This window comes from Leopardus geoffroyi, chromosome B4, assembly GCF_018350155.1.
Source record: "Leopardus geoffroyi isolate Oge1 chromosome B4, O.geoffroyi_Oge1_pat1.0, whole genome shotgun sequence".
NCBI classification, from domain to species: domain Eukaryota; kingdom Metazoa; phylum Chordata; class Mammalia; order Carnivora; family Felidae; genus Leopardus; species Leopardus geoffroyi.
In genome coordinates this window covers 777,714-906,518 of record NC_059341.1, presented here as the reverse complement: position 1 = coordinate 906,518, position 128,805 = coordinate 777,714, and the positions used below count along the sequence as shown (strand labels likewise).

General features: G+C 47.8%; 1 protein-coding gene, 2 long non-coding RNA genes and 1 pseudogene across 10 annotated transcripts; 2 read left to right on the top strand and 2 right to left on the bottom strand.

Annotated features, from left to right (window-relative positions):
- Window positions 1–4,900: 4,900 nt before the first annotated feature.
- On the top strand, window positions 4,901–9,115 carry LOC123591407. The gene is made up of 3 exons (XR_006709305.1): window positions 4,901–5,064; window positions 8,166–8,280; window positions 9,072–9,115. It is a non-coding gene; the product is annotated as an uncharacterized LOC123591407 (long non-coding RNA).
- Window positions 9,116–18,338: 9,223 nt separating this feature from the next.
- LARP4B (La ribonucleoprotein 4B) lies at window positions 18,339–111,074 on the top strand. 5 transcript variants are annotated; one of them, XM_045465191.1, is made up of 18 exons: window positions 18,339–18,415; window positions 43,146–43,280; window positions 43,923–43,982; window positions 60,155–60,305; window positions 60,568–60,708; window positions 73,620–73,698; window positions 75,285–75,421; window positions 81,431–81,534; window positions 85,283–85,393; window positions 86,857–86,910; window positions 86,995–87,204; window positions 89,731–89,837; window positions 90,355–90,606; window positions 94,653–94,698; window positions 102,290–102,454; window positions 104,597–104,721; window positions 104,813–104,921; window positions 107,400–111,074. In XM_045465191.1, the coding sequence occupies exons 2-18, from the start codon at window positions 43,200–43,202 to the stop codon at window positions 107,670–107,672; spliced, it is 2,205 nt and encodes a 734-aa protein (XP_045321147.1). In that variant the 5' UTR covers window positions 18,339–18,415; window positions 43,146–43,199; the 3' UTR covers window positions 107,673–111,074. The 5 variants fall into 5 exon arrangements, with proteins under 5 accessions (XP_045321147.1, XP_045321146.1, XP_045321148.1 ...); XM_045465190.1 differs by having other exon boundaries at window positions 18,350–18,613; XM_045465192.1 differs by lacking the exon at window positions 18,339–18,415 and adding an exon at window positions 19,066–19,481.
- LOC123591233 lies at window positions 106,038–107,056 on the bottom strand (annotated as a pseudogene).
- Window positions 111,075–116,460: 5,386 nt separating the features above from the next.
- Window positions 116,461–128,460, bottom strand: LOC123591234. Of its 4 annotated transcripts, none has more exons than XR_006709178.1 (4): window positions 127,748–128,252; window positions 127,081–127,365; window positions 125,472–125,771; window positions 116,461–118,274 (listed from the first exon to the last, which is right to left on the bottom strand). It is a non-coding gene; the product is annotated as an uncharacterized LOC123591234 (long non-coding RNA). The 4 variants fall into 4 exon arrangements; XR_006709179.1 differs by lacking the exon at window positions 116,461–118,274 and adding an exon at window positions 121,259–121,300; XR_006709176.1 differs by lacking the exon at window positions 116,461–118,274 and adding an exon at window positions 122,552–124,061 and having other exon boundaries at window positions 127,748–128,259.
- Window positions 128,461–128,805: the final 345 nt, after the last annotated feature.

Below are 128,805 nucleotides of genomic sequence, written 5' to 3'. Positions count from 1 at the left end.
GATAAGGGGAGACTACTGTATACACATTTTGAGAGTCTCTTAAGGAGGAGAGAGAGAGAAAGGAGTAGAAAGTTTATTTAAAGAAATAATGCCCCATGTTCCCAAATCTGGGGAAGAAAATGGACAAACAGACATCCAGATTCATGAAGCCCAAAGGATCCCAAATAGATTGAAGACAAAGAGGTCTACACCAAGACACATTATTATTAAACTGTCAAAAGTTAAAGACAGAGGATTTTGGGATCAGCAAGAAAAAAAGGACATGTTGCACTTAAGGAACGCCCCAGGAGACTACAGGCAAATTTCTCAGCAGAAACCTCCCAGGCCAGGAAAGAGTAGGATGATAGACATTCAAGTGTGGAAAGGAAAGCTTAGCAATGAAGGACGATGAAGGACATTGATGAAGGACAGATCAATGGAGGACAGATAAAGTCTCTGCTAGAGAAGCAGAAAACTGAGGGATTTCATTACCATGAGATCTGCTTTACAGAAAACGCTCAAAGGAGTTACTCAAATTGAAATGGAAACACTCTAAACAGCATAACACGAAAGCACAGCAGAGCAAAACTCCCACTGGTAGAGGTAAGTATACGGACAGAACAATGGAACACCGCATCGTCATGTGTAAGTTATTTTCAACCCTAATATAAAAGTTAAAAGACAACGTATTAAGAGTAACTGTAGCCACAGAAGTCTGATTTGCTCCTGGCTTACCGTGATGGCAGGCCTGGACCCCTCGCTCCGGGTCAAAGCCAGCCCCTTCTTCTCGGCCACCTCTTCCACAGTGGCAAGTACATGCAGAGCTGGGGCAAATTCCCATCCTTCCCCACATCTTGTTTGGTCTCCAGATGTTTTCCAGAATATTTTAATTTGCTGCCTTTTCAGGTGTCTGGGGGAGGATCGATCAGAATCAGCCAGCCCAGCATCACCGGAAGCAGAAAACTTGTCTAGTCTGTGTGTGTGTGTGCGTGTGTGTGTGTGTGTGTGTGTGTGTGTGTGTTTAATGTTTATTATTTGAGAGAGAGACAGAGACAGAGAGCAAGCAGGGGAGGGGCAGAGAGAGAGGGAGACACAGAATCGGAAGCAGGCTCCAGGCTCTGAGCTGCCAGCACAGAGCCTGACGTGGGCTCAAACACACAGACTGAGAGATCATGACCTAAGCTGAAGTCGGCCACCCAACCGACTGAGCCACCCAGGCGCCCCTGTCTCTGTGTTTTTAGTGTATGTTTTCTTGCTGGAGATTTACACAAACACATCCTGGAGGTTTTACATTTGAGTCCATCCTGTTACTCAGTTGTTTCTTGGATGTTATAATTTATGTCTTCCAAAAATTGTGTTTAAGTTCCTTGTAACTCTCGCTTGTACCGGCGTTCCCACTGGGAGTCTATTTTTGCTTTATGTATTGTCCTGAGTGTTTCTGAAGGATCTATTAGGTTAACGTTCTTTCAAGCTTTTGCCTAGTTCTGAATTAGCGCCATTCCACCCGCGGCTGACGATCTAGTCCTGGGGTCGGTGCTTGTGTGCATCTGAGACGCCTCGGAGGCAGCTGGAGGTCCATCCAGGTGTGTAGACAGACAGTGAGGTCTCTTTCTCTCTGGCTGACACGGGTTTCCGTGCAGCTGAGTGGTCTGCCGACTCTGCTGTCTTCCTTCGTCCTCCCTGCAGTCTACAGGGCAGTCTGAGCTTCGGTTCTGAGGATCACTCTCTATTGGTCCTGCGTATCAACTACGGGCAAAGATGAAACTCTGAACAGAAGAAAAAAGCCCAACGACAAAATGAGAGTTCATTGTATTAATGGGCAAAGTGGTTCAGGGGTGCCTGGGGGGCTCAGTCAGTCAAGCGGCTGACGCTTGATTTCGGCTTAGGTCATGGTTCGTGAGACTGAGGCCCGAGTCAGGCTCTCTGCGCTGACAATGTGGGGCCTGCTTGGGATTCCCTTTTTCTGTCTCTCTCTGCCCCCCTCGCACTTGTGCTTGCTTGCTCTCTCTCTCTCTCTCTCTCTCTCAAATAAGTAATAAATAAACTTAAAAAAAAAAAACACACACCAAGAGATGCCTGGGTGGCTCAGTTGGTTAAGTATCCAACTTCAGCTCAGGTCAGGATCTCATAGTTCGTGAGTTCAAGCCCCACGTCAGCAGAGACCCTCTGTCAGCGGAGACCCCACTTCAGATCCTCTGTCCGCCCCCCCGCCCCACCCGTCCTCCACTTGCGTGGATATAAACTTTAAAATAAATATATAGGATATATATATATATATGTTTATTATATATAATATATAAATTAATAAAGATATAAAGATCTAAACTTAAAGAAAAGCACCCCAAATATCTAACAAATGGTAATGATGGGTTTTGACTGCTGATACAACAGTGGCTTGTTTGGGTGCCTGGGCGGCTGGCTGAGGCAGATGTTAGGATCCCCGTTTTGCAGATGAGCAAAGTCAGGTGCAGAAAAGGTAAGCGACTTGGTCGAGCTCACTGTCATGGCAGGCAGCTAGGGCAGGGCGGTGTGTCCCCCACTGGGCCCGTCACGCCTGGCCGCCAGGCTGCATGAGGTGGCCTGCAGCCGTTCCTGGCCGGCAGCTGGGTCGTCTCAGAGGAGGGGCTGTGGGAGAGAGGGTCCTTCACGTCCCTCACGCAGAGCGGGGTGCGGGACAGTGTTCTGACCCAACCCCTCCTGTGGCACATCACAGCCACGCTGCCACGCTTGTCCCCGCCTCAAAGTGCTCTGTTTCCCTGTCCTTCCCCAACACCTGCTGTCTCGACAGGGCTGGACTGCGCCGTCTTAGAAGTGTGGCCGCATGCGACCCGGGCATCCGTGAAGCCTTGCGGCCACTGGCGGTCCACCCAGCTGAGCTGCACAGGTGCCTGTGGTGGGGGACGTGTGGGACAGAGAGCTCTCCAGAGGTGTTCTGTGCGGGCTTTCATCTGGGCCTACAGATGTCCCACACCTGCCAGCCACCGCGGCCTGGCCTGAGGCACCAGGGTCGGCCCAAAGCCAGGCGCTGTCTGTCAATCATCAGGACAGAAACTGGCCCCTGCCTGGTCCCTGAGCCTGGCCTGACAGGCCACCTCAGAAGAGACACAGGCTCCTTTCAAAGTCCAGCGAGGTGTTTTGCGCTCGAGACCCTGGTCCGCAGATCAGGTTGTATCACATTGTTCTGGAGGCTTCTAACCGCGGCAAATGTCCCCACCTCCTACCGATCCGGCCTCGGGCCTTCTCTGGCGTGGCCAGGCCCTGGCTCCATGGGCAGCCCGAGTTCTTCACGGTGTCTGTGCCCGTTTCTTTGGACGCTGCCTACCTTTCCGTAGGTAAGCCGTGCTTGCTTTGTGGCTGGGAGACCCTGAACTTCTTAGTCAAAAGTAAATCCGCGTCACAAACCCGTCAGTCGTTCTAAGATCATGCGACCACAGCTACTCCTTCTGTACTCGTGCCGGCGAACCCTGTCCACCAATTCAGGAAACCCACGAACACCTCTCCTGAGTGGGATGCTATGGGTGATTTAAAACACATAAGACACACTCTATGCCACCTGGAGGCTCGAGTCTGGCAAGGGAAATAAGGTATTTTGGGGTAACCGCCACGGAGGAGACAGAGAGATGGCTGCGTTCGTGATGTCTACGGCCGCTGGGAGGAATTCCTGCCCTGTCCAAATCCCTGCCGCTTCAGTTCAAAGCACATGGGGCCACAGCCCCGGGCCCTGCATAGCTGAGGACGAGGGGAAACCAGGGTCTGGGAGGAGGGTGCGACCCAGCGTCCAGTGAGCAGTGCTCAGATCTGACCTAGGCGGACACCTCCCGGGAAAGGGCCACAAGAATATGGGTCAGGGCAGCAAAAACAGACAGCGTGCGGTCCTTGAAACTGCAGGGAGGCGCTGTCACAAGTTCCGGGAAAGGAGGGGAGGAAAGGAGGGCGGGGGAGGGGAGGAAGACTGGCAGAGGGTGTCGCGGCGGGAGCCAAATAGGCCAGGTTTCTGGGCAAGACTGACTTCAGCAGGAAGTGGAGAGAGAGGCTGGGCCGAGGCCACGGCCACGCGGGACTCAGATGAGCACGGGTGCCCGCACCCCACCCGCCTTGGCGCCAGGCCTGGGCCCGGCCCCAGAATACCTCACACCCGGACTTCCATCTGAGCTGCTTTAGTGGAAAAGGAATCACGCACATGAGGGGAAGTGAGTAGAAACCACTGAGAACGGTATAGAATAAACACAGTTGAACATGGGTGGTGGCACATGTGGCCGTGTACTTGAAGATGTTCATACAAAGTGGTGGGAGGGAATCCGTCCGGCAGCCCCCAGACCCCAGCTCACTTTCCACCCTCCATGCTGCCAGGGCCAGTCATTGCTCAAACGCAACGGATCCCGTCTCCCTGACATCACTTTGCGCTGGTTAGGAATCAGTTCTAAATATAAGGGGTCCAGCTCAGGCTGCTGAGAGGGGCCGCGGAGGGGTGGCTGGGCGTGACCAGGGCCTGGCGAGGAGGCCACCTGGCCTGACCCTGGCCTGTGAAACTTCTGCGTTCAACCCACGGCGCTGCGCAGCGAATGAACTCGTGAAGGATCGGATCCCCAAAGCCCAGAGCTAACCGTCAAAGCAGCACGTGCAACACGTGAACGATGGCGGTCAGAGGCAGGTAAGGTGCGAGCGCCACTTCGAAGGATGGGTGAGATTTGGGAAATCTTAAGAGGTAAAGCAGGGCTGAGTGTCCGCGTGCGGTGGGGGGCAAGGTGGGGTAATGCAGTACTTCCGGCGGGTGTGGGGTGGGGCGACGGGCGGGGGGGGCGGTTAAGGTAGTACTTCCGGGCGGGTTTGGTCGGGGGCAAGGTGGTGTGAGGTGGTACTTCCGGGAGTGTGGTGGCGGGAGAGGTGGGGTAAGGTAGTACTTCCGGGTTTCTCTCGTTTCGCTGAGCGTAGCTGGCGCTGCGGACGTCCTGCTCATCTTCCTAGCTCGTCATCTCAGGTCGCTGTCAAGGTCGGCAGACGTGGGGCGAGGGCGGGCTGTGTGTGGACAGAGTGAGTGCTCGCCTCCCGCCCGCCTCCAGCGACCCTCTCTGCTCATCAGACGAGGTGAGATGCCACCTTGTTTACAGGGGGAGGTAACCTAAGGGGAAACGTCTTGGGGAGTAGATGAGGCCAGACCTTTTGTCTCATACAAGTGAGATGTGAGCAAAATTTTAACGACCGCGGGGCAAACCAGGGTGTCTAGGAGTGCTTCTGCTACTGGGCTTAAACATCCGGCAGAATGCCCCTGTGTTGTCGCTAAGAGCCTTGAGAAGTTGCTTCTTCCAGTGACAGCTCAGGGAGGTCACCCACCATGAAACAAAATGCCCTTCCTCCTTCCTGCCTTCTTAAGTGAGCACGGATGAGTCATTCAACCTTTGAGCCCGTTTCTTGAACTGAAATACAGTTAACGGGTGAGGATAATCCCGCCCTGTTGATTTCACAACATTGATATGATGGGCAAAGGAAATAGGTGTGCACGAACACTACCTACCTACCTCGCTGCAGGAACTTCAAAGAATAGTCAAAGCTTCAGCAAGTTAGTCCGTGCCAATTTCAAGTGATGCGGGCCTGGAGTGTCCCTCACCGCCACGCCATCAAGCCTCATGGGGAAAGCAAGCGCTTTGCAGCAAATAGTAGCGCCTCCAGCCCAGACATTTCCACTGCCACACCCTACCAAACATTTCAAGTTAACTCCAATTCTACGTAATCTCTTCCAGGAGACAGAAAAGGAGGGGACCTCTCTCAATTCATTTCGTGAAACAAGTATTTCATGGGCTAGTATCCTCCCGCTACCAAAATCAGACGAAGACAGTACAAACAAAACAAAACACAACAAAACCCCCAAAGCCCCCTAGACCTCGTAAACATAAATGCCAAACTTCGTAACAAAATGCCATATAGAATTCAGCATTTGTAAAAAGAATTCTATACCGGGACCAGGTTTATTTCTAACCCTCCGTCTACCCCTGTTATTGATGGCACTTATTTTTGGCACATTTTGTCTTCTGATTATTTACCATTTTGTTACACGTTGGCTGGTTCATAAATGTCTCCTCTTCCCCCAAACACTGCAATATCTTTGAGAACATAGCCTGTATCATATGTAGTATTTCTTTTGTTTACCTACAAGAATAGAAGCATTTTGTTGTGCACCCTTTAACAAATAACATCATACTCAAGATCGAAATAGGGACTTTACAGGTGTTCATCGAATGGTCCCGATTTTTGGGGAGGAAGGGGGAGCATATCAAGAAAAGCCACATCCACCTGCATTTAAGCAAATATACTAGGATATGGTGATCTCAAGACGAAGAGTTCTAATTTTTTTTAATTAAAAAAACTTTAAGTTTATGTATTTAATTTGAAAGAGACAGAGACAGTGCAAGTGGTGCACTCTCTCATAGGGAGAGAGAATCACAAGCACAGAGCAAGCCTGACTCGGGACTCAAACTCACAAACCATGAGATCATGACCTGAGCTGAAATCAAGACTCGGATGCTTAACTGACTGAGCCACCCAGGTGCTCAACAGAATTCTAATTTCAAGCAGATCTAAAATAACCTGTATCTGGGAAGCCTGGGTGGCTCAGCAGGTTGAGCATCTCTCTCTCTCAAAATAAGTAAATAAACTTAAAATAAAAATAAAATAACCTGTATCTTCATCAGTAAAGGTTATATAACCAGAGTTGTGCTGACAGAACACATTAATGTCTTTGGGGAGAAGTGAAGCTATTGTTCTCTGAGTAAAGGTACTACAACTAACTGAATTTTATCAGACAGCAATATATTAAGCCTGGTTAATTAAAAAAAATTTTTTTTTCAACGTTTATTTATTTTTGGGACAGAGAGAGACAGAGCATGAACGGGGGAGGGGCAGAGAGAGAGGGAGACACAGAATCGGAAACAGGCTCCAGGCTCTGAGCCATCAGCCCAGAGCCTGACGCGGGGCTCGAACTCCCGGACCGCGAGATTGTGACCTGGCTGAAGTCGGACGCTTAACCGACTGCGCCACCCAGGCGCCCCTTGCCTGGTTAATTTTTTTAAATGTTTATTTATTTATTTTGGAAGAGAGAGAGAAAGGAACATGTGTGCATAAGCAGGGGAGGGGCAGAGAGAGGCAGAGAGAGGAAGAGAGAGGGAGAGAGAGAATTCCAAGCAGGAGCTGAGCTGTCAGTGCAAAGCCTAACACAGGGCTCGAACCCAGGATCCATGAGATCATGACCTGAGCCGAAGTCAAGAGTCAGACACTTAACCTACTGAGCCCCACAGGTGCCTACGTCTGGTTGATTCTTTATGTAGAAAACTACTTGTCTTCCACTTTGTTATGCTAAGGAAGGTACAGAAAATAAGTTTCCACGGGGTGAAATATGAAATTTCCACGATGGGATTTGCACACCCCGGGGCTGTGGAAAATGTGCAGACGCTGGAATTCTAGTCTGCAGTCTACTCACTGGCATGGGAATGTTGGGCATATGATTTTGCATCTCTGGGGTTCACCTTTAATAGATGTGGTAACTTACACTCCAGTGTCATTGTGGGGATAGGAGATCCTGCGTGTGAGAAACACCTGACACATTCAAAGTGGCAAAGAAATGATATTTATAATTATTAATATTGCATAAAAGCACTTTGGATGGCTGGACAGAAGTCTGTCATGTGGACAGAAACGACAGAGAACAGCCGTAGAGCAGGCTCGCCCGACTTGCACAGGGCTCCCCACTCTCTCACGGTGCTCGCTCAGTCCTCCCCATTGAGGAAACCTCTCTTTCTCCCTGCCCTCACTCCCTCATACTGCCATTTCTTTTCCCTTCGTGATGTCACAGCCAAACGTCTTGAAACAATGGTGTGTGGCAGAGACCTCCAGCTCAGGCCGTGGACACAGCAGTTGAGTGTTTGTCTCTACAGAGTAAATCCACCCGCTTCACACACTTACGGTAACTGTCAGCACTACAGATGAAACCGGTAACCGACAGAATCGTATACTTATAAATTTCAAATCGAAGAAGGAAAGATTTGCAAATTAAGATATAATTTACAGCTATGCAATTAAGTCATATTTTTCCAAATATGGTTCCAAATGCAGCCTTTACACATAGTGAATTATACATGCGTGTATGGGGAGTTATTAGTTTGTGTTATTCACTTTTTTAAATTATGCTGTTTCAGACGCTTTGGAAAAGCAAAGAGCCCCAGGAGCAGTGTGAAAGCCAAGGAACAAGCTTCCGTTCCCTCACCCTCACTCAGTTCACCTGTGTACCAGTCAATGGCAGTTGTGACCACGGTGAGTCATAAATTGATTTTTTTTTTTCAACGTTTATTTATTTTTGGGACAGAGAGAGACAGAGCACGAACGGGGGAGGGGCAGAGAGAGAGAGGGAGACACAGAATCGGAAACAGGCTCCAGGCTCTGAGCCATCAGCCCAGAGCCCGACGCGGGGCTCGAACTCCCGGACCGCGAGATCGTGGCCTGGCTGAAGTCGGACGCTTAACCGACTGCGCCACCCAGGCGCCCCCATAAATTGATTTAAATATTGCAACTAGAATGAACAAAAGTAAAGCATGATAGAGGACATCAGAGAACACTGCACAAAGTAGGATAAATAGTACTTCGTGAAACTTTAAAGAATTGTGGCAAGATGTATATAAAATGTGCCGTCTTAACCATTTTGAAGTGACGTTAACCACATTGATAGTGTTGTGCTACCATCACCAATATTTCATGAGACTTGCTGCGTGTGTGTGTGTGTGTGTGTGTGTGTAGTGGGCTGTGATATAAAATGTATTTCTTTTTTTTTTAAAGGCCTGAGCTTGGGTGGCTCAGTCGGTTAAGTGTCTGACTTCGACTCAGGTCATGATATCACAGCTCATGAGTTTGAGTCCCGCATCAGGCTCTGTGCTGACAGCTCGGGGCCTGGAGCCTGCTTCAGATTCTGTGTCTCCCTCTCTCTCTCTGCCCCTCCCCCGCTCTTGCTCTGTTTCTCTTTCTAAAATAAGTAAATATTAAAAAAATAAAATGTATTTCCTTTTTTTAAATAGACTTTATTTTTTTAAGTGTATTTATTTATTTCTAAGGAGGGAGAGGCAGAGAGAGAGGATCCCAAGCTGGCTCTGTGCTGTCAGTGTAGAGCCTGACTCGGGGCTCCGTCCTGCCAACCCACACTGTGACCTGAGCTGAAATCAAGAATTGGATGATCAACCGACTGAGCCACCCAGGCGCCTCTAAAATGTATTTCTTACTGTGCGTCATGGTGTTTGTAAAAAGCATGAAAACTCTGCATTAGCTCACTTTTCATGTATGTAAAATAATGGGAAGGGCATTAACTATGAGCCTTCAGTGGAACCCGAGTGGTAGAGAAACCCTCTACACCTAAAGATGAGAAGATTCTAAACAAAAGTGTAAATTCAGATATTTGACCTAATGAAAGATTTGAAATGCGTATTTGTGTCTGTGTGTGTGTGTCCCACGTTTGTTCACCCGATGGGTACGTAGGGTGTTGTGCTCTGAGAGTAACACCCCCAGAGTTGGGCGGGGGGAAGGTCACAAAGTGTCATCCTTTGAAACCGAAGGTGAAAACAATGGACAGAGAGTGCCTGCTAGGTGGCAGCTCCAACTGCAGTGACTGTCCCTGTCACCAAGGAGACCCGAGTGTTTCACTGAGTGGATTAAGGAAACAGTGTTTCCCACATCTAATCAGAGTGACTAAAATATATCCAGAGGAAAACACCATTGTGATAACGCCAACGTATGGAAAAGTATAATTCACCCCACTCTGGCATGTGGTATCTAAGGTTATAAAGTTGTCAAAACAAACAGACAAAGAAACAAAAATAGCTGTCACCATGGAATCCAGAAAAAAAAAAAGGTACAAGTGATAAGAATTCCATGTCTGCTGCGTTTGCTGTATGTAGTGAATGGAGTTAGAAATAAAGGCAGCTCTAGGGCGCCTGGGGGGCTCAGTCCTTTAAGTGCCCAACTTCAGCTCAGGTCACGATCTCCCGGTTCGTGGGTTCGATCCCCATATCGGGCTCTGTCCTGGCAGTGCGGAGACTGCCTGGGATTCTCTCTCTGTCTCCCTCTCTCTCTGCCCCTCCCCCCCTTTCTGTCTCTCTCTCTCAAAATAAATAAATGAACTTACAAAATAAATAAAGGTAGCTCACTAAGAATTGACAGAAGCTTATAGGAGGCTGGTGAGTGAGTTAGCAAGTTGGGATGATCTCTGTTCAGCAAGCATTCACTATGCTTTTGTCACTGTGACAAATGGTGAAGATGCAAATTATAAGATCAAGCTCCTGCCTTTGCAAAGTTTATAATAAGCCAAAGATAAAGTGCACCCATAAGTGGGGTTTCTGTGCCTCACAGTGAGAGCTGTGTTACAGGTTCACCCCACGTGGGGCGGGAGCATGAATGATGACCTGATCAGCTGGCAGTGGGTTGGAGGCGGGTATTCCGGGAAGTCTTCCTGGAGGAGGTCAAAGCGTCCGAGTTACGTCTTGGAAAGAATGGATGAGTACTGGCCAGAGGAAGAAGGGAGAGACAGAAGGGGAAGCACACAGAGGTGCGGGTGGCTTAGAGTGCTCAGGGAAACTCTGGCTGGTTCCACGACCGGGAGGGGAAATTTCAAGCCCCATCAGGTGGTTGTGGTTAATGTTTAAAAATGGAGCCTGTTGTTACCTGGGGGCTCCCCTCTTCACAACAGGGGGGGCATCTTTGAGGACTGGGTGGGGGGTCTATTTCACAAAACAATGAGGCAGAGAGTCCTCATTAGAGAAATTTGCGAGGGGAGACGCCCACTTGTCTGCAGACTTGTGTGCGCAACCCCGGGCACCTGGCGCCACCTGTGCTCAGCCTTCGTGGAGGGGCGGGGCCCCCAGCTCCGGGCGGGATGAGGCTCACCGAGGCAGGGGAATGACTGCCTGGAACACAGGCAGCGCTGTCTAGACAGTGGCTCTCTCTCCCCTTGGAGGGGTGCCTCTCATTTCTTCAGAAGTTCAGTGTTCAGGAATATCGGGTTACAAAGAACATCTACTTTGCCAGGTCTGCGAGATTAAAATATTCCCAAGTTAATAATAAAAAACAAATGCTTATTAAGTCTAGTTCTCTGCCTGAAACATCCAAGCTGGGAAGTGTCTTCAGAATGTCTGTGTCTCGTCAAGTCCTTCCTTGTATGAAGCCACAGGCAGACAGTCATGGCGAAGCGCAGTCTTTTCCCGGGCCTGGACTGATACTTGGGCCTTTCGGCACCGGGCGGGGCCGCTGTCCCAGCAGGGAATAGCGTGAGTCTAGGCTGTGGGTCCAGGCGGCACCCTCCGCCACCTGGGCTTGCTTCCAAGGGAGACCTAAATCCAACCGCAGAGGCCCTGAAGGGCCAGCCTAGGTCATCACTGCGTGTCTTCACGCAGGAGCCAGCCTGAGGATGTCACAGAGCACGCTGCCTAACCTTCTCGAGAGAGAGTCCCTCTTTCCAGAATTCTGTACTCAGGTAACCTGCACCTCCCTTGCGGCCCCTCAGGGGTATGACTCTCCCTCCCCCTCACTCCTTGCCCTGAGGCCTCCCCCCACTAGGCTGGCACCTGCTGGCATGCCCACCCACTCTCCCAGCCTTCCCAGCTTGGAGACCCAGGGGTCTCGCCCAGGACCCTCTTCTCTAGCCAGAAGGCTGTGGCATGCCCCGGGAGGCAGTCCTTGGCTTTCACTGCATTTGACCAGTACCTGTTCATGGAATATGCAAGATCTCTTCACCATGTTTTTATTATCATGGGGAATTAAAAAATTTTTTTTTTCAATGTTTATTTATTTTTGGGACAGAGAGAGACAGAGCATGAACGGGGGAGGGGCAGAGAGAGAGGGAGACACAGAATCGGAAACAGGCTCCAGGCTCCGAGCCATCAGCCCAGAGCCCGACGCGGGGCTCGAACTCACGGACCGCGAGATCGTGACCTGGCTGAAGTCGGACGCTTAACCGACTGCGCCACCCAGGCGCCCCATCATGGGGAATTTAAAACACATACAGAAGACGGGGGGAGTTTCAAGAACCCTCATCGTTGGAGCACCTGGGTGGCTCAGTCAGTTAAGCGGCCGACTTCGGCTCAGATCATGATCTTGTGGTCTGTGGGTTCAAGCTCCACGTCAGGCTCTTTGCTAGCAGCTCAGAGCCTGGAGCCTGCTTTGGATTCTGCGTCTCCCTCTCTCTCTGCCCCTCCCCTGCTTGCTCTCTGTCCCTCTCTCTCTCTCTCTCTCTCTCTCAAATAATAAACATTAAAAAAATTTTTTTTTTTTTAAAAAGAGCCCCAATCGTGAGGCGTCCATTACGGAGCTTCAACAATTTTCAACTCACCAGCCTGTCCCATTATTTCTTATATACTCCTACTGACCACTTTAGATGGTTTTGAAGCAAATCCTGGACTTAATATCATATCATTCACCAATGCATCCGTATCTCTAAAGGAAAAATCTCCATTTGAAGAGTTTCAAACTCACAGACAAGTTGTGACCGCTTACATATTCTACACCTGGATTTACCAGGTGTATTTCTGTGTATGTGTGTGTGTGCGCATCTCACTAAAGCATCTGAGAGAAACTTGCAGAGACCTTCACCTGTCACCCCTAAATACTTCAGTTTATATCTCCTATGACCAAAGAGATTCTCTTACCCAGCCGTGAAACAAGTTAATAAATCATTCCAATTCAGGACACGTAACCTTGCTGATAAGACTGGGATAGAGGCCATACTGGAGTTCTGTGTCCATCATAGCAAATGTCACTGTGATCGAGCACCTGGCCTAGAGTTACACACTGCATTCACTTGCATATCTCCTCTGTTGCCTTTAGTTTGGAAAATCCCTCAACCTCTCGCTGTCATTCCTGACCTTGATATTTTTTTTTTAATTTTTTTTTTTAATGTTTTATTCATTTTTGAGACAGAGAGAGACAGAGCATGAACGGGGGAGGGGCAGAGAGAGAGGGAGACACAGAATCGGAAGCAGGCTCCAGGCTCTGAGCCATCAGCCCAGAGCCGGACGCGGGGCTCGAACTCACGGACCACGAGATCGTGACCTGGCTGAAGTCGGACGCTTAACCGACTGCGCCACCCAGGCGCCCCGATATTTTTTAAGATAATGGACATCTTAACTTTTGAGTTTGTAGGCCACCATTACTGGGAAAGCCAACTTTCAACTTGAGTCAGATGGGGTCCGCCATATGTATCCAGTATAAGAACATCCTTTCCCTCTTTGAAATTACTTAAGTGTAAGCAATTAATAAGCTGTGAAATGGCAACATAACCTGTTCCTCAACAACCTTCCCCCAATGATTTTAGCCTTTACCGATGATTCCTGCCAGAATATACCCCATGACAGCTCCAACATGGTCATGTTTCACTTTATTAGTCAGAATTCTACCATAAAGGAAAGCTTTCCCTTTTCCCTCCTCATTGCTGGCATATTTTTTACTTACCCATTATTTGGTATTTCTTAGTACAAACTCATGCATTCTTTATTTCCCCCAATGTATTCTAATGTATTACCGGTATTTTTCATTGTGATAGTTCCGCCTAATTTGACTAAGCTAGTTCCTTATTGTATTTTTATTTTGGTGGCTTTTGGGGGCCAGAGAGCCACCAAAGCTTAAAACCTTTTTTGGAATCCCCTCTTACCTCAGAATAAAATCTCCACTCACTGTGAAATCCTAAGTGAACCACAAAGACCCCTGAGGTTCTTCCTTGTTTGCCCCTCCAGGCTCTTGTGCCTTCCACCCACCTTATCAACTAGGCTTTTTGCTTTGTCAGGTCAAATACTTCTGTTCTGATCTGGACTGGCCTTCCGCTCCCTGCTGGGATACTTAGCAGCAGCTTCTCTACTCTGGTCTCTTTGGCCTTGGCTTACTTATCACTTTCTCTGCTTCCTCCTCCAAGCTGTCTCTGGCCCCTTCTGTGCTTGCTCTCTGGGTACATAGTAACCTTCTCCCTCTTTATCTTTTCATGTCTGTTCACCTGCTTCCTGTGCTGTGCTGCTCTGTGCTGTCTCCCCAGCACTCAGCGCAGCCCCTGATGGGGAGCAGGCACCTGGTGAGTTCTTGTTTACTTAAGAAGAAGTGAATAGTTCTAAATTATTTGGAATAAAGTTTGAGCAGTGTGCTCAAGCCACAAATGAGCTTGCCAGCATATACGTAATTTTCAACGATGATATACACAATGAAGAAAAAGTGTTTATTTTTTCACAGGAAATGTTGGGAGAATAAAAGAAAAAAATGTTCTCAGATACTCCCTGAAATTCAGGCCTTTAATAAGAGAAAAGTATCTTGTTTTTTTCTGTTGGTTAATTCAACAGACATTTATTAAGGAGGTACAATGCCACCCCACACACATGGGGCTAGATATCACACATGGTTTCTGCCCTTGTGCAACTGACCACTGTTGGGGTTGGCTGGCGTGTAAATGGCAAGTTCTAGCAGCTTTGATAGAGCTATGAGTAAGAGTGCTATGAGGACCTAGAAAGGAAGCCAACTGTCTCAGAGGAAAAGATTTAAATGGTTGACATTTGAGCTGTACCTTGAAAATGAAGCTAGACTTTACCAGAAGTGGAAGAGACAAGGGACACTCCAGGCAGAGGAAAATGCATACAGACGGAGGGCACGGAAGAAGCCATGTGCCCAGAAGTGAAATGAGGCTCCAGGCTCAGCTCTGCAGGCAGCAGACGCCTGGGAGCCAGGCTTCTCCTCCTCCATTGTTTTTTTTTGTTTGTTTGTTTTTGTTTTTTTTTTTCAACGTTTATTTATTTTTGGGACAGAGAGAGACAGAGCATGAACGGGGGAGGGGCAGAGAGAGAGGGAGACACAGAATCGGAAACAGCCTCCAGGCTCCGAGCCATCAGCCCAGAGCCCGACGCGGGGCTCGAACTCACGGACCGCGAGATCGTGACCTGGCTGAAGTCGGACGCTCAACCGACTGCGCCACCCAGGCGCCCCACCTCCTCCATTGTTTAACAGGATTGTCAGTAAAGTGTGTCCTACGGTGTAAAGCCTGTGCTGCATTCGTGACTACAGCCGGTGACATCCCAGTGTCTTAAGAAATGCTTGTCATGTGGGTGTGATGAAGGTCAGGTGTCTAAGTCTGGGGCAGGAAGAGATGTATGGGGACCAATTTGTGAAGGCTAGTCCATAAAACACAACTCGGACTTGCCCTCAAGGGCCGACAATCAGGGGAGGAGGATGAGGAGGCTCTTTAAGGAGATGTGTGTTGGCACACTGGGTGGTAGCGTGAGTATATAGGAAAAAGATTGGCCGCTGTGCTATTGAAACAAGTCAGGAGAGAGGGAATGGCAAGCAAAACCTTCCTAAGGGGGAGGAATGATTTCTTAGGTAGGATAGGTAGAACTTGTAATGGTGTGACATGGGAAGTGAGAGGGTACGTGGGCTGAGATATTTATGCTAACATGTTTTTTAAAAGTGATTTTTTCTGAACAGAAATGCCATAAAAATGTGTTTTAGGTTATAACCTCACATTCCAGGGTGAAAATGGATGTTTCTTTTGAAACACAGGTCAAAAAAATCATAGGGGAACAAAAAAACAGTTTTTCTTTTATTTTGTAAATTTCATTTTCTTTGTTTTTAATTCCAACACAGTTCACACAGTGTTATATCAGTTTCAGGTGTACAACGTAGTAATTCAACAGTTCTTCTTGATAAGTGTACTCTGAATCGTCATCACTTATTTCCCCCATCCCCCCCCCCCCCCCACTCTCCTCTGGTGACCATCAGTGTGTCCTCCACAGTTAAGCGTCTGCTCCTTGGTTTGTCTGTGCCTCTTTTTTTCCTTTGCTTATTTGGTTTCTTAAATTCCACATGTGAGTGAAATCCTGTGGTATCTTTCTCTTATTTCACTTACCATTCTACTGTCTAGCTCCATCCACGTTGTTGCAAATGGCAAGATTTCATTCATTTTTATGCCTGAGTAATATTCCATTGTGTATATACACCGCATCTTCTTTATCCATTCATCAGTTGATGGACACTTCGGTTCTCTCCATAGTTTGGCTAGCGTTGATAACACCGCTACGAACATCAGGGTGCACATCTCCCTTTGAATTAGCGTTCTCATATTCTTTGGGTAAATACCTAGGAGTGCGATTGCTGGACTGTAGGGTAAATTCTATTTTTAACTTTTGGAGGCAACTCCATACTGTTTTTCACAGCGGCTGCACGAGTTTGCATTCCCACCAACAACAGTGCATGAGGGTTCCCTTTGCTGCGTCCTCACCAGCACCTGTTGTTTCTTGTGTTGTTGATTTTAATCATTCTTTTTTTTCAAGTTTATTTATTTATTTTGAGAGAGAGAGAGCGGGGGAGGGGCAGAGAGAGGGAGAGAGAGAATCCCAAGCAGGCTCCATGCTGTCGGGCACCATGAAATGATGGCCTGAGCTGAGATCAAGAGTCCCATGCTGAGCCAGCAGAGCCACACAGGCACCCTGATTTTAGCCATTCTGACAGGGGTGAGGTGATATCTACAAAAAGCATTTTGATCGAGGAAGGATCACACACTGTGAGTACAAAATAAGAGATGTCATTTCAACATAAAGTATTCCCATATCACTTAGGTTACTGGTTTTTTCTGTAATTTAGGAACTTATCTGTGTACCATAATGTCTGCCTGAATGTAGACATAAGCAAGATGGTGAAAGCTTAATTTACCATCTTTAGGGAATTCCTGATTGGTCCAAGGAGGTCCACGTCACTGGGCCTAGGGGTGAGTTCAGCAGCAGAGAGGAGGGGCCTGAGTCCAGAACATTACAGGAGCAGTTATGCACATAGAGCCCACCTGAGAAAGGCTCCCCGCCTGCCCCACCGGTGCTCTTGGGAAATGTGTTTTGTTTTTGTTTTTTGTTTTTTAAGTTTATTCTGAGAGGGAGAGAGTGTGAGTGAGCAGGGCAGCGGCAGAGGGACAGAGAAAATCCCAAGCTGGTTGTCACACCCCACACAGAGCTCAAACCCTGGACCTGAGCTGAAATCAAGAGTTGGGTGCTGGAGACTGAGCCCCCGGGCTTTAAACGCTACACTTAGTGCTTTCAGTGTTGGAGGGAATATCAGTCCTTGGAGGTTTTTATTTTTAAAGTCTTGCTATGAAGGGGCATCTGGGTGGCTCAGTCGGTTAAGCGTCGGACTTCGGCTCAGGTCATGATCTCACAGCTTGTAAGTTCGAGCCCCGCATGGGGCTCTGTGCTGACAGTTCAGAGCCTGGAGCCTGCCTCGGATTCTGTGTCTCCCTCACTCTCTGCCCTTCCTTTGCTACTTCTCTCTCTCTCTCTCAAAAATAAACATTAAAAAAAAAAAAAAAAAAAGTCTTGCCGTGAATATCACTATGTAGTGTGCAAGCTCCTTAGAGCCGGGAGATGACATGGTCACACAGCAAAGTGCACCCAACACCGGGCCCTGAGGACGCGCCGGGCCCTGAGGACGCGGAAGTCCAAGCGCACACCTGCATGCACACGTCCCTCCGCAGCACGAATGGGAAACACAGGTGCAGGGACAGGCTGGGCAGTGACCAGAAAACACCTTCAGTACGTGTGAACTTCTGCAGTGGGACTAATTCAAATGTCCACGTCCATACGTCCATACGCGATCAGTGCTCAGTAGGGAGCCGGCTTCAAGGAGGTGAACACACTCGTCTTCCGTCCCCGCACCACGGGTGTGGGTGGGTGACACAATGTGACTCGAGACCCGAGAGAGCCTGCAGCACGGAGCTGACGCCCAGCGCCCCGGGGCTCTCCGGAGCCCAACCTGCGCCTGGGCGGACCGGGCGGGAGCGGGGGGGAGAAGTGGTGTGTGGGTGTGTCTGTTCAGGCACTGAGGGGCAGGGGTCCGCGGGCGGGGTCGCCATCCCAGGGTGAGGGGGAGACCGGGTCGCGGTCCTAGGGTGAAGGGGGGACGGGGTCGCGGTCCCGGGGTGAGGGGGGGACGGGGTCGCGGTCTCGGGTGAGGGGGTCGGGGGTCGTGGTCTTGGGAGGCGGGGACCGGGGTGCCGGGAGACGGCCATCTGCTAGCAAGGCGGAGGTCGCAGGACTACGCTACGGCGCCGCCTCCTCAAGTCGCAGCGGGGGCGGTACGGGACCGAGGGGACGCCGGGGCGGGGCGGGGTTGCGTGCGCGCCCGCGCCAATCACAAGCGCAGCCGGGAGGGGCGCGCGCACGGAAAGGCCGGGAAGCAGAGGGGAGGGCCGGGCGCCGCACGCAGCCAATCGGGACGCCGCGCTGCCATGACGAGAGGCTCTCCCGGGCGTAGAGCGCCAGTCGGCGGGCCCGGCCGCTGAGTCCGAGGGCGCGCGGGTGCGCGGGCGCGCGAGGCGGGACTTCCGCCGAGCCCCGGAAGTGGGAGCTGTGTGTTCTCATGCGAACGGGAAGGAGCGTTGGGGCGCCGGAGTCGCGAGGTTGAGACATTTTCGGGCCCGAAACGGGAAGGAGCCGCCGCCGCCCGCCGCCAGCCCGCGCCGCGCCGCCCCCGCCGCTCGTCCGGGCCGGCCGCGCCCTCCCCGCCCCTCCCTCTCGGCCCCGTCCGCGTGTGGCGCGGTCGCCGGGCACCGGGGCTGCGGCGGTCGGCGGCCGGGCGGCGGCGGCGCTGCTGACAGGTGAGCGCGGCAGGCGGCGAGCGGGCCGCTCCGTCCTCTCCGCTTCCCGCTTGGAGCCGGGCCGCCGCCTCGGACCCGCGCCGCGCCCGCCTGTCACGGGCCGCCATCTTCCCGGAGGACGCGGCGGCGGGCGGCGGGCGGGCCGGACGGGGCCGGGCGGCGGGCAGGGCCGCGGTGGCGGGGCCGCGCCGGGCTGCGGGGCTCGGGTGCAAGGCCGGGGGTCGGGGCCGGGGCGCGGGGGTCGGGGGTGGGAGTCGGGGGCGTGGGGGTCGGGGCCGGGAGTCGGGGCCGGGGGCGTGGGGGTCGAGGCCGGGCCAGCGCCGCCGTCCGGCCCGCACTGCAGAGGCCTCGCCCTGCCCTCCGCCCCGGGCCCAGGCCCCGGCGGGCGGCCGAACGGGGAGGGGACGGGGTCATTCGGACCAGGAAGTGGGGATCCTGTTGCTCCGGGTGTGTCTGGGGAGCTCCCGTTCTCCTCTCGATGGGCTTGAGCAGAGGCGGGTTCTGAAGGAATTAGAGAGAAATCAAATCTAAGGATGCCCTGCCTTCGAACTAGGACCACGGTACACTGTGGTGAAAAGGACAGGTCAGCAGTCTCTTACCACCTGCGTCTCAGTCGTGTCCGATCCGAACGTAAACTTAAGATTTCGGCGCAGTTTTGTGTTGCATGTTCGTTTCTTATTTTTATGTAAAACGGCCTTTAATTTTGGATGAGATGCAACTAGAAAATTATCCGTAGGGTAACTCTTAAGCGTTCGACGCCGTCTTCCTGGCTGCACTGTAATTTGTCCTAATCTTAAACGGAAGTTTGAAGTTTTGGATAACTGAGGAAACCGAACGATTTCGCTGCACTGTGCAGGGAAATTACTTGGTAAGTGTGAGGGTTTTAAAAAAGTATAATGCCAACTCGAAGACGAATGTTGTAAGTATACAAATTACTTTCCCTTTCGAAAGTTTTTTTTTTCTTAATGCTATTTAGTTGGTCTCTTAAGTTGTGTTAAGAATTTAAAATGCACTTGAAATAAGTGCTAAGTTGTCCTTTGCAAAAGGGGGGGGGGAGGGGAAGAGATGTTCCCTGGTGCACTGTGTGAGCAATGTGCAATTTCCATACTTCCCCACCTGCCCGGCTCCCTCTAATTTACAGTCAGGGTAATTTACAGAAGTTGAAATGGTTGTGGCTTTTTCGCTTTCCTCTGTATTTAGTATAGGGACAGGCAGTTTGATGAAACAAGCTATAAGAGAGATCTCTTGACTGGAGTTTGCTTAGGTTGCTAAAGTGAAGCATCAGATTAGCAAATTTATTATTCAACCATAAAGTTGATTTGTGTATTTCCCTTTGAAACTTGCCTGTGGTTAGAGATAAATTTCATCCTGTATTTTGAAACATTAATGTGACTTGACTTATTTACATGGAAGAATGGCATGGTGTCTTACTGGTTGGAAATGACTTACCCTCTTGGTGCTTCACTGGCCATCTCTAGAAGGGGTAATAATGTCAGCCTCTTAGGGTTGTTGTGACAAGTTGGGTGTTTTACTATTCATTAACCTATTAATAGAAATTAATAATAAGTTCTTATTAAAACTTGAAAATGTTTACCTTACTACTATTTTCAATATTCAGTGATTGTCAATTTTAATAAAAAATTAAAAAATGCTTTGGAGAGTTTTTGTTTTGGTGTGTTTTGGTTGTTTGTTTTTGCTTGATCACATGTATCTGGGCAGAGAGAAAGCAGATTCTGAGGATAAAATGTGTATTTTGAGAAAGCAGTTACACTATGTTTGAGTAGAAGCCAGAGAGAAAATAGATGATAATGCAAGTGCTAGCATTCATTTTAACATGTTTTCCTGGAAGAGTAGATGAGATTAAATGGCAGCATATTCAGGGAGATAGTGATTTTATTTAGGGTTCCCAGGGATTGTGCTTTAAAGGAAGTTGAGAGTTGGAGAATTTATTGAACTTAATATGATTTCCACAAATAAGCATAAGTTTTGACAAATACATACTTAACCTCTGTGGACACATTTTAGTGACTTGTTTGTATGAAGCAGTCTTCATATATAAAAGGTAAGTCTAAAATATGAAAAGTGCAAGTTGGGAGCACCAGGTTGTTAACAGTAATACAATAAACAGTACCTTCAGGTAGTTTAACTCCTGTTAAGTAGATTTGCAACGGTATTTACAAGTTTTTGTAGTGCTAGACCTGTGGTCCCATTTACCAAGTGCGAAGTGCCTGACAGACTCCTTCCACTCTTATTTCAAGGTGTAGTGCTGGATTCATACTTTCCATAGTGATAAGTGGGATCATAATTTTGGTCTTCTAATTTTAGTAACATGTGGTCTCTTTATGATGGTCCCTGGAGATTGTTAAAAGCAGTATGGATCTATGTTACTTTAAGTTGTGTTTGCTATTGCCCTCCCCTTAAAGGCACAAGTTTTAAATATGCTTGCATAAGCTCATGGTTATGCTCTTAGAATTCTCTCGTACTGGGGCCCCTGGGTGGCTCAGCCAGTTAATGGCCGACTTCAGCTCAGGTCATGATCTCGCGGTCCGTGAGTTCAAGCCCTGCGTCGGGCTCTGTGCTGACAGCTCAGAGCCTGGAGCCTGTTTCAGATTTTGTGTCTCCCTCTCTCTGACCCTCCCCCGTTCATGCTCTGTCTCTCTCTGTCTCAAAAATAAATAAACATTAAAAAAAAATAAAAAAAAAAGAATTCTCTCGTACTTAAGTATTTTTTTCAGTTTGGTAAATGCCAGAAAATCTCCGTGTGTTCTTGTAATTCTTCCTAAAAGGCCATTGACTGAACGTTTTTCTTATGGACAGAAGAAAACAAACACTGAAGTAGTTTTTATGGAAAATACATAGTTAAAAACTTGCTGGGCTTTGTTGCTTTTGCTCTTTTGTAAAACTTTATTCCTTTAAAGAGTTCTCTTTTTTTGTCAGAGCTAATTTTAGAGTACACAGTAAATGAGGCACTGCCTTCTGAGAGAGAGAAAACTCACCAGATCTGATTGTAGTTTAGTTTAGCTCAGACTGTTTGCTAATTGTTGTACTTGCTAATACCTTTGGAGCTACTCTACTTTTCCTGGAGTTACCTTGACTAGAAAATGAATTTCTTTATTAGAATATGGAATTGTAAAGTGAAAAACCATTAGGTTCTCTTATTAGAAGGAAGATAATTCCAATGTGGAAATGTTTTTTTGTTTTTTTTGTTTTTTTTTTTGCTAACCATCTAACGCTTTGTTTTTCCTGTATGTAAATAAATGTCTTTAACCTTAGGAACAGGTAAGAAAAGTATTAACTCCGCTCATGTCTCCTTCCCTTCTTACCTTCCTCCACCCCCAAAGGCCCTCTTGTCCCTTTAATGCTTTCATAAACTGACTTTTCACCATTTTCCTAGTAAGCTGCCTTCACTTAGTTAATAAGGGCTGCAGGTGAGTGATGCCACCACTTTTGCATCTCCTGTCGCAGTTTGATTTTGTCTTTAGTGTCCGTCCTACTTCCCTGGTAGTGAGACCTGGGTCACAGAGTGAATTGTATAACGTGAAGGACGTTTCATAATTTGACTCAAATTTAAAAGCATGCTACTTGATTTTTAGGGAGACTTTGATAATCCTTAAGATGAGACTTAGTCTTCACTGAAAATGTTCTTTATGAAGTCTAATATGCAAATTTTTTGGCTTAAAAACTTATAAATTAGGATAGTATTTGTGTGACAGAAATAACATGTCTCTTTTTTACAGCACACCGTTTTAGTCACACTATGGCTAGAGGCTGCTTTAAAAGCATATCCTGTTTGTTGGGCCCTTTTTAAAAACTCCTCTGTGACTGTCCCCTGCCTAAATAAGAAACACCCAGGGGCCTGGCTCCAGGGGCCTTGGCATTTCTGCATCCTCCTTGCTGGCCAGGCCACCTTTGCTGGGCCTGAACTGACCACTGCCTCTACCTCAGGACCGTGATGTTGGAGATGGTGCTGCCTCTGCTCCCCATAGTTTCTTTGCTTGAAATTGAACGCCTTTTTTTAAATTTATTTTTTCTTAACTTTGCTCTTTAATCCATCCTTATAAGGGTATTTCAGGAGTCCTTCAAGAATCTTTGCCTTAATTTCTAAAGTCGTGCTTAGTGCCTCTCTGTTTTGTATCACCTTAGGCACAGCCCCTAATTAAGTAAAGCTCCTTGTGGGTGAGATGCTTTTTTTGTAACCTCTTTGCCAAGCTCAGGTCCAGGCCCCCCATACAGATCTTTCTCAACTTAGGATGGGCCTATGTCCTGGTAGACCTCTTGTAAGTTGAAAATGTTGTTAAATCAAAAATGTATTTAATACACCTAACCTTGAACCTCACAGCTTAGCCTTATTTACTGTAAACATGTTCAGAACACTTACATTAGCCCGCGGTTGGGCAAAATGCTCTAACACAAAGCCTGTTTGATTATGAAGTGGTGATTGTCTCTTGTGTCATTCATCGAATACTGAAAGTGACGAACAGAATGGCGGTGTGGGTACAGTTGTTACTCTCACGATCATGGGGCTGTCTGGGAGCCTGCTGGCTGGGAACAAGGTGGAAATTCAAAATTTGAGGTACAGCTTCTACTGAATGTGTATCACTTCTGCACCATTGTGAAGTTGAAAACTTGTATGTTGAAACATAAATTGGGGGCCCTGTGTAGATGTTTAGTAAACTTTAACTGGATGGAAAAAGGCGTGTCTGAAGACACCTCTCACTTGGTTGTAGGGAAATGACTTGCGGATAGTAGTTGCATGCCTGTATAACAGACACGAGAATCTTCACTTGAAACAAATGCAGTGGAAAGTGCATGGTTATGTTTACAAAATGTGAGTGGTTTGATAGCTCTATCTAGTGCTTGCTGTGTTTTAGATGGACTCATTTAATTACGTGACCTAGATTGTACTCTTTCTCAGTCTTTAGAAATGTGCCCCCTTTTTAATAACAAATGTTTCTTCTTTATTTGGCTTTAAAATGAAAACAAATTATATTAGCCCAAACAAAGCAATTTACAATAGTGAAAATGTATTTTTAAACTTAAGTGGATTTTTCCATTTTTCATTCCCTGTGGAGAGTCATTGCTGCAGGGTCGGGTAGGGATGTAAGACAAGGGCTCATGCCTTCTTTGAGGAGGTGTTTTGATCGGTGGGACGTGCGCAGTACAAAGACAAATGATACCAGAGCTTTAGAGCTCTTCTCTAGGGCTTGTGGTCTAGAAGGATCTAGAAGGGAAAGTGTGTTGTTTTATTTAGAGGAAAGCAGGCAGGCATTTGGGTTCTTGAAGCTTCCATCCACAAAACTTGTTGATGGCTCTCAGCACACACTCCCTCGAGTAGTCTAGCTGTCACTGTTATATTACTACAGCGGGTCCTATGGCCGGCCCCCTGATCTCCGTTCCCTTTTTTCTCTTTGTAGCTCTTACTATACTGTAATGTTCCAAGTAATTTCCATGTATTTTTTTTTTTTTTAATGTTTGTTTATTTTTGAGAGAGATAAGAGGGCGAGCAGGGGAAAGGCAGAGAGAGACAGACACAGGGAGAGACAGGATCCTGAGCAGGCTCCACGCTGTCAGCACAGAGCCAGATGCAGGGCTCAAACTCATGAACCGTGAGATCGTGATGTGAGCTGAAACCAGGAGTCGGACTGAGCCGACATTAACCGACTGAGCCACCTAGGCGCCCCTGTAACTTCCATATTTTATGTATGGTGCTTGAAAGTTAACTTTCTGAGGTTGAGGGTTTCTGTTTTCTTCAGTGACATGCACCTAGACCTTTGAACAGTACAGAGTGTTCACTGAATAATTTATGAATAAATCTTAGGGTTATAATGGTGAGCAGAAGGGATGGATTGCTCTCCTTTCTGGAGCTTACTGTCCACTGAGGGACGTAGATAACCAATGAGCACGTATGAGAGCCATACATTGTGTTGGCCTTGTAGGCCTTGAGGGGCCAGGAGGCTCCCTTAGGAAGAGTGCAGTAGGGCGGGGGGGAGGGGTAGCTGGCCATGGAAACAAGATGGGTGCACAGCAATACTGAGCACAGCGTTTGGAGGAATAATTTGAATGAGGCTGAGTAAAGAAGGGGTCAGACGAGGTAGCAGCTGGATCACACGGGATCTGAGAGATCTCCGCATAGGTGAGAATTTTGCTCTAGTCCTAAGAACAATAGAAAGCAGTTGGAGGGTTTTCAGCAGGAGAATTCCATGACTATTGCCTTTTTAAGCAATCTTATTCCGATTTATGGAGAGTGGCATGGGGAGAAAGGAAAGGGCACACACAGATGGGTATTACTTGGCCCTGAGGTGGAGGGCCCTCGTGTTTATGTTGTGTTTATCACAGTGCAAAGGTCAAGCCCTGGCCTAAATGAAGAATAGCTTGTTTAGGAACTTTTTCATTTATATTAAACATAATGTTTAAAACAATATTTTAAAAATTTGCCTTAAGTTTGCTTGTGTTTATCAGTTGTAAAGTATATTTGTTTCAGCTTTTATTAAGACAGAATAATTAAGAGATTCCTTTTTTAGAAACTTCTGAAGAATGAGAACATTCTGTTTTCAGATTTTGAAAAGTTTTGTTTTATTGTCAAAGTTCAAAATACAAGGATAAAAACATAGTGACTGGTTTGATACAGATTTACAAGTTGCCTGAGTTTATAAGTTGATTATATCTCTCTGAACATGTTAAAAAACCCCTTTTCAAATATTTTATTCTGAAAATATCGTGTCCTTTAAAACCAGTTCTTTAAAGATTACTTTCTGAACATTTTTCTTTGTTAATTATGTTATTTCTCTGTATTTCATTGTTAAATTTTACCATCTGTGTAATTTCTGCTTTACCATATATAACGTATGTATCCTCAGAGAGCTTGTAGTACTGTATAGCTGCCAGGCTCTTTCCAACTCTGCAGAATCACAGAATAGCGGGAACATTTATTTATTTATTTACTTATTATTTTGAAAGAGAGACCGCGCAAGTGGGGGAGGGGAGAGAGAGGAGCAGAGAGAGAGTGAGTGAGAGAGGGAGGGAGAATCCTAACAGGCTCTGCGCTGTCAGCACAGAGCCTGACGCAGGGCTCGAGCCCACGAATCCTGACCTGCGCTTACACTGAGAGTCAGATGCTTAACTGACTAAGCCACCCAGGCTCCCCAGCAGGAATTTTTAAAAGTAGACTTGAGGGACTTTGGACTTCCGCTCCAGTCGCGATCGGTTCATGAGTTCAAGCCCCACATTGGGCTCCCTGCTGTTGTTAGCACGTAATCCCGCTTTGGATCCTCTGTCCCCCTACCTCTCTCTGCCCCTACCCTGAGCACGCCCTCCATCCCCCCCCCACACACACAAATAAATAAACATTAAAAAAAAAAAAGTAGACTCAAAATGCCTGTGGAAAGTTACCTTTTAAAAATCTAGACATGTAGAACGTAAACCATTTTCTCTTGTGTTTTTAGGAGGTAAAAACATTCGAATGATAGTATGCTAGTTGTCTTTTAGTGCAGAAGTTTATTGTAATAACTTTTTTGGATGAAACTTTCCCTGGGATTGGAAGTTTTCATGTTCCTTTTTGATTAATATCTGAATCTTCAGTGATTCTTGTTTTCAGAATATAAAGCTGTTTCCGGTGTCTCTTCAGCAGGTCACTTGAGTGCAGACCATCGTACAAAATGAGTAACTGATGGATGAGTCAGCGGTATTTTCTTCTTCACACATTACACAGTAGGGGCGGGGGGCAGTCCGTGAGGACCAAAGGTCGAAATGAGTACAGTAGTTCACAGCAGTCTGTCTGTGCTTGCGGCTCTTCACACTTTTTTGTATATGTTGATGTGTTTTCATTTCTTTTGCTGAAATGATTACCTTTCAGGCCACCTCTGTGGGAGAGTTAACCCTAAGGGTGAATGGACCAGGAGGAGAAAATAGAATCGCCACAAAAAACTGCAGATTTTAAGTCTTTTGTGACCCCGTGAACTTCCACTTATGAGTGAAGTGTGTCCCTGCACACAGTGCCTTGAGGTCATAAATGACCGTAAGTTTTAGTAGTTTCAGTCAAGACCAGGGACATTCTCGGCACTTTTCCTTTGAAGTTCAGAATATTGAGAGCATGCTTGTCACTGTGGAGGTTTTTGATCTGTCAGCTCACTAAGTTTTGGGAAAATGCAAGATGACAGTTCAAGAGAAAAAGCTGCGGGTCAGGTATTGTCCCAGGATCATTAATGGCCCCTAATTGTATTACTAGGTGATTTTGTGAGCAGGGCTGGATCACTAACTTCCAGTTTACAACTTGGTGTGTTGGTGCAGTTAGGGAAGTGTATTGAAAATTTGTAAACCATATATTTACCATGTGTTTAATAATATAGTACATCTGATCAGCCTAAATTCCGTTGCATGGAGAATTTTGTTTTCAGCACCGTTGTTCACTGTGGAGGTGGATGATGGGGAGGGAAGCCTCTGACAGTGTTCGCATGGTGTCTGCGTGTGAGCAGTGTAACACTTGGAAATAGGACGTTCCCCGAGACTCTTCTGTTATTAACTGAGATTTGATAAGTAGTTTCTGATAAGCGGGTGTAGTCCTTGGGATTTGGAGCTCCAAAGACTCAGCCTGAAGCCCACGGGAGTGCAAAGTGAGTGGGAGTGCAAAGTGAGCGGGAGTGCAAAGTGAGTGTGCAGGGCAGCCGGTCAGCAAGTGGCAGAGGGTGTGGTGCCTTTGCTGTCATCCCTGAGCTCAGTCCTGCCTTGCGCTCCACTTACAGAACTCCCGGAAGGTGGTCTCGAGGTACTCCCTTGATGGGGGGGGGTTTCACAAAAGAACTAAAGTTGGTGGGAGTGTTCGTTAACCTTTCGAATGCTACAGAACTTTAAGTTGGCGTTTTACGGGGTTTTTTTCTAAAGCAGAATCTTACAGCAGCTATTAAACTCTATTTTTTGAAACAAAAAAAAGCATTCATTTCAAGAAAATTAAGGGTATTGTTCATCATTTTAGATAATTTAAACAACTTACGAAGGCACTGACAGATCTTCCAATTTGTATCATATATTCAGACTGCAGTTAACATGTTGTCTTTGAGAAATTCATATAAATTCAGTGGTTTCCTTCCTGAACTGGCAGACAGTTGTAAACCTTGCTATCCAGGCTGCTGGTGCCGGGCTCCATATTCAGGCTTTGAAATTGTCACCACCTCTGTTCATACTCATCACCTTTTTGTAAAGAGGGCTCAGACTTGAGAGGGGGTGACTTAGGTGAGCACTGCCACCTCTCTTGGCCTTTAGTGTACCATGCTCAACAACTGTTATTGCTTGCTTCCTGCTGTGTGCATAATGACTTCAGATTGGAACCGCCTGCAGTGTTCCTACAGGATGTGAGAAATGAATGCACACTGCCACAGTTCCTCACCCTCAGCAACACGCATTTGGCTTGGGACTCGGAGTATCTAAAATCCTTGTTGTTTTAATTTGTTTTTCAGAACACCTGTTTCACTGTTTGGAAAACTGAGGCCTGGAGACAGTTTGTTTTATATCACACGATGAAGAGCAGAAAATGGGGCCAATCTAGTTTCTTGCTTCCAAGTCCATTGCAAACAGGACCCAACTCTTGGAAATGTTAGGTGTCCTATGTACGCGTTAGGTCCAAGTAACCTGATACATTTGCAGCCTATGCCACACAGCATAGTTAAGCTTCAGAAGTGCTGGTTTGAAACAGAAAGTTTTAATAGTGCTCTGTACAGTGAGTATTCCTAGGGTGAGGGGTACCTCATACCCCAAGACTGAGAGAAGTTCATTTATTTCACTGGACAGTAATTCAGAATTACTGGAGCTGATGCTGACTGATAGTTCGCTTGGAACTTTTACGGTGTTACGGTTACGGTGTTCATGTGTTGAATTATAATCCTAACTGGCCTTGGAGTCGTGATCCTGTTATTTATAAAATGGAGATCGTATTGTGCTAGGATACATATCCTTTGGAATATCAAACTGAAAGATTATCTAGAGTAGTAGATATTTTTGAAATCACAACTGTAGAACTTAAATTCTCTTTTAAGTGTGGTATCCCTTTTGCAGGGAACACTTCGTGTTAGGTGTTATTCACTGTATTTTAATATCATCTGATTAGCATTGTCATGTTGGGAAATGTGAAAGCGTGTTCAGTTGCCATACCTGGCATTTGAGCCCTGGTCTTAGACTCTGGCTGCTCCTTTGTGAGTCAGCGTGGCGCCCCTGGCTCCCCGGGTCCGGCCTCTGGCTCCCTAGTGATTAGTAATGACTGCGTTGGTTTAATCACACGCTGTGATGCACCTGCCCTAAACATGCTCACAGTAGGTAAGATGGGAGTGTCCAGCGTCACTACCTGGTCAGTGGGGACTTGGGGCGCTGGGCGGGCCTCGAGCCTCTGCTCTTGACGACTCCTCAGATGCCCAACCTGTTGTTCATCGGTGGACTGGAGGTGGTGGGGAGGGGGGGGTTCCTTAAACTTCTGTGTCTGTGTTTAACATTTCTGGTATGTGTCTGTTTTTGCAGTGAAAGGACTCGGCTTACAGATTTTCAGAAAGATCTTTGACCTCCACATTCAATACAAAAAAATTTTAGCATATGTTTGCCACTTAGGAACTTCTTCCTAAGAATAAAATAACTTGTTATTTTAATAATTAAATGTAATTTTTTATTGTCAGCATCACTTTGTATTTGGCTCTTCTGGATGTTTAGATTCCACGTATACACATATGCACACATACATCCAGAATCTGGAGAGCATCTGAGATGAAATGAAACCGAACCCACGATAATTTTGCCCCGACCTAAAAATACTACCATTTCCCACATTAACACATCATTTGTAGTCTGCAGCAACAGAGGCTTTTACTTGGAATCATTGTTTTAAAGACCAAAAATTTCTTCCTGCGTGTTTTTTGCATGAAAGACACAGTGTGATTAAAGCACGTATTTCCTGAGGTTTTACTCTGATAGGTACTGTGTCAGGAATATAGTGGCCGAGAAGACAGACGCGTTCCTGCCCTCCCAGCACGGGAGAGACAGCGTGCTCTTGACACGCTGCGCCGCTGGGCATAATGGGTTTGCAACCCAGGCAGTGGGAAGACAGAGAATGCCAAGCGTAGGCCTTCGGGGTGTGAACTGCAGGGTAGTAGATAGTTTCCTGTTTCAGGAAGGTCATTCTGTGAGGAATTGGTGGGGTTGGAGATGCGTAAGAAGTCAGGTAGTGATTTGGTTCCGAGATGGTGGTTATCGGTAATAGAGATGGGAAGATACAGGCTAATTTGAGAAGAAGAGGTTGAAAATGCATTGGTAGGTTTCTGCTTTGGGCAGCTGGGTAGGTGATATGCTGTGTTTCGTTGAGATGGAGGGGTTGTCAGATTTGCTTTATTTGTCTTCAGGAGAAGGGTGGTGGGAATGGATTTTTGTAGACGATGGATTTTGGGGAGCCGATCACTTGCACTGACCTTCAGCCTGCAGTACTCACAGAGGTGGAAGAACACCCCTGGGCGTGGGGTGCGGGAGGAGCCCCTGGAGTCATTTGTGGGCCTTGTGGGGCTGGCGTGGGCTGCCCACTTCCTCTCCCCACCAGCTGGGTGGTGTGCTTTCAGGAGCCAGCTCGGGGTGTTCCCACGCGGGCTCAGGGCACTCCGCTCCTTCCTGCAGTTGTAGGACGTAACTAGTATGGGCTGGTACAGTAGTGTGGAAACACAGGCGCATGACTTTGAAAACTTTGGAGTGTCTCAATAAAAACAAATCACAAGGAAAACTGTTAGGTACATGGGTAAGACACTATAAAAATTGGAGAATATTCTAGAAGGACTGTGCTTTTCACACTTTGTAACTAAGTTGTACTTTAAAGAAACAAAGGGAAAGTCTTGGTGATGCGTTATGGATGTGGTTTTGGTGAGATAGAAAGAAAAGAGGGTCTGGTGGACTGAATCAGTCTAAGGAGAAAGCCCAAGCCATGGAGCATACACGAGTTAAAGTGGTGAAGGGTTCACATGTTGGTGTTTAGAATCGCCTGCTTGAATTCACGGCTACTTCCGGTCACACAGGGCCAGAGCTTGTGTTGCGCTTAGTGCAGAGGAAGAGCATCCGTGGGGGTAAGAAGGGAGGGGGAAAAAAGGCTGAGAGTGGCAAGTATGATCCAGCTGCCCGGAGGCTGAGGAGGGAGAATGCCCAGCACAGGCAGACCTCAGCAGCAAGCAGGTGATGGGCCATCTTCGCAGAGCTTGGAGAGCTTAGAGAGCTTCGCAAAGCTTGGACAGGCCCCCGGCCCCCTGTCTTTATCTTTCCCTGTCCCTGCTTCTCTGACCTTTCGGCTCTTCCTCCCTTGCGCGCGCTCTGTCTTTGGAGACCACCTAGGCCAGGCGTGTTTGAACAGTGCTGGAGGAAGAAGGGAGGATGCAGGAAGAGAGGAGGATGTAGGGTCCCGAGCACAGATAAAGGACCAGCGCTCCCTTAGTTAGTATGTTTCTTCTCCAGATCTTCTTTGGGTGGAAACTGCTGACAAAAAGTCAGTTGTTTTCGTGAAGATTTTTTAAGTTGTGTTATGTTCAGGCTGTATTTGGGGTCCCTTGCTTTGACTTGTGAGGTCCGAATTCCTTTTTAAGTTTTTTTTTTTCAGTTTACTGATTGATTGATTGATTGATTTAGCATATGCAAACAGGGGTGGGGCAGAGAGAGAGAGGGAGATCCAGAATCCCAAGCAGGCTCCGTGATGTCATCGCAGAGCCTGATGCAGGGCCGGATCCTGCTAACTGTGAGATCATGACCTGAGCTGGAATCAAGAGATGACCCTTAACCGACTGAGCCACTGAGGCACCCCTGATTTTCAAGAGCTTGTGTAGGATTATAATTGTTGCAGGATATTTCACTCTCTGTCACCAAAGTGCTAAGAAATCTAGATCTGTTAGGAATACTAAATTCAAGAAAGGAGGGATGCACATTAATATAGGTCTTGAAATAAGGTGTATTTTATCACCACTTATAAAGCTGTTAAATGGCTTTTAATTTTTAAGGAAGCTGGCTTGCCTGTTCACATAACAAGATTTTAGAGAATGTCTATAGGGCTGTAGTGAGGACTTGGGGAAGATAAGTTGCCATCTTTATCACTACCATCTGTTGGATCAAACAGCTCTTTACTGATTTAGAGTCCTACAGACCCTTTGGAATGTTTTCATGATGTGCTGAATTTCATTCTTCGTTTGTAGAAACACTACACATTCAGGATGTTCTTGCTTTGTTTTGATTTATTGGTTAGCTGATTGACACAGATCAGAAGTACCTTTTCCCAAGACAAAGCTTTTCTTTTAATTTAATGCCCTTGAAAGCTACGTGTCTGTTACAGAATGAAGATATTCTGTCTGTGTCGGGTGTACAGGTTTTTGTTGTGTTGGTTGTTTCGTTTTTAATGTTTATTTTTTTAACGTTTATTTATTTATTTTGAGATAGCACGCGTGCACAAGTGAGCAGAGGACAAATAGGGAGAGAGAGAATCCCAAGCAGGCTCTGTGCTAACATCCGGGATCTATCTCACAAACTGTGAAATCATGACGTGAGCTGAAATCAAGAGTCCAAAGCTTAACCAGCTGAGCCACCCAGGTGCCTCAGTTGTTTTTTTTTTTAAAACTAATTAAATTTATTTATTTTTTACTTAATCACTTTATATATATAAATAGTTCTGGACTTTGGACAATTTTATCACCTCTAGTTCTGATTCTTTGGCGCCCTCCTAGGAATAATAAGCATACTGCAGTCTGAGCAGCACAGGATTAAGTCAGCTCTGAGCCGCTTTCCAGCTCTGAATTCTGTTATTTGCTGAAATGCTGAGTTCTAAGGTTGCTCACCAACCCCCCCCCCCCCATCTCACTTAACTAGCATCTGCTGTCGGTTGAAAAGCTGTAGTTATGGGACTATAAATTGGAAAGTAATAAAATGTGATCAGCAGTCTTTAAAGAAATGAAAGACGGATAAGGTTGAGGTGAAATAGAGACTTTTTCCTTTGAAAAGATTTGAAGCAATGTACTATCCAGAGTTCGTTTATGAAGAGGGCTTCTGGGTCTCTTGAAAGACTTTTTTATGATACTGAGTCTGACTTTTCTTTGGTGCAGGTATATGCTGGTACTGCATTTGATCGTCGGCGCTTTTTATGTTCAGCTGTAAATGAGAGAAAGTGAAGATTTTTATGGAGAGTGTGGGTAATCCCAAGAAAAGGATCCTATGTTCTAAATGAAGCTAACAAAACTGTGTCCTAAAGAAAGGGAGAACCACATATATGCCGTTTCCTAGGGTAAAAATGAATTCTGAAAGATATTGAATGAAGCAGTTCTGCTGTTTGTCCATAAGGTGATCATAGAATGAACTGCCAGCAGTAAGCTGTTTTTTCCTCCTCTGGACTCCAGATACGTTTTACTTGCTACCAGGAGGTTCATGTGTGGCTAAGAAAAGAGATGGCGTTCGGAGAGGCCACACAGTAGGTGGGCGTACCGATCCAAGGAGTGAGGGGCCCGAACGAGTCAGGAAGAGGGTGGGCTGGCCGCCTGGCCAGCTACTGCGGCAGCCCTGGCTGGCCGCGGCTTGTGGTTTGCAACGTGGGAAACAGCTCCTACCTGAGAAAATGTTGATAACAGACAAGCGGAGGTCAGAATACATTCTAAACAGGCTGCACTCAGAACAACTTGCTTTTCAACTCTGGAATGGAGTATCTTTGTGAAAAATATTTCTTATATTTCGCTCCTTCCATTTTAGGTTACATGAAATAGGTTGCATCCTGTCTTGTGGAGGCAGCGGCTTTGGTGTGGAGGTTTCTGGTAGCGTTTAGGCAGGTGTGTGGATTAGTTGAGCTTGCGCCCTGGAAGGATATGCCCCATGTGGTGGGCACCCTTCCCATCTCATCTCAGATTGGGGGGGGGGGCATGTAACTGCCTGAGGAGATGTTCCTCCACCGGAAGAGGAGTGACTCCTGGTCCGAGGAAGAGGTCACACTTTGAGGGCAGCCGGGCCCTGCCTCTAAGGGTATGACTGCCTGCCTGGGCTTTGCACCCTCCTTTGTAAAATGACCGTTCCAGTCACGAGCAGAGTGAGAAGATGCGATCTTTAAATCTTCATATTGTTTCAGTTGTTTCAAATAGTATTTAGGCTTCCTTATCACCAAGTGTTGGACTGCTTGGAGTTTGCAGAGATTTAATGTTTTTTTTTTGTTTTGTTTTGTTTTTTAATTTTTTTTTTTTCAACGTTTATTTATTTTTGGGACAGAGAGAGACAGAGCATGAACAGGGGAGGGGCAGAGAGAGAGGGAGACACAGAATCGGAAACAGGCTCCAGGCTCTGAGCCATCAGCCCAGAGCCCGACGCGGGGCTCAAATTCACGGACCGCGAGATCGTGACCTGGCTGAAGTCGGACGCTTAACCGACTGCGCCACCCAGGTGCCCCGAGATTTAATGTTTTAACCAGAGGGTTAATGAGATGACCTAAACTCTCTCTTTGTTTTGTATTGTATTTTAATGAAAATTTTAGCTAAAATGATCTTTTCAAATAATTGCCCTCTCCAGGGCGAGATAACATTCCATTCCATAAGTCTTAAAGCTGGAAGGGACCTTTTTCATTGTGTGTGTGGAATTACTAAATAAGTTCTAAGTTAAAAGCACTTAGTGGGAAAAAATTTAAATGTAACTTTTGGGGTATACTTCTTATGTAGATGCTTTTCCGATCCTGTCTGGGTAAGAAATAAGTGTGCCTTGTGTCTGATTTTCTGCCCCTTGAGCAGAATCAGATGGAAGTGTAAAAAAATGAGTCACCTTCCCCATTGCTGTCTCTCTCAGTAGAAGCGCAGGTGTGCACGTGCAAAAGGAAATTTAAAAAATTGATCTTGAAGCTTACTGGCAGCATCTGTTTAGGACTGTTTCCCTACTGGGTGCCAGTTTAAATGTGTAATTAAGCAACTACTCTACTAAAGCTAGATTCCTTTCTTTCATTTGTCCGTGTCTTTGAGTGCCACAGTTACTGTGGGAAAACTATCTTGTAGATACTGAATCTGGAAAAAACAAAGAGTAACTGCTCTCCTGGAAGCAGGGTTCTGCTGCTCTATAAATGTTCCCACCTTCAAGCCTAAGGTTCAGTCGAGTATATGATCTCTGGAGATCTATGCTGTGGTAGGTACATAGACTAATGTGCTCTGAGCTGCTCACAAATTATTCTTCCCTGAGACAGGAACATATAGTTTAAATATTACGTACACAGCGATGCTGACAGCTGTGAGATAAACACAGTAATGCAGCCTGCAGCACAAGCCGAGTGAATGAGGAACTGTAATTCCTATCATGGTATTTCATTTTCTTACACCTCTATTTAGAGGTGTGCATACTGAGTCCCTAAAAGAAAGTTACTATTATTAACAAATGTCCTTCCAAATCCCAAAACACTGTGATGGTGCTTTAATGATTTGATTTAGCTTCTTTGACCATTTCTGTTTTTTCCACTGAGTTTATTTAGTTTCAGAGGTCTGATAGGTAAACTGTCTTTCAACATAGTATGTCTAGACATTGAAAGTAACAAATTCTGGCTTTTCTAATTGATTCTCAAAGGGATCATATAGTACTTAATTAGGGCAGTCTCTAAGGTTCTCAACAGCCCATTTTCCATATTTGGATAAAACTGTTTACTTATCCAGTTGAATATTCAGTCACTGTTTTTTGAAAAATAATCCAAACAGTTACGCGGGAGTTCTCAGAACACATGTCTGTGTCGTAGCATCTTGTACTGTCCCTGGACTGCTTGCTCTCAGCCACAGACCAGAGGAGTTAGAAGAAAACTTAGCAAACTTGACTCCTCTCTCATTTTGTGGATGCAAATATAGAAATAGAGTGTTGATGCAACACTGCAGCCAAACCATCTGTACTTGAGTGTTACTGACAATAGGAAGCTCTTGGAGGTAAATTGTAAGCCCTTGGGGGTAAAGTTGTAACGTATCACTGGTGGGATATATATGAAAAATGTGGATTCCTAAAAGAGACTCGGGATGGTAGGAGAGAACCACAGGTGTGGTGAATGCTGTAAAGAACATAAGGCTGTGGGTACATGAAGAAGGAATGAGAGAGGAAAGAGAAGGAGGCCTTCAATGAGGGAGGAGGATCCCAGGCGAGGAGAAGAGAAATGGTGCAAAGAAAGACAGGGAAGTATTGAATGGCTGGGTGAATATGGAGAATGGAGAGTGGTTTGTAGAACTGGAGACTTCCTTATTTCAGAACAATGTTTTTAGATTGAAAAAAGCTGTCTCCTCTGTGGCCCCCATATAGGAGAATCTCCTCTCCTATGAAATGTGTACATTTCAAGGCCAACTCATAAAGCAAAAAAACAAAAAACAAAAAACTATATGCTTGAAAATTCCCCAGTAAGATGCAACATATCATCTCTCAACGCAGCCAGTTTTGTTTTGTTTTTTTTTTCTTGGCATTGAATCAGATCACTGGTTTTATTGTATAAAAAGATGAAGTTAAATTTGGCTTATATTTGGGCACTATGTTGGTTTCTTAAAAAGTGCTTATTTTAAATATTAAAATCATTATGTGTGCACTGGGCAATATGAAGGTCACCATAGAAGAGGGGAGAAGGAATGAAGACCAATGAAGGAAGCTGCAGGTACTTTGAGGTCCTGTCACAGTGGGGGCGCCCATTGGCATGGATTGACAGGGCGAGCTGTCTGCACCGCGGAATTTCCGTACTGGCACGTAGATTTGAATAGCAGAAATTATGTGTGTGTATATGGACTAGCTCACTGGACTCAACTAGCTTGGTGACCTTGACTGAGTCATGTCTGAGCTCATTTTCCCAGGCTGCTAAGTGGGCATGAGAGCTAAGAAAATTGAGGTTGATTGAGTGACTTTGTGAAGCATTTAGACTAACCGTTGCATGACACAGATCCAAATACTAATTCATTCCCTTTTTGGATTTCTGATTCACAGACAAATCATCTATGTTTACACACTACCCTTTTGTAACCAAGAAAAAAAATGTTCATGTTGTTCTGGAGTCAGGAAGTCTCCAGGTCTCTATCTTTATTTTGATTGTTGTAGAAATTATCAAATTCTCAAACTATGATTGTGTCATTGTTATTTGCAAATCCACTGAGGTATGCCAAGCACATGTATGAAAATAAAGTTCTTAACCTCTTCCAGTTTATTCCTTGGGTTATTTCCACCTTTTGGCTATTCCGCTATTTGAATATTCACGTACAATTTTTGGGGGTGATAAATGCTTTCAGTTCTCTTGGGGATATACCTAGGTGTGGGAATGCTGGCTTATGTGATGTCCTTGTGTTTAACATCCAAATGTTTGCCAAAGTGGCTGTGCCATTTTACATTCCCGCCAGCATTGTATTAAGATTCCAGTTCTCCACATCCTTGCCAACACTTGTTACTTGTCTTTTTGATTATAGCCATTCCAATGAGTTTGAAGTGGTATTTTGTATTTTGATTTGCATTTCCTAATGACTAATGATGTCGAGCATCTTTTCATGTACTTATCGGCCATTTGTATGTCTTTGGGAAAATGTCAGTTCATACTCTACCCATTTTTTACTTATTTGTCTCTCATAATTGAGTTTTAGGAACACATTCTTCTCTTTCTTTTTCTGTGTATATACACATATCCCTTATGAGATATAATTTGCAAATATTTTCAACTATTCTGTGGGCTGTCTTTTCAATTTGGTAGTGGTGTGCTTTGAAGCACAAAAGTTTTTAATTTTGATGAAGACCAATTTATTTTTAATTCTTTTGCTTGTGCTTTGGTGTCCTATGTAAGCAGGCATTGCCTGATCCAGGCTTAAGATGATTTACTCCTGTGGTTTCTTCTGAGTTTATAATTCTAGCTCTTACATTTAGTTTAGTTGAGTGTAGTTTTGTTTTTTATTTTAGAGAGTACGTGAGCAGGGAAGGGGCAAAGAGAGAGAGACTCTTTTTTTTTTTTCTTTTTTTAAGTTTATTTTTTGAGACAAAAAAAAAAGGGCAGAGGAGGGGCAGAGAAAGTGGGGAGGACAGAGGATCCAAAGCAGGCTCTGTGCTGAAAGCAGAAAGCCCAATGTGGGTCTCAAACTCATGAACCACGAGATCATGACCTGAGCCGAAGTTGGACACTTAACTGATTGAGCCACCTGGGCACCCCGTAGAGCGAGAGTGCGGCTCTGAAGCAGGCTCCATATTCAGCACGGGGCCCGACAGAGGACTCGATCCCATGACTCTGATCATGACCTCAGCCAAAATCAAGAGTGAGATACTCATCCAACTAAGCCCCCCGGGTGCCCCTAGGTTTTGTTTTTGTTTTAATTTATTTTTAAGGAATATCTATGCATAATGTGGGGCTCAAGCTCATAACCCTGAGAGCAACAGTCGGATGCTCCTCCAACTGAGCCAGCCAGGTGCCCCATATTTAGGTGTTTGATTCATTTGGAATTAGTTTTTATAGAGAGAGTGAGATAAGGGCCCCACTCCATTCTTTTGCGTGTGAATATCCAGTTGTCCCAGCACCACGTGTTGAAAAGGATTTTCTTTCCCCCATTGAATGGTCTTGGCACCCTTGTGAAAATTCACTGGCCATAAATGTGAGAGTTTATTTCTGGACTCTTTAAGTTCTTTTGTTCTGTATGTCTCTCCTTATGTCAATACCACACTGTCTTAACTGCTGAAGTTTTGTGGTAAGTTTTGAAATCAGGAAGTGTGAGTCTTCCAGCTTGTTCTTTTCAAGATGATTTGGCTACTCTGGGTCCCTTGTATTTCCATAGGAATTTTAGGATCATCTCATCAATTTTTGCAAAAAAGGCAGGTGGGATTTTGATAGGGATTGCATGGATTCTGTAGATGTGCAGTGTTGCCATCCTAGGAATACCATGGCTTCCGGTCCGTGAACACAGGCTGTCTCCTGCCCATGGAAACCAGGCATCTGTACATAGCGCTCCTTTTGCCTTATATCAGTGGTTCTCAAACATTTTGGTCTTGGGACCTTTTTACACTTCTAAATATTATTGAAGATCTTGAAGAACTTTTGTTTATGGGGCTTATCTGTATATTTGCATTAAAAATTACGACTCAGATTTAAAAAGTTTTTCTTTAACAATAATAGCAAAGCCATTACATGTAAAATAAATATCATTGCTTATGAAAAGGTAGCAATCTATTCCAAAACAAAAAAAAATAATTTAATGAGGAGAATGGCATTGTTTTGTATTTTTATAAATCTCTTCAGTGTCTAATTTAATAGAATATCAGGTTGCTTCTTCTGTATTTCTGCATTTGATCTGTTGGTGATCTGTTATTTTGGTTGAAGGATGAGAAGGAAATCTGACCTCACACAGATGAATAGCTGGAACAGTGAGGAGTGTGTTAACAGTCCCTTCACATAACCTTGACTCTTCTCCTTTGTAACCACACCAGAACTCCACGGCAGTTTGCGAGCAGACAAAGGCAAACGGCATCTTGGAGTTGTTGTGACAGTTGGTATGATCTGAGGGCCCCTGGGAAGGTCTCTGGGACCCCTGACAGGCACAGGCCACCCTCTGAGACCCCCTGTCTTAGAGAACAAGACTGAGTTGTGAATTTTCACAAAAAAATGGTGTGACAGCTGATTGGCATTTTTATTAATCTGTATTGACAACCCACTGGGAAGGGTCCTGGTTGCTTTTCCTGCCAATCAGTACTTCTGTTGTTGGAAAGGTACCGCATGGGGGGCTCTGAACTGTTCGATGCTTGCTTGGTAAACACAGCACCAGCAAGCTGGATGAGTTTCATTAAGCATGTGTGATTATAAAACAATAAGGTATTTGGAAAATTGAGACTACAGAAATGAAACAACGTAAGACACTATCCTGGTGTTTTAACTCTTGGTCATACATTGTTAGTCATCTAGTGTATTACTTTTAAATATTCACAAAGTCAGCTGTGTGAATTTTTAAAATATACTTGTAATTATACTGTCCACAGTCTCATATCCTGCTTATTTAACCTAAGGTAATCTCTGAATCTTTTAAATAGTTGAAATATGTTGTGTTAGTTTCTGCTTTTCTGTATTTTTCGTTATTTTTTATTTTTATTTTTTTTGCTAAAGCTAAACATTGTTCATGAGATAGTTTACATATTTTTGTATCAGTGCAGATTTTAAACAACAGTAAGTGTGTGAAGTTTCAGATGGATATTGGTAACTATGTCCTAATTAGATTTTTCTTTTTACTTTTCATTACAGAATACTTTAACCACGGAAGTGGAGAGGGCAGGCGCTATAGCAGTCCTTAGTGCACCCGTCATCCAGTTCTAGCTGTTAGCCACTTGCTGCATTCTTGCATTTTTGTTTTGTGTTGTCTCTTAAATTTACCAAAACAGTTTTTAGCACATTTTAAGGCAAATTCCGGATATATAATTGTACCCATAGTCTTTTAGTTTGTATATCTCACAGGTAAGACTTTTCCACAGCCACACCACCTGGATTGCACTCAACAGAATTAATAATCATTCTATAATATCCTTTATTACCTAGGCAACATTCAATTTTTCCTGTCAAAAATGTCATTCTAGAGTTAATTTATTTCAGTCTCGTTACAGTTCTCACATAAGGTTATTTTGGTTAAAGCTTTTGTATTTTGTAGCAATAAAAATCTCTTCCATTTTTTCATGTCTTAGATTTCGTGCAGAAATGAGGTCATGTGTCTTCTAGAATACCCCACATTTTAGATTTAGCTAATGGCTTTGTGTTGGTGTTATTTAACGTGTATTGCCCCAGAATTTCCTTTAAATTGGGAGTCAGATAGAGGTTTGATTAACTAAAGGTTCTTTTTTTGGCAAGAATACTTCATAAACGGTGCTCTTTGCTCACACCAAGAAGAGTGTAACAGCTGGTTGTTACGCTTTCAGTCATGAGATTGAAAAGTGGCTTCAGTGTCCATCCGATCTAGCCATTATAAAGTTTCCTGTCAGCTCTCTGCCCGATTTCAGCAGACGTCGATGGTAATTGCCTTCGTTATTTCATTAGATGTTGCATTATTGTGATTTTCTACTTCAGTCGTCCCCGCTTATTAGTGGTGCTTCCTGCGTAGAGAGCAGCTCGCCCCGCTCAGCTCTTCGGTTATGCCGCTGCCATCCTCCAAGGAAGGCGGGCTGACGGTTGTTTGCCTTTAGGAATCTTCAGAAGAATGAGTTGGAATCCTGACAGTCTCCGCAGGTGACCAGCGTGGTGGTATTTTGAAGTGTCGTGGATCCCAACGTGTTTGTTACTCGTTCATTCTTTTTGCTCCACACGTTGTCTGTGTGTGGCCGTGAGAGCCCTTCACACTTGGAAAGTGAAGAGGAAAGATGAGGAGAGGCTGAGGAGTTGTCACAGTGTGGAGGAGACGAGAAGTCACACCTAAATGCGATGTGGGGTCCTGGATGGGACCCCGGAGCCCTTAACAAATGTTTAATTATGAAACAGACATTTCTGGTATATGGGAAAAGGATTCTTTAGAAATAGATCTGAGAGGACCGTACCGTCCCAAGTGTTTAATAAGATTGATAAAATTTCCAGGTGTAGCCTTGACAGATGAAATTTAGAATGTCCGGCTAGCATAGAGACCACGAGATAGGAGGAAGGGCCCTTTGGTGTCGTCTTTCTGCTTTTCCACGGCGACAGGTGAAATCGAACCAAGGAAATCACTCCTTTTGTTTGGCTCTGGAAGGCCGTTGTGAAGGCTGCCTCTGGACACTGTCACCACTTCAGACTGCTAGGTCTGGGGCCAGCACAGGCTTTGCTTTGGTGGCACCTTCCCCCACCCTGTCCCCAGCCTTCTAGTCCAGCCCCGAGACCTGCATTCTGGCCATTTCTGGAGGCAGTCATTGAGGCCTCAGGACGGCTGTCGTCTCACAATGGGTGCCTGGGAGGCTTGTTCTCTGCTGGAGCTGTCATCAGTGCTGCCCTGCCAAACCGTCTTCTGGATTGAAACATTCGACCAAGTCTGGTTGTAATGCTGTGTGCCTTCTGTGCTGCCCACACAGGAACCCCTGTTTCCGGGTGTAGGGCCTGAGGAAAGCCGTGTGTGCTGGCTGGGTCGGTAATGAAGAGGTGGACTGGTGTGGCATCAGGATCACTGGTTCGTGGCTGGGGCACCTGGGACAGACCGGGCCTGCCGTGCTGTCGTCCCAGGACACTGCCACGACTTCCTTTCTTTCTTTTTGTGGTGGAGCATTGCCAGCATGCATGGGCACACTGGACCGGGAGGCACATATTTCTGACTGGAAAAAAAAATGGAGGTAGTAGATGTAATAAAGGATTCTTTGTAATTGAATTCCCCCCCCCCCCCCCATTTATCTATCTTACCTTGTTTTTAACCAAACATTTTTTCTTTAAGAATCTTAGAAATCCAGCAGTTAATATGGTAAAGCATCTACAGTACTTTCTGTGACTTGTCAGTCTGGTTACCGTTCTGTGTCTTTATTTTTTGGATTTGATGTTTCGTGAGAGTCAATGTAGTTTCTATTACAGTTTCACAAGTATTACAAACTATTACACTTCATTGTTTGTCATTCATCCTGTATTTTGGAAAATACTGACCTTTTTGAAATGGATTTGTCCCAAGCATTTCTTCTTCTCTTTGAGTAGTTGGTACTGCCAAACCTGCCTAATAGCACGGAAGTGATTTTGTGCTTCTGATGATAGAGTTGACCAGTGCATGAGATCGCCTTTGATCATCAGATTGTTTCATTATAACAAGCGTTTTGAGAAGTTCATAAGCTGGTTATCGAGAGAAGGGAGCGCCATCGCCATCATGGAAACCAAAAACCTGCATGGTCACCTCGTGAGACCGATAGCTAGCTTTTAAGTCTCTGTATCTGACATGTGGATGCTGTGTTTTCAGAAGTGCCTGAGAGATACGGGGATTAAATCCAGTCCTTGGGGTGCTGTGAGACGGTGGAGGTCAGGCCTGGCTGTCTGGGAACCCTGGTTCTCAGACTGATCTGATGAAATCATGGGTATCGTGGTCCCGCCTCATGGACCAGAGTTACTGTGTACGCTGTTCGGGAACATCAAAGGAGATACGTTGTTTGAAGTTCAGGGTCTAGCTGTTGAGCTGAGCCGGAAAGGCTGCTAGCTTCACAACTCTGGTCCTGCCGTCTGGAGGTGCTTTTCCGTTGGTGTGGGATTCCTTTTCAACTACTTACTGTTCAGTTCTTGCTAACTGTTGTCCTGGAAGAAAATGAAATTGATGGTGCTAGTCAAAAATGATATGTACATATAAATTTGGGATTCATCAGATCACAAATGGGAGTTCTGTTAGTTTTGTAATTTTCCGTTTTTAAAAAAATGGTTTTGTGGGCGTCAGTGGGTTTGTATGTGTTAGCACATGATTTCTCGTCTTGGTATATTCTTGGCTTAGTACAAAGGTGTAAATCGCCGGCAGATTTCTTTGAACTGCTGAGACTCCAGAGGGATAAGCACACGAAAACCTGAGGGTTTGCAGACTTCCTAGTCACTTAATTGTAAGAACCCCTGGTGTTCCGTACTTCCAGTTACTGATGTGCTGTCTTTGTCGTTCCACAGCATCCTTCGCTGGCCACTCAGCTTCTCCCAGTGCGGCCACCAAGTAAACAGCTCATGACTTCTGATCAGGACACTAAGGTCGTGGCTGAACCGCAGGGCCAGCGAGTCCAGGAAGGGAAAGACAGCGCTCATCTGGTGAGTGCGGGTCGAGGCCAGAATTGGCCTGATGCCTTCCTCTCTTCTTCTGATAACAGATGCTCCTTTGGATTTCAGAAGTAAATCAAAGTAGTAACTCTGGCATATCTTATAAGCTAAATATAGGAGTTATATTCTGAATCAGTTTATGGGTAGCTTAGTAGAGGAAGCTGTAAGTACTTAGGTGATAGAGAAAACAAATAGCTTTAGACACTTAGAGCTTTTGGATTTTAAATTCCTAAGAAAAATGCAGTGATTTATAAATACTTTAATAACATTGTACCTGTTGTACTGGTATGTATGTAAAGAATTAATTTAAAGAATGTATTTAAAGAATTAATTATAAATTTTTTATTTTGATTGCTTTTGTTTATTTTAAGATTTTATCATGTCAAGCAAAAAACAGATTTTTCTTAGTTTTCCCCACTGAAGTTATAAGGAATTTTAATTACGGTGGTCAGGCAGAATTTTAAGATATTTTAAGTTTCAAGGCTCCTACCTCTTTCTGAATAGCTCACTGAATTTCTTTGTCATGTAAAAATGTGTTTTCCTCAGTGGGTTTTGTTTTTGCTAAATCACTGTGGTTTGAAAATGCTGCTTTATATCGTAATGATGGTGTGTTTGCTGTTTTCAATTTTACAGATGAATGGTCCCATATCTCAAACCACTTCTCAGACCAGCTCCATCCCAGCTTTGAGTCAGGTAATTCAGTTCTGAGATCGGTCACTGTGGAGGCCCACAGATACTGCCTCACAACAAATATTTATTGTAACAGAATTAGAAAACGTTGATGTTTCCCAAGAAAGGGGGATGAAGTGGGGGAGAGACCCACATGGGTTGGAAGTGTTCAGTACCGTACATCCTCATCTGGCTTGTGTGTGTGTGTGTGTGTGTGCTGTGTGTATAGTTCTAGACGCAGTGTGCCCTGTGTTCATTGAGTGTCAGAGACTCATCACATTGTTTTTCGTGTTCACTGATAATCTGCTGAATGTATATGATTAGCTCTACATTTTGAAACCTGTGTTTTTTAAAGTACACAAGTTACAGTAAGCTTTTACTAAGAAAATTGGTTTCACATTTTAGTTGTGGTTAATGAAAGAATAAGGAAATGGAGATCCATTGGTTTTTAAATCTTGTTTTAACCTCCTGTGCCTGTGTCAGGTGTGTTTGGAGCCATGCTACACTTAGCTTGGCAGTCTTCCAAGTGATCTTACAAACCAGGCACAATTTAAAAAAGAAAAGGAAAACTTTTAAAGTGATGTTATAAACTTTATAGTAAACTTCATTTATTTCCCCAAACTGTAAGCAGTTCATGTAGAAATTGAAGGAGACTGGATTGCTGATCTACTTTTAATAAGGTAGAATTTTTAAAAATGAAAGATACCCTCCAAAATATTATTTCATTGTTATGAAATATAGAGTTTTTTCGTATATTGTATTGATGTTTTAAATGAATTCTATGATGTTTTAAGTAATTTAAATTCTAAATTTAAGACCTTTAGTTGTCTAAGGGAAATTATACAGAAATCATTAAAAAAATTTTTTTTTTAGAACTAATCTCCCTCCTTCCCATGGTTGATTTACAGTCCAACATAATATTCAGATAGATATCTTTTTAAAACGTATTGCAGGGCTAAAAATTAGATTTTGGCTTCTGAGGTTTTTTTGCCTGTTTTTTCACTTGGTTGGTAAGTATTGAGACAAGACCTATCTAGAAGAGAATGGAAACACTTGAGCCAGAACTCAGCATTTCATTTCTGTGCAGAAATAATTTGCAGCTAGTACTGCTTCACTTATGTTCTTTGTCATTTTTAAGAGTTAACGCCTTATAAAGACATGTGGCAAGTTCTTGGTCCAGCCCTGATTAGTATTCAGGACCCCTGGTGTCTGATGTGAGGTTTTGTAAAGTGGGTATGTTGTTTACCAGTGTTAACAGGGTGTTGCACACTAAGGTGTTCACAGTGTGGCAGGATTTTTTACCGCAATACCTGGGATTCATTGTCTCGCCACTTTGAGGAATGAAGAGGTGGACGCAAAACGAGCAGCAGGCCCAAGTTTATTAGAGTAGAAGATCGGAAAGGAAGAATAGTAGGAAAGCTCTCTTTACGGAGAGGGGGCTTTTCCAAATGCCCTTGACTCTAGGCAAGGGTCCTCGTTTTAGAAGGTTCTGGTCTCCCTTCCCTTCCCCCTTGTTCCTTCTCAGGTCCCATCCTTATTGGCTTGGCAGATCTAGGTGCTGGGTTGTCCCTTCCGATGGTCTCGATGCAGTTGAGTGAGGAGTCAGGCGGGTCATGCTTCCCCTATATAACATAAGTTTTATGACCCACTTTTTTGAGTTCGGCATTTTGATTGTCAAATTCCTGAGGGGACCCTGAGGTGGTGGTGGTGGTGTCTGTTACACCCTGAAGAGGGACCTTTTGCCTGACAGGGTTGGCCCTAGTCAGACACTCCCACCATTGTTCCAAGAAAGGTGTGTCCCCATCCAGGGACCTCAGGTCCTCATCTTTCCCTCTCTGCCTACTTATCCTGTCTTTTTCGTGTCATAACAGAATCCTTAAATACTGGAGCCGGAAGGTGCCATAAGGGACATCTGGGCTTACAGCATGTGTGTCCTTTAATAAAGCTTTATTTATAACAAGCTTGAGCGTCTTTACAGAAAATAAAAGAGTGCACACATTTTTATGTAGCTGTAATCAGCATACATCAATTTCACCCATTTTCCCACAGGGCATGATTTCATCTGTGTGTCTCTTTGTACCCGGTGTTGTATATTTTCTTTACATTACGGTGCCATTCTTCCTTTAGCCATTTGGTTTCTGCGGCATTTGTACGGTTACTTCTTTCCCGTTACTCTAGATGGCATTGCTCTGAAAGCTTTCTGGCTGCCATTCTTCATGGTGCACCTGAGTGTGTGCGTGCGGTGGCGGGTTTAGTGGCTGCAGATGTTGATGCTCAGTAGTCTGCAGTCATTCGATTGCTGAGTGAGCATGTGTCACAGTCTCTGGAAGGTTCAGTCTTTCCCCCGAGTTGGTGTGAGTAGGAGAATTGCCGTAGCGATGCCCAGATAAATGTCTGAACAGTTCAGGAGCAGCTTTGCGTTTAGCCGGTGGTAATACTAATCGTATTTATTATACAGCTCCTTCCTCCTCCTCCCCCCCAAAATAAAACCTTACTGAGAAGTAACTATTTACTACAGCCCTAGCTAATCAGCGAGCATCAGAAATTGATCTTTGACAAAAGGAAGCTGAGACCCAAAGAGGCTTAAGTCATTTCCTCAAGATTTCTCAACTGCAGTGTGGCAGAACCATGATTTGAACCCAGGCAACTGGCTTCAGAGTCCAAATCCAAAGATACTTCCTCTTTGGCATCGGTTATCTCATTGAAAAAGAGAAACAAATGGAAAATAATACCCCAGACCAAATCCGTCTCTTTGCCATGTGGCACAATTTGCATTGTTTTTGAGTGGATGAAATTACTTGGAATAAAAATGGAGGATTTTAGGTGGGGAATAGTGTGATTTACCTTTTAGGAAGATTATTTTGGCCTCATTACATTTTTATATATTATGGGTTGCAGTGAGTCCAGCATGGAAGCAAAGAAAGCAAATAAACTACTAAGGAATGAAAGTTTATAAGTGATGGTGGTGGGTCAGACTAGGAAGGAGTGGATTTCAAATTTATTTTGGAAGTGGGTTCAAGTTATGATTGGATGTAGAGGTTGGGGTGAGGAAAAGATAAACCAGGGGTCGTTGAGCAACTTGATGGATGGCATTTTCATTTCTTTTGAGATGGAAAAAACTGGAGAAGTAAAGGTTTGTGGAGAGCAAATCCTCTTGTTAGAAATTAAAGCAAGCAGTGAAGTGGGCAGGTGGGGCCAGGTGGACCTCAGTAGAGAGGTTAGAGCCTGAGATGTAATTTGAAGTAGACAAATAGATGTTTTATTTTATAAGTTTATTATATAGAAAAGACTGTTAAAACTATTGTAAATATGAGGAGGCTCAGGTGGCTCAGTTGGTTGAGTGTCCAACTCTTGATTTCAGCTCAGGTCATGATCTCATGGTTCATGAGATCGAGCCCCAAGTTGGACTGTGCACTGAGCATGGAGTCCGCTTCATGGGGATTCTCTCTCCCCTTCTCATGATCCTCCCCTGTTCTCAAAAATAAATGAATAAACTTAAAAAGTAGTGTAAATATGGATTAAGGGTATATAGTTGAAAAGTAACCAAATTATTGTTTGTAATAGAGTCAAATCCAGTCCTCCCTCCCCCCCCCCCCCCCATAATTTTTGCCTATCCTGATGGTTTTTATGTCCTACAAGGGCATTCTTGGCTATAACTTTTCTCTTCATTGATTCATCCTTTTCTAATCATCTGTATTACTTATGTATTTGATTATATTTTAAGAAGTTATTCTTCATGTTATTAAAAAAATTTTTTTAATGTGTTTTCTCTTGGGAGTTTTAAGACACATAAGGACATGAACTGTGTAATGTACTTCATTGATACTTTGCAAGGCATACTTTACTTAAATTGAAAAGTTTCATTAGCATCAACATGGCATAATTGACAGTTTAGTCATTCTACAAACTTACCTTTATTTTTTTATTTTATTTTATTTTTATTTTTTTTTCAACGTTTATTCATTTTTGGGACAGAGAGAGACAGAGCATGAACGGGGGAGGGGCAGAGAGAGAGGGAGACACAGAATCGGAAACAGGCTCTGAGCCATCAGCCCAGAGCCTGACGCGGGGCTTGAACTCACGGACCGCGAGATCGTGACCTGGCTGAAGTCGGACGCCTAACCGACTGCGCCACCCAGGCGCCCCACAAACTTACCTTTATATGTATCATCTATATATCTCTCTGCTTACCATAGGGATTACATATAACATCAAAAGTTACAACTGTCTAGTTTAAATTGGTTTCTCCTTAACCTCAATAGCACACAGAAACTACTTCTGTCAAGTTCTCTCCCTCCCTTATGTTACTGGTATCACACATTTCATCTTTGTCACTATGCCCAACAATATCGATTGATAGTTTTAATCCTGAAGAAAATAAAAAGTGAAGCTGTAAGGCAGAATGGCAGTGATCCTGGTTCTTGTGCCTGTTCTTGTTTCTCCTTCACCAGAGAGCTCTGCATCTTCTAGAATCTCCAGTTCCTGTGTCCTTTGTTTTCCCTGCAGCCCGAAGGACTCCTTTACCTTTTCCTCCAGGGCAGACCTGCTGTGAACAAACTACTTCAACTTTTGTTTATCTGGGAATGTCTTAATTTCTTCTTCGGTTTTGAGGAGTTTTGCTGGATAAGGACTTCTCAATGGACAGTGTTTTCTGTCCGCACTTGATCACCCACTGTCTTTCTTCCTGCAAGGTTTCTCGTGCTAAATTGGCTTAACATTCTTATCGAGGACCTCTTGTACTTGACAAGGAGTTTTTTCTTGCTGCTTTAAAGATTCTTTGTTTTTTGACAGTGTGATTGTAATGTGTCTTGGTACGGGTCTCTTTGGGTTTATTCTGCTTTATGTTTGTTGAGATTTGGGATTTGTAAATTCCTGTACTTCATCAAATTTGGGAAGTTTTGGCCACTGTTCCTTCAAATGCTCTCTTGCCCTTCCTCTCCTGCCCCCACCATGGGGCCCCCACAGTACGTGTGTTGGACCTCTGGTTGGTGTCTCATAAATCCTTTAGGCTCCACTCATTTCCTCTTTTTTCTTTTGCTCCTTTAGATAATTCCGTTTGTCCCTTGTTCACATTTGTTGATTTCTTCTGCCAAGTCTGCTGTTGAACCCCTCTAGTGAATTTTTCAGTTCAGTGATTGTACCGTTCAGCTCCAGAATATTTCTGTTTGCTTTTTTTTTTTTTTAATCTCTCTCTGTTGATACTCCTGTTTTGTTCCTATATTGTTTTATTGGTTAACTTTAGTTCCTTGTCTGTGTTTTTCCTCAGCTCTTTGAGCATATTTAAGATGATTATGTTTTTATTTGCTTGCTTTAAATATTTAGAGAGTGGGAGAGCATGCTCGTGTGTGTGAGTGGGTGAGGGGCAGAGAGAGATGAAAGAAAGAATCTTCAGCAGGCTTCATGAGCAGTGTGGAGCCCGACATGGGGCTTGATCTTAGGACCCTGGGATCATGGCCTGAGCCGAAATCAAGAATCAGATGCTCAACTGACTGAGCCACCCAGGCGCCCTTAAGATGATTGTTGTTTTTTTTGAAAAAAAATGTTTTAATGTTTGTTATTTTTGAGAAAGAGAGAGAGGGAGGCACAGAATACAAAGCAGGCTCCAGGCTCTGAGCTGTCAGCCACAGCGCCCAACGTGGGGCTTGAACTCACTGACTGTGAGATCATGACCTGAGCTGAAGTCCAACACTTAACCAACTGAACCACCCAGGCACCCCAAGATGATTGTTTTAAAGTCTTTGTGGAATAAATCCCATGTCTGAGCTTTCTCAGGGACAGTGAATTCTGTTCCTTTGAATGAGCCACGTTTTCCTGTTTCTTTGCATGCCTTGTGATTTTTTGTTGTTCTTGCTGAGAATTGGGTGTTTGATTTTATTTATTTATTTTTAAATGTTTATTTTTGAGAGACAGAGACAGCACAAGCAGGTGAGACACACACACACACACACACACACACACACAGAGAGAGAGAGAGAGAGAGAGAGACAGAGACAGAGACAGAGACATAGATTCCAAAGCAGATTCTAGGCTCTGAGCGTCAGCACAGAGCCTGATGTGGGGCCCAGACCAACGAACTGGGAGATCATGACCTGAGCTGAAGCCGAATGCCTAACTGACTGAGCCACCCAGGCACTCCTGATTTTATTTATAATGTGTGTGACGTCTCATTGTTTTGAGACTTTTCCAAACTAATTTGGAGAGACTATTCCCTTTCTTATGTGTTCGCTGAAGTCTCTGTTCCTTTGACTTGTGTTCAGCTAGTATTTTGACAGATTTCCTTTAATACCACGAACTGAAACAGACCAGACACCTTCTTCCCCCTCCAAAACAAGAGAGAGAGTACAGTTACTCTTCCCAGTCTTCATACTGCCTCTGTTCGGAGACAGTTCGTCACTGAGTAGTTCAGCTTGGTTGGAGACTAGGGATCAACCTGAGGTGAAAGCCTAAGGTCTTCTCAGGACTGTTTTTGAGCGTATGTCTTGACTGGATGTGGCTTTCAGAATTTCCCATGTACATGGCTGCTTTTGATTGCCCTGATTTCCCAAAGAGTTGCACCCTATTCTTTTTGAGCTTCACGTGGTTTCTGGTTGTGTCTCCACTGGTAACCCCTTGCCCCAGGGGGGTGTGATTTTGAAGCTGCCTTACAGCTTTTATGAGCATTGCCTGCCACTTCCCATTTGTGTTCTGAGCTATGTGAGACAGGGAAAACGCCAGCTAGGATTGAACACATGTACACACTAATTTGCAGATAAGGTTTTACTCTGTTCCCTCTGCAGAGTTCCGGCGGGGTGGGGTCTGGGAGCCCCCTAGACCAAGACCACACCATGCCACAGAAATGCCTACCATGTGGAGGAGAGCATTTTCTTTCTCTCTCTCTCTCTCTCTCTTTTTCCTTCCTTCCTTCCTTCCTTCCTTCCTTCCTTCCTTCCTTCCTTCCTTCCTTCCTTCTTTCCTTCTTTCCTTCCTTGTTCAGTGCAGGGCTTGAACTCATGACCCTGAGATCCGGAGTAGGACGTTTAACCGACTGAGCACCCAGACGCCCCATGGAGAGTTTTTTCTTGCTGTGTGTTTGCTTAGTTGCCATAAACCTGTGATTCTTTTTCAGAGCTCCCTATAGAGTTGGTTTAGAAGCTTCTGGTTGTTTTCTTGATATTTCTGTAGGGGAGTTTAGAAGCTTTGAGCTTCTTAGTTCACCATTTTGCTTGACTTTTTGTAACCTTTTAAATAAGAATTTTTTCTAGGTTGTTGTTAAATTGTTTTTCTAATAATATATAGAACTACTGATAAACTCTTAATGCATGTAATTTTTACCAAATATAAAACTTGATTGCCCAAACCAGTGAAATGCAAATTTATGATGTTCATTTAGTGTGGCAAGTGATGTTTTGCTGGAACTAAAGCTGCTTCACCGGGTACTTGTGGTCTGCTTACCCAGGGTTCCTTTGAATTTACCACAGCCTGAGCTGCTGAATGCCATGCGAACGACTTTCCCATAGCTTTTGCCAATTTGTGTCTGAGGCATACCTGGAGTTACTTGGCTCTCACCAGGCATGAATGAATTTGTAACATTTTACATCCAACTCTCTTTCTGGTAGAGTAGGTCAATTTAAGTATTGTCACACAGTGCCACTGTGCTACTAACCTTATGTGCACACGTGAGCATATCTTTAAAATTTTGTGTTTGTAATATTAAAAAATAAGAATGTATTAGGGGGCGCCTGGCAGGCTCAGTTGGTAGAACACGCACACTTAATCTCAGGGTTGTGAGTTCGAGCTCCACATTGAAGGCAGAGATTACTTTAAAAAAAAAAAAATAAAATTTTGTGGTTGCATCAGCCACCACAGACCCTGGTTTGAAGTAGCTGATGTTACAGGCACCAAGACTTCTGTTAGAATGCTTTCCTAGAGGCATGAAGAGCGGCCAGCGTGTGGGGATGGGAAGCGGTCACCTTGCGTAGTTGGGAGGGCTGGCCTTAGGAAGGATGGTGAGATTGGGAAACGGGAGTGGGAGACATGATGGATGGTTCGAGGAAAGATGGGCCATGCTGGGGTTGGTTGGGTGAGTTCTCTGGAGGAGAGAGAGAAGGTAAGGAGGATGGCATCGTAGAGAAGGAGGAGATTGTAGAAGTGGGCCGGGGCCAGAATTTGGTAGGGTTCCGTTCTGAGTATTTTACTTACTGTCTTCACGGCAACTCTTTAAAATAGGTATTGCTTTTGGTCCCATTTTACAAGTGGGAAAACAGGCCGAGATCAGATTACTTGCCAAAGCTTACACGTGTAGTGACACAAACAGCTTCACACCTGGGCAGATACCTCAATCAGGAGTGGGAACTTTGGAGGGACTTCCTGGTCCTGGTCCTGGCCTGGTGGGTGTTGGTTTTCTTTTTTTCCTCTTTTTCTCTTGCTCTTTCCTTTCTCCCTCTCTCTTTTTTAAATGTTTAGTCTTGAGAGAGAGCGTGTGTGAAGGGGACAGACAGAGGATCTGAAGCAGGCTCTGCGCTAGCAGCAGAGAGCCTGATGCGAGGCTCAAACTCGTGAATTGGGAGATCAAGACCTGAACCGGAGTCAGACGCTTAATCGAGCCACTCAGGTGCCCCGCTCTTTCCTTTCTCTTAAGGAGAATGTTTAGAGCTCTGTGCAAGTAAGAATAATTAAGTGAACCATGTGTGCCCATTGTGAACTTGAACAGTTTCCCCCCTCTCATTTTGCTACCTCTTCCTTCCGTCCACACACACATGCACACGCACACATACGCACATGCTTTATAAAAATTGTAGGTATGTGTTTCTTTACTTGCTGGGGTGTTTTAAAGCAAATCCGAGACAATGTGTCTTTCACCGTGCATCCCTAAGGACACCGCTCCAGCTCCAACCTTGTGCCTCTCTTGTGCGAATCTCCTCCACGCCCACAGACCTCAGGCTCAGAGGCAGAGAATGAGGTGCAACTCTACTGCCTGTACACCCTAAAGAGCACTCTTTGGGGAGCATGCATGCCAGCCTCTGTGGCTGCCACATCCCCTGATACAGAATTCAGAGAATGTGGAAACACTGGAAAAGGCAGGAGTCTGAAGTGCCTTGTTCTGGCTCGTATAACAATTATAGCATTTTTCTAATTGAGTTTATGAGAATGGGAAAAATAATGTGAAAATTATTTGTCGCTTTTCTGAGTCTGAATCTTTGGAATCCCTGTGTTGTTTGGGTTTTAGTGCGTGGAGGAGGCTGGCTGCTGGGCAGGGCCTGTGGCACTTAGGGTTTTGGATTTGAGTGGCAGGGGCATGTGACTGTCGTGCAAGGGGCTATTTTGGGATCTGGGTGTTGGCCTCCGGCGGAAACCAGAGCAGGTTCCCCGAGACGTGCCTGTGGAGGCTGCGGGAAGGCCGGGCGTGTTATGCGAGCGTGCGAGCTTTCGGACATGGGTTGTTGCTTCAGCAGGGAACTCGGTGGCGACAATGACGGGGAAAAAGCCGGCCTGTTGCAGAAATCTGTGGAGGAGGCGGAGCCGGAGAGCCAGAGGAGCACAGCTCTGTCCTCATTATTTGATGCCCTTGAAGGGGAGAAGCCCCACGGGCCCGGTCTGCGGGGTCTGCGGGGGCGCTCGGCGGGCTCTGCTTCCTCCCCGGGGTCCCCACCCCGCACTCGGTGCGGACGCTCACGCGGGAGTGACAAGAATTCAGAAACTGTTGCTGTCGAGCAGGGCCGGGACGGTGTCTCGGATGCCCTCCGTGCGGGCGCTGTCAGCGACCCGGGCTTCTCTGAAGGTGTTTGCTCCAAAGGGGACGAGTGTCCTTTTGGTGCCCTGCTGCCCTCCTACCGGAGCCGTCTGGGCCCTTCCCTGGCCACCCAGCCCGACCCGGTGCCAGAGGGGAGAGGAGTGGTGGCCGTTGAAATCGGCAGTGGTGCTGCCCGTCCACGCTGGGTAGGTAGGGAGATGAAGGGCGAAGACCGTGTGCGTGTCGGTCACAAGGCACACAGGGATTGGAGAGGGAGCGAGTTTTACAGCATTTGTGTCATAGATCCCGCCTGCCTGGACGCTGCCGCTGAGCCAGGGGCCCCCGCGTGTGGAGCAGCTGCGGTAGAAGACGGTTGGTCAGCTGTCCCCGCAGAGGGGACTCGCGGGGGGTCCCGGCCTCCAGAGAAAGCTGTGCGGGGCCCAGGGCGGTTAGACGCACTGCGGGGAGAGCTGGCCCCATGGGGCCTGCCGGGTCCAGGGGGAATGAAGGAAGCCTTTAAGGGAAGTACTCGCCCTGGTCGTGAACTTCTGACCGTGTCTTTAAGGGCACATGCTTGCCCCGGGTTCCCTAACGATTACACCGAGAGCAGCGCCTCATGTCAAGTGGGCGTGCTTACTGAGTTTAGTAGTGACACACACACTGGCTCGCTAGGACACGTGCACGCCATCCCCGAAGAGAGCGAGGAGTGGAGTCAGGAACTAGTGAGTCCGACGCGAGGTTCACGTGCCGATTTGCTTGCAGGAAGTGGGGGATCTGGGGCTGTAGCAGCCCGTGGAGGTCGGGGTGTAAACTCTGAAAAGGAAAGAGAAAATAATTTTGTCAGACTGCTAAAAGGCAACGATTACTTCAGCTCCGATGCTGGCAGACCAGACAGTCTCTTCATACGTCTAGGTAGGGTTGACCTAAGTTCACACAGGTGTTTTCCTCCCCTGAGCTTCGGAAATGAGTGTCTTCCCGTTCATGCCAGTTTCCAGGAAGTAGCCCCTGAGAGACCTGGTGATCCTGGACCAGAACACTCCCCGGGTCCAGCGATGGTCGAGAGGCAGCGATGGGCTGGCTGCAGCCTGAAACGTGGGAGCATGCAGCTTGCAGATAAAGAATTGTCTTTGCAGATTGAGAGTTGTTCATCTTCTCGGGATAAGGATAAAATGAGCATTTTTGCAGATGAGGGTCGTGGACAGAGGGCTTTTGAACGGAGATCTTCACATCCAGTAGACCCGCGTGTGGATCCTGGGCCTGGCAAGGCCGAAGCACGTATCTGTGATTTAACTGGTGCACCGCCCGACACAAACACGGAGCGAGTATTCCAAAGAATGGGTGCCCCGGCCCTCAGAAGCTCGCGGGAAGTGCCCCCGGATGGGAAGGCTCTTGATGGCTCCAGATGTCTTAAGAGTAACTCTGTCTCCTGTGCGTTTGTTTTCGCCTGCACTGAAGAAGAAAGTGAAACTGGCCGGAATTTTAAAACAGAAGATGAAATGTGTGTGAAGAGTGCAGAGAGTGACCAGCAAAGATTAGCAGGTGCCGGCAGAGAGTCCCTGAAAGCCAGCCTCAGAGAGACCAGTGAGAACGTCGGAGGAAAGGCAAAGTCAGACTGGAAAGCCACCTTTAACTGGGACACCAGTACAGCAGCACGCAGGGCAGCACCCAGTCAGGACACACGGGCTCATAGTAGGTCCGACAGAACAGAGCGCCCCGGTGCTAGAACCAGCCACGGAGAAGCAAGTGATGAAGCCTGCGGAGTGAAGGACCACAGACATGAAGTTCTTGATCTTGTGCCACCTCTACACCAGAGTTCAAGTTCAGGTGAGCAGAGGTCACAGGTACTTGAAGAGAAGGACTCTGCTAACAGCGGTGAAAATGCGGGACCAGGACCGGAGCAGCGTTTCTCAGAGTTGGCGGAGGAAGGTTCTGACACCTCGGGTGGCAGCACGTCGGGGACAAGCAGGCCAGCACTAGCAGGTAAGGGAGGGGAGACGGGCAGCCTCGACAGGCGCGGGACAAGCATGCGCGCACCCTGTCTGCAGCTAAGAGGTGCCGAGCCCACGTTTGATGGCCCTGCATTTAGCAGTGGAGTGGCTTTTGTGGGAAGCCCTCAGGTGACTTTTGGAGAAATGGAGTTAGGTGAGACTCTTGAGGGATATTCCTGTGTGACCGGTGTTGATCCTGCCCACGTGGACAGATCCACAGACCCTCCTCGCCAGGCGCTACAGGTCGTTCCCGCCATCCCAGGTGGTGGTGCAGAAATGGTGGCACCACACTGTGGGGACCACGTTCTGTCACTCACAGAAGACGCCGTGACGATACCTGGAAGTCTCGCAAGAGGAGGGTTGCAGGGCTTCCCAGAGGGATGGTACTCCCAGTTTTCGAGTGGACTCACCTGTTACCCAGTGGGAGGGTTTGCGAGTCAGACATTTTCCGGAGGACTGGCTGACGGCTGCACCAGCTATCCAGAGGGCTGTCCGTGGGCTCGTGCAGTTGGGAAAGACGCTGTAGAAGAGGAACAGATGCCTGATGAGTGTCTGCACAGGAAGCCGCCAGACTTAGAGGTCGCTTTGTTCTGGATGGAGAAGCCCCCATATCAGCTACCAGTGGCAGAAGACGCTGCAATTTGGGGATGGCAGAATAGAGGCGGACATTTAGTAAGTATGTTTTAGCAGTTTTTATTATGGTGCTGGGAAATGCTAGCGTTTTGTTTTGATTGCTTTTAACTGTCACTGAGTTTGTTGGTTTTTTTTTTAAGCAATGAGCAGTCATTTGAATGTTCATATGAGGATATGAGTTACTGTAGCATCAGCTTAACCATTTTCAAACTGGAGAGTGTGACTCAGTTTACTGTTCAGTGTATTTAAGCCCGAGTTTGTGCGTCAGCTCTTGTCAGCACTGAACCCAGCGCTGCTGGCCATCAGTCGCAGCTTGGTGCAGCCCCCCTTCTGTGTGTGGATGTTTTGTGTGTGCACCTGAGCCTGTGCGGCCTCTGTCCTTCCTCACACTGCCTGACTGGTGCAGGGTAGACATCTGCCCGTTGAATTTTAACGTCATTTCTGAAAGGCCGCACGTGGACAGTATAGAAGACTCAAAACCTATGCTTTCTCTTACTTTTGTATGGTACCTGCACGAGACAGGTCAAATTTGCTGCTTTACCTGGCTCTGAAATCTGTCTCCTGTCAGTTGGAAGCACCTGCAAGGGCTTTCCGACCACGGTGCCCAGGCAGGCCCTGCTCAATTGCAGGAAGCTTCATAGAAGCTGCTGTAATGGGCAGCTAATTTGAGTGTCTTTGCACACAGTCTGTACTAAGTGCAAACACTGAACAAACAAGAAGTTACTCTTGCCCTTAAAGCAGTCTTTTTGGACATGCATAATTGAGAGGCGTATTTCTAACAGCAAATCTCATTTATATTTATTTATAAATATATATATTATTATTTATAAAATACTTATAACTTATAATTTATAATATTTGTAGAATTATTTATAAAATAAATAAGTATATATTACGTATATTTATTTATAGATTCAGCTTGTTTAAACTGAGACAAAAAACAGTTCACCCATTTTCCCAACCCCCATCCCCACCTCTGGGAGCCACCAATTTGTTCTGTGATCTCGGTCTCTTTGTTTGTTCTTAGATTCCACATATGAGTGAGGTCATATGGTATTTATCTTTGTCTGACTTACATCACTTAGCATAATGCTCCCTGTGTGCATCCATGTTGTCACAGATGGCAGGGTGTTAGAGTCCCTTTAGGCTGTGTATGTACACAACACACACACACACACACACACACACACACACACAACCTCTTCATCTGTTCATCTATCAGGAGACACTTAGGTTGCTTCCATATCTTGGCCACTGTAAATAATACTGCAGTGAACACGGGTGCCTGTATTTTCTTCAAATTAGTATTTCTGTTTTCCTCAGGGTAAATCTCCAGAAGTGGGATTGCTAGATCATTTGGTGTTTCTATTTTCAGTTGTTTGAGGAACCTCCAGACTGTTCTCCAGGGCGGCTGCACGGTTTACATTCCCTCCGACAGTGCACGAGGTTCCCCTTTCTCCACATCCTCGCCAACATTTGTTACTTGTCTTCTTGATACTAGTTTATTATTAGTGATTTTTGTTGCATTAGGCAAGAAAAATGATTGATGATAGTAAGGAGATAGATGTGGTTCAAATGTTAATGCCAATGATGTGAAAATAAGAATAAATTTAACCCTACTACTTAGGGAATTAACCATTAACCCTCTCTCTTTCCTTTCCATTCCCACATTTGGGAGTTTTGCCAGAAAGAGTTACATGCAACTAATTGCTCACTTCTTGAATTGTGGAGGCAAAACACTAGAAAATTCGGCCTTTGAGTGATACACACATGATTGTGTACGAAAGCGGGTGTGCTTGCCGGTCAGCTGCTGGGGTCCACGTGCCGGGGTCCAGTGTGGTGCCCACGCGGACCCTGGGGCCGCCTGCCCTTCCTGTGAGGTCTGTGTGTCCTGCTCCGAAGCGGCTCTTCAGCTGTGACGTGTGTCTGGGTGGGCTCCTAGTTGGAGCACATTTAATGTGAGGCTTTCTCTTCGGACCTTCTTGTCTCTGTGCCCAGGTGCACGTCTTTCTCATCCGGGTCCAGTTTGCAGGTGGGAGAACCAGAGGGGCAGACACTTCAGAAGCCAGTGGGCTGCTCCGAGTGATGGTTCGGCGGCCGATCGAAGAGCGGGCGGTGCTAATTTGAGATGAAGGGTTGGCCGCTTTCCTCCCCCACCGTGTCACCTACTTTATACTTTATCCCCAATCCTTTTCCCTTCTCTGATCCTAGTTACCCTCACTCCCTACTCGGGGGGCCATCGGTGGGGCCGGGTTCTCCTGTCCAGAACACACAGGTGTGTGAATCAGTAGGTTTGCTTTATGGAGCCTAGCGTTGGGGGGTTGAGTTTCTTTAGAGCGTCAGGATTTGTGGATGCTGTACTCGGAAAGAGTGGTGTTGGTCATTTATGTGAAGTCGCCTCGGGACGCAGCTGTTAAGGTCAGCTCACGTTTGGTTTTAATAACCACTGCTTGGCCCTGAATTTTCAGTGGAGAAGCAAGACAGGTAGCCAAGCAGATGAAGCGTGAGTTGTCGACAGGCACTGAGAGTCCCACGTGACCGCAGGAGAAGCCCCACGCCTCGCATACAACGGGGCAAGCTGTTCTTCATGTGAATTACAAGACGGTAATGAACACTTGACAGTGTTCCGTTTTTGCCGGGGTTAGGACGGTCTTCTGCTTACTCTCTTTGTGAGCAGGTTGCTTCACCTCTGTCTGCCTTGGTCTCCTACTTGTGAGACCATCAGGGTTGTCGCGATGAAGCCCAGGAAGGTGCATAGAGTGCACCTGGCATCTAGCAGACTCAGAGGTAGTCTTCCTGTCATCTGCTCCTGATCACACATCTCCATTCTTTCGTCCCTTGTCGCTCAAGAGGATCGCTTGAATACTGGTTAACTGCTTAAAGTTAAGTTCCTAACACTTGATTTGGATTTGAGCATCTACTGCTTAAGGAGTAGTAAATTACATAAGGATAGGTTTCCCCTCAGTTGTGGCCTGAGACTTTGCCCAATTCCTTGGATAGTGGAACATGCAAGTTTTGTGTTGCGTATGACACATTCGTTCCTCAGCGTATTTCTCAGGCACGTCTGTCCTGAGGTCAGGGCTGCCAGATATGAGCGATACAGTGGCCAACCAAAGGGACATACAGGAGTTTATGTGGGCTCGTGGGCCAGACAGACGTGTTGTAGCAAGAGGAGCACCGCAGTGGCTGCGAGTGTGTTGCCTCCGGGCGCCGCGCTCCTAGGACCACGTGGGTGTGTGTTTGGAACGCTCAGGGCAGTTAGCTGCACGGGTGCCACCGGCGGGGGAGACCCAGGTTAGTGGTAAGACCTTAGAGAGCATGCAGTGTGTACACGAGCTCAGGGGGCCAGTTTGGTGGCTTGAATACAGTAATGTGTGAAAGCTGGATGTGTGTGGTTGCACGGTGGAGAGTCTGCTCGGCACCCAGGGTTTACAGCGGCATTGGACTAGGAGAGAGAGGGGCAGGGGTTAAAACAAAAGAAAAAACAGACCGAAAACATGTAAATGCCGAGGGACGGTAGTGAGGTCTGTGACGTATGAACTTTATCCATCTACATTCTGTTCGTCTCTGTAAATCTTTGAATTGTGTTGGGTTGTCTAGAACAGAGATGACAGTTGGATCCCCAGTTATTTATTGAATCTCATGAAGTTGGGGGCCTCGTCTTTCATTTGTAGTTTCTCGAGAGCCTGCACTTAGTAGGAAATGAGGAACCTGATGGTGAATGAGGCCCCCAGCTCAGTGCATCAACTTTTGTTACTTTGCACGTGTAATTCTTTCATGTAGAGGCGTTTCAGCTCTAAATTAAGGAGTAAAATTGTGTTTGTTTAGAATTGGGATACAAATGTATATGTTGCATTTTCCCTTAGGTACCGACAGCCAAGGTTTCAGAGCTAAACCCTAATGCTAAAGTGTGGGGGACCCCCGTGCTGCGTTTGGAAGCGGGCAGTGCGGCTGATGGCGGTGTGAGTGCAAACTGGGAGGAGCCGGCTGGGCCTTGCACAGCCTGCGGCCAGGAGGGTGAGTCTGGAGCCTGCTGGTGCTGAGGAGGGCCTTTGCCCTCAAGGCTTGGTCTTTGTTCCCATTTAACCGGTCTTTAAGAAATTACCAATTAAGATTTGTGTCCTGGTTTGTTACTGTATTTAAGAGCCAAGAGATCTGTCACAATCAAGTTAAAAAAACTCAAGTAACTGCAACTGTTAAGCCTTTGTTTTGCTTGTTTTGTTTTAAGAGAAATTTATTCTTCTAATCCTGCCCTTTGGGGTAATATTCCTAATTCCAGGATTGGATGCCAATGGTGATGGTGACAAAGGTCATGAGAGTGTGGCGCTGTCGGATTTGCAGGAGCCGGACCGACCAGCTGTGAGCACGTCGGCTCTGGACCGCTCAGAGTATGAATCTCCGCCGGAAAACAACGAGACTGGTAAAGCTCTTTCGTAAATTCATTTTTATATACACTGAGGACTGTTTTATGTTGCTTTTTAAAATTTAGCTTGTTAAATCTTCCTCTAAACGTTGTTGCCTTTCACTGCTTCCTTTGATTCTACTTTGAACTCCCTCTTACCTGGATACAGAGATGAGTTCTGGTTGGCAAGGTGCCACAAGGCATTTAAGATCTGAGCAGTTCCTGAAAGGTGGGTCTGGTTTAATCAGGAGAAGCAGAAGATGGGCCATAGGTCCGGGTGTTGGTAGAAGTACAGAAAAGGAACGTGAGTATTGAAATAGAGAGTCAGCCCCAAAGGAAGTTGGTTTTCCGCGGAAGGGAGTATTGAAGGCTGTTTTCAGAAGAAGGAACAGAGCAGTTCTCTTTGGGGCCAGGATGTGGCCAGTGTAGAAGTACCCAGGGGTGATGGGGCATGGATGGCTCACCTCCAATTTTGATTCCACTGTCATCTAAGAGACGACTCACAGTTCAGAGCGCCAGCAGACTGTGGGGCAGGCCACTCTCTCCTCACTAACCATTGGATGGGGCCACCAGAGTGGGAGAAGTAACTCCCCTAGATTATCTACTGGGAATCTGGTAGAGCGGAGCAGATGCACCGCACCGTGAGTGCATCTGGTGTCCCGGGTGACTGTCTGGAGCTACACCTGAGCTAGAGTAGGGCCCCCTTCCCTCGGCGCCGCTGCCGCATTCTTAACCGGGAGGCGATCTGTTAACACAACTCATTGCACGTCTTGCTTATCAGACTTTCGTAGTCCAGCAGCGTGTGTGTGTGTGTGTGTGTGTGTGTGTGTGTGTGTGTGTATTTTTCCGGGGGAGGGTGAGCCCCGGACACATCGCGCCTGCACTGTGGCTGCTGGCACTTGTTGCTGGTGGCCCCCGCTGTGATCTGGCTCCGCCTGCAGCACCCAGAGCGTCTCCTCGGTTACTTCCTTGCGTCAGCTCTCTACCTGCCACGTGCTGACCCCTGAGCAGGTGGGCGCAGGTGGCTGAACAAAATGGGTAGCACGTGGAATGCTCTCATCGTCAGTTCGGGGTCACAGACTCCCGGCTAGCCCTTGGCCAAGGCTACGGTGCGGTTGAACCCCTGGACAGCTATTTTACACCTTCTGTTCTCCATAGACCCCAGCCCTTTCCTCCTCTTTGCTTTTGGGGGCGTAGGGCATTAATGAAGCATAATTGATGTACGATAAACATCACGTGTTTAGAGTGCATCCCAGCTTGTCTGTAAGTTTTATTTTCCCTAGTTTGGAGCACAGTGTTGGGTGCACTATCGAGTTGATTCGCTGACTCTTCCACTCCACACTGATTTCTCTACCAGATTCGGTAAGATGTGTATACACCTGTAAAACCATCAAGATCATGAACATATCCGTCACCACTGAAAGCTTCCTGTGTCCTCTCTTTGCCCCAGGCAACCACTGATCTGCTTTCTGTCACTCTTCGCACTTTCTAGAACTTTATGTAAATAGAGTTTTACGTCATGTGTTCTTTTTGTCAGGCTTCTTTTACTTGGCTTACTAATTTTGAGATTCAACCACGTTGTAGCATTCATCGGTCATTTCCTTTTATTGCGGAGCAGTATTTATTCCGTTCCATTGTATGCCACCATTTGTTTTTCCATTCACCTGGTGGTGAATATTTGGGTTGTTTGCAGTTTTTGGCTATTACCAACAAAGCTCCTATGAACGTTTATAACACAAGACTTTGTATGGACAGATGTTTTCATTTCTCTCGGGTAGATACGTAAGAATGGAACAGATGGGTCATCTGGTCGGTTTATCTTCTGAAAAGATGGTAGAGCTGTGGTCCATAGTGGACCTCTGTGTGCTCGTCCACAGTCGTGCTCACAGCAGATCAGAGCTGCTCCACATGCTCACCGATGCTGCGTGTGGTCAGTCTCGTTAATTTTAGTCACTCAGAAGGTAGGTAGTTGCATCTTATTTTAGTTTTAGTTTGTATTTCCTAATGACTAATGGTGTCAAACATCTTCTACGTATGCCTGTTTCGGTGAAGGGTCTGTTCAAGTTGTCTGCTCATTATTCGGTTTTACTATTGCCTTTTGGGAGTTCTTTATACGTTTTGGATACAAGTCCTTATCGGGTGTATAATTTGCAAATACATTCTCTCAGTCTGTGGCTTGTCTTTTGTTCTCCTAACTGTCTTTTGAAGAGTAGAAGTTTTAAATTGGGTCTGTAGTGTAGTTTATCAGGTCTTTTTTCTTTTATGGTCTTGCTCTTGGTTTTGTATCTAAGAAAGCTAAGCTGAATCCAAAGTCACAAAGGTGTCTCCCCAGGAGTTGTATAGTTTTAAGTTTCACATTTTTGGGGTCTGTGGCTCATTTTAAGTCAGTTGTTGTATATGGTGTGAGGTAGACAGCAGAGTTGTTTCTTTCCCCCATGTGTGGGTGTGCAGCTATTAGAGCACCGTTTGCTGGAAAGACCCCCTTCTCCCCTGGGCTGTCTGTGGCTGTCGTCAGGATCATTTGTCCCTACGTGTGGGTTCATCTCTGGGCACTCTTCTGTTCCATCTGTTAAGTCTGTTTTCACAATAGTGCCCCCTGTTTTGATTACTGTAAATAATTCTTACAAACAGGTGGTGTTAGCTTTCTTTTTCAGAATTATTTTAACTATTCTAGTTCCTTTTTATGTCCATACAGGTTAGGCTGAGCTGGTCAGTGTCTTCAGAATGCTGAGATGCTCATTGGGATTGCACTGAATCTGTAGGTCACTTGGAGAAACTTGACGTCTCAGTGCAGTGCACATGAGCTGTTACACTTCCCCACTTGGTTAGGTCTTCTGTAATTTTTCTTGGCTACATTTTTACTTTTCAGTGTACTGGTCTTTCCTATCTTTCGTCCAGTTTATCCGTAAGTATTTCATTTTTTGGGGGGCGGGGGTGCTATCTATCGTAAGAGATTTTTTAAAAAACTTTAATTTGGAATTTTTATACCAGTTAGAAATATAATTAATTTTTGTGAATTGATACACTCTGGAAATGTGTTAAGCTCACTTCCTAGTTGCAAGAACTTTTTGTGGATTCCATTGTATATTCTACATGGACAGTCGTGTTATTTGTTAAAAACATTCAGTTTTATTTCCTATCCAATCTGGTGCCTTATATTTCTTTATCTTGCCTGGTTGCCCTGGCTACAGCCTTCATTACAAAGGTGAACAGATCGTGAGCGCAAACCTCTGACTGATCGTAGGGGTGAAACGTGCCATTTCACCAGTAAGTGTAATGTTAGTATGGTTTTGCGTATATGACCTTTATCAGGTTCGTGAGGTGCCCTTCTGTTAGGATTTGCTGAGAGTTTTTATCGGGAGTGGTGTTTGGCGTTTATCATGCCTTTTTTCTCCATCTGTGGCGATAATCATACTTTTTTTCTTTTAGTGTGTTCGATGAATTACATTGATTGTATATAATCCACCTTATATTGCTGGGATAAGCTTCACTGGGTCATGATGTAATACACTTTTGATTAGTTGTTGGATTAGATTGGCCAGAATTTTGTTTAAAGTATTCATATCTGTGTTCATGAGGGATGTTGGTCTATAGTTTTCAGTGTATTTCCTCTGTTAATTTTTTTTGAAGAGGCCATCGTTTCTTTTTTAGATGAAGAAATGAAGGAAGTGAAGCCCTTCAGGCCTAAGAGTTTTGTTTGAAGGAAAGTTTTCAACTACCTTTTTTTTTTTTTTGAGAGAGAGAGCGAGAGCATGAGCGGGGGAGGAGCGGAGAGAGGGAGAGGGAGAATCCCAAGCAGGCTCCATGCTGTCAGTATGGGGCCCAATGTGGGGCTCAAAACTTACAAACCATGAGATCACGACCTGAGCTGAAATCAAGAGTTGGTGCTTAACCAACTGAGCCGCCCTGGCGCCCTTCCCAGTTTGATTTTTTATGTAGGCCTACTCAGGTTGTCCATTTCTTCTTGAGATAGTTTTGGTTACTTGTGTCTCACAAAGAGAGATTTGGTCCACTTCATCTAAAGTGTCAACTCTATCGTGTAGAATTGCTCATAAAACTCTGTTTATTCTTTTATCATCTGTAGGATCTGTAGCTATGCCGCATCATTCTTACTATTACTGGTAATTCATAGCTTTTTTTCCCCCCTCTCATGAATCTGTGTAGAGGTTTGTCAATTTTGTTGATCTTCTGAAAGAAGTGGTAGCTGGTTTCATCGATTTTTCTGCATCATTTTTCTCCTTCCTGTTTCATTGTTTTTTTTTCTGATATTTATAATCTACTTTCTCTTTTGGGTTTAGTTTTTATTTCTAGTGTCTTATAATGGAAGCTGAGCTCATTGATGGGAGGCATTTCTTTTCTGAGGTGGCCATTTATTTCTATAAATCTCCTAAATACTCGTTTATTAGCACAATCTCTGTGTATTCTGGTATATTGTGTGTGTGTGTGTGTGTGTGTGTGTGTGTGTGTGTGTGTGTGTTTAAATTCAGTTCAGGGGCGCCAGGGTGGCTCAGTTCGTTAAGCGTCCAACTTTGGCTCAGGTCACAATCTCGTGGTTTGTGGGTTCGAGCACCGTGTCGGGCTCAGTGCTGACAGCTTGCTCAGAGCCTGGTGTCTGCTCCGGATTCTGTCTCCCTTTCTCTCTGCCCCTGCCCTGCCCACACTGTGTCTCTCTCAAAAATAAAGAAACGTCAAAAAAATTTTTTTTTACAAAAAAATAAATAAATTCAGTTAAATGATTTCTGATTTCTTTCTTTCTTTTTTTTGTTTTAATTCATGGGTAATTTAGAAGTCTGATATTTAGTTTCTAAATATTTGGGGATTTCCCAGGGAACTTTATTTTATTGGCTTCTAATTTACTCTCCTTATAGTTGTGGGACATAAATGACTTGAATCCCTTTAAATTTATTAAGATTTGTACCATGGCCCATAATATGGGCCATCTTAGTACGCATTCCCTTTTCTCTTGAGAAGAATGTGTATTTTGCTGTTGTTAATGGGGCTGTTCTGTAGTTGCCACTTCTGGTGGTCTTCCTTCCTTTGTGTGAACCCAGGCTTCCTTTTGCTTATGCTCCTGCTTCCACCTCAAGGACTCCAGTGCTTCTCTCGTAGTGCAGATCTGCTGTGATGGGTTGTTTCAGCTTTGGTGTCTCTGAAACCATCTCTGTTTTACATTTGTTTTTGCTTCGTGTAGAATTCTCTGTCAGATTTTTTTGTCAGCACTTCACACAGACTTCTGTTTCAAGCTTTTTCTCTCTTTTTTTTAACGTTTATTCATTTTTTGAGAGAGTGAGAGAGCATGAGCGGGAGAGGGGCACAGAGAGGGGGAGACAGAATCCGAAGCAGGCTCCAGGCTCTGAGCTGTCAGCACAGAGCCCAACATGGGCTCGAACCCATGAACTGTGAGATCATGATCTGAGCCGACATCAGATGCTTAACTGACTGAGCCACCCAGGCGCCCCTCAAGCTGTTTTTCTCTATCAGTGGTTTTGGGGATTTAATTATGATGTATCTTTTTTTTTTTAATTTTTTTTTTTTTTAACGTTTATTTATTTTTGGGACAGAGAGAGACAGAGCATGAATGGGGGAGGGGCAGAGAGAGAGGGAGACACAGAATCGGAAACAGGCTCCAGGCTCCGAGCCATCAGCCCAGAGCCCGACGCGGGGCTTGAACTCACAGACCGCGAGATCGTGACCTGGCTGAAGTCGGACGCTTAACCGACTGTGCCACCCAGGCGCCCCCCTGGGTCCTTTTTAAAAACTCTTATTTCTCAGTTTCATTTTGGAAAGTTTCCATTACATCTAATATCAGACATTGTTGTTTTCACTCGTAGAAGTCTTAGGTGCGTCTTTTTAATATTTTCACATTTCTACCTCACTTTTTATGCACGTGGAGGCTAGCCATTATAATGTCTTTGTCAATTCATGTTAACATCTGTGTTAGTTCTGGACAGGTTGCTGTTAATAACGAGTCCTATTTTCCTGCTTCACGTTTGTGGTAAGTTTTGGTTGGATTGAATTTGTCTTGGTCGGGTGCTTAATGGTTTTGTATTTCTTTAAGTATTTTGGTTATGGTTCCAACGTACATCTAAGTTACTTGGAAATGGTTTGATGCTTTTACAGCTTGCTCGAAGATTCGTTAGGCCTGAGGGGAGTGGAGCTTAGTCAGGCCGGTTCCTTCCCACCCCTGAGGCAGGACCCCATGCTCTGTGAGCGGGAGGCACCCTGGTCCAGCGGGGGCGGCAGGCACATCTCCAGCCCTGAGACCCGTGGGGAGAGAGGTCTGCGTGCTGCTACTCGACCTTCCAGGGGGCTCGTCCCGGGCTCAGGGACTCCCATCACACTGCTGCCGTGACACGGCTGCCTACTTGAGCGGGCCCCTCCCTGTGCCCCCTGTCCTGGCACCCTCTTCTGTGCCCCTTAATGCAGCATGCCCACTGAGTTCTGTCTGGCTTCTCACTTCCTGAGCCTGGGCCTCGGAAAGTCGTACGTCTCCTTTCTCTTAGGGGCCGATGTTCCTGCATGTGGAAAACTTGTTTACTGTTTTCGTTTTCCATTCGGAAAGTATTTATTCAGAACTTACCATGTGCCACATTTACTTGGGATCCATCAGTGATGTGACTAGTGAGAGCCCTTGCTTTACTTGAGCTTGTATCTGTTTGACAGAGACAGACAACTAACCCACATAATAAGTAAGTTCGTGATAGGGCATGTGGGAGGATGGCAACCACAATAGAAAAGAGAAGTGTAAGGAAACAATGTAAGGAAGTGGCGGGGTGAGGTTATGGTTTTTCTAGGTTTATTGAGGTTTAATTGACAAGTAAAAATTGAATATGTTTAAAATATACCACATTGGTCATTTGATATTACGTATTCACTGTGAAATGATTAGTACAGTCAAGCTAATTAATTAACATACCCATTACCTCACGTGGTTGTTTTGTTCTGGCGTGTTCACACTTAAGGTCTACCCTCTTAGCCAGTTTCAGGTGTACAGTACAGGATTGTCGACTATGGTCACCGTGCTGTCCCTTAGATCCACACAACTTGAATTCGTCTGGTAATGAAAGTCTGCATCCTGTGACCAGCATCTCCCCATTTCCCCCACTCTCCAGCCCGTGGTAACCGTGGGTCTACCCTCAGGTAGATTCCACATACAAGTGACGTCATGTAGTTTTTTTCCTTTCTGTACCTGACTGTATCACTTAGCATAGCGCCTCAACGTTCATGTTGTCGCGGATAGCAGGATGCCTCCTTTTTTATGGCTGAGTAATATCCCAGTGTTTGTATACGTCCCATCTTTATTTATTCATTTGTCGACAGGCCCTTGGGTTGTTTCCTTGTCTTGGCCACCGTGAGTAACGTTGCACGAACATGAGAGTGTAGCTGTTTCTACCAGATACTGATTTCATTTCCTTTGGATATGCATCCAGCAGTGGCATTACTGGATCATATGGTACTTACTTCTATTTTTAATTTGGTGAGGAGCCTCCACACTGTCTTCCCCAGTGGCCGTGCCAGTTTACATTCCCACCAGCAGCGCACAGGAGTTCTTTTCTCCACGTTTTTGCCAACACTTGTTATCTTGGTTTGTTGATACTAGCCATCCCGGTGGGTGTGAGATGTTGTGTCATGGTGGTTTTGATCTGCATTTCCCTAATGGTTAGTGATGTTGAGCATCTTTTAATGGACTGTTGGCCATCTGTACGTTTTCTTTGGAAAAATGTCTATTTAGGTCCTTTGCCCACTGTTAATGAAATTTTTGTTTTGTTTTGCTATTGTGAACGAATTTCTTACATGTTGTGGATATTAACCCCTTATCAAAGAGGTCTAGATCCCATAAATATCTTCTCCCATTCTGTAGGCTGCCTTTTCATTGTGTGGATGGTGTCCTTTGCTGAGCAGAAGCTTTTAGTGTGATGTGGTCCCACTTGCATGGTTTTGCAAGACCAAAAAAATTATTGCCCAGCCTCATCTCAAGGGGCTTTTTCCTTACGTTTTCTTGTAGGAGTTCTATACTTTTAGGTCTTACGTTTATGTCTTCAGTCTGTTTTGAGTTGATTTTTGTACGTATTGTAAGATCGAGGTTCGGTTTCATTCTTTTGCATGTGGCTGCCTCATTTTCCCAGCACTGTTCAGTGAAGACATACCTTTTCCCCACTAAGTATTCTCGTCAGTCTTGTTGAAAATCAGTTGAATTTTATATGTGTGGGTTTATTTCTGGACTCTATTCCGTTCACTGATCTGTGTGTCTTTATTTCAATACCAATCTGTTTTGATCACTTGGCTTTGTAATATAATTTGAAATCAGGGAGCATTTATGCCCCCTTTGTTCTTGCTTGAGATTGCTTTGGCTGTGCAGGGTCTCTGTGGTTTCTTTCTTTTTTTTTTTTTACAACGTTTATTTATTTTTGGGACAGAGAGAGACAGAGCATGAACGGGGGAGGGGCAGAGAGAGAGGGAGACACAGAATCGGAAACAGGCTCCAGGCTCTGAGCCATCAGCCCAGAGCCCGACGCGGGGCTCGAACTCGCGGACCGCGAGATCGTGACCTGGCTGAAGTCGGACACTTAACCGACTGCGCCACCCAGGCGCCCCTCTCTGTGGTTTCATATGAGTTTTAGGATTGTTTGTTCTAGCTCTGAAAAATGCCGTTGGAATTTTGGTCGGGGCTGCATGGAATCTGTAGATTGCTTTGGGTGGTGTGGACATTCTAACCATATTCTTGCAATCCACAGGCATGGAGTATCTTTCCATGTGTTTGTGTCTTGCTCAGTTTCTTTATCAGTGTCTTAAAGTTTTCAGGGTACAGGTCTGTCACCCCTTGGTTGAGTTTATTCCTAGGTATTTTATTCTTTTCGATGCAGTTATGAATGGGTTTGTTTTCTTGTTTTTTTCAGACAGTTTATGCTAGTGCACAGAATCCCAGCAGATGGTGTCCCAGTACTCACATAGACTTCCTCACTGTTTTTCTTTTCTTTTTTTTTTTTCTTTTTGCTCCTCTAATTGGCTAATGTCACATGACCCATCTCACATCTGCCGAGTCTCTCTGCATGTCTGACTCTGTTCTCAGGTCTGTCCATGTGTTCTTTAGCTCCAGGGTTTCTGTTTGGTTTTTGTTTTTGTTTATTTGTTTGTTTTATTTTAGACAGAGAACACCAGCAGGCGGGGGGGGGGGGGGGGGGGGCGGTGAATTCAAACAGGCTCAGCACAGGGCTGAATGTGGGGCTTGATCCTGCGACCCTGGCATGATGACCTGAGCCGAAATCAAGAGTTGGACGCTCAACCAACTGAGCCACCCAGGCACCCCTGTTTAGTTCTTTTGTATGGTTTCTTCTTCCTTACTAAACTTACTTTGTTTTTGCATCATTTTCCTGATTCTGTTGTCTGTGTTCTCTTGGATTTCACTGAATTTCTTTATTTTATTTTATTTTTTTAAGTTTATTTATTTTGAGAGTCAGGGAGAGTGTGCACGTGGAGAGAGGGGAGAGGAGAGGAGAGGAGAGGAGAGAGAGAGAGAGAGAGAGAGAATATATCTCAAGCATGCTCCACACCATCAGTTGGAGCCGGACGCGGGGCTCAAACTCACGAACTGTGAGATCATGACCTGAGCCGAAATCAAGGGTCGGCCACTTAGCTGACTGAGCCACCCAGGTGCCCCTCACTGAGTTTCTTTAAAAGATGATTATTTTGGACCCTTTGTCAGGCCATTTGTACGTTTCCTTTACATTGGAATCTGGCTATGGATCTTGTGTGGTCCTTGGGAGCTCTGGGGACAGGGACGGCTGTGTCTCCTGCTGAGTCTCTGGGCGGGCACAGCTGCTTGTGGGCTGCTGGGAGGGGCTGAAGCCAAGTCACAGGCTTGTTTCAGAACCTGCTGTCAGCCTGAGGTTGGGTCGGCTGGCCTGTCTCCAGAGGCACTGACTGTGGGTATTTTCCAGGGCGGCCCTTGGCCAGCAGGCCTGCTCAGGGACTGTGGTGGAGAGTGGCAGGAGCCCACTTCTGGTGCCCTTGTGGTACTTACAGTCTGACTGTGTTGGGCTTGCTCTAGGGACTCCTGGACTGCAGCCTGGGGGGCCGGAGCTGGGCCCACTTTGGGGCCCACAGCCAGGACCGAGGTGTTTGTGCTGATTACCCAGGACTCAGGTGGGCCAGGCTCCTCCTGGGGTCCTTAGCAATGATGCTGGTGACAGGCCCAAGCCAAACGGTGTGGTGGAATCCTCAAGGGGCAGAGCATTTCTGGGTCTGTAGCTGGGGCCTCTGGCAAGTCAGCTGCCTGGATGCAGAGCCTGCCTCCTCAAATGGCTCCGCTCGGCCTTGGACCGTACCCAGGTTTCACAGTCTTCTCCCTGGACGCCGGAGCTCCCATTGGGCACTGTTGTCCGAGGGTGGATGCCGAAGTGTTGCTGGTGGGCGGGACCTCCGGTTCCACCATCTTGCCTAGAAGCAGATGACCTCACGTCTGTCTCAATTGTGAAGACTGGAGCCATCAGAAGCACACTTTCCACCCTGACACCTGTGCACGTCAGCCTCTGTCTGGGACCCTTTTCTGTGCTCTCAGGGTCTTCGTGAACCCTTTCTCTGCCATAGGAGGAGCCTTCCACATAGCGCTGTTCTCTCTCACGTTAGATGAGCCTGCCCTCTACACCCAGTCTTTCCCTAGCAGAACTCTCCAGAAGCATCGTCTGGGCCAGCTGCCTGTATGTGCTCGTGTCCCATGCCCTCTCAAGCCCCATCCAGGTAGACTGTTGCCCCAGGCTCATCAACAGCACTGTGACTGCCTTTATCCAGGCCTCCAGTGATGAACTCTGGCTTCTTCTGTCCCTTGACCTTGCCGTGTCCTGTGTTTCTTGCTGACTTCATGTCCCCTCCTTGGCCACACCCTCTCTGTTCTCCTTGGGAGATTGGCCTGCCCAGGGGTCGGTCCTAGACCACCGCTCTTCTGTGTTCTTGGCTGAAGTCCCACCCTTACCTGGAATTGTCCCAAATACTAGTTTATCCTCGATTATTGCACTGGCGTCCTAACCAGGCTTTTTTCTTCCCTCCTGTGCCTCACTGTCCGTCTTCAGTACAGACCAGAGACATCTCTCCAAGATGAAAATTGTTTTCCTATCACATTTAGGTTAGAATCCTCATCTCCTTGTAGTAGCCCACAAGGCCTGCAGGCTCTGACTGCCGCCTCCCGGCCTCTGTGCCCTCATCGTGTGCTCCCGTTGACTTGCCCAGACGTGCTGACCTCTCTGCGGGCGCCTAGTCCCGTGCTCTGGCGGCACCCCTGCTGGAGAACGCACTTCCCCTGATCCCCGCCAGGCCCACCGTCTCCTCCATCGGCCTCTGCTTTGTGCCACCGCTGTAGTGGCTGCCATGTCCGGAGCAGCCTGGGCAGTCTCTCCTCGTGCACGGTGGCAGTCTCCTTCATGTCTGACTCCACCTGATGTTACGTTCCATGTTGACTCATTCAGCTGCAGATCGCCTTGCTGCTGGGAACAGAGAGTTTGTGCTTACTTGTTCAGTAAATGCCCCACTTTGTCTTTACTGTTGTCAGTCTTTGACTTTTAAACTGGTGTCTCTTGTGAGAAAACTCCACGTACGTGAGTATGTGTGCAGATTTATGTAGAAGTGTATGAAAACTGTTCTTAGTGTTTTGGTGCCTTTGATATCCTGGCCACCTAAAAATGGGGTCCTTGCCTGGAGTGCAGAGTCCTGGGGGAAGGGCAGGGGCGTCACCCCAGACTCCAGTGTGAAAATCCTGCTCTTGTGGTGTGCAGGTGCAGGGGTGCCAGGACCTCACCTTGCGTGCCAGCTCACTCCCTGGTCCGTGAGTGGTGCCTTGTGGGACACGCGCTCAGACATTGTCCACTGTGCCATCCACCATCTTAGAGGAAGTCGCCTCTAGAGGCTCGGGCCAGTCTGTCTCCTGTTGAGGGTCTGCTCACTTGGTATCCTCCAGTAGGATCTCTGGCCCAGAGGCTTCTTACTTGGAACTTTGCCTGCTTGGACATTAAATTTTTTTTTTTTTTTAATGTTTGTTTATTTCTGAGAGAGAGCGTGAGTGGGGGAGGTGCAGAGAGAGAGGGAGACACAGACTCTGAAGCAGGCTCCGGGCTCTGAGCTGTCAGCACAGAGCCCGACGCGGGGCCCGAACCTGTGAACTCATTAGGTCATTACCTGAGCCGAAGTTGGATGCTCAACCGACTGAGCCACCCAGGTGCCCCATGCCTGCTTGGACATTTAAAAGCAGGTTCATAGGCTCTAGTGTAGAGACTGCATCACCCTTATGGCCCGCGTGCTTGTGATCCCCAGCCTTTATCTTCCTGGCCTGTATTTGCCTTTTTCTTATGTTGATTCTTTTCTTTATATTTCATTTTGGTTTTAGTATCTGTGTTCTTGCAGTCTGCCTGAAAGGCCTTTTGAATTGAGACAAGGAATTAAATAATTTACACTTATTTTCAGGATGGTGGGGTGGGGGGGAAGGACCTCTAAACTTTGCTAATAAATCTTACTGCTCATATTATTTTTTTTAATGTTGATTTATTTTGAAATGGGGAGGGGCAGAGAGAGAAGGAAAAAGAGAATCCCAAGCAGATGCCACGCTGCCAGCACAGAGCACAACGTGGGGCTTGAACTCAAGAACCACAAGATCATAATCTGAGCTGAAGTCAACAGTAGGATGCGTTATTAACCGACTGAGCCACCCAGGCATCCCTCAGATTATTTTTGAAACTGTTGTTTTTGTTTGGGGGAGAGGGGGTTTTAAATTTTTTGCCTCTGATTTCTTTTTTTTTAGTAGGTAAAATAGCAAGTTTCTTACTATCAAGGCACAGTGTAGGTAAATTAACACGTACATTGAAATCATGAGAATTGCTGTGCAGAATCATCTGCTTGGCAAATTTTAAGCCTGTTTTCCTAAGTCGATCATTGCTTTTATGTAGGAGGAAATGAGTCTCAACCAGAAACCCAGGAGGACCCCCGAGAAGTACTCAAAAAGACATTGGAGTTCTGCTTGTCTAGGTAAGGACGCCAGTGGTTTTTCTCATCCCTGCTGTCTGGAGTGTTCTGTGCCGGTTTTTCTATACAGATGTGACACTGTGTACACACGAGGGGGTATGTCTGTTGGTATCTATGTCTGTGTATAGCTATTAATAGGAAGTAGAGAATGTGGAGTCGTCCTAGCCTTTGACACAGTGGAGAACCAAACATAATCATCTAGGCCGGTGTTCCACGCACGTCTGCATGGATCCATCGTGATGATCGTTTCCTGGGTTGCTTTTTGAAATTCAGAGTCCTGGGCACGCCCTCCCCCCCCCATCCCACAGAATCAGACTCTCAAGGCGGGGCGCTAGGTCATCGCCTCACAGAGACATTCTTCAGCACAGTGAAGTTTGAGAACAATTTGCTGTTAGTAGTCCTCATAGTCTGCCAAACTCTGCAGTAACAAAGCGTTCTGTATGTGTGCCACTCGTAGTTTTAGTTGTTCTTTCTGAGAACAACTTCCTGAGTAATACCTTTTTTCTTGACAAATGAAGCAGAACCTTTAAAGTTCAAAGCGACAACCATACATACAAGAGGATGGGATTGGGTTAAGTGTAATTTTCTTTGAGCATGAAGATAACTGATGTGTCGCATGTAAAGTTTCCCATCAGTGATAGTGATTTTTAAAGTGTTTTTCTGGGCCTGCTTTCGGACTTCAGAGCGTCTGATGGGGGCCCCGTAGACAATGGGGCTGCACGGTGGGGAGAGGAGGGGTGGGGCCGGGTGGGGCCCCAGCTTTCCTTCCTTGCCCACCCGCACCCTGCCTGAGGGCGTGCTCTGAGATGGAGAGCCAGGCCGTGAGCCTGGGCTGTGAGGCTATGTGCTGGAGGAGCTGGGTCTGCGCCTTGCTCAAGCCCTGCTCTCGCCCCCCTGGGCCACCTGAGAGGTGGGGGTGGAGCAGCGGGTCCCTCCATGGGTCTGTGGCTGTGTGGCTTCGTGGATCTTAGAGATTGTCCTCAGCCTCTGCTGCGGAACCAGTGTGTCTGTGCTGAGAGGTTTTGAGCACGCCGTCCTGGTTATGGAGACTTACCAGAAGCTTGCAGCGTGGGCCAGACAGCAGCAAGTGGCTCACCTTCCCCTGAACTGCTGGTACCTGCAGCTTCCTTGGAGGGACCCCGTGGGTCATGTCATTGGTCACGTTTCCTTCTTTGTAACCTGGCTGCCACTGGGTCTGCAGCTCCTCTGGTACGTGTTCCAGACTGAACAGCGAGCACTCTGGGGACCGGCCTTTCCCGGCCTTTTCGTAGTTTTCTTAGGATTTTCATACCTAAAAAAGTGGGTTTGTATCTTTAGTAAGCTACTCAAACACTTCTTAGAACAAAGATAAGCTATAAATATGTTTCCAAAGGCTTACCCTGTGATTGTAACAAGTGCAGTATACTTTTGTCCTCCCTGCCTCTCCAAATGTCTGTAAAAATTTTTACATAAGGTCAGAGAGATGGCAAATGATGGAAGGGGTTTGAACTCCCATCTGACTCTGAAGTACTCCCATGCCACACTCCTGCTTCTTCCGAAGCTTGCTTTTAAAGGAAGGTTAATTCAAAGCTGTTGTCTTCTCTCTGCAGGGAGAACCTTGCTAGTGACATGTACCTTATATCGCAGATGGACAGTGATCAGTACGTGCCAATCACCACGGTAGCTAACCTGGACCACGTCAAGAAGCTCAGTACTGACATGAACTTGATTGTTGAAGTGCTGAGGTGTAAGTAAACGGCGGTCTGGGCTGGCTCACAAATGGTCTTGACGGCTGTGTGAGCTTGTACATCAATAGCCGTTGGGTGCAAGGTGCTTGATGGCGACTGGGGTCTTCCTTCATGTTCCTGGCCTTGCTGAGTGGCTCGTGGGTGTGGCGAGGGCGTTGAGGGGCTCCATAACCCAACCCCCTGTGTAGTCCAGATCGTAGGTAGTGGGCGTGAGAGGGGCTAATGCGGAGGTTAATGACAGCTGTGATGTTAGTGAACCATAAAGTAGATAATGGTGTTCAGGGTAAAGTGGAATACGTTTTAATTAGCATTCTACCGACAAAGAGGGTTTCTTTAAATACTAACTTCCTGCTGAAGTTTTGGTGAAATACTACTGTTTTTCTCTAAAAGGATGTATGTGAAGTTGTTTTGTGGACATTTGGCGATATCAGAGGGAGGTTTAAACATTATTTCCGAGGCCTGCAGGCCTTCAGGAAACGTGGGTATTTCAGGTGTTGTCTGGCATGCCACAGGTGTGGTCACTGGTGTCCTGGTTTGCTTTGCAGATGAAGGCTTCTACAACCTGACATTTTGTTTCGTGTTTTTATAAAAACCACGTGACTGAGGTGTTGCTGACATACAGTGCGCTGCATGTATTTAAGGGTACAGTTGGGGCAGTTTGGAAGCAGGGAGATACGCATCAGTGAGACCGTCACTGCCCACGGTTCTCTTACGGCCTTTGTAAGGCTTCCATCCCACCCTCCCACCCTCCCACCCAGGACGGCTTCACTGGGGATGAGTTTTAAATTAAGTGTACAGTACACTGGATATCTTTTTGAAATGGGCTTGTTTTTAATTACAAAAAGTCACTTTCTGTAACACGACTGCAGGCACCAGATGAATTCTTTCTGTACTCCCCCTTCTCAGGGCTGCTGGTCCTCAGTCATGCCAGAACTAAAACCCCGTTTCCCCGTGTCACCACTGTGACTTCCCATCACAGACACTTAGGCAGATGTGTTTACATACTCCCTGGCTTAGCTGGGTGGCTAACAGTCGGTGATGATTTTTTCTTGCGTGCATTTGACTTAATAGAAGAACAGAATGAGCATCTTACCTCCAAACTTAGTTGGAGGTAAAATTCTGTACTTTCTGCCCCTAGGAAAATGTCATAAGGTCATGAAATTATTGGAGCAGGGAGTGAAGAAACTAGCAAACATCGTCTATGAAGCTTGAATTCTGAAAATTGTAACCACTGTTTCCCAAGATAGCTATATGCTTTCCAGTGTCTCTTTGTCTCACGTTCAGAACGGGATTCCGCGGGAGTGCGTTTTGGTCCGACCTACGTGCAGAGGCCGGCGGCTTTCCTAACTAAAAGCTCGTGACCCTGTTAACGCTCTTTGCCTGTTATTTGGAATTCCAGATGTAGGTTTTTTTCTTTTTTTCCCCTGGGCATTCCTTGGAAGCCTGGCTGCCCCGTGGATCATTTCTCAGCTGGCGCATGCTGGCTAGGAGTCGTTCGTGCAGACTGTGAGGATGTTTAATTGCCCCGTGTGGTTGCCTCATGGAGCCGTTTCTCTCCAGGGACAGACAGCCCTGTCACCCTCTCCACCCCCCGCCGCCTCCCCTTCCAGTACTGTATCGGCAGAGGGTCTTGAATTGTCACGTTACTGATGCGTGTGCACATGTAATAACCTGACGAATAGAGTGTGCTTAGCATGTTAGTTGTTGTTCTGAAGAGGGTGACGTAAATAAGCCTCTGTGAGCAGAGATCTCGGTTTAAATCTTACCCTATCCCCAAAATGCCCAAGATAAAGTTAGATCCACTGTAGACATTTTGAATATTTCCTACTATGACACCAGAACTGTAGTGTTGATTGAATTGCATAAATTCTGTTTTTATATCATACTCTGCATGGTGTGTAGTGCATGGTACAGAAAGCTGGTTCAAATTTTTTTTTATACTTCATGCAGTTGAAGTTGCTAATTTAAAAATAGACTCAGATATTTGTCACCAGAGCATGAAGAAATACATTGTGATACAGCCACAACGTGGCCACTAGAACCAGTGAAGTGAACTGGTCCTGTGTTTTCAGTAAGAATCAGTGTTAAAGTTCTAATGCTGAATCTGAAAGCGTATTTCAGATGTGGACAAGATGCTCCCGTGGATCCAAAGTTCAGGTGTGTGGAGAACAGAACTGTGTCTCCTCGGCTCAGAGGTGCAGGTGTGAGAGTGGACGTGCCTGAGCGGGACTGACCCCTGGGTAAAGGGGCTTTTAAGGGGGCACATGGACTGGGACAGGACGGGTATGAGAGGCATGGAGAGGTTCGCCAGTCCCTTCTGCTGGTTTGGTTTTTACGGCTTTATCGAAGTAGAGTTTACGGACCTTAGATACGCATGCTTTAAGTGTACATTAGGGAAGTTGCACATCTTCTCACACACACACACACACACACACACACACACACACACACACTCTCACTCAGCTACCAGAATCAAGATGACGACCCTCCTGTTACCCCGGGAGTTTCCTCCCCCCACGGACAACCACTCATTTGCTGTCGCTACAGACTAGTTTGCATTTTCTAAAAACTTCATGTAAATGGAATCAGTCATCCAATAGCATCCCCCCCCCCCCCCCCATTCTGGCTTCTGACACTCAGCACGATTACTGCTGAGCCGTATTCCATGCAGTAGATAGAGCACATCTGGATTAGTCACCCCCCCGGTCTGTGGGCTTGGTTATTCCTGGGTTGTGAATACAAGTAAATGCCTTGAGCACTGGTGTGAGAGTCTCCGTGCGGACTGAGGCTTCCGTCCGTCTTGGTCAGCAGCTGGATGTGTTGCAGCTTGTGAACCTGTCAGCCCACTCCCAGGGTGGGAGGTGCGGGCCCTTGCTGCGCACGGGCACCTCTGTGCCCTGTGTTCTCGTGGCGCGTGGCGCTCACCTCATCGTGGCTTTGGTTTCTGTCTCCCTGCTGCCTTGTGGCACCCGGCCATCTTTTTACCTGCTTGTTGGCCCTCCTTATGTCTTTGCTGAAGTGTCTGTTCACACGCCCCCTCCACCCACCACCTTCCTTATATTGGAGATTGGGTGGGGGTGGGGGGGTCGTTTGAGATGTGTATTATCTGTGTTCCAGATAGAAGCTCAGATACATTCTCCTAGTCTCTAGCTTCTCATTTTTATTCTTCTAATAATAATAGTGTCTCTTGAAAAACAGTTTTGAATTTTTTGTGTAGTCCCTTGATTAATTTTTTTCTTTTATGGATCTTGCTCTTGGTGTTGTACCTAAGAAATCTGTGCTTAGTCCAAAGTCACAAAGGTTTCTCCCAGAAGCTTTACAGTTGTAGGGTTAGCATTTTTAGGTCATTTTTAGGTGTTCCATTTGAAGCTAATTTTTGTATGTGGTTCGAGGTAGGGATCTAAATTCTCTGCCCCTGCACATGTGGGTGTGCACTGTCGCCATGCCGTTTGCTGGAAGGACTCCCTTCTCCCCTGAGCTGTGCTTTGTGCGCTTGTTGGGATCATCTGTCCCTACACCCGGGGCCCTGTGTCCTTGATCTGCTTATAGGTTTGAACACCGGCACCAGTGTCTTCATTGTTCTGGCTTTATAGGGAGTCTTAAAGTAGGTGCAAAATCTCCTAACTTTGTTTCGGCTCTTCGAAATGGTCTGCATTTCCATATGGGTTTTAGAATCCACATTTCAGTTTCAGAAAGGCCAGTTGGTATTTTTACTGGGATTTCACTGGATCCATACATCAATTTGGGGAGAATTGACATCGTAATAGCAGTGAGTTTTACATTCCATGAACACAGAGTATCTCTCCATTTGTTTACAGTTTTAAATTTTTTCTCTTGGTAATATTTTGCAGTTTTCAGTGTAGAGACTTCTATATCTTACCAGATTTATAACCGTTCCTGTTTTGGACACAATTTTAAATAATGTTTTAATTTCAATTTCCAATTGGAGCTAGTATGTAGATACACAATTCTTTTTTTTTTTTTTTTTTTTTAACTTTATTTATTTTGAGAGAGAGAGCGCATGTGGGAGGGGCAGAGACAGAGAATCTCAAGCAGACTGCGGGCTGTCAGCACAGAGCCTGACACAGGGCTTGAACTCCCAGACCATGAGATCATGACCTGAGCCAAAACCAAAAGTCGGATGCTCAACCGACTGAGCCACCCAGGCACCCCTGTAATTTATTTTTGTATATTGATCTTGCATACTACAAATTTGTTAAACTGTAATTCTAGTTGTTTTAGAGATTTTATCAGATTTTCTGCATAGAAATGAGCCTGTTGGCCTATGAATATATAGGCCTATGAATATAAAAAGTTTTCCCTCTTTATATCCATTCTGATATACTGATTCTTGCCTGACTGCCCTTGCTCGAACCTCTGGTACAGTGGTGACCAGGCATGGAAGGGACAGTGGTTTTGCTTTGTCCTGTCTTCAGTAAGTGTGATGCTAGATGCTGATTTTTCTTGAGTGAGGTTTCCCTTCCATTCCTAGTTTGCTGAGTATTTTGGGGGGTAATGTTGGATTTTGCCAGATACTTTGTCTGTATATGTGAGGCTTTTTATGTTTGTTTTTTACTCCATTAACGTGGTGAATTTGCTTAATTTTCGATTGCTTAATACACCAACTTTTCGTTACAGAGATAAATCCTGCTTGTCATGATTTATTACCATTTTTTAAATATTGTGGGATTCAATTTGGCAAAATGTGGTAAGAATTTTTAATCTGTATTCACAGGGGTATTGGTGCATAGTTTTCTTGCTTTTGATGTCTTTGTTTAGTTTGTTGGAGAACAGAGAACTTCTGGTTTCATGGGTTGAATTGGAGTGTGTTACCTTTGGTGTTTTGAAAGAGGTTGTCCTGTGGGATTGGTTTATGTTTTTCTTAAATATTTATTTATTTATTTATTTAAAAAAAAAAAAAATTTTTTTTTTCAATGTTTATTTTTATTTTTGGGACAGAGAGAGACAGAGCATGAACGGGGTAGGGGCAGAGAGAGAGGAAGACACAGAATCGGAAACAGGCTCCAGGCTCTGAGCCATCAGCCCAGAGCCTGACGCGGGGCTCAAACACCCGGACCGCGAGATCGTGACCTGGCTGAAGTCGGACGCTTAACCGACTGCGCCACCCAGGCGCCCCGTTTTTCTTAAATATTTGATAGGATTCTCCAAGGACACTGTCTGGGCCTTGAGTTCTCTTTTAGATCCAGGCCTGTTCTGGTGACTGTCTTTTTAGGGTGTGCTTTGGTGGTGTGTATTGTTACGGATGTTTCTAGTTCATGTAAGTAGTCTAACTTATTAGTGTGAGCTTTTCATATTTCCTTATGATCCTTTTAAATATGAATAGAACCTGTAGTAAAGTCATTCTTCCATTCCTGATGTTGCTAACTTGAGCTCGTCGGCGTGGACAGCACTGAGCCCCGATTCTGATCGTACACAATACAGTTTCGTAGACATGACACCAAAAACAAAACATAACGAAAAGGAGTGCTGCATGTAAGCACTGGTGAGGTCTGATTCAGGCCTGTCCCTGTGTGCACACCATTGCCCCAACACCAGCTTCCTTGTGTTGACGGTGGGTGTATCGTCCCTGGAAAAAGCTGGGTGAGGCACGTGTGGCACCTTCTTGTGAGTTTAAAATAGAAAGTCATAATAGGACAGAAAATTATTTTATGATAGGGACTCGTGGAAATAGGAAGCCAGTTAACTCTGAGTTGTGATCTCCATTTAGTTGTTTTTCTTTAGAATCTGTGGTACAGGGTGTTAAATTTACTGTAGCTCTTAAAGGACTTTTTGAATTCCCATGTTCCTTTGTTTAGAGAACTGTAAATGCAGGACGGGTTTAAAAACTTCTGATAGTTTGTGTCACAGTGACCCACTGTATGCGGGTTTCTTCGTTGCATTTAGTAAATATAATGTAGCACACTGCACAGGAGTGTTTATAACAGCGTACAAATGGTGAGTCGGCTTTAGTATTTGTGTTTTACCATTCATTCTTCTTCTCTTTGTAGCTTTACCTTTAGTCCAAGTGGACGAGAAGGGAGAAAAAGTAAGGCCAAATCAGAACCGCTGCATCGTGATATTGCGTGAAATCTCCGAGTCCACCCCTGTGGAAGTAAGTCCTCTCTCCTCCAAAGCACGCTTGCACATTTTTTGTGTGGGTTTTTTGTTTATTTTTGTGTATTTCTGTGTTTTGGGGGGGTATATTTTTAAGAACATGCACAGTGATGCTTTCTTCGCAGGACCTACACGCTGATAGTGTCCCAGAACTCCACCGTGTATGTACTTCACGCTGCACAGTACAGGAGAGTTGGTAACTCACTATTTAGAAATTAAAAGTGAGAAAGGTTTAAATACTCGTTAAAAATAATAGACCCACAAGTTAAGACAAGGAACATGTTTTTATGTTAAGTAAGTTTTCAGGACAAGCACCTCCACGACAACAGGGGAACTCGGAAGAGTTGAGAGAATGTGCTGTAACGAGTGCCTGGACTGGCCGGCTGGCCTGCCCACATCAGGGCTGATGCTGGCACAGGGGGAGGCAGGCACGTCCCTTCTGTGGAAACGGGGCCTGGAGATCAAAACTTGACTAGTACCAACTTCGGCAGTAATTTTAGGAAACTACAGTATTTGATAGCGTAAGAGTCCTGAAGAATGATCTGCTGTTACTGCTTTGCTGGAAAATGTGTTACTCGTGCAGATGCTCGTGCTGGGGCGCGTTGTGTAAACCCTGCAGGCCAGTGGAACCCGCTGGCCACACCTGGGACGATGAAAAGCCGTGAGGTGGGGCTTTAACAGAGGCAGCTCTTGGCCTGGTTAGAGCGTGCCGGCTGGCTGCTGTGCAGACACTTCAAGACCCAGGAAGTTTGCTTTCTTAGTCCTGGGTCTTCCATGAGTTAGGCCTGGGTCAGTCATGCTGTGGACATTCTCTTCCTTCTCCATAGGGAAGATAGATTAGTGTACGTGCAGGCTTAGGAAGGACAGTTCCTGGTGGAGTGTAACAAAGGTGAGAGTTCTAACAAATCTCTGATAGGATTAAAAAATCACACCTTCTTGCGTATGGCACTGTTCTAGCAGGGTTTACTTTCTGTTCAACTGAGGCTCGTTTTTACTCATTCTGTATTATAGTATGTGAAGAAAAAGAAATTGGATTGAATTTTTGGTCCTCTCTTTAAGGTTCCAAGTATGAAGGATCATCCTGTTTCTTCCTGCCAGTTTGGGTGCCTGTATTAACTCACAATAGTATTTAAGGCATAGGTCCTGTAAGATACTTGTAAAGACTATAACCAAAAAGAATTTTCTACTTTTCACTGCAGACACTGATCGTGGTGTATTTATATTATTCCAAATAGCATATCCTACATGTGTTGTAAAACTTGAACCATGGAAATTTTAAGAGAGAAGGCTCAGAGGAAACTATGATAAATTAAATGTTGACCAAGTAAAGAAACGGGGACAGATGTGGTCATGCAAAGCTGAGTGAGAGGACAGGAGGCCACCCCGAGCACAGGTGGCAGAGAGCCCCTCTTGGGGGCCGGCGGCCAGCAGTCTTCGGAAAGCAGCCATGTGCTTGTTGGTGCTCAGAAAAGTTTTTAAATTATAGTTGATTTGAGCGATGAACTGTCTTTTATCAGATGGCCCTGTTTTCCCTGGCAGCATTTTGCTCTGGAATCGACTTTGGTGTTAACGTAGCCGCTGCAGCTTTGTTGTGTTACCGTAGGCACAGTGCATCGTCTTTGTGTTAACGTAGCCCGTCCGTGTCTTCGTGGTTAGCGGGCACTTCATGGGACCCTCCCACAGTTGGGTCGTGCCTTCCTTACCCCGGAGATCTCTGCTTCTGAGTGCGGAGCTGGCGCCATTATCCTGGAAGTGACTAACTGTGTGATTGGGTTGAAATCTAGCATCTTGCTGCTTGTTTTCTTTGTCTATACTGTTCTTGTTTTCTTGCCTCCCTTTGTTTTGGGCTAACGTGGTTTTTATCTCCCTTTTTGGCTTATTAGATATAACTCTTCGTTTTGTTTTAGTGGCGGCTTTTACGGTTTGTAGTCGACACCTAAGTGTATCAGCATCTGCCTTTACTTAATATAGTACCACTTGTTCACCTTTCTGAGATGGTCCCCCACTTCTCACGCCCGTCTGTGCTCAGAAATTCTGTGTAGTCCTAAACCACATAGTGCTTTGTTGTGCTTGCTTTAAACGAGTCAATTTTCTTTTAAAGAGATTAAAAATAAGAAAGATGTGTTTCATATTTATCCACCATGTACCATTTACAGTGCTTTTCATTCCATGTCTTGATCTAGACTTCCTTTTAGCTTCCTTTCTGCCTGGGTATTCCTTTATTTCTTGGGGTGCAGGTCTACTGGTAGTGAGTTTTTTCAGCTTTTGTGTGTTTGAGAAAATGTCTATTTTACTGTCCTTTATAAAAGATATTTTCTCTGGGTGTAGAATCCAGGATTGACAAGATTGTTTATCCTTCCTGCGTTTTGAAGATGTTCTTCTGTGTTCTGGCGTGCGTTGTTTCTGAGGATGGGTCCTTCATTTTTGTCTCCATTCCTCTGTATGTAGTGACTGTTCTTTTTTCTTACTGCCTTGAAGATTTTAGGCAATTTGATTGTGATACACCTTGATGTAGCTGGTAAGTTTCTTGTACTTGAAGTGTCCTGAGCTATTATTTCTTCAAATAGTTTTTCTCTTCTCCCTTCTTTTTTTTTTTTTTTTTTTCAAAGTTCTAACTAACCATTAATCCTACTTAGTGCATTTTTCATTCCAGAAGTTCATTTTGGGTCTTTATTTCTTTCTTCTTCCATATCTCTATTTAACATGTTCAGTCTTTACTTTTGTGAATATAGAATATATGTCTAACAACTATTTTAATATCCTTGTCTTTTAATTCTGTCATCTGTATCAGTTCGGGGTCTAATTTGATGGACTTCCCTCCCTTAGGTCATATTTTCTCATTTCTTTGTGTATCTGGTGAATTTTGAATGGAGGCCAGGCATTTGGATTTTGTGTTATTGGGTCCTGAATGTCTTTGTATTCTTCCCCTGTAGTCATTTTTGAGCTTTGTTTGAGGTTCAATTTGACCCTTTAGGCATGTTGTTAGGTGGGAGCCAGGCTGCCTTCACTCCAGGCCGGTTCTTCGTTCTTCCGCGCACTGCAGCCGGGCCCTTCTGTGTGCACTGCCTGAGGTCCTGTGAGTTGGGAGTTTTTCCCACTGTGTCTGGTGGGGAGACACTCCGCCACCCCCGTCCCGGCAAACTCTGCTGCTGTTCCCTCTGGTCATTTCAGGGGCTGTTGATGCACACCGAGCCCCACTGAGAGCCCTGGACTCGTGGGGATGGGTCAGCGCTCACCTCCTGGCACTGAGTTGTAGGGTCTCCATGGGGACTCCGGGCCCAAGCTGGGCACTCGCAGGCTCATCTGCCCTGTATGGCCTGAGCTCTGCTTTCTGAAACTGTCTTTTCCTACATTTTGTCTTTGGTTTTGGGGAGCATAAATCTGGCCCATCTGGGCCAAAACCAAAAGTTCAGCTAATGTTTAAATTTCTCAGATTACCACCCTCCTTCCCCAGGTGTGTAGTTACCAGCTCTCTAGTACAGTGCAGCAATGTCAGCACGTTAATTTACCTTAAAGGGACCTTGGTCCTAAGAAAAGCACTTGGTACGTAGTGGATTTACTTCCTGTGGCAGTGGGGACCTGATTCTGGAAGCCACACTCAGCACCTCTGCTCTTCTTGAAGAGGTTTACTAGCCATCAGTATGTTGGACTCTAAGAATCTGTCCTCCAGTGTCCATACCGTTTCTATTTGGTAAGGACAGATGCAGCGTAGCCGAGAATTAATTTCTGCCTCTCTGTCCCTGTAGGAAGTAGAAGCACTGTTCAAAGGAGACAATTTACCGAAATTCATAAACTGTGAATTTGCCTATAATGATAATTGGTTTATTACATTTGAAACAGAAGCTGATGCACAGCAGGTAAGTCCTTCCCACCGCTGTTGAAGCCCAGCGTTACCAGTACTTAATACTTAACCTAAGTTGTACGTAGGGGGCCTGACTGTGGGTGTTGAGATTACTGTTGCATTGTGGCACTAAGTTTGATTATATAAAGTGCAGGGGAAATCATGTTGTAGAAACTGAAATAGGTGTGTTTGTGCAAATAGTTTTTGTAGCAATATGTAAAACGTATGACGTTATTTCTTAAGGACATGTAAGATGAGCAGCATGTGAAAATGAGTTCTTTTCTTTTATGTTTTCTTTTCTCGGGCGGAGAAAAGTTTTAATACTTGGAAAGTGTTTTGGGAAATTGGAACACCACCTTAACTTTCACCAGGTGTCACTGTGTGTCGTAAGACAGTTGAAACGGCCCTGCGGCCCTCTGGGAGGAGAGGCAGGGAGTTATGATGGTCTCTCTGCCCTTCAAGGAGGAGTCTTGCTGGGGGAAACGTTAACGTGCTTAAAGGGATTGCCAGTACAGGTGGCTCTTGAACAGCGTGGAGGTTAGGGATGCCGACCCCGCATGGTGGGGAGTCCACGTGTAATGATTGATTCTCCGAAGTGTGAACTATCGCTAGTCTACTGTTGGGCTGCCTGAAGTCTTCCTGATAACATAAACAATTGACTAACTCCTACCTTGTCTCTTATATACTGTGTTCTTAGAATAAAATAAGCTGGAGAAAATACTGCTAAGAAAATCATAAGTAGGAGAAAATGCATTTATAGTACTGTCCTGTAGTTCTCGAAAGTCTGCATGTGGGTGGCCCTTTGTGGTTCAAACCCGTGTTTGAGGGTCAGCTGTGTATATTACGTGTTAAGTGACATGAATGCAATGAAGTTCAGAAGAGAGAAACCTGAAGGATGGGTGTTAATGGGCTGGAAGGGAAAGGACAGAGGAGGAGCTGGGCAAGTTGGAGACAGGTAGGAGCTGTGAGCGCGGCAGGCGCGAGCCGTCCTCACCAGGAGGGTGCGTGTGACGGGCCCAGGTCAGATCAGGTGGCTCAGAGCCTTAAGGAGTGCACTTGGGAGAAGAATAAGGAGCCACGTAGGCAGGGACTTTGGAATATTGCAATCTCAATGTTTTCTTCTCCTGAACTGTGTAATTCCATTTTCAGATTGGGGTTATGACTGGGGACTTGGTATCCATTGTTACCTGCAGGTCAGGACCCTTGGCTGGTGGCCTGTGGGAGGCTCTACGGTGTCTGTTAGTCCTGCTCCAATCGTGGTCACATGTTGAGCATGAGACTGTTTGCTGGAGGCTCCCTCACTCTTAGAGGTTCTTTTAAGGAACCATTGACCCAGAGTAGGTTAAGATTCCCCATTCTAGGTTCTGTCCGTCGTATTTTGATGACCCCATTCCTTAGCTGAGGTAGTGAGTTACCTGCCAGTTCCTTGTGTTTCTAAGATGAATAACACAGTGGTATTGTGGATGGTTTTGCCCTCAGGCTTACAAATATCTTCGAGAAGAAGTCAAGACTTTTCAAGGAAAACCAATTAAGGTAAGCAAGACCACTCGTTAGACTCTCTGTATTTGCAAATCACTTCTTCAGTATTCTCACAGACACTTCTGTGTCTTCACACAGGCACGGATAAAAGCAAAGGCAATAGCTATAAACACATTTTTGCCAAAGAATGGATTTAGACCTCTGGACATGAGCCTTTATGCGCAGCAGCGCTACACAGCCTCCTTTTACTTACCTCCGGTCTACAGCCCTCAGCAGCAGTTCCCCCTGTACAGCCTGATTGCTCCCCAGACGTGGTCGGCCACACACAGCTATCTTGATCCGCCGCTGGTGAGTCCTGCGGTGTTTGGAGCTTATGCAGCCGGAGGTTCTGTGGTGGGCACTGCACCAGGTGCTCAGAAGGGTGGGGCCCCGGGCCTCCAGGGGAACCGGACTGGTCTACAGTCTGCCGTGGTGAAACGGACCCTCGGGTCCTGTAGCAGACCTCAATTTAATCGGGAGATCAGTGTACCGCTGTGTACACTGAAAAAGTGGAAGGCTCTAATCTTGATCCTTGGCGGGGTCCACCTGCCGTCCTGTGTAGCAGCACCTTCCTAAGCCGTGTAGTTCCCAGGAAAACACAAAACGTGATCCGAGCTCTGGGATGACGGGGTTACTTCTGAGCACAGGGGATGCCAGGGGAGACACTTTTAAGGACTCACAGATGTCTTAACAGGCTTCTAACAGTGGAGGACAAGGAGACCTATAGCTTTATTCTTCCCACCAGCCCCAAACTGACTGGCCTGTGTAGTGGGTCCAGGTGGGTTTCCCCAGCTGTGTCGCTGGAGAGTTTAGAGAGGTCAGGCGGGCCCCGGCTGGGCATGGGACAGAATCAGGACTGTGGTCAGCCCCAGTCGTTGGGCTCCCACCATGGACAGTGGGGATGGGCTGATGGACAGGCTTGCATGAGGCCGCAGGGCAGGTGTCGGTGGGGCCCGAGACAGGGAAGGGCACAACGTGTGGAAGGTTGTATTTGGGAAGCCGGAGTTGAGTAATGGTCTTGAGGGTGTGACTGTGGACCGAGCTGGGGAAAGCTGTGTGGGGCTGGGGTCACGTGGGGGATGTGGCAGAGGCCTGTGAGCCAGGCCCCACCATGTGGGGATGTCATGTGGGGCTCTTGTTAGAGATGGAGCAGCAACTCAGGTGGGGTTGGGGGTGTCCGTGCCTGTCGCACACGTGCAGATGAGCGTCCCTAAGAGCACGCAGCCTGGGAAAAACCATGGTGTCAGGCAGGCGGGCGGGAACTGGGAAAGCAGGACCTGGACAGAATACCGTGAAGCTTAACAGTGGGGGCTTACCTGGTGTGATGTCCTCTCTGCTGAGCTCATCAGGAGGTGGAAGGACCCTAGGGGGCTGTAGGAGAGCCAGTGGGTGTGCGGGGACACCGGGCGGCTGGCGTGCTGGGTGTCTCTGAGCTGAAACGGAGGCTGAGGCAGGGAGCTCAGAGGGGAAGCCAGGCTGTGTGGCATCTCCGGTGTGTCCTGAGGCCGCGCACTCTGTGCTTGTGGCTTGTGGGGCCACAGGAGTCGGGAGAGGTGGTCATGGGCACCGTCAGGGCCTGAGGTCTGGAGACACTGCAGACAAGGTTTCTCCCCCTCCCCCCCATGCTAAAAATGCTACCTTCTGTTGAAGGTACCAGTGGCCATGTGGCCGGTAGATCATGAGAGAACCCTAATGGGGAGTAGAGTCCTTGAGCTCTGGCATTGAAGAATTTCTCCAGGGGAGGCCAGCCGGCGCACGGTGCTGTCTGCTTCCTCTGGAGTTACGTTGCTTTTCGGACCGCTCTCATCACGTCTGTGCCTGTCTGGCACTAGGGGTCGGTTGGCCATTAAAGGTGGTTCCTTTGACCCTGGTTCAGGAATGAGGCCTTTTGCTTGCTCAAAAGCACACTGTGTCATTTGGAGCAGATGTGAAGAGATAGTACCTGTTAATTCTCAGCAAGTAATGTCAAATGATTGGGTTAGGGACTTATTTATTTATTTCTAAAAAATGTTTATTTTGGAGAGTGAGTGAGCAAGCATGGGTGGGGGAGGGGCAGAGAGAGAAAGGGAGACACAGAATCCAAAGCAGGCTCCAGGCTCTGAACTGTTATTGCAAAGCCTGACACGGGGCTCGAACTCACGAACTGTGAGATCATGACCTGAGCCAAAGTGAGACGCTTAACTGACTGAGCCACCTGAGTGCTCCCGAGGGACTAATTTATTTTTAAACTCTTGAGCAGAATTACTCAAATACCAGAGTTCTGTATGTAAGAGTACATACAAGAAATGATTTGTCACAACTGGTCTTACCATGATTCACAATCTTACGTGATTTAAAATCTAGTTCCTGTGTGATTGATAGATTTTTAAATAGTCTCACTCTGGCAGCTATTCTCAATGGCATGCTGAGGATTCTCACAAAGTTCTAAGTGTATCTTTTGCCCCCAGAGTTTCCCCTCTGTTGCTTTTTTTTTTTTTTTAATCAGCAAACAATTTTATTTGGTCCTAAGCTGTGACTAACATCTGCTTTCTGTCACAGCATATGCTTAGCTCCAGCCCCCACAGGTGTAGGTTGGCTTCCTTGGGGGGCTGTTGTGGGGAGGTCACCTTAGTCGGCCCAGAAGAAGGCCTCAGCCCCAGCCTGGTTCAGGAAATATTGGTCATTGGCAATAATCTAACACCATGTTCTTTTCATCCGGGAAATATTTCAAGCCTTAACTGGAGCAGAGCCTACTTGGCAAGTCGAGAAATAACTCCCAACGACCATGAGGTGCACCGTTAGCCAGCGTGAAGGCTGTTTATGGCTTGCTGACTTGTTTGTTTTTAATGAATCTAGGTAACTCCATTTCCAAATACTGGATTTATAAATGGGTTTACGTCTCCAACCTTCAAACCTGCAGCGTCTCCTCTGACTTCGCTCAGACAGTACCCTCCAAGAAGCAGGCAAGTTCCACGAGTGGTGGAGACGTGGTGGCTCCCCGGGGTTTGTGGTAAGAGGTCTGCCACGCTGTGCTGTGCTCTTGAGTGGAGCAGAATGAGCCGTGTTGAAGCGGGGAGTCCTTCCCACGTGCTCGAGTCACATTTAGTACATGGAGAAGCTCTTTCTGACGAGCTCTTGTGACACATGTGACCAGTGGAGATGAAACCGCTGGAAGCCTAGAATTGCACTGAGGTCACACCCTGAGATGTGTGCCGGAGTGCCTGCATAAGGCACAGGTGCTCTGTGGCTTGTGGCCGTGGGGGCCCGCTTTGAATTTGGACCTGGGCTGCCGCAACACAGAACGTCGATACTTTGTAGATTCGCATTAGCGGACATAGCATGCGTTAACTATTTCTTAAGTAACGTTTGTACTGTTTTTTCTAAATAGAAAGTACCTTTTAGTTGAGTCATTTCATGTTAGCAATTTTATGATGCCACGATGGCTTTAACACTGAGCATGTGCAAACCTTCTGTTTCCAGGAATCCTAGCAAATCTCATCTACGCCATGCCATTCCCAGTGCAGAGAGAGGACCTGGACTGTTAGAAAGCCCTTCGATATTTAACTTCACTGCAGACCGTCTAATTAATGGCGTTCGGAGCCCACAGGCACGGCAGACAGGTCCTCCTAGAACACGGATACAGAACCCTCCCGCCTACGCCAAGAGGGAGGTTGGGTCTGGTCGCGTGGAGCAGAGCAGCGCGGAATCTCCCCCTGGTTTAGGGAGAGGGAGGTGAGTCCTTGCGAGCTGCTATCAGACAGCTGCGGCCTGTCCCAGTAGGCTGTGAACATTGTCCAGTGTCACCTCTGCAGGAGTGGTTTAGCATTTCCTCTTCAGATACAGTACACAGCATCAGATCGAAGGTTTTATGTAATTACTCAGAGGGTCACTCGAGAGCAGAGACTTGACAGGCTTCCTCTTTATATAACATTGTGGAGAGAGCTGTAGATGGACAGGAACCACATTAGGTCACAGTCGTTGGTGGACATTTGGAGCTTTGCACACACCAGTGTCCATGCTGCGGGTCTGAGGCCTCCTCCCCCCCCACTCCCCGTGTAGAGGCCCAGCATCTCAACCTTGCTCCATTTCCATGGTAGTGAGTGGGTTGTGCGCCAGGCAGACCAGGCTGTGGCAGACCAGACCATTTGTACTAAATGTATTTAGAAAAATAAGTCGTACTGGTGAAGCGGTGCCCGCTGGCCACACTCTGTGGAGATGTGCCCGTGCTGTCCGTGGGACACAGACTAACACCCTGGGTCCCTCGGTGTCTGGTTGTTCCCGTGTCTCTGATGTCGGGCTGGGCCCAGGACCTCCGTACTTTTCCTTGAGGCAGCGTGCGTGCTGTCCCGCCTCCTGCCCCTTCCTCCTCTGTTTGGGAGTGAGGTTAGAAGAGGCAGAGGTGAGTGCGTCCGTCTGGCTTGGTCTCTCGGTGGTCGGCTGTGCATGGGGCTGTCTGGAAGGAAATCCCTTCTGACAGGTAACCTGCACGGGTTCAGCCCGCCTGAGCATTTCTTTCACCAACTTGGAAAACTTTAGATGCACATCAGCACAGTGTCTGCACACAGAGGTTCCTGCAGCGTGGGCTCCTCTCTGTCCCTGGCGCTCTGGGGCACGTGAGGGGCCCAGAGGCACAGTGCACTGCATTGGTAGCACGTCAGTTTACACGGTCTGGCCTGGGTGGGGCCGGGGGACTGAGTGGCTGGCTGCAGCCTGCCGCCACACGTCACCAGGACATTTGCCGTAAAGTCAGCTCGATGGGTGTTGGAGAGGTGAAGGTTACTGAGGCCACGCAGAGGCTGCGGCCGGCCACGGGGCTGGGGGGGGACAGCAGACACCAGAGGCTTGCCGCAGGGCCTGCGGAGCTGAGGCCAGACCTGAAGGAGGCCGCGCCTGCCACCTGGGTGATGCCTCGGGCGCCGGTCCGTCCTCCTCAGAAGACAGCTCAGAGGAAGTACCAGCGGGAGGGCAAGTCCATAGGCCCACTCTCTGCCTCCCCATCTCCCTCTGGCGTCTTGGGAAAAGCTCCACAGGAAGCATCCTGGCAGTGGAAGCACAGGGCCACCTGGCGTCGCAGAAACTGAGGGGCACCCGGCTGACCCGTGTGTGCCCCCTCTGGCCACACAGTCACGTGTGATCTTGTTCTGCGGTAGGACTTTGCGGGATGGCAGGAACCGCCTTGCGCTTTTCCCAACAGAGGGCTACCCTCACCCTCCAGACTGCGGCTGCCCCCGGGGGACATCCTGGTGCTCACGCCTGCCATGTCAACAGACAGGGTGTTGGTGCCTAGGCGTCTTCAGCTGGAGGGCAAGCCAAAGTGGCTGTGTCCCCCGCCGGTGCCCCTGTACCAGCAACCTTCTTTCTCTTAGGTTTTGTTTTCTGTTTTAATTTTTTTTAATGTTTATTTATTTTTGAGAGAGAAAGAGACGGTATGAACAGGGGAGGGGCAGAGAGAGGGAGACACAGAATTCAAAGCAGGCTCCAGGCTCTGAGCTGTCAGCACAGAGCCCGACACAGGGCTCGAACCCACAAACCGTGAGATTGTGACCTGAACCAGAGTTGGACACTTAACTGACTGAGCCACCCAGGCGTCCCTCTTTCTCTTAGGTTTTGTTTCATTTTCCTTTAACTTTGTTGGGTGGTAAGGAGCAACATGAGGGGCCCCGGCAGCCCCCTGGGACCACTTGTGGTTCTCCCACCCTGTGTGGCAGCGACCGCCAGCTGGGTTCAGGTGGGTCACGTGCTGAGAGCGACTGCCAGGCTCAGAGTTGTGGGCCCAGGAAGGAAGCACGGTGCTGGTGAAAAGTCAGGTGTGATAGTGAAGAGTCCTCCCACCTATGCTCCACGCTCCAGCCCTGTGCCACGCTCACCTTGGAGCCCGTGTTATGTCTCCTGAGGTAGGACTGGCCTCTGAGGACACTCTGGCCCTGGTCGGGTGGCCCGGGCACCGTGTCCAGAGACATGCCTGTGGTGCTGACACAGTGGTGGAGGCCCAGCCAGGACAAAAAAAGGTCAGTGCTGTCAGCCAGCCGGGGCCCACCAGTAGGGACACACGGGCCAGGCATGGTGGCAGGGCCCCAACGTGATCGCTGCGCCCCTGGGACCCTGGCCCGAGATAGGTGCACCTCTTCTCTCCCGGCTGTCGGGGTCTTGTCTGAAGTGCTGTGTGTGTCGCAGGTGTGCGCACGCTGTCTCTTCCCCGGGCCTCCTCCCAAGGGCTCTTCGTCACCATACGTTGAGGGCGAGTCTCTGCGAGGCTTTTGTCCAGCCAGACCTTGAGCCTCCTGCTGCAGAGCTATTTCTGCCTCCAGACACAGGATGCAGCAAATGTTGCTTGAAGTTCTAGGTCTGGAAAGATTCCCCCGCACACTGGTCTTGGGGAGCACTTTTGATTGTAATGTGGAGTGGAGTGGAGGCGTCCACACGCTGCCCCCTCCCCCGTCACTGTTCTCAGGGTCTCCCTGTGAGGAGGCCTCAGCAGTGGACCGAGAGCTGTTGCTGGCGTTTGTGCTTTTCCCTGGGGCTTAGTGCCCCATTTCTGATGGGCAGCTCGAGTCCATGGTCACTTGCTGTCCTATGGTCCGGCATGTAGTCTCCACTGGGAGCCAGTTGAAAGCAGGAGCCTTTCTGGAGTACTTTCTAAAGGAAAGGGTATGGCTTTGCTCCGAAGTCCTAGAAGTTTGCACTGTTGCTTCTCCTAGAGGGTCTAGCCAGAGGCCCCAGAGTGTCCTTTTTCAGCACAAAAGTGGAAGGCTCTCAGCCTGTCCTAATTAGCTAGGCCATCCTGGGCAAGGCTGCTTGTGGGTTTTGTGTAAAGGAAAGGAATTGGTCAAGATTATTTCTTTGAACTCCTTTCCAGCTTACACTGTACAAGTGTATTCAGCTGAAATGACAAAGGGATAAGTAAGCAAAGACAACTCTAAATGAGAGTTACTCTGAACTCTTAGGCCACATAAGCGCATCCACAGCATGAAAGTATGCTATGGACTCCGGGCGCTTGCCCGCAAAGATCTAGAGCCTTGTGCACGCAGCCGGCTGCTGGGGATAGGCAATGCCTGGGGTTTGGAAACCCTGGAGTAGACCATTGGTAGTGCTGACACAGTGGGTCATGTTGGGGCTGAGAGGGAGAGCAGGCCAGGCTACTTCGGGGTCTTTCCATTTTAATGATTCATCTGATACATTTCATTACCAGTGTTTAACAGTTCACCTGGATGGCCCATTGTCAGGTTTTATATATCTTGTCATTTCAACTGAATGGACGTTCAGGTATTTCTATCATAACAAAAATTCTAAATGAGTATTAGGAAAATTGTATCAGTAAATGATTTTTTTCTTTTTTCTTTTTGTTTTTCTTTAAGTTCTCTATCTAGACATCACTTGTAGTCTTTTACTATGAAATTATTATTTTGCTTATATTTCTTAAAGTTGGGGTTAAAAAAGCATTTTCTTAATGTTTATTTCTGAGAGAGACAGAGTGAGAGCGGGGGAGGGTCAGAGAGAGAGGAAGACACAGTATCCGAGGCAGGCTCCAGGCTCTGAGCTGTCAGCACAGAGCCTGACGTGGGGCTCGAACCCACGAACTGTGAGATCATGACCTGAGCTGAAGTTGGTCGCTTAACTGACTGAGCACCCAGGTGCCTCTAAAGTTGGGGTTTTATAATCAAAAGTCATCTGTAAAAGATTACAAAGGAATAAAGACTGAATAAGTGTGCACGTACCTGTGCTCAGTGAAAAATCTTCCCGGTGGGAAAAAATTAGTCTTTTGCTTTCCTCTTTTCTAGGAAGAATTCCTTTGGTTACCGGAAGAAACGGGAGGAGAAGCTGACAGTGAGTACATCTAGTCCGTGGCACTTTTGCAAGATTCTTAAGCTTAATTCATATTAAATGTGAGGTTTAACTACATGAATGAAGGTTAAGAGGTTTTATCTTAATCTGATATGCATCAGGTGATAACTGACATTATTGCAGCCTAAAGAGGAGAAGTTGGAGGCGACTGTAAAATACTGGTCACTAAAGAGTCTGGAATGTCACCACACCGTGACCGTGTGTGTGCTGTGCAGTAGGCACAGCCAAGACCACAGTGTGCACACGCGGTGGTCTACACACACATTGTGAGTTTTCTGTGTGTGGATAACTGGACAGTACTAGTGCAATGAGCTGAATTTAATAGTTCTGGCAAGCAGAATAAACTTTCCTGTGTAGGAGTTAGTGCATCAGTATTTTTCATTCAAAACCCTTAACTTTGTATCTCCTATGTGGAAAGCATTACTGCCTTGTGCTCTAATGGTCAGAACAACCCCACTAAGGGTGGGCCCGAGCGAACGCTGCGTACTGGAGGCATGGCCACATTTGCTTGCGTTGATTATGTAGCTCCTCCTATAGATAATGCTTCTGGGCTTTGGTGTGGGGTTGGATCCATACCTTTCTATGTGAAGTATGCCAGCTTAGCTCATGTGGACCTGTGGGTGGATGGAAGGATGTCCATCCTTGCACTTCAAGGACTGGAAGGACCTTCAGTAGATTCTTGGTCCACCCCCTGAGCCAGTGAGTATGTGCTCTCCTGTCACACAAGGTACATTTTCTCTGTCTAGTTAGAAAGTACAGATAAGTAGTTAATAAAACAGTCGTAATTCTGCTGTGTTGGTTGATTTAGTCTGGGTTTTGGTGAACCCTTTGGTGAGGCCGTTTAAATTGGCTGATTACAGTTGGAATTAATGAATTCTTCTAACATGTGGACTAACAAGACTGGTATCAGAGTATGTCTTCAGATATTAGTTCCCTGAACTGAATTACTCTCAATTGGTTACTAAATTGCCTTCAGAGGGGACATTTATTCCTGTTGCATTTTGCATACCTGCCTCACGTGTTCATACCAGGGAGCCTCTTGGAAGGCCAGGCCCATGATGCAGGTGCGTTTATTAAGGGGAGTGCACCTGTGGCTGCGTTGGGACGTTCTGGTGACTTCAGGAATTTAGAGACTATGATAGCGCATGTGTACTTGGACCAACCAGGTTGTGGGAGCAGGGCCTCATTCACCTTGTCTCAAGCTGTTCAGATCCTAAAACACTGTTAAACACTGCATTCGAGACGGGACCTCACCTGAAGGCACTGCCATTTTGTAACTCCCGCATCTAGACAGTGCTGCCTACCTGAGTACTCCTGCAAAATCAAGATTTAGTAACATTTTTGTGAAATCTGAATCCCTGGAAATGGGGTCTTCTAAAAACCTGTGTTCATCTCAGAAAAATGCAGATGTTTACAATAAAACCTCTGAAACCTGCTTTGAGGTCACAGGCTGCTGCATAACTTAGGGCCTTGGGGAGTTACAGAGAGCACAGAGCAGCTGAGTGGCTGGTAAGCGTAAGCTGGGTTCTGAGGGTGAGTCACCAAAACGCACCTGAACCGTAGACCATAGGAAAGGCGAGAGGCAGGTAGGGATGCCCCAGAGAGATAGTGGGGATTGTTTTTTTAACTTGTAGTGCATTTTATTTGTGTATTTCAAGTTTTGTCGGGAGTTAAAGTGTTCCGTTAGTTTCAGGCGTACAGCCTAGTGATTCGACACTTCCATATGTCGCCCGTGCTCGTCATGACAAGTGCCCTCATGTCCACCCCCACTTCTTTCGTCCCGTCTGGTAACCAACTTTGTTCTTTATAGTTAAGAGTCTGTTTCTTGGTTTGCTTCTCTCTCTTACTTTTTTCCCTGTGCTTGTTTGTTTCTTAAATTCCACATATGAGTGAAATCCTATGGTATTTGTCTTTCTCTTACTATTTCACTTAGCATTGCACTCTCTTGCAAATGGCAAGATTTCATTTCTTTTTTTTATAGCTGAGTAAAATTCCATTGTATACATGTTGCCTCTTTATCCCTTCATCTGTCACTGGACACTTGGGCTCTTTCCATAGTTTGGCTACTGTAGATAATAAACATCAGGGTGCATGTATCCCTTTGAATTAGTATTTTTGTATTCTTTGGATAAATACCCAGTAGTGCAATTGCTGGGTTGTAGGGTAGTTCTATTTTTAACTTTCTGAGGAACCTCCATACTGTTCTCCAGTGCGGCTGCACCAGTTTGCATTCCCCCCAGCAGTGCAAGAGGTTCCCCTTTCTCTGCATCCTCACCAACACCTGATGTTTCATGTGTTGTAAATTTTATCCATTCTGACAGGTGTGAGGTGGTATCTCCTTGTCGTTTTGATTTGTATTTCCCTGATGATGAGTGATGTGGAACACCTTTTCATGTGTCTGTTGGCCATCTGGATGGCTTCTTTGGAGAAATGTCTGTTCATGTCTTCTATTTATTCATTGGATTATTTATTTTTAGGGTGTTGAGTTTTATAAGTTCTTTATGTATTTTAGATACTAAATCATTGGATATGTCATTTTCAGGTATCTTCTCCCATTCCAAAAGTCGTCTTTTAGGTTTGTAGTTTGTTTCTTTCACCGTGCAGAGCTTTTTGTCTAGATGAAGTTGCAGTAGTTTATTTTTGCTTTTGTTTCCCTTGCCTCAGGAGATGTATCCAGTAAGGAGTTGCTATGGCCAGTATCAAAGAGGTTACTGCCTGTGTTCTCTTCTAGAATTTTTATGGTTTCAGATGTCACATTTAGGTCTTAAATCCATTTTTAATTTATTTTTGTGTATGGTGTAAGACAGTGGTCCAGTTTCATTCTTTTGCATGTTGCTGTCGAGTTTACCCAAGACTATTTGTTGAAGAGACTGGTTTTTTTCCCCCATTGGCTTTTCTTTCCTGCTTTGTCACAGATTAATTGACCACACAGTTGTGGGTTTATTTCTGGGTTTCCTATTTTGTTCTTGGTTTATTTCTGGGTTTCCTATTCCGTTCTTTTGATCTCTGTGTCTGTTTATGTGCCAAATACCATACTCTCTTGATTACTACAGCTTTGTAATATAACTTGAAGTCCAGAATTGTCATGCCTCTAGCTTAGCTTTTCTTTTTCAAGGTTGCTTTGGCTATTCGGGGTCTTTTGTGGTTCCATATAAATTTTAGGCTTGTTTGTTCTAGCTCTGTTATTTTGATAGTGGTTTAATCAAATGTGTAGATTGCTTTGGGTAGCTTGGACATTTTAACAGTATTCTTCTGATCCATGAGCATGGGATGTCTTTCCATTTCTTTGTGTCCTTTTCAGTTTGTCTCACCAGTGTTTTATAATTTTCAGAGTGTAGGTCTTACACCTCTTTGGCTAGGTTTATTCCTAGGTATCTTACTGTTTTTGGTGCATTTGTGGTGTTTTTTTAATGTTTGGTTTTTTAAAAAATTGTTTTTAAATGGTTTTATTTTTGAGAGAGAGTATGAGTGGGCGAGGCGCAGAGAGAGAGGGAGACACAGAATCCAAAGAAGGCTCCAGGCTCTGCGCTGTCAGCACAGAGCCCGACACGGGGCTCAGAGTTGTGAACCACGAGATCATGATCTGAGCCGAAGTAGGATGCTTAACCAATGGAGCCAACCAGGTGCACCATTTTTAATGTTTATTTTGAGGGAAAGCGTGTAGGCAAGCAGGGGAGGGGCAGACAGAGAGGGAGAGAGAGAATCCCAAGCGGGCTCTGCAGTCAGTGCGGAGCCCAGTGTGGGGCTTAATCTTACGATTAAGATCAACGATTCAACGTAATCTTACGATTACGATCAACGAACTTGAGCTGAAACTGAGAGTTGGACACTTAACCGACTGATCCATTCAGGCACCACAAGTTTTCCTTTTCTTCTTTCTTTCTTTCTTTCTTTCTTTCTTTCTTTCTTTCTTTCTTTCTCTCTCTCTCTCTCTCTCTCTCTCTTTCTCTTTCTCTTCTCTTCTCTTCTCTTCTCTTCTCTTCTCTTCTCTTCTCTTCTCTTCTCTTCTCTTCTCTCTTCTTTTTGAGAGAGACAGCATGTACCTGTGATCAGGGAAGGGGCAGAAAGGGAGATAGAAAATCTTAAGATGGAGCCCAACGCGGGGTTTGATCTCCTGACTGCGAGATCATGACCTGAGCCAAAATCAAAAGTCAGACATTCGACCAACTGAGCCATCCAGGAGCCGTGGCGTATAGTTTTTCATAACATCACTGTGATGTTGGTTGGTATTTCTCCTTTCTCATTTGTGAATTTATTTTTTGGGGTCCTTTCTCTTTTTTTTGATAACTCTGGGGGGGTTTATCCATTTTGTTAATTTTTTCAAAGAACCAGCTCCTTGTTTCATTGATCTGTTTTTTTAAGCTTCTGTATCATTTATTTCTGCTCTAATCTTTATTATTTTCCTCCTTCTGCAGGCTTGAGGCTTTGTATGTTCTTTTTCTAGCTCTCTTAGGTGTCAGGTTAGATGTTTATTAGAGATTTTGCTTGCTTCTTGAGGTAGTCCTGTATTGCTACATACTTCACTGTTTTAAACCACTTTTGCTGCATCCCAAAGGTTTTGGACCGTTGTTTTCATTTTCATTTATTTCTATGTGTGTGTGTGTGTTTAATTTCTTTGATTTCCTGGTAAACCCATGCATTCTTTAGTAGCATGTTCTTTAACCTCCATGTATTTGAGAGCTTTCTAATTTTTTTCTTATGGTTGACCTCTAGTTTCATAGTGCGGTCTGAAAATATGCATGGTATTTGTATTTGTTGTTTTTGTTTTTGTTGAGTCCTGATTTGTGACCCAGTATGTAATGTATTTTGGAGAATGTCCTGTGTGCACTTAAAAAGAATGTGTATTCTGCTGCTTTAGGATGGAATGTTGTCAATGTGTCTATTAAGTCCATTTGGTGAGTAGGTCATTTAAGGCTACTGTTTCCTGGTTGGTTTTCTGCTTAGATGATCTGTCCGTTGCTGTAGGTTGGGTGTTAAAGTCTCCTATTATTACTATATTATTATCGATTAGTCCCTTTTTGTTATTAATTGATTTAGCTCTTCTTGTTGGAGAGACCCCTTTATTATGATACAGTGCCCTTCTTCATGTCTTGTTAGTCTTTGGTTTAAGATGTAGTTTGTCTGATACAAGCATGGCTACGCTGGCTTTCTTTTGACGTCCATTAGCATGATAGATGGTTCTCCATCTCCTCACCTTTTTTTTTTTTTTTTTTTATGTTTTTAACATTTTTATTTATTTTTGAGAGACAGAGACAGAGCACGAGCAGGAGAGGGAGACACAGAACCCGAGACAGGCTCCAGGCTCCAAGCTGTCAGCACAGAGCCCAACACGGGGCTCAAACTCAACAAATTGCAAGATCATGATCTGAGCCAAAGTCAGACGCTCAACCTACTGAACCACCCAGGCGCCCCTCCATCCCCTCACTTTCAATCTGCCAGGTGTCACTTCAGTCTGAAATGAGTCTGCAGGCAGCATATAGATTTTTTTTTAATCCATTCTGATAATGTCTTTTGATTGGAGTGTTTATTCCATTTATATTCAAAGTAATTATCGATAGATATGTATTTAGTGCTGTCTTACTACTTGTTTCAGTGTTTCTGGAGATTTTTCTGATCCTCTCTTGTCTTTGTCACTTTTGGTCTTTCCACTCAGAGTCCTCTTTAATACTTCTTGCAGAGCTGGTTTAGTGGTCACGAACTCCTTTTGATTTTGTTTGGGAAACTCTTGCTATCTCTCCTTTTATTCTGAATGATAGCCTTGCTGGGTAGAGAATTCTTGGCTGCCGATTGTTCTCATTCAGAATATATCCTTTCTGGCCTGCCAAGTTTCTGTTGAGAAATCTCCAACTAGCCTTTTGTGTTTTCCCTTGTAAGCTAGGGACATCTTTTGTCTTGCTGCCTTTAAGATTTTTTTCTTTATCTCTGTATCTTGCAAATGTAACTACAATATGTCTTGTTGTTGGCCTGCTTTTGTTGATTTTGAGGGGAGTTCTCTGTGCTTCTTGGATATGGACATCTGGTTCCTTTCCCAGATTAGGGAAGTTTTCAGCTGTTCCTTCCTCAAATAAATTTTCTGCCCCTTTTCTCTCTTCTTTGGAGACTCTTATAATGTGAATGTTTTTATGTTTGATGGAGTCACTGAATCCCCTAAATCTATTTTGTTCATCTTCATGATTTTCCATTATTTAGTCTTCTTTGTCACTAATTCGTTCCTTTGTTTATTCCAGCCTTGTGTTCATTGCATCAAGCCTGTTTCCTATCTCAGTTTTTACATTCTTTGTCTCCAATTGATTCTTTTTTTAACTCTTTTATCTCTGTGGTAAGGGTCTCCCTGATACCTTTTTTTCTCAAGCCCAGTGAGTATCCTTATGATTGTTGCTTTAAATTCTCCATCAGGTAGGTATGTTACTTAGATCTGTTTTGCTTAGATCTCTGGCCGTGGCCTTATCTTGTTTTGTCATTTGGGATGAATTCCTGTGAGAGAGGGTGGGATTTTTATCAGTGTGGGTCCCTTTTCGCTCTTTAACTTGCTGTCTCTTGAGTTCTACCAGATTTTGTCTAGATTCTGTCTCTATAGGGAGTAATCTTTCTGTTGCTGTAAGTTGCTGGGCATTGTTGACCCTTTCCAGCTATGTGAGCCCATGAAAGCACTGCTTCCACTCAGAGTAGCCCATATTTACCCAAAGACGCTTACCTCCCACCTGAACTCCTATCCCCGTTCTCCTCCCTGTCTTCTTCAGCCAAGGGACTGGACACCCACGGAATGACTTCTAGCCTGTTAAAGCAAGTTGCCTTGATAATTTTTCAATAAAAATACATCATTGCCTTTCTCCTGGGATCTTGGGTTTATAAATTATATTATTCTGAGTTTATTTTCTTGAAGTCAAAGAATCTGATAAAAATCTGTCCTCAAATACCATGTTTCTCCGTAGTGATTATAAAATATAAAGTGAGTAAATCAAGTTTTCAGATAACTGAAGCCCCTTCTGCCTTGTTAAACCATTTTCAATGGAAATCTGTGTAAAATTCTTAACATAAGTGTCAGAGAGTTCAAAGTGACATTTTTTGGCTTATTTCTTTCACTGTCTTGTTTATAATTTGGAGAATAGGCTCTCCTGTAATAACCCAGACCTTGTCTGGAAAGGACTAAGGTCAGGGGCTATACTCAGGCTATTGTGATATTTGACCGGTGGGGTCAAGTTGTTTCACAGTGCTCTCTCTTGTCTGTCACCGTCTCCATGCTTTCCTCAGCTGCACGCTTGTGTCCACCTGGTCGGCTGACTGTGGGCCAGGAAGTGGACAGTCTGGGAATCTCAGAGAAGTGGCTGTACGGCCAATGACAGCCTCAGGACGGTTGAGCTTCACAGCTGTGCTCCTGATGGTTGCTGCTGCCTAACAAATGATCTTTGACTAGGTGACGAAGTGTTGTGATGGTTGGATGACCTGTGTTGTTTTCAGGCAGAGGGGGATATCAGAAGGCTAGGGAACGGATTGTTTGCCTTACTTTTCTGCTGCGTGTCTTCGTATCTTACAGTCTGAGCTTCCGCAGCATGACAGTGTTGTTCTCTTTCAGAGGAGTCAAACTCAGTCTCCAACGCCACCAAAGCCCCCGTCCCCGAGCTTTGAATTAGGACTGTCCAACTTCCCTCCGCTGCCAGGAGCGGCAGGCCACCTGAAGACTGAGGACCTGTTTGAAAACAGGCTGTCTAGCTTCTTAATTGGATCATCAAAAGAAAGGGTAAGATCCGTATTGCTGATGTTTGCTTAGTGCTGAGTTTCAGTCCAGTGCTTCTCCAGTTCTTCACACAGGCAGGTGTGTGCATGTGGAAGAGGTTCAGAGAGGGTAAGTGATTTGTGGAGGCCACGTGGATTTGGAGTAGTCGGGTCAGAGTTGAACGTACAACTAGACCCTCTCAGTGCATTCCCTCGCTGCCTGCCAAGGTCAGAGGTGGAAACCTGTGTCGTGTGCCACACAGACTCTCTCTCTCGCTGCAGACTCAGATTGCACTTTTATTGTTGTTATTCAGGACCTGACTTTATTTTACAAGTCCACAAAATAAAACAAAAACCTGAATTATAACAGAAGTGATACAGTTTTTAGTAATCGACATCACTAAGGAGAAGCCGAGAGTGATTTTACTCTAATTCCGGTGGCTTTGGCCAGCTCCACGGGCTACCACACCAGTTGCCCCCACTCTTCTGTACTGTTTGCAGGCCCAAGAATGAGGGGAGCTACCGAAGTCAGAGAGTGTTAGTCTGCAGTGCTCCTTCTGGGTTCTTCGATTGTTAATGAGGTTTGGAGGGTCTGTGCTGGGAGTGATGTGTGGTGCCTGGGTGAGCGCTTAGCCGGGTCGAGGCAGGAACAGCTGTCAAGTTGCCATGGTAGCATTTGTCCTCTTGCAAGTTGTCTGCCTGGCTCTCCACCAGTCTCGTTGTGTCTTTTTCCAATGGAAATCTCCCCACCTACTGCCTCAGATGGAAGGCCTCTGGATTGGGGCAGGCACCACTTTGCAGCCACGTCCAGACTGTGGACACTTGCAGGGCCACCACAGAGTCCCTCAGTTACCAGGCCAGGGCTCAGGGCAGGATTTATAGAGCCCCATGTTCAGTCCTTGTCCTGTTGCTGCATGATAACTGCTCCTATTTTTTTCCCCCTGAATGTTTATAGTATTTATATATATGTATTTTAAATGTTGATTTTATTTTTGAGAAAGAGAGAGACCATGTGGGCAAGGGGCAGAGAGACAGAGATGGGATCCGATATGGGCTTTGCACTGACAGCAGCCAGCCCAATGAGGGGCTTGATCCCATGAACCGTGAGATCATGACCTAAGCTGAAATGAAGAGTTGGACGTGGAACTGATTGAGCCACCCAGGCACCCCTGTATCATTTATTTTTTGAAGAAAGAATGGCTAATTGTAAAAAGTCTTGGCCGGGTGCCACACCCAGGTGGAGCCCCTGCAGCGTCCCTCTCTGTGCCCTGGTGCCTATGTGTGAGAGCAGTGGGGACTCCGGCGGGGGCCGCAGCACTGCCCTGCTCACCTTGCCCCCCCCACATGCTCTCAGTTCAGTCCACTGTTGAACCTTTAATCTGCTATGAAAATAGAATCATAAGAAAACGTTCTATTTGCGCTTAATCTCACTTCCAGTTACGTACTAGTCACACAGTGGGAGGGAGACTGTGCATTTGTGAAGTGTCGCTGTGTGTGGTCACTGGCTGGAGTAAGAGCATCTAGCTTTATTCACGTCTTTGCCCCATGATTGTGCACAAATTAATGTAATTGTTCCAAACCTTGGTTTCCTCGCCTGTTCAATTGGGAATTCACACACCTCCTTCCGGGGGACGGTTTGTGCATTCAAGCGGGAAGTGTGCCCACACCCACCTCTCACCACAAGGCCCTCAGACTTCTGTCTGTACTGAAGTGTTGATTTTCTTGGTTTTAGTTACAAAAATGAGCCATGTGGGAATTAGGTGGGAACTCGAGTGTTCGTCATGTGCCAGGCTGTGCTAGGCACCGGCGTGTCAGGAATAGGATGCCTCTGATATTTATTCCTTGGAGACAAGGAGCTTGTGGAGAAGTAGAAGCCCAAGGGTGGCCCGTGTCACAGGAGCGAAGAGGTGTTTGTGGGCAGAGCGGGGGCTCCCTGGAGGACAGGGCTTTGCTTCTTTGGCTGCTGGATGGTGGTGTCTTCCAGCCGCTCCCCTGTGTGGAGGCTGTATGTTCAGCTCAGGTGGAATGACCCTGGGTCCCGGGGAGGAAGGCAGCAAGCCTCCTTGTAATTCAGACCAGGAACTGTTACTGGTATTTTAAGGTCATTCTGAGAGACCTGTGAGGGCTTCTTCTCCACCCAATTTAAACTTCATCCCTTGGTTTTCAGGGCCTGAATGCGGACGCAAGCACGAACACGCTCCCCGCAGTGAGCCCCAGAGAGCCCTTAGCGCCAGCTGCCTGCACCCTGTCTGCAGCCTACGGGCGCTCCCCCTCCCCCTCCCACCTGCCTGAGTAAGTACCACCTGCCGCCAAGCCTCCATGCCGTCAGATGCCCTTGCCTGGCGTGTGTGGGAGATTCACACCGTGGGTGGCGTTTTTGCAGGGATCCCAAGGTGGTGGAGAAGCAGCGGGAGACCTCGAATGTGGACAGACTTCCTTCTGCCCTCACTACAACAGCGAGTAAATCGGTGCAAGTGAATGGCGCTGCCACGGTATGTTGATGTGGGAAGAAGATGGTTCCTTTCCTGCATCTTGTCTGTCTTCTCCAGCTCATCTGCCGTGAAGTCTGATTTGTGCTTTCTGTACCAAATACCTTGTGTATTGGCTACTCACTTTCAACCAAGTGTCCTGCTTCTTTCTCATGGCCACTGTCCCGGGACCTTTCTGTTTCTCTGTTGGTTGAGTGAGGTTGTCTGCAAGTCTCTGGACCGTTGCCCCGCCTTCTCTGCGGATTCTGCTCACTCGGACCGGTGCTGTCACAGCAGACACCAAGCAGAAGCACGGCCGCCCCTACCCCCACCCAGGGCAGCTCTGTCCTGGCCACGGGCCCCTGCAGCTCCTCTCCCTGCTGCTTTGCCCTTGGTGCGCTCGCCCTGTTTGTTCTGATCCGTGTTGTCCTCAGTGTGATCTTGGGTGAACTTCTGCCATTGACGTTTGGGAGTTAAATCCTTAGGTCTACAGGGTTGAATCTTTAAAGAAAAAATTTTTACAGATTGTAATTATTTTTAAGTTAGTAAATGGCTTATGGACGTGAAATAGTTTTAAGTTTCTTTTCTACTATTTAGCCTTCAAAAGCTGAAATATTAACTTTTTTTAAAAAGTTTTTTTTTTAACTTTATTTATTTTGAGAGATAAGAGAGTGAGCTGGGGGAGGGGCAGAGAGGAGGAGAGCGAATCCCAGGCGGGCCCCACGTTGCTGATGTGGGGCTCAATCCCATGACCCTGGGCTCACGACCTGAGCCAAAAGAGCCAAAATCAGGAGTCTGACACTCAACTGACTGAGCCACCCAGACTCCCCTTTCTAGAAAGGTTTTTTTTTTTTTTTTTTTTGTAATTTACAAAGCAATTTAATAAGTTGAGAGGCAGCATTTAGTGAATTAAATAATATAGGGAGTTTTGGATCTGTAATTGATATACATTCTATTAAAAAAAGGAAACACTTTGTATTAGGTCACCACACTGATTTATACAACATTCAAATATATAAAAACACAAGGAAGTAAGTTCCTTTGTGACCCCAACTGAGGTATCTTTTCTTTAATCCTAAGACAACCAGTTTTAGAAGCTAACACCAGTAAGTTTACAGAAGTACAAAACACCAAAACAGCTTAAGCAGAGACACTTTATTTTTAAGAAAAGTATGTTTTCTCATTTTCTGTTCTTGGCATAAATTTTAATTCTTCCCAGTAGAACCCAAATCTCCTGAACCCCTTTCAGTGTCATCCAAAACCTGAACTTCCTCTATATCTGGATAAAAAATCCGTTCACAAATGAGCTGTGCAATTCGATCACCCTTTCTCAAACTTTTCTTTGCCAAAATTTAAAAAAAAAATTTTTTTTTTAATGTTTATGCATTTTTGAGAGACAGAGACAGAGCATGAGCGGGGAAGGGGCAGAGAGAGGGAGACGCAGAATCCAAAGCAGGCTCCAGGCTCTGAGCTGTCAGCACAGAGCCCGATGCGGGGCTCAAACTCACAGACTGGGAGATCCTGACCCGAACCAAAGTCGGACGCTCAACCGTCTGAGCCACCCAGGCGCCCCTTCTTTGCCAAAATTTAGTACAACACCCACATTTCCTCTATAATCTTCACCTATGATGCCAGCTCCTACATCTATGAGGTGTTTCGCAGCCAAGCCAGAACAGGGAGCTCCTCTTCCATAGCACCCAGAAGGAAGAGCTATCTGAATGTCCCATTTTCACAAGGGCTTTTTCCATAGGTGGTACTGTGTGATCATAGGCATTGTACAGGTCGTAGCCCACGGCCCGCACGGACCGCTTGCTCGGGGCGGTGGCGGGCTCCGAGAGCCAGACAAAGCAGGGCCGCATGGCGTCCTCTGCAGGCCGAGCCCACTTGCTGGGGGAGATGGTGGGTGTCGCTTCAGAGCAGGGCATGGCAGAGCAGAACGAGAGAAAAGACAGCCGCCAAGGGAACAAGCGGACGCCTCTAGAAAGTTTTTAACTCTGTCTTCACCTTTCCTGAATCCAAATCCACACCACCAGCCTCTGGTAGTTTGAAATGGGCACAGACGTTATTTGATGTTCCTTGGTGAGTGATGGGCTGCATCACTTACAGGTGTTCCAGGAAGCCCGTGCCATGCGCAGTGCCGTGCTTGGAAGGAAACGTGGGCAGAGAAAGCAGGTGCTGCTCCTGCCTGTTTCCAGGGGCACCGTTTCTCACACCCCCTTGGAGGCTTCCGTATGGCGAGAGAGTGTGCAGAGGCCAGTATTGTGTCTGAGCACCTTTTCTAGTTTTACCCATTTTTACAGGATATTTCTAGAGTGTCTTGGAGGGAACCCTGTGTTGCGGGAAAATAGAAGTTGTTGATGTTAATGAACCTTTACTGGTGACGGTACTTTTGAATGTGGAATTTGGCTACTGCTGAAAACTTTGTTCACTTTTACCTGAAGTAGACTTTATTTTCACATGTTTGGAGACGTCATTTTGTGCGTTGTTGTGTCTGTTTCCCAGGAATTGCGAAAACCCAGCTATGCGGAAATTTGTCAGAGGACGAGTAGAGAGCCTCCGTCTTCCCCGTTGCAGCCCCCGAAAGAACAAAAGCCAAATGCTGTTGGTTGTGGGAAGGAAGAAAAGAAGCTCGCCGAGAGAGAGCCCTGTGCCCCCAAGTCCAACCCGGGACCACCCAAAGACCAGAGGAGGCCGCCAGGCCGCCGGCCCTCGCCCCCAGCGGCCGGGAAGCGTCCACACAGAGAACAGAGCACCCCTCCCAAGTCCCCTCAGTGAGCGCCGAGGTCTGGGAGGGCTGTGAGGAACTGAGGTCGCCACAACTCAGCACTGTCCCACTCGGGGCCGAGAGTGAGCCGCTGGTTAGGAGCTTGCAGCGTAGACGGGCCGCTGAGGTGCCTGCAAGTGGTGTTTCTTCCGTGAGTCGGATTTTCCCCCCTCTTGAAAAAAAATCTATTTTTCAGGATTTAATTAATATAAACCTTATTTTAGGTTGGTGCTTAACTGGAGGTGATGCATAAGTCTGATTTTTTTCAGGATAGTAAATGCATTTATCCTAACAAATTGATATTTTTATTAAGCCTCCATGTGGCTATGAATGCAAGCTCTATATATAGTGAGTTTTTCTAAATTAAGCGGAACTATGCTACTTCATTTTTTAAAATAACTGGTTAGCAAGTGCATATCTCTGAGATGTCCAGACCGACGGGTGGGCTGCAGACGGCTGGGATCGAGGTTGGAGGCAACACAGTCAGTGTGGCCTGGAGAAGGGGTGGGGTCAGGTGGTGCCCTCGCTGGCATGGGAGTTGTACTTCATTCAGAATCTTAGCAAGTGACGCTAGCAGTTGTTTGGGTTTGTTTTTTTTGTTTTTTTTTTTTCTGTTTTTTTTGTTTGTTTTGGCTTTTTTTTTTTTTTTTTTTTTTTTTTAAGTATAGCTTATTATAAAGTTTTTGACCTACTGGGCAAGATGCACCCAAGAGAGCCCTGAAATCGTGAGTTTTTATGTGCTGCAAGCAAGTAACCAGCCTCTCAATCCAGACTCCGTGGCTGTTGTGTAAGATAGAGTCAAAGCACATTGTGAATAGAACCTACATGAAAACGTAAACCTGGTTGCCCACCGACGCGTCACCGCGAAATTGTACCCTGATGTTGTCTTGCTCCTGCGAGCTGGCCCGGAGGGCTCGGGAGCCACCGTGGCTCTTGCCGTGGCTCCCGCGGCTCCCCCGCATTAGCTCCGTGGGAGCCTCCCCATACCTCCGTGTCGGCACACAGTGGAAGTGTTACTTAAGTCGTGAGAGAGGTGTGTGCGGTGCCCGTGGCGGTGAGGCCAACAGTTCCCTCCGAGACGAGGGTCTCACTGACTCCCTTCCGGAAGTGCTGCACTCTGAAGAACACGCATGCACTAGCGCTAGCAGTGGATAATAAAGTTCAATATAAATTATTTTGTTTTAAAATGCCTAAATTCTTTCTTTAAGTATTCTAAGCAGCAGACATTAAAATATTTCCTGCTAAATGTAACCATACAGTTTATTCCACAAAATGTTATTTAACAAGACTGAGGTGTTTTTTTTTTTAAAAATTATTTCCATCCAATATTTAAAGACTTGAATTTTATTTAAACTTGAAAATGACTTTGCCTTAACTTTTGTAGAAGACAGCTTAGAGTTGGCGGAGACCGGCCCCTGGGTGGGCGCGAGTGGGCTCCAGAGCCGCTCTGTCACGTGGGGCCGCCGCCGCCGGGGTTTCTGAGTGAGCGCTCCGTAGTGTGGGAGCTGGGCTGGCAGCGGTGTCTGTGATGTACCCTGAAGATCTGCAACAGTTGACCTTTCTCAGATTGTTGAGAAATCCTGTAAATGCAAATAGTCGATACTGTATTAAATATGTGCACTTGGGAGTGTGTGCTTTGCTTGTACAGTTGTAAATAATCAGAACATATTAAAAAGGTACCCTAAAGAGAAAAATCTGATAAAAATTATTGATATATTATAAATGTTGCTATTGAGCTGGATGTAGATAAAACTAAATGTTGTGGTTTGAATATTATTTTAATTTGTTGAGGTGTTTTTCTTTTCCTCTTATGCTGGTGTGTTGGACTGATTCTCCTCTTTGCTGCTGCAGAAGGGAAACGGAAAGTCCTGTTAAAGCCTTCCGATGTCTTCATGCTCTTCTTAAAAGTCTGTAAATATGTACTAATCATAGCTAATGTGAAAGCATAATGTAGGAAGCAGAAACTGGCAGGATCTTCAGGAGAACGTAAAAGATAATCTACTTAAAATCATAAATAGCTACGCGCGATTCGCCCTGCCAGAGGAAAACACGCCCTGGTGAGCTTGACCGTGTCCTTCAGAGAAGCTGCCAGTACTCAGATTTTACTTAGAAAAAACAGTGCTAGTATGTTGCAGATGCCTGTAAAAGGAACACGGGGATTCGTTTTTTTTGTAGTTGAGGGATTGTGGACTTAAAAAATCAGGAAGAATTGACCTCTGACACCCCAGCTAATGAGTACTGTGAGAAGAGTTGGAAAGGCGAGCCACAGGAGGTCCGCACTGAGCGGTCTTTGCTGGAGGAGGGAGCGGATGCCGTCAGCCTTCATCATCCCCGAGCCGCAGACCTGTGGAGCTGAGACACTGGTTTTCAGGAGTGCCGTGTCCTTCCCCCGGCCGGGGGGTGTGTGTGCTAGAGCCAGCTGTAGCCATCACGGGACGGAGGTGGTCACCCGTGACAGCAACGGGGCACGGCTAGCCAGTGTGGCGGCCGTCCCACTGCACCCACGCCTGCACCGTACTGCAGCTCTTGTCCTCATGGCCAGAGTCTGTCGCATCCAGATTTGCAACCTCGCTCTGGTGTTATTTTCATAGCACTCTTTTTAATTAAGCAAAGATGATATGCCAAATAGCTATATTATGTCCAAAAAAGCCCATCTTTCTGAGATCCTTGTGAGATCTTACACTCACAGAAAAGGAGGGGAGCCCACACAAGGGGAGGCTGGGACGCAGCACGGGGGGCGGCCGCTCTGGCGCAAGCAGCCAGCAGTCTGAGGCTTTTGTCCATTTCTAGAAACGTCACTCTTTCCTTTCCTCAGCAGTACCTCAGGGTGTAGAGTCAGATACGGCAATCACAAATGACGTTTTAACTTGTAAAATTGTGTGAGGATACTTCTAATTTGGAAATAGAGGGATGAGAATCTGGCCCCATTTCACCAGACATGAATTTCAAGTAGAGTAGTTGCTTTTTAAGAGTTGGTGTCCTGATGTTCCTGGTCTGGCCCTCCTGTCCCCGCATCACTGATTGTCACTAGCGGGTGGCAGGAAATGTTTCCTGTTGCTGGATTAGCCAGGAGCACAAGGTTTACATTTAAACACCGGCTCCGTTTGTTCCGAGGGCAGCGGGCGAGGAAGGTGCGCGTCTGTGCCTGCCGCCTGCGAGCTGCAGTCGTGCTCTCATGCACTTGGTGGCCTGTCACCCGGAGCGCAGCAGACAATCCAAGTCAGGAGCAGAGCGGGATGTAATACGGAAGCTTTCTTGAGGGCTTTTGTTTTTGTTCTACTTTTCATTAAGACTGGAATCAAGCTTACATGTAAACTATTGGTAATTTAAGTTTCCTTTTGTGTCATTCAGTGTAAAACTGTCTAATTTGAAAAATGTAGGTTATGAAAAATAAAGATTTAGGCACTGTTCAATTTTTCTTTTGATTTTTTTTAATTAAAAATTTCTTCAAGAATACATCTTTTTAAGAAATAATTTTTGTGTCTTCCCATTAGTGTATATATAGAGAATGAAACATGGTTGGTTGCCTCCAACTTGTGTTTGGGTCATCATGGTGCCTCGCACACTGAGCGTCTGCAGCGTGAGGGTACCCCCAGGTGCAGTGGTCTAAGGCACTTGGGGGAGTATTAAATCCAAGATTTGCCACAAAGGTAAATACCCTATGTCGGGATCTTTTGTTTCTTGTTAAATGGCCTGTCTCCCCTGAGGTGTTCCCATAGAGTTGCTTGATGATGGGTCCTTGTGGTTCTCAAATCAGATGTGAGCCTCAGAAACAAAGTAATTGACTTATCCGTAAATACCGGTGATGCCAGCGTTGCTCAAGGCTGAATGGACGAACGTGTTAGTATATTACCGAGTTGATGCACACAGGTCTACTTAGATGTTAATGGACTGATTTTCCTCGTCTGTGAACTGCCTGTTCATATCCTTTTCCCATTTTTCTGCGGCGTTACCTTTTTCTTACTGACGTGGTGTTCTCGATCTGTTCTGGCTATTAATTCTTTGTCTGTTATGTATGTTACAAATTTTTCCCCTCAATCTCTACCAGTTGTCTTAACTTTTTTAGAGTATGTTTTATCTTACAGTTTTTAATTATCATGTAGTAAAATTTATCAATCTTCTCCTTTACAGTTCTAGCGTCTTGGTCTTGTTTATGAAGTATTTCCCTACTCTGCAGGCGTAAGGATAATCTGTGTGCGTGCGCGCGTGTGCGTGTGTGCGTGCGCGTGCGCCCGATCTGTTTGGAATTGCTGGCCTGTGTGTGTGTGTGTGTGTATGGTCTGGGGTAAGAACCTGCTTTCGCCATACGGAGAGTATCTTTTCTCCGTGTCACTTGTTATCCTCCGTGATGTGTGATGCCAGTCTTGTTATTTAGAGAAGCCCTGCAGGTGCATGCGTGTTGTCTAGGCGCTCTGTCCTTCACTGTCTATAGTTCTGTTTCTTTGCTAACACCATAGGGTTTCGTTCAGCCATCATTCGGCATTGCTAGGAATTGCTTTCGTGGAACTCCTTGCAGCAGTGATTGAATGTGCTCCACGAAGGCAGAAAGTGAGCCCATCCTGACCACCTCTGTACCCTCTGTTCTTAGTACACTGTCTGCAACATAATAGATGCTCAATAAATGTCTGTTAAATTGACAAAATATTTATTGAGTATGTATTCTTTGTGCACAGCACTGGCCTAGAAAACTTGGAAGAAATAGGGCAATGAGGTGCTTTGCTGTTTCCATATAGCCCCCCAAAACCCCGTGGTTTGAAATGACAGTCACACATCAGGATTGGCTGACGTAGGTTCCTCCCAGCGTCTCTGCCGACCCTCGGCCATACTTGCTCACGGATGTGTGGGGGGTACACAGACCTCGTCACCACGTGCTGCTCACCGGGGCCAGCAGGCCAGCCGAGGCCTGTGCTTTCATGGCTGTGGGAGGGTGCAAGAGCTGGGCCCCAGCATTTAAGCCCTCCTTCCCCAAGAAGTTGAAGTTGTTGCATTGTGTTCCTTGGTACATCCACGTCTCTTACTAACATTAAAGTCCCGTGTTGTCCTGAATCGTGGAGTAAAAGTGACGGTTGAAGAAGTGCCACCAGCAGATGGCCACAGGTTGTGGGGCCTGACGAGCTGTGAGCCCTGTTTTTGCCTAGTGGCCTGTCGTGGTCTTACACCGGGCTCTCTGGGGCCCCTCCCTCTGACACACTGTTCTGGCCCACCATGCAGAGGCAGGGAGGAGGAAACGGAAAACAGAACAACCGGCCTCCCCCCTCAGGTTCTGCGTGTCTGCGGACCCGGAGGCTGTGGGGCGTGGCTAGTGCGTTGGGTGTTCGCCAGGTGGGCCTGGCCCCCGTGCCCCCACAGTCCTGCTCTGAGCTGAAGGGGGCCGGGGAGTCACAAGGAAAGGGCGGTCACTTGGGCCCTCGGGGTTCGGGTGGTGGTACCAGGAGAGGCCGCCTGCTAGCTGACCGAGGGAGGAAAAGCTTTCCGTAGCAGGGGCTGGCAATTGTGTGTCCAGGAGATGGGGAGATGCAGCCATCAGGGGGTGTCCCTGGCATGGCAAGGGCCCCCAATGCTTGGATTCCTCCTAAACCAGATTTTCTCTGAGCCACGGTGGCCACCTTGCCTCGCTGAAACTCATGACTCGTCGTTGCAATGACCCCGTCAGTACAGAGGCTCCGCACGCAGTGTGCGAGGACCCTCCAGAACATTGAGAAGCAAAGCGGGTGCCCCCCGGGGGCGGCCATTTGTCTCGCAGAGCACTGGCTCTTCCGCCCCAGCCACAGGACGTAGGACGCGTGCCCAGTACGCACACAGCGCCAGCAGCACCGGGGCTTCTGAAGAGGCCCAGCTGTGTGGCTCAGATTGCTGGGTCTCAGGCTCCCAGACAATTGGGAGCCACCAAAAGGATAAAGAGCCTGTCCCGGGCAATGACGCAATGACGCTGCCTGCAGCAGCAATGACGCTGGAGAAGGGCCTCCCCCGTAGCCTGCCGTGCGTCTGGCACAAAAAGACTGGAGTTGCCGCGTCCAAGTGTAGGAATGGATGTGAGAGGCAGCACCAGGCAGGGTGTCAGCGCCAAACGCGGCCAAGGTTTCAGGGCAGCAGTGCTGTCCATGGTACACAGCGCTAGAGTAGCACCTTTTGTTAGTGACTGCAGGTCTGCTCCCTGCAGCCACAACGAGGGCAGGAACGTGGGGGGTTAGGTCTGGCCCTCAGGGCTGGTGGCACCTGCCCACACTGAGGCTCTGAGGGACCCTGGGTGGCCTCCTGGCAAAGGCGGCATCCCAGCCCCTGGCCGCTAGACTGGAGACCAGGCTGCCGCAGGAGCGCCCCGCTGAAAACCACACCAGGAGTCACTTCATCCTGGGACAAGGTTCTGATAGCTTGGGCCTAATTTGCAAAGTCAAATGAAGATTTCTTCCTACTGACTCTCCTTCCATGAACTTGGGGTTCAGGGTGGGGGGTGGTAAGGACGCATGGTCAAAAGGTGCTTGTGGGTGATGGGCAGTCAGGTCACGAGGGAAAAGCAGGCAGACAAGCAAGAAGCCCCAGGACCGGTGCCCAAGTCAGGTGGGCACGACTGTAGGTCAGTAACGCTGCACCTGTCCTTCCTCCTGCTTGGCTTTGATTTGCTCTTCTCTTCCCGCTTCCTTAGGACTTAAGGTGGTTGATTCATAGTCCCTTCTGAGGCAGGTGCTCCCTGCTGTAAAGGTCCCTGTGAGCTGAGTCCCAGCTCTTTGTACTTTTACATTCTTTGACCAGGTGAGTATGTACAAGTGTGTCCTTTCGCTCCAGGTGGTGGGACAGTTTCCCGTCGTCTCTGTGTCACCGGCTCCTGGTCTGGTTCCATTGTGGTCAGAGAACGCTGTACGACACGGGCGACCCGGTGGCGGTCTGCCGCGGGACGGTCTTCGGGGCCTGGGGGAGAGCGCAGGGAGGAGCCCTCGGATCCTCCCCAGCTGGAGGGGTGCACCTGTCTGCACACCTGCTCCCGGGGGCTCGCACCTTCCAGCTCCGGTGGCGCTCGGTCGGGGTACTTTGGGCACCTGTGTTTGGGCACTTCAGGATTGCTGTGTCTTCTCGTGGGATCTGTCCTGTGACCTTCAGTAATCACCCTCTTGGTTCCCAGCCTCCGACATTTTACTTTACTGGACGTTGGTGTACCGTCCCTGCTTTTCGTTTCCCATGATGCCGGTGAGGTTCACCTTCTGGACCCTTTGTCTCGGCTCACAGCTGCCAGTCCCGGCTGTGGCCTGGTGCACGCAGACCGTTCACACACAAAGGAATCTGTGCGCTGGGGCTGTGTGTTCTCCGTGAGCTCCTCTGTTCCTTTTCTCCTTGCCTTCCAGGGCTTTCGACCTGCTGGATGCTTAAGGTCCCGGTCGCAGGCCGTTTCAAGGACATCAGTGTCTCCGTGGCCGCAGGTATGTCGGCCAGAGAGGTCTCTTCCGGAGTCTCTTCTCACAGGTAACCAGCAGGTTAATCGGTGCCCCTGGTCCGTTCGGCTTAGTGGATTTCCACGGTGCCCGCCTCACACTGTGACGACGAAGGCGCGGCGAGCACTTGAAGTGGTACCGCCAGCGCCTGCACCCCGGACCCAGCCAGCGGCGGCCAGGTCCCCTGGCATGTCGTCCCTCCGCCGCCAGCAGGTGCCGGCGGCCGGATCCCACGTCCCGGGTCCCGGGATGTCCCTGTTGGCTGGAACCAAGCATGGCGCGTGGAGCTGCGGCCACCGTGTTCAGTTCAGGGGGCCCGTGTGCTGGGTGCAGGTGAGTGAGGAGCCACGGCCTGGTGGCTGGTTTTGGGAGAAGACGTGAGGCGGAGCCAGCTGCCCTTGGGACCTGTTGGGGGGACGGGTCCGAGATAGGGGCGGGGTCGGGAGAACACAAGACAGCCCAGAGATTGCAGGGACCTGGTTTCGTGGACAGTCAATGAGTGACCATCCAGCTGATTGAGGGTGGACAGTGTGGACGATGACCGTCAGCTGACAGAGGGAGGACAGTGTGGATGAGTGACCACAAGGGTGCCTGAGGGTGACTGTGTAGACGAGTGACTGTCCAGGCGTCTGAGAGAGTGGATGGTGTGGACGAGTAACCATCCAAGTGTCTGAGGGTGGACGGTGTAGACGAGTGACCAGCCGGGTGTCTGAGGGTGGACGGTGTAGACGAGTGACCAGCCGGGTGTCTGAGGGTGGACGGTGTAGACGAGTGACCAGCCGGGTGTCTGAGGGTGGACGGTGTAGACGAGTGACCAGCCGGGTGTCTGAGGGTGGACGGTGTAGACGAGTGACCAGCCGGGTGTCTGAGGGTGGACGGTGTAGACGAGTGACCAGCTGGGTGTCTGAGGTGTGTACAGGGATGGTGTGTACAGGGGGGACAGTGTAGACATGTGACTACCCAGGTGTCTAAGAGAGACTTGTGGGTGACCCGAAACCACCCAGATGTGAGGCGGCCGGTCCTGGCCACCAGGATCCTGTACCCGGAGAACCGCATCCCGGTGTCCCCACCTGTCCCGGGAGCAGGGTCTGGCTGTCCCGGGAGCCATCCCGGCAGCCTCTGTGGGCAGCGTGTGCGGGTTCCACCCAAAGCTGCCCGGACCCAAGCAGGGGGCAGGGCGGGGGGCGTTTGGTGGCTTTTACAGAGCACAGGGGTCATGAGTGCGGGTGGAGGGGCCGCTGGGCAGATCGGGTCTCAGTGTTGGCCGGTCACGGTGACCTCTGCGCTCCGGGAGCCTCCACCGTCCCATCCGAGGCTTCCCACCCGCCCCCCGCCCCCCCGCCCCTCCGGCAGGCCCACCCGACCACACTGTCACTGTCGGGGCTCCACGTCCTGGGGACACACATAGCCCCTGGGGCTGAGCGGGCGGTGCCGAGCTCAAGGTGTCCCCAGGGTGCCCCCAAGGGGTCCGCGCCCCCCATCAGGGCCCACCTCCTCATGCGGGGCAGAGCGCCGTGGGCACCCACGTGACGGCCGGGTGCTAGCGACAATGTCGGAGCCGCCCGGGGAGTTCTCACCTCGCCGGCCAGAGTTGGCGGCCGCCTCCGTTCTGGAGCAGCGACTGTCACACCAGCGGGCCGCCCCCCAGGCTCTGGAGAGGGCCTGCGGGGTGGTCCTGGACGCACGGGGACGCTCCTAGGGAGACGGCCGCTGGGACCCTGGGGACACGTGTCCGGACCCCTCACACCTCACGTTCCACACGCCCCATCCCTGTCCCCGAAGCCCCGGCCCGCCACCGCCGTGGCTGTGAACCCCACGCGGCGCCACCGCCCGACTCACGCCCTCGAGGTGCTTCCGCGGCTGCCCCGGCCCACGGTCCACTCCTCGGCCCGCGGCCGGCCCACGTCGGGGGAGGCTCAGCGCCCCCAGGCGTCACCGGGGTCCCCTCTCCGGCCCCGGGGCCCACCTCCCCCGGATTCACACGCGAGGCCTACCTGCCGGCTTCTGCTCCGCGTCGCTGGGAGTCGCGTGTGGCTCCAGCCCGGGGCGGCGTTGCTGCCCTTGAGGCCCCGGCCGCCGCCTGACAGGCCCGCCGTCGACGGCCTGGCCTCGAGGGCGCGGCGCCGGGGCGGGCTCGGGGTTCCCTTTCGCCTAACGCTGTCTGCCCGGCGCCGGGACCGTGCAGAGCGTGCTGGGCGGTACGTCCCGCAAACACGCGGAGCGAGGCGGTTCACGTTTTCAGGAGCCGCGCTTTGCCGCCTCGCGAGAAGTGGAGCGGGGCTGGCGGGGCAGAGGCTGGGAGAACCGCGGGCTTGAGCGCCGGGGCTGCGGGGGGTGGGGGAGCCCAGCTCACAGGGAGCACGGAAGGTGCGGACGAGGGGGGGCGCCAGAGGCCTGCGGCAGGTGAGCGAGCCGTCCTGGAGCCCCTGTGTGGCGACAGCCGGTCTAGGAGGGTCCAGGCCGCAGCGCTGGTGGGGTCTCAGGGTACAGGGTGGCCCCGCTTCCTCCAGGAGGCCGCCAGGCTGACAGCGTGACAAGCATCGCGCGGGCGAAGGGGTCGGTGGGCTGTGGTGGGCCGGCCCTTCCTCTGCCCCCTCCCTCTTGGATCCCTTCTCCACTGTCCGTGGGCTGCGGTCTTGGGTTCCCTGGCTGTCCGTCCTGCAGTCTGGCAGGGGGGACACACACCCGGCCATGAGCCCCGACAGGCTGGGCTGGAGGCCCTCGGCCACAGGGCTGTCCATCCTGATTCTCCCGATGGGACACACAAGCCGGGGCTGCAGCGGCGTCACAGGGGAGGCCTGTCTTCCGCCTCAGTGCCGGCCTGTGTGCGGCGGAGACCGAGGGGTCCGGGGCTTCTCTCCTCATCCTTGGCCCTTTTTCAGCAAGCCCAGCAACGCCCCTGTGGGCCCAGCTGGGTGCTGTCCAGCGGAAATGCAGCGTGAGCCTGTGTGCCATTGTGAGCGTCCTGGTAGCCAGGTAAAAGCATGAAAGGAAACAGGTGCAACTAACTTGGCTGCATTTTAGTTCAGGCTGCCCGCTCAGGTCCGCCTTCTTCCCTGCGAGGTGCCAGGGCTTCCTCTCAGAGCTCCAGGCCCACAGCTTGCGGGCACACCGAGGTAGGGATCCTGGCATCGCTGTCCCCACCTCTGTATTTGGAGACGTCTAAGCTGACTCGCTTACTCTGTGGAACTGAACCAGAGAGAGCCCTTTATGCCAGCAGGAGGGTTTGCTTTGACGCCCCTACTGGCTGGACCCCTGGGGTCCCTGTGGCCTTCATTTCCAAGGGTCCACACTCCTTCCTGTCCTTGTCCCTGTGTAGACTCGGCTTGTTCACAGGCAGATGGAGGCCAGCCAGCCTCCAGGACAGCAGCACGGCGATCAGTGCAGACCTGCATCCTCAGGGCCTCGAGGGTCCTCCCCCCCCCCCGCCCAGTGCCTACCTACTGACTGCTTTTGATTCTCTCTACCTCTGCCCCTCCCCCACACAACTCTCTCTAAAACAAAAACAAAAACAAAAACAAAAGATTAAAAATATTCTAACACACAGTTTAAAGCCCAGAAACCCTGGGTTGCACGGCTCCCCCCGCCTCAGGCTCATTCACTTTCAGGGAGAACCACAGACAGTGGGGCCACATGGGAGCACTGGAGGGAAATACACGTATCATGTCCACCCCGTGAGTCCTGAGACGTGGCGTGGGCTGTCATCATACAGCGGCCCCCATTCGCCCGCCAGAGCAACCTGGAGCCTGGGCCCTGGGCAGCTCTCCGCAGCTATAAACACGGAAGTTTAAACTTTTGGTTTTTTTTTTAATGTTTATTTATTTTTGATAGAACACAGTGGGGAGGAGAAGAGGGAAAGGGAGACACAGAATCTGAAGCAGGCTCCAGGGTTCCAGCTGTCAGCACAGAGCCGATGCGGGGCTCGAACCCACAGACCATGAGATCGTGACCTGAGCTGAAGTCGGTCGCCCACCCAGGCTCCCCGAAAGTTTAAACTTTTAAATTAATTGTTAAGTATCTAGAACACATTTCTGTTTTTTCTACACGTCAGGTAGTGGGTGGGCATGCCCCAACCCGCCAGTCTGGGACCCCGCCTGCCCGAGGACCACACGTGTTCCTGCTTTCTGAATAGGGTCGCGCAGTGAGGGCGGCATCCTAGGGTTCTGGCCGGGACCGTCCAATGTCAGCCTCACCGGAATCAGGAACTCGGGGAAACACAGCTGCAGGAAACGGGGAGGTTTAGGCACGTTGTTCAGCACGGTATCGTCCACAGGAGGTGTGACCCAGCAAACCTGCCTGCGCACACGTGCACGTACACAGCGATACACACGATCATCTAATTCTGAGTCTGAGCGCAGCAAGGTTGACAGGAATCAGCTGGGGTTACTTTGAAGCTGGGCTGCACGAGGGAGCCTCCTGAATCCGTCCAGGGGGGGCCTCCGGGACCTCCTCTCTGGCTGCTCTCCTGACCTGCTGAGCTCAGTCCTGGCCACACCCTTATCCTACCGTGAAACCCTCACGAGTCCGCGTCCGGTCCTTCTCAGAGCAGGGTCCCCAGGAACTTGTCGAAATGCAGGTTCTCAGGCTTTCCAAGGCCAGCTGGGTAGGGTCTGGGGGTGGGCCCAGTGACCTGTGCCTCCAGCAATGACACTGAAGGTCAACAGGACAAACGCTCATCGCCGATGGATTCGAGGGCTAATCCCTCTTGGCAGCGATTCCGAGCCTCGCTGAGAAGTGCACATCTTCTGAGACCCCCAGGGATCCTGGCTCCCAGGGCCCACGAGAGCTGTGTCTGGTGCCAGATGATGCAGACGCCGTTGCCGGTGAGGAAGGAGCCGTCTTGGGGCAAATGTTACTTTCGAGGGCTTCTGACAATGCACCCTGAATGGGCACAGGATCGCTGTGGAGCACTCGCCATGGTGGGCTGGCCTCAGGGCAGCCCAGGCCCCCAAATCCTGTCTCCCCAGAAGGGAGGGGCCCAGTGAGTCAGCCTGGAGAAGAGAAAGTTGAGGAAGGTGAGGGGTGCTGGCATCGTATTTGAGATTGCCGTGTGAGCCACGGGGGCGAGCTCTGTGTTGCAGCGAGAGCTGGTGGTGCTCACGGTAAGAAGGAGCCTGCACCCTGGCTGCAGCCGCTCCCTACTAACTCACGTCCGCGATGCCGTTAGTTTCCTGGAGCCCTTATATTTCTTAAAAAAAATTTTTTTTTGTTTATTTACTTTTGAGAGAGAGACAGAGTGAGAGTGGGGGAGAGGCAGAGAGAGAGGGAGACACAGAATCCGAAGCAGGCTCCAGGCTCTGAGCTGTCAGTACAGAGCCTGACGCGGGGCTCGAACTCAAGAACTGTGAGATCATGACTGAGCTGAAGTCGGTAGCTTAAACAACTGAGCCCCCCAGGCGCCCCGCCCTAACATTTTTTTTTTTTTCAACGTTTATTTATTTTTGGGACAGAGAGAGACAGAGCATGAACGGGGGAGGGGCAGAGAGAGAGGGAGACACAGAATCAGAAACAGCCTCCAGGCTCTGGGCCATCAGCCCAGAGCCCGACGCGGGGCTCGAACTCACGGACCACGAGATCGTGACCTGGCTGAAGTCGGACGCTTAACCGACTGCGCCACCCAGGCGCCCCCGCCCTAACATTTCTTAAGGTGGAGCTAAATCATTCTGCGAAGTAACTGACCTAAAACGTTGTATCAGTTAGTGTACAATATAATGATTTGAAATATGTGAAATAACCACCGCTAAGTTTAGTTACCATCCCTCACTGGGCACACGGTGACAATTTGTTTTTGTGATGACAACATTTAAGGTCTATTCTCTTAGCAGCTTTCAAATATACAATACGGTGTTATCACCTGCAGTCGCCATGGCGTCCCTAGGACTTATTTCCCTCATAACTGGAAGTTTTGTACCATCTGATGGTCTTCACCCATTTTGCCTACTCCCCGCCCCCGTCTCTTGTAACCACCAATCTGTTCTCAGTAACTATGAGTTTATTTTACTTTATTTTTTTAGATTCCACAGATAAGTGAGATCATGCAGTATTTGTCTTTGTCTGACTTATTTCGCTTAGCGTAATACCTTCAAGGTCCCCTCCATGTCGTTGCAAATGGCAAGATGTCATTCTTTTTAGGTTTGTATATGTATATACACACTGCATCTTCTTTATCCATTCTTCTGTCAGCGGGCACTTGGGCTGCTTCCATATCTTGGCTACTGTAAATAATAGTGCAGTGAACAGAGGAGTCAGGCATCTTTTTGAGTTACTGTTACTGTTTTCTTCAAATAAATACCCCGTAGTGCAATTGCTGGGTTGTAGGGTAGTTCTATTTTTAATATTCTAAGGAACCTCCACGCTGTTTCCCAGAGTGGCTGCACCAGTTTGCATTCCCACCAGCAGGGCAAGAGGGTTCTCCTTTCTCCACATCCTCACCAACACCTGTTGTTTCTTGTGCTGTTGAGTTTAGTCATTCTGACAGGTGTGAAGGGGTACCTCCTTGTGGTTTTGATTTATATGTCCCTCATGATCAGTGATGTTGAGCATCTTTTCATGTGTTTGTTGGCATCTGGATGTCTTCTTTGGAAAATGTCTGTTTAGTTCCTCTGTCCCTGCTTTAATCGAATTTTTGTTTCCTCGCTATTAGGTTTTATAAGTTCTTTACACATTCTGGATGTCAGACCCTTATTGGACACATGATTTACAAGTATTTTTTCCCCCATTTTGTAGGTTGATGGTTGATGGTTTCCTCTGCTCGGCGGAAGCTTTTTAGTTTGATGTGGTCCCCTTGTTTATTTTGTTGTCGTTTTTGCTGTTAGTGTCAAATCCAGAAAATCCAAGATAACAATGTCAAGGAGCTTACCACCTATGTTTTCTTTTAGGAGTTTTATGGTTTCAGGTCTTACTTTCAAGTCTTTGATCGATTTCAAGTGAATTTTTGTGTATGGGGGAAGATAGGGGTATTAGGTTCATTCTTTTCCATGCAGTTGTCCAATTTCCCAGCACCATTTACTGAAGAGACTGACCTTTCCCCCATCGTGTGTTCTTGCCTCCTTTGTCGTGAATTGACTGTATATGTGTGAGTTTATTTCTGGGGTCTCTATTCTATTCCATTGATCTATGTGTCTACTTTTATGCCAGTACCATACTATTTTTATTACTGTAGCTTTGTAATACAGATTGAAATTGGGGAATGTGATGCCTCCAGCTTGCTTCTTCTTCCTCAAGATTACTTTGGCTATTTGGGGCCTTAAGTGGTTCCATACAAATTTTAGGATGGTCTGTTTTATTTCTGTGAAGAATGCCCTTTGAATTTTGATAGGGATTGCATCAAATCTGTAGACTGCTTTAGATAATATGGACATTTTAACAATATTAATTCTTTCAATGCATAAATGTGGCATAGCTTTCCATTTGTGTCTTCAATTTTTTTTTTTTATCAATGTTTTATCGCTTTTCACGTACAGATATCTCACCTCCTTGGTTAAATTTATTCCTGAGTATCTTATTGTTTTTCATGCAATTGTAAATGACAGTTAATTTTTCTTCCGATTGTTTATCATATCAGTATATGGAAACAACAGATTTGTGTGTATTGATTTTGTAACCTGCAACACCACTGAATTTGTTGATTAGGCCTAACGGTTTTGGGGTGGGCGTCTTCAGGGTATCCTATAGAAGTATCATGTCATCTGCAAACAGTGACAGTTTTACTTCTTCCTTTCCAATTTTGATGCCTTGTGTGTTTCATATGGCCTGATTACCGTGGCTAGGACTTCCAGTAGTGCATTGAACAGGAGTGTTGGGACCAGATATCCCTGTCTTATTCCTGATCTTCGAGGAAGAGCTCTCAGCTTTTCACAGCTGAGTGTGACATTAGCTGTGGCCTTCTCATACATGGCCTTTATTATGCTGAGGTGTGTTCCCTCTACTCTCACTTTGTTGAAAATTTTTATCAGGCACGGATGTTGAGTTTCATCAAATGCTTTTTCTGCATCATGTATTGAGATGATGATGTGATTTTTAACCTTCATTTAGTTAATGTATCATGTTGATTTGCAGATGTTGAACTATCCGTGCATTCCAGGGATAATCCCACTTGATCATGGTGTGTGATCCTTTGAAAGTGTTGCTCAATTTTGTTTGCTGACAATTTGAGGATTTTTTAAAATCTATGTTCAGAAACCCTGGCCTGTGGGATTCTTTTCTTCTCGCGTCCTTGTCTGGCTTTGGTATGAGGGTAATGCTGGACTCAGAATGGATTTTTAAGTGTTCCCCCCACCGTTTCTTCTATTTTTTGGAAGATTTTGAGAAAGATTGGTGTTAATCCTTCCATTGAGGTTCGGTGGAATTCCCCGGTGAGGCCATCTGGTCCTGGACTTTTGTCTGCTGGAGGTTTTTGATCCCTGAGCCAATCTCCTTACTAGTAACTGGTATTCAGAGCGTCTATTTCCTCATGCCTCAGTCTTCTAAGTGATTTTCAAGTGTGCTGACAGGTTCTAAGCTTATCTGGATTCTCTGAAGCCAGTGGCCTGGACTGCTCCATGGACTTCTGAGTCAGTCCCTCTGGCTGTTATATCGCTGAGGCTGCAAGGAGGTGCAGAGGTGGATGCAGTCTCTTCTGGGGGACCGAGCCGGCTGCTGAGGGGTGGGGGGCAGGCAGCCATGTTTGAACGTCAGCAAAGGAAAGGGGAGCATCCAATGGAGGGGAAGCCCCACCCAGTAGGGCCAGCCAGGGTCGCTGCCCCCACAGGGGCTCAGCTCCACTTGGCCCCCAGCACACGCACTCAGCGATTGCCCTGGCCCCCTCCCCGCCCCTCCTCTCAGGACGTCAGTTCCTGCTGGGCCAGGTCGGTCTTCATTCCAAAACAGGAAAGGGGTTTGGCCTCAAGCGGGCGTCTGCACTCTGTCACCAGAGGGCGCCAGAGGGCGGTGGAAAGACTTGAAGGCTGCAGGTTTTGCAGCACCGCCTCCAACGTCCTGGGAACAGAATCAAGTCTCAGCTTTATCCTTGTGGGCCCCTGGGCCCCATCAGCCCCTCAGGGCCTTTGTGCCCGGAGCCATGGCCTGCTCAGGCCGCTCTGCTAGTTTGGAAATCAGCTTCCGGGTAATGTGGATCCTGGCTGGGCAGCTATGGGCAGCAGCGGCCTGGGCACCGAGGAGGGCTGGCCAGCCTGTGCTCACCAAACACAGCCTGCCCGAAATGCTGGTGGCACGTTTTTGTTTTTCCAATATATGAAGCTTATCGTCAAACTGGTTTTCATACAACACCCAGTGCTCATCCCAAAAGGTGCCCTCCTCAATCCCCATCAGCCACCCTCCCCTTCCTCCCACCCCCCCATCAACCCTCAGTTTGTTCTGTTTCTAAGAGTCTCTTATGCTTTGGCTCTCTTCCACTCTAACCTCTTCTTTTTTTTTTTTTTTTTTTTCCTTCCCCTCTCCCATGGGTTGGTGGCACGTTTTTTTTCAATTTCTCCGGTCCTCTTTCCCTGTAACCAGTGAGGGCGGGCTCAGCCACAGATGGCCCCGCCCCCACAGGGCCTCCTTGGTGTCTTCCTGCGCAGGCCCCGGGGCTCCGTCTCTGGGGTCCCCAACCCTCGGCCCAGTGGGCCCCCAGAAGCCGTGGGTGCTGTTCTGGGCCTGCAGCTCAGGGAGGTAGATGGAGCCACATGTGGGAGTGTCCGTGGTCCAGGAAGAGTGGGGGTGGCCACGCCAGAGGACCCACAGATCAGGGTCAGTCTCTGCTTGAAGGGTGACGCACGGTGGCAGCGGGGTACCCATCGACCGACCCGGAGAGACTGGGGACCTGGTAGCCTCCCTTTGTGTCACCTGCGTGCCCCTTTAGTGAACCCGCGGCTGCCAGCACAGCCCTGCCTGCCCCTGGCTCCGTGGACGCCCAGCCACCTGCTCAGTGTTCTCTCCGGGACACGGTTTCTCAAATGTTCCAAATCTCCAAGTCCTTCTCCCTCAACAATTCCTCCACTTTGTGTCTGCCCTCTCTCGTTCTACACAACATCCAGCTTCATCTCTGGCTTTCATCCTCGATCCCCCCCCCCGCCCAGGCCACACCCTGGGGGGGGGCTTCTCTCCAGCTGTCACTTCCCCGGCCCCCCTAGAACACACGCAGAGGTGTGGTTTCCCTGAAGCTCCCAGCCCCACAGGTACCCGCATGGTGCTTGGGAGGGCAGCCAGCAGAGCCCACACACTTCTCAGGACTGGAGGTGGGACCCGAGGCGAGGGGCAGGGCCAGGTCCCGGAGGTGAGCGCTGTCACCTGGGACAGTGCCTTCTCCCCGCCTCCCCTGTGCCCGCGGGGGGGGGGGGGTAGCTCTGTGTGTCTGTCTTCTCATGAGGACGCGGGCCCCCCATTGGCTCCCTTAGCCCCAGTTACCTCCACAGACGCTCCCTGCCGCATCATCTCCAGATGTGGCCGTGGGGACCGTATTCACTCAACCGTGGTGGAAATAGGAAAGCACTGACTCGGTGGAGGGAGATGTAGGGAGGCAGGGTCGGCGGCGGAGGGAAGTGTGTCCAGGAGAAACGGGGAGCCCTGCCGGCTGGCGGGTCCTCTGCTGGGTCCTCTGAGGGGATCTGGACTTTGTTCCGGGGCTGAGTTTCCAGATGCAGCTGGATGTCACTGGCTTACACATAGGAGGCCACTGCCACTTGGATGGACGGCTGGTGAAAGAGGCTGGGAAGAGGGAGGAAGTCAGGAAGGCAGTGTGTGGGGGGCTGGATTTGGTGCAGAGAGGGCGTGGGGGCCACCAGGGGAGCTGTGAGCCACGGGTGGAGAGTGCGGGTCTGTGAAGCATGGGGAAGGGCGGGAGCACACCCGCACTCGGGACAGGTCCGCTGGGTCCGCAGAAGGACACGAGGTCCCAACAGAGCATGACAGAGCAGGGCCAACGGGAAGTGTCAGTACGGGTCTGTGCACACCCATCTCCACTGCAGATGGCAGGGCCCTTCGGAGCACACACGCGGGGTCACCTTCCAGTGGGTCAGCATGGGGAACACCCCCCTCCTCCAGGTCCTGGGCCAGTCTCCAGGAGTGGAGCCCTGTGGCCTTTCTTGGGGTGTGGGGGGCATGGGGAACCACCCCGTCCTCCTGATCTGGGGCCAGACCCCCCGGGGGAGCGTAGCCCTGTGTCCCTGGCACAGGGGACCCGGGGAAGCACACCTTGGCTCCCTCATCCTGGGCCAGGCTCCAGAGACACGGAAGCTGAGCCTGGACCAGCCCAGGTTGGGTGCAGGTGATGGGCCAGAGGGACGAGTGTGGTGCGAACAGATCCCGCACGGGACAAGAGTCACCGAGCTCACAGAAAAAAAGAAGGCCGGCCTCTTTCTTGCTGTCCAAACTCGTTCCTGACAGGACCAACACCAGCAGGACCAGGAGGACTTGGCAAAAGCTGAGTCTGTGATTAGGATCAGGGATGGACCCTGACCTATGTCTCACTGAGCACCAGTGGTACTCTGGGGTCCTCGGTGCCGTGCACATTTCTTGCCTATAAAAATAAAATCAATTGCATTCTGCTTCACTTTTAAAAGGGAAGAATCTGAGAAATGTTATCCAGTGCCACGAACGGAGTTACTCCTCTGCTGGCTCTCACCCTCCTGCCCTCCTTTGTGTGTCCTTCCTGCCTCCAGCCAGCCTCACTGACCAGATGTCACCAGGCCCAGAGCCCAGCTCTCCTCACCCGCCCACATCCCCAGCTCCACCGCCGTCTCCATCACAAAGGAAGCTCAGGCATCACATCTGGTCGAGGCCGAGGGGTCTCGCCCTGCTTCAGGGTCCTCGTCTGTGGGGCAATATGAGCGTCTGCCCCAAATACCGCCGCGGCTCCTTAACCACTGCAAGCCGCCGCCTGCGCCGTGCCTTCTAGCGTCAGAGCGTGCTCCTCCGTGGCCGAAGCCCCCAGCCCCGGCCCCGCACCTTTCTGCTTCAGTTGTGACACAGCGTCTGCTCCCCCGCCCCCTTGAAAGGAAGCAGGCACGCGCCTCACCGTGACCTTCATCAGAAGGGCCATGTGTCACCCAAGCGAACACTGAAAAGCTGGTTCCTGATTCTCCGCGTTCTTTCTTCCCGACTGGACCTGCGGCCTGCCTGAGACCAGGCGCCAGGAATGAGGCCCGTGGGGGTCGGAGGCCACCGCAGGCGACTTGTGTGAGACTCCGGGTTTGGGCGTGTGTGTTACACAGCACAGCCAGTCCGTCCTGACAGCACGCAGAGGCGGTCTCCCCGATGTGTCTCTGACCTGGAGCCCTCCTGCCCCTTCGAGGTGATGCTCCTGGCAGGAAGGAGGGAGGGGAGGGCCGGGAAGGACAGCACAGACGTCCATGGTTGTGGGGGGTGGGGGGGCGCGGGGGCGGGGGCAGGACTGCAAGGCTGGTGACGGCTTGGCTCCTGGGAGCCTTCAGGACACCGGGCTCCCGGTGTCCAGACTGGCCAGGTCTGACCACGCAGGAATGCGGCCAGTGCGTTTGTAGCTCTGGGTTTGTGGCCCCGCAAGACCGCAGAAGCCGGCGGGAAGCAGGCTGCCCCGGGAGTGTGCACGGCCCCCTGCAGCTGCCCCTCGGCTCCGTGCGCTCCCGCCGTCAGGTGCGGTTCTGGAGGCCACGCCCCCCGAGCCACCGGCTTTCCCGCGCCCACAGCGCCTCGTCCCCACTTACCCGGCTGTAGATGACGTTTGCCAGCTATCGCCGGGTGCTCAGTGGGGCTGGCAGCTGGGTAAATCCCACAGAATGAGGAGAAAAGGGATCAGCAACGAATTATAAAAAACAACCTCTTCCGTGAGTTGCTCTTGTTCAACTGTGTGCGTCAGCTCTGGGCGGGGAAAACCTCCGAGTGCCGTGAACCGAACCAGCCCCTGCAGTCCCGAAGTGGAAAGGAACACAGTTTGCCCCGTGCACAGCGGGCGGGCAGAGCGAGGCCGCGCATGCGCGCTTCCTGCGGTCCTGCCGGAAACTCTGCGGGAGGCCGCTGCGGGCCGCGCGCCGGGAGGACGGCGCGCGAGCGAGCCCACGCGCGGCCGGAGGGAGCGGCGCACGCGCGAGCGAGCCCACGCGCGGCCCGAGGCAGCGGCGCATGCGCCCGCGTGCAGGCGGCGCGGCGTCCACCGCGGCCCGAGAGCCCTGGCCCGGCGACGCGGGCCGCTGGTGATTCGGCCCCTCCGCCCCGCTCCGCCCCTGGCCTGGGAGGCGCCGTGTCCCGGTGACGCGCACCCCTGCAGGCGGGGCTCTGCCGGCCGGGGTCAGAGGTGCGGCGGCAGGTGCTCCTCGCCCGCCGGCGTTCCTGCACAGACGCGCGTGACTCCCGCATCTCTAAGCGCCTCTCGGCGTCGAGGACACATTCCGTGATTCTGGAGACCTGGATCTGCCCCGGGGTGGGGGGGGGGGGGGACGGGCGTGGCTGCTGCCCCCTGGGTGGGGGGCAGTTATGCAGGGGAGGGGGGAGGGGCGGGGAGAGCAGCCCCCCTCCCCCCCCAACCGCTTCCTGCGGAAGCGTCCACACTGGCGTGGAGGCGAGTCCTCCGCCGGCAGCGCCCTCCTGCGGGAGGATCCCGGTCTGCGGAGGCAGCGCTGCCGCTGGAAACGGAATGCGAGGCGCACAAGTAATTTTAAATTTACTAGTAGTCACGTTATAAAAGTACACCAAAGAAGCAGGCTGAGTTAATTTTAATATAGCTTATTTACTCAACACATCCAAAATATTGCCATTTCAAGAGATG

Bases quoted from the DNA above. Each gene is read 5' to 3' on its own strand.
- LARP4B (XM_045465188.1), top strand. From the start codon at position 54,720: ATGGTCGAGAGGCAGCGATGGGCTGGCTGCAGCCTGAAACGTGGGAGC. The intron at 56,328-60,154 runs GTAAGTATGTTT...ATTTTCCCTTAG, and splicing joins AGAATAGAGGCGGACATTTA to GTACCGACAGCCAAGGTTTC. The intron at 104,922-107,399 runs GTATGTTGATGT...TCTGTTTCCCAG, and splicing joins AAGTGAATGGCGCTGCCACG to GAATTGCGAAAACCCAGCTA.